Source organism: Anas platyrhynchos, chromosome 4 (genome assembly GCF_047663525.1).
Source record: "Anas platyrhynchos isolate ZD024472 breed Pekin duck chromosome 4, IASCAAS_PekinDuck_T2T, whole genome shotgun sequence".
NCBI classification, from domain to species: domain Eukaryota; kingdom Metazoa; phylum Chordata; class Aves; order Anseriformes; family Anatidae; genus Anas; species Anas platyrhynchos.
This window is the reverse complement of record NC_092590.1, coordinates 21,520,946-21,665,124: the sequence shown is the minus strand read 5'-3', so window position 1 is coordinate 21,665,124 and position 144,179 is coordinate 21,520,946. Positions and strand designations below refer to the sequence as shown.

Genomic DNA, 144,179 nt, shown 5'->3' with positions numbered 1-144,179 from the left:
GCTCTGTATAAGTACATTAAAGGAGGCTGTAGAGAGGTGGGGGTTGGCCTGTTCTCCCATGTGCCTGGTGACAGGACGAGGGGGAATGGGCTAAAGTTACACCAGGGGAGTTTTAGGTTAGATGTTAGGAAGAATTTCTTTACTGAAAGGGTTGTTAGGCACTGGAACGGGCTGCCCAGGGAGGTGGTGGAGTCACCATCCCTGGAAGTCTTCAAAAGACGTTTAGATGTAGAGCTTAGGGATATGGTTTAGTGGGGACTGTTAGTGTTAGGTTAGAGGTTGGACTCGATGATCTTGAGGTCTCTTCCAACCTAGAAATTCTGTGATTCTGTGATTCTGTAAATTTCCCCTCAGAAACAAAGGACACTCAAAATTACCTTCTCACTTCCTCATTAGTTCCTGAATCTCATTCTTGTATCACTCTCCATTCCATCCTCTGAATCAACTTGAAATGATGCCTTCATTTAAAAGAACCAAATAAGCCTCTAAAAGCAGGTTTTGGAACCGGCTTGTCTGCCAGGAACATCACCACGATAAATTTACTCTGCTTATACACTAACACAGAAAATACTACTTTATCCTTCCATGATACATTTTGCTTTCAGATTTTCATTCTTCTTAATTATTTTCTTCCTGGATTTGGTCTCTACCACATGGCCAAATGTAAAAAGGCACAGAACTACCCATATCTGCAAAGTAAATGGGTTAGTAAACAGCACCAACACCATATGCCAGAGAAATAGGAGTCTACAACCCTGTCATGCTCTGCCAGTGATCTACTGTGTGCACTTATTCATGTCACTCAACCTCTCAGTTTCTCAGCTGTCCTTTGAAGGCATTATTTAACCCTAAAATAAAAACTGTTGCACGTGCATGTTACTTTAAAGATTTTATTTTAACACACAGCCCACTTAAAAGCTTCCATGAATGCTTGACAGCACTCATCATGGAAAAATAAGGTCCTCTCTACTGTGGAAATGTTGAGTTTGTTTCCTGATGATACCAGATCACCCTATTTGTGTGTTAGAAGAAAAAAAAAAAAAAAGAAAAAAAAAAGTTGGAGAGGAGAGGAGAGGAGAGGAGAGGAGAGGAGAGGAGAGGAGAGGAGAGGAGAGGAGAGGAGAGGAGAGGAGAGGAGAGGAGAGGAGAGGAGAGGAGAGGAGAGGAGAGGAGAGGAGAGGAGAGGAGAGGAGAGGAGAGGAGAGGAGAGGAGAGGAGAGGAGAGGAGAGGAGAGGAGAGGAGAGGAGAGGAGAGGAGAGGAGAGGAGAGGAGAGGAGAGGAGAGGAGAGGAGAGGAGAGGAGAGGAGAGGAGAGGAGAGGAGCGTAGCGTAGAGGAGCGTCGCGTAGAGGAGCGTAGAGGAGCGTAGAGGATAGGAGCGTAGAGGAGAGGAGCATAGAGGAGAGGAGCGTAGAGGAGCGTAGAGGAGCGTAGAGGAGCGTAGAGGAGAGGAGCGTTGAGGAGAGGAGCGTAGAGGAGCGTAGAGGAGCGTAGAGGAGAGGAGCGTAGAGGAGAGGAGCGTAGAGGAGCGTAGAGGAGAGGAGAGGAGCGTAGAGGAGCATAGAGGAGAGGAGCGTAGAGGAGCGTAGAGGAGCGTAGAGGAGAGGAGCGTAGAGGAGCGTAGAGGAGAGGAGCGTAGAGGAGAGGAGCGTAGAGGAGCGTAGAGGAGCGTAGAGGAGAGGAGCGTAGAGGAGAGGAGCGTAAAGGAGCGTAGAGGAGAGGAGAGGAGCGTAGAGGAGCGTAGAGTAGAGGAGCGTAGAGGAGAGGAGCGTAGAGGAGAGGAGCGTAGAGGAGCGTAGAGGAGCGTAGAGGAGAGGAGCGTAGAGGAGAGGAGAGGAGCGTAGAGGAGAGGAGCGTAGAGGAGCGTAGAGGAGCGTAGAGGAGCGTAGAGGAGAGGAGCGTAGAGGAGCGTAGAGGAGAGGAGAGGAGCGTAGAGGAGCGTAGAGGAGCGTAGAGGAGAGGAACGTAGAGGAGAGGAGCGTAGAGGAGAGGAGCGTAGAGGAGAGGAGCGTAGAGGAGCGTAGAGGAGCGTAGAGGAGAGGAGCGTAGAGGAGAGGAGCATAGAGGAGCGTAGAGGAGCGTAGAGGAGCGTAGAGGAGAGGAGAGGAGAGGACAGGAGATGAGAGGAGCATAGAGGAGCATAGAGGAGAGGAGCGTAGAGGAGCGTAGAGGAGCGTAGCGTAGAGGAGCGTCACGTAGAGGAGCATAGAGGAGCGTAGAGGAGAGGAGAGGAGAGGAGCGTAGAGGAGCGTAGAGGAGCGTAGAGGAGAGGAGCTTAGAGGAGCGTAGAGGAGCGTAGAGGAGAGGAGCGTAGAGGAGCGTAGAGGAGCGTAGAGGAGAGGAGCGTAGAGGAGAGGAGCGTAAAGGAGCGTAGAGGAGAGGAGAGGAGCGTAGAGGAGAGGAGCGTAGAGGAGAGGAGCGTAGAGGAGAGGAGCGTAGAGGAGCGTAGAGGAGAGGAGAGGAGCGTAGAGGAGCATAGAGGAGAGGAGCGTAGAGGAGCGTAGAGGAGCGTAGAGGAGAGGAGAGGAGCGTAGAGGAGAGGAGCGTAGAGGAGAGGAGCGTAGAGGAGAGGAGCGTAGAGGAGCGTAGAGGAGCGTAGAGGAGAGGAACGTAGAGGAGAGGAGCGTAGAGGAGCGTAGAGGAGAGGAGCGTAGAGGAGAGGAGAGGAGCGTAGAGGAGAGGAGCGTAGAGGAGCGTAGAGGAGCGTAGAGGAGAAGAGCGTAGAGGAGAGGAGAGGAGCGTAGAGGAGAGGAGCGTAGAGGAGAGGAGCGTAGAGGAGCGTAGAGGAGCGTAGAGGAGCGTAGAGGAGAGGAGCGTAGAGGAGCGTAGAGGAGCGTAGAGGAGAGGAGCGTAGAGGAGAGGAGCGTAGAGGAGCGTAGAGGAGCGTAGAGGAGCGTAGAGGAGAGGAGCGTAGAGGAGCGTAGAGGAGCGTAGAGGAGCGTAGAGGAGAGGAGCGTAGAGGAGAGGAGCGTAGAGGAGCGTAGAGGAGCGTAGAGGAGCGTAGAGGAGCGTAGAGGAGAGGAGCGTAGAGGAGCGTAGAGGAGCGTAGAGGAGCGTAGAGGAGAGGAGCGTAGAGGAGAGGAGCGTAGAGGAGAGGAGCGTAGAGGAGCGTAGAGGAGCGTAGAGGAGCGTAGAGGAGCGTAGAGGAGAGGAGCGTAGAGGAGAGGAGAGGAGCGTAGAGGAGCGTAGAGGAGCGTAGAGGAGCGTAGAGGAGCGTAGAGGAGCGTAGAGGAGAGGAGCGTAGAGGAGAGGAGCGTAGAGGAGAGGAGCGTAGAGGAGCGTAGAGGAGCGTAGAGGAGCGTAGAGGAGCGTAGAGGAGCGTAGAGGAGAGGAGAGGAGAGGAGAGGAGAGGAGAGGAGAGGAGAGGAGAGGAGAGGAGAGGAGAGGAGAGGAGAGGAGAGGAGAGGAGAGGAGAGGAGAGGAGAGGAGAGGAGAGGAGAGGAGAGGAGAGGAGAGGAGAGGAGAGGAGAGGAGAGGAGAGGAGAGGAGAAAAAAAATAAAGGAAGAGTCTCTGCTGGCTGAGGAGGTTTTATTTAAGTTGTACAGTCTCCATCCCTTTTCCCTCAAATCTAATCAGTGTGTCCTATATTTAAGAGAGAAAATATAATTTTAGTCAAACAATTTAAATTGTTCATACAAAACCTCCAGCTATCGGTTTTGCTGAAGCCCCAGGTGAACGGCACTTCAACTCTATCAAATTCAACTCCATCAGTGAGCAACAATTCTCTCAAGGTTATTTTGTATCTGTAATGTAACCCAAATCTATCAATTATATAAACTCCTTTGGGTTAAAAAGATGTAATAAATTGTCCTAGCTCTAAGAAGATGAGTTTGATGAACCTGTCAGTATTACTAGCATTTATAAGCCATGAATATTCTGACACATCCCGCTATTCAGAACACACCGCTGAAGGCTCAAGTTTTAGCAATAAATGCACGGTATCTATGAGACTTTCCACTGCATCCTCCCAGCCAAGGCAAACGTTTAATTCCCTCATTATCTTTGCTACAGCGCAGCCCAGGCAATAGACTCCAAAACTATGAGATTTGGGACATAATGCGTAAGTGTGCTGAAAATACTGTATTTTCATATAACTCATTATTCCAGGATAGAGATTAATTTAAATCCAGAATTTTTCAGAACCTTGCAATGTATTCCATGTGTTATGGTGCACTGTTTTCTTTTTCCTAAACCATTTCAGGCAATAGCCAAGGGTTTCAATATTATCCCACATGGGCAGAATTTAATGGCAAGTCAGAATTCCAATAGGAGGGATATTCTGGGGGCTGAGGGACCTCTAACAAGGGAATCTGTTTATCTGAGCAGCTTGGCCAGAATTCTGAAAGGCTGTTCAGGAGGGCGAGGTGAAAAATGAAGTTTCATTTTTGTATTATTTTTTTCCTAAGGGGAAAAAAGTAAAAAAGTTGCATTCTGCCCTACTGGCTCTGGAAGATACCAAATGTAGACCAGACAGAAATCAGTCAATAGGACAGTAATCTTCCGCAGAAGATCCCATTTGGATTTCATTTTATACACAGTAATTTAGTTCAGTTTTGCAAGCTTCCTTGCCCTTTGTTCACCAACAATTTCTGTACCCCCTTGATAATCCAACTTCATTCAAGAGACAAGGATCTCAAATATACTAAAATCCCTGTAAATTTGTTAAAACGTAATAGCATAAGATAGAGAAACTCTGCAGTGCCAGAAAGGCTACAGAACTAGTTCATCCCTTTTAGATGCAAAAGGATACACACAGCAGATCTTGGGATATAAATCCATGGGAAACCAAGCTTCAGACTTTGCACTGCTTACAAAGCAATTGGTTTGCTTAGCAAATTCCTAAACTTACCATATTTCTTCCAAGCTGTCCCAAATTTTTGCAGCAATACTGCTTGCAGAGACTGCTAAAAAAAGCACAGACCTTTACTACCCCAGCACTCCCTCAACATAAACCACATTTGGGGGTGGCATTCCAGTTTAGAATAAGCTCAGGTACATCCTGCCCATTTTCTCAGGAAGCCTGGTGTTTTGCTTCCAAGGAAAATCGAGCTCTCTCTTACCATAGAATCAAGTTTATTTTTATATAAGTGATACTCTTATGTACTGCTGGTCATTTTTTTAATTTCTTACCCAAGCTGATGAAGCTCCCAGTCTCCATCTAAACCATTTCTTGTCCATCTGCATTCAAATTAATCATTCATCTACTTGTCCATTCATCTACTTGCCCTTTATTAACTTCACCTCATAAAATACAATATTTTTGTCAGTTGAAATAATGATCTCCTGAGGTACTTGGTCCTAGACCTGTAAACTGTTACGTACATTTGATTAAGGGAGGGTCTTTCTAGCAGGCTCAGTGGAGCCTTTAACATGGGTAAAGGCTTTCAGGGGGCAAGTTTTCAGGGGCAGGTTTTGATTTGCGATTTATAGAGGCACTGGGGGATTCCTATACATGTTTAACCCTCATAATATTTGACTCACTTTCATAATCTCACAGTGACATTCTTTCTCTCCTTGTTCCTGTTTCCTTTTCTTTAAATACTTTAAACTGCCTTCATCACTTGAATTCCCTTTCCTCACACAATTAATTCCTTTCATTGGGATATTTCTCCTTCCTATCATGGCTTCTGTCTCCAAAGTTAAGGGTACTTAAAGAAAGATTATATGGAACAGATATGTCCAAGACACTTTACTCTTTAGAGGACAGGCAGAGGAGACATTTGTAGGTAACATAACAGTAAATACACAAAAGGCATTGCTCCCAGCAGAACAGCTACACGTAACACCAGATTGCTGGCAAATGACAGATAGAGTTTATCCTCAATCCTCAGTGGGGAGCTCAAATCTGCAGTTTTTAAACCCATCTGGAGTATTCAGTATCCTTGGTGCAATGAAACCAACACAGGAAAAAATGTGAGGTTTTGGCCTCTCTCTCTCTTTCCTTTCTCCCCAAAAGTGCCAGCTCCCAAATTTTAATTGATATATACTGATCATAATGATGGATTTATACTTATTTATTTATTTATTTATTTATTGCCACTGGAAACAGTTTGGCTTAATTATTTCTGACATTTTAGCCACTGTGAGCTTGCTCACAATTTTGCATTTGAATAAATAAACGAACAAGCAAATGAATAAATAACCTATCTCCCCAAGAGCTAATGTCATTTATTCAGCTTCACAGTACCACAGACCACAACAGGCAAAACAACGTGACTAAGCAGTTCAATCAGCACCAGAACACCAGGCAGATAGAATCTCTACCTTATTTATCATAAGACATCTCTCACCCCCACTCACACAAGCACATTTTAAAGGAAGTACATGCATACCTTCATGTTTCTATTCAGTAAGCAACAAAATAAATTTGAAGGGAGGAGAGGAGAATGAGGCAGTGAGCCAAATTAATGGTCTGACTTGAGAGAGAGGGAGAGGGATAGAGAGAGAGATGTTCCCCTGACCACCGTCAGCCCAGGAGGATTGCTGAGCCCCGTATGATGAAAGGTCTTCAGTAAGTGAAAGGGACAGTGGTGGATTTGTGGTGGTTTGAGCAGCCATGGGATTGTGGAAATCAGCAGTAAGAAATGTGGATAATGGCACAAGCAGTTGCCTGAGGGAGGCTCAGGGAAAAAGGATTAATGACCATCGAGACCTGCTCTCTTTCCACTCCTTCCCTGAAATGCCAAACCGCTGAGCCAGTTATCAATCAGGAATGTGAAATACATCGGTGGATTGATTGGGTTTGATACAGTGGCAGCCAGCTACACTTTTGAATACTCTTTGAAAACAATTTTTACTGTGCAATGCTGGAGAAAGCCAACAAATAATAAACCTGTCAGAGTACTCACCAAGTGCTCGTAAATACAAAAGCCGCTGTAGTGCCTTGCAGCTGCAAATGGGAACCATTCCAAAGCCTGAAAATTTGTCAATATTTAATCATTGCATCTGATATCAATTCTAATTTAAACTTCTACTCTCTTCCTCCATGTCTTATCTTTCCCCAGTAGAAAATACTCAAGTCTTAATAAAGAGCATGCTGATAGCATGCCTTTTCATTTAGTGGGAAAGGCATAGATTATTCCAGCCACAATCTTTTTCTCTTGTAATTTATTCCTTTCTTCTGAGTCTTTTATTCTGAATGCCCATTTCAGGTTCAAAGTTGCATGTTTTCAAATGAGAGAATGAGGCTATGTAATAATTAAAGAGGACTTGGCCCACTATCTAGTCTTTACTCAGGCAAAATTCCAATATAAGTCAGTGGGATTTTGCTTGACTAAAGGCAAATTAGAAGCTCAGAGTATTTTATGTGGCCTTTGCCACAGAGGAAGCAGGAAGATGTTCTTCTGAGGTGCATCCTTATATTTCACTCTATGGTGCTGGGTTGTCTTCCCACATCTGCAATGGATGAGACTGTAAAAATACAGATCTTGGTATCTGTAAGGACTTGAGCCTGTACAGCAGCTGTGAAGTTCTGCCATATTTTTGGTCTTATGCTTTGCACACCTGGCCTAATGATGTCCTAATCATACAGGTTAAAAAAAAATTCCTTTAAAGAAATTCTCACGACACAGAAGCTGTGGAAAGCATGCAGCTTTTTGACAAAGCTCAAAAAGTGTGTGCTGTGGTTTGCAGGGATGTGTCCTTTTGTCTTCCTCTTCACAATATCAGTGGATCCCAACAAATCTTCATTTTGCCCAATGGAAAGAGACATTGCTATTATGGTGAGTGGAATCTCAATTTCATTTATTTATTTATTTATTTATTTATTTATTTATTTATTTATTTATTGCTATAGCTGGGTCCACCACAGTAAAGTAAAACCCTGCTTCATAGACCAAAAGGTCATGATCTGGGTTTGAATAAGGGTCATATCATTTCATACAATATCTTTGTACTTTTATAGGAATCCCTCTCACAAATGATTCTTCACAGTCTTAAAAAAAAAAAAAAAAATCATAGTTTTTGATTCAGGAAAAAAAAGGAAAAAGTTTTTCTGAAAACAGAGAGAATATAGTGCTCAAGCAATCAAGAGTTCACATGCAGGGGAAGAGTATGGAATAAATGCAATATGACCCTTCTCCTCTTACATGTTCCTGTCAATCAGAAATGAGCTCCTAAAAAACCTCTGATCCTCTCTGCTTTCTTGCAAATTCTGTGTCTATGTATAAGGCAGTGAGGAACTTCACTAAACCTTTTTGTGGATTTATGATATAATTTCCATAGAAATGGGAAATGCCACACAAAAGAATAAATAAAAATAAAAAATAAAAAAAAGAGGGATGTTAGACAGCTACACACCAAGCTTTCAAATTCCTAGATAATCTGATCTTAAATTTCTTTCCTCTTTAATGGTTGTCATTCTCTTGATTCAATGGCAGATACAGGGTTCTGTCATGCCCATACACCTCCTATCCTTTTTTTTTTTTTTCAAGCAACAATAACTTGATCACTTTGGATTTTGTGACACATGGTCAGCAGAAAAGCAGCTCCATGTGTATCAGAGATTTGGGTGGAAATATCCCATATCTCTGTTCCAAAGGTATCACAAGCTCCCACAGCTCCAAGAAGAAAAATGTGCAAAAATGGCAGCAATGGGGAAAAAAAAAATCCTGTTAGTGCATCAGAGAAGAATATCTTAGTCTGGGACACTGATACACAAGTCTCTCTTTGACCTTGATGCAAGTACCAAACTTCGTGATTGGCAAAGTCTCTCAAATGTCTCCCAAGCTTCTCATATTCCATCTGTCTGCCTCCTATAGCTTCCTAAAGATCACCCTCCTTCCTCTTGTTTTGGTTCCCATGATTCTTTGAAGATATGTTCAAAACACAGCTGGTAAGTTCAAGAAAACTGGCAAGAAAATGGAAAGAGAGTATCATTGGGAACAATTTTCCAAAATCTTGACTTTACTTTTCCATTGAAAATTTAAAGGTTCGATAGATCTTAGCACTGCCAAGGGCATATCGGTGTGTTCGAAACTGCAAATCTAAACAGCAGCCACAATGCTTGAAAACTTTAATTTTAGATTTTAAGAAATAACCGTTATCTGGAGCATGCCTTGGCTACATGTACTAAATACAGAACTTGTAGGAATTGTTCTGCCATTCTTTTTTGTTTTTGTTTGAGAGAACAAAGAGGAGAGAATTAAATGAAAACAGCAGTTGTATATGTTTTAATTATAGAGAGAGGAAACACAAAATTATATTCCTTTAAAGATGGTGATACCAATTGGAAATTCCAGACAAGTTTCCAGGCACATTTATTGAAACAAAGAACTAAAGTCATGATTGAAGCATAATCTGCAGTAAATCTGACTATGGTGTGGTGGCACAGCGCCTGTGTGAATGCATGCACACACAAAGACAATCACATCAATTTCTCAGTAAAAATTTTTGTAACACATAAATGAGCTTCCTAGCAAAAACTGAATCTACTTGTTTTTGGAAGAAATTCCTGATTATGTTGTCTTCCCTGATTCCATCTGCCAAATAGCAGGTGATGATTCTGCAGTACTTTGTCATCACGCCAGACTGACTCAAAGATCTTAGCTGAATCTGCTTCCTTATATCTTGTTCCTGTTTTGTAATTTTTCTTGTTAATGTGCTTTCAGTACTATTATGAGAAGAAAATTAATGGAAAATCTTTTGCTTGTCTAAGAATTCCATGTATGTATGGGTCCCTAGTTTTTTAACTAGTAGTCACAAATTAATCATTAAAAAGGTTATTGTTCTCTTCTCCTTCAAAAGCAAATTTGCAGATGGAATAATTTGCAGAATTAGTCCATGCATTATTTGGGAACTGGGCTTGACATTATGAAGCAGCAATATGTATTTTTTTAAAACCTTACAAAATCTTCTCTGGCAGTAATGCTAGCCAAATAGCTCTGATGTCTTTTTACCTCCATCTTGGTTGGAAATTCAAAGTGTTGTCAAAATTCAAACAGTCCTAACAGGAATGGACCATAAATTTAGATGACCCACTTTTGAAAGGGATGCACACTGGGTCATTAAGGTGCTAATGCTTAAAGTACTGAGCATGCTGACCCATACCAGCAATCAGCAGCTGAACACGTAACGAGGAAACATGAGGACTTGAGGCTGACCATGATTTATTCAGTAAAAAGGTACTGGAAGTATCTCTAATAAATGAAATATGTTTGAAAGCTTGAAATCTAGTTGTCCAAATATCAGAAGGCAAATGAAAAATCTCTGAAACCTATTATTATTTTAAACATATAATTTGCCTTGGGAATCTGGAGGGAGGCCTTATGTAATTGAATTTTTAGGCTTGTCAGTATTGCTCTTTTGTAATTAATTCAAAACTCACTGGCTAAGATTATCCTCCTTTCCAATTCAACCACATCAATTTGTTCTTTAAATCTTTCTGTCTTCTGCAACATGAAATTTAAACTTCTCAAGTTAAATTTAAATTTCTTACCCCTGCCACCAAGCCAAGAAAATAGATATTCCATTTTCCCAAATCTTTTTTTTTTTTTTGAAATCTTTTCCCATCTTGTCTGCTAAACATAGAGTACCTAAGTGGTGAATGAGGAACAGTAAGTCAATTTTCAAACTCCTTCTCCATTCAGCACTTCCATTAAGAGATACTTCTTCAATACTATCAAAAAGTATATCCTATCACTTGAAAGCCCCTCACCACTACAATAGGAGTGGAAGTAAGAAATAAAGTATTGTCAATTAACATAATTTTTGGGACATTGTTGTATAGATTCAGTGAATCTGTATAAAGACTTTTACCTAGTGAACATCCTCTATGCTTAATGATCAAACCATGTTTTCTTGGACTTCAGTAAGGCCTTTGACATTGTGCCTCATAAGAGAGTCCCTCAAAGAGAGGTTTTGACATTGTGTCCCTCAAAGAGAGCTGGATGAGCAGAGGGAGAGGTGGATCAAAAACTGGCTGAATGTATGGACAAAAATGGGTAGTGATCAGTGGTGCAAACTGTAGTTGGACGCCATTAATGAGCAGAGTACCCCAGGAGTCAACACTGGTGGACGCTATGCTGAACATGAGTCAGCAATATACACTCGCTGCTAAGAAGGCTAATGGTATTCTTGTTTGCATTGCCAGCACTTTAATCAAAAGAGGTGATTCTTCCCCTCTACTCAGCATTGGTGCGACAGCAACTAGACTACTGCATCTAGTTCTGGTCCTCCCAGTACAAGATAAACATGGATATACTAGAGAAAGTCCAACAGAGGGCCATGAAAATGATTAAGAGACAAGCACCTTTCTTATGAGGGGAGGCTGAGAGAGTTGGGACTGTTCAGACTGAAGAACAGAAGGCTTAAGGGAGACCTTATCAATGTGTATAAACACCTGAAGGAAGGATGCAATGAAGTTGGAAGCAGGGTCTTTTCAGTGGTGCCCAGCAACAGGACAAGAGACAATGTGCACAAACTTAAATGTGGGAGTTTTTACCTATGCATCAGGAAGCTTCTTCGCCACGTGGGTAACGAAGCACTGGCACAGGTTGCCCAGAGAGGTTGTGGAAGTCCCCTTCCTTGGAGAGTTTCAAAAGCTGTCTAGACATGGTCCTCAGCAACCTGCTCTGGGTGTCCCTGCTTGAGTAGGAGTGTTGGACAAGATGGCCTCCAGAGGTGCCTTCCAGCCATAAACATTCTGTGATAAGTAAATAATAGCTAACTCTTTAGGGGAGTACAACTCAAGCTAGGTTTTGTACACCACAGAATCTTATCCAATACAGACAAGTATACAGAGACAACCACAAAACTCAAACTCATAAAAATGCATACTTAGAAAATACATTTATATGGCCAGATGATATAAATTTGATAGTATGCATTCATTATAAATTACCAATTAATAATATATTACCACACAGCAAATTAAAGTGTATAACTCATTAGCTGGAGTATGCTGCTGTGTCCCAACCCCAGTGTTCTGATATTTCAGATAATATTTCAAGCATACTGGTTAATTACAACTTGATATTCATTCTATTTTACTGTGTACGAAGATATGCACATGTATTTGTTTAGCCGTATAAGCTTCCAAGGAGAAAAAATTAGGCTTGTAAGGAATAGACATGTCATCATATAATATTAAAATATATTTGTATAAAATATTTTTTCACCTTTGTCTGGACAGCTAGTTATAGCATATGTTGAAAAACTGCTACATATATAATACATAATAACTAGTGCTCAGCAAATGTGCTGGGAAATTGCACAGCATTAAATGTGAACAGGTACTTTTTTGTAGACTACAGCATAATTTACCTCACAGGAGAGAGTTTCTGTGACCACGAACTTAGTTAATCCCCTGAACATACTCATCAAAAAAAGAAGAAGGCAGCCCTATGGAAAGGTCAGATACTACTGTTCAGGGGACATTGCTCCAGCTATAAATTGAAGATTTATAATTTGGCCTCCTTATCTCAGTGAAGGTTTCTCTGTTCTTTCTGTTCTTTCTTCTACATCTTTTTGCCTTGGAGACCTGAGAACTCACACAGGGTCTGGCATCACTGACATATCAAATCATCTCCGTATGTCTTGGATGACCACATTAGTGTATCCTAAAGTCTCACACAACCCACCAAGCTATTACCATTTAAGCTTAATTTCACAAGTCAGCTGCTCTGAAATAACTCATTCTAGCCTGTGGCAAATATGAAATAATTCAACTTTGCTTAGCCTATGTGATAGAAAGCATCTTAGTGACAGATTAACTCTGGATATGTAGCAGGGATCAAATACTAGGAATTTCCTGTTGTCCACTATTCCACACAAAGTGTCATAACCATGAGCTAAGCTGTGGTGGTTTTACTCAGTTTTTTTTACTCAGCAGCTGAGCTCCACTACAACTGCTTTCTCATTCCCCCTCCTCAAAGAGAAAGGGAGAGAAAATATGATAGAAAGGGCTCAAGGCTTGAGATAAGGACAGAGAGGTCACTCAGCAATTATTCTCATGGGAAAAACAGACTCAGCATAGGGAGATTAATGTAATTTATTACCTATTACTAACAAGCTAGAGCAGTGAGAAACTCAAAACACCTTCCCCCCCCCCCCATCCACCCTCTTCTACATCTTCCCCACTACCCCCTACTCTAGAGCAGTGCAGGGGAATGGGGAAATAGGGGTTGAGGTCAGCCCCTAACACTTTGCCTCCACCGCTCCTTCACAGTCACTCTCTGCCCCTGCTCCATGTGGGGTCCTTCCCACAGGATGCCTTCCCCCTGCTCCTGCATGTGCTCCTCTCCACGGGCTGCAGCTCCGGCCCAGGGCCTGCTTCTGCAGGGGCTCTCCATGGGCTGCAGCCTCCTCCAAGCTACATCCATCTGCTCTTCCATGGGCTGCAGCGTGAAGATCTGCTCCATGTGGGACCCATGGGCTGCAGGGGGACAGCCTGCTCCACCAGGGGCCTCGCCACAGGCCCCAGGGGAACTGCTGCTACCTGCCTGGAACATCTCCTGCCCTCCTGCTGCACTGACCTTAGGGCCTGCAGGGCTGCTTCTCACTCCTTGCTCTACCAGCAGCTATTGTGCTGCAGTTGTTTCCCTTTCTTAAATCCGCTCTAACAGAGGCACAAACAACACCGCTTACTTGCTCGGCTCTGGCCAGTGGTGAGGCACTTTGGAGCCAGCTGGAGCTGGCTCTGATCTGACATGGGGCAGCTGCCAGGCTCTGCTCACAGAGTCCATCCCTGCAGTCCCAAAACTTTGCCACATAAACCTAATACATAAGCCATACAGATGGCAAAATGATTGTCTAGATAAAAAATCACAGTGAATTATTTTCTTGATAGTTTCAGAATATCAAAATTTTTATTCAAATTCTGTGTCCCACTTGTTCCAGAACCCTTTTTCTTGTTAGATCAGGCAGTAAAGCAGTCTGATTAGAACTATATAAACAGAAACTACAAAGAATGAATGCCAGCTATCTTTTGGTGATTAAACTTCTGTCTCATCAATTTTCATTTTGCAGGTAGCTATGAAATCTGAATGGCTGAGATGGCTTATAGAGATGTATACATTGTGAAAATACAGCCCTTGCAACACAGCTGCTACTTCACTAATAATTTTATATTTGTTGAAGATGTTCACAGTCTAGGGTAGTGGAGGGAAGTCTTCTGTTAGAGAAGAGATACTCCGTCTGTGCTGGATTATCAGTAATTATTTAAAGCTTTATTTCAAGCTGACTCCATTGTGCTGCAATGAAAGTCACAAGACTGTTTTTTTAAAGTTCCTGACTAATTCTTTATGGCAATGCTCATTCACCACCTTTAGACACTTAACATTATCAGCAGATGCACATTCTGTTTTTCATTCCATATTCCTATTGACAAGATTTCAAATTGTGAGCTGCTTTTAGAACATTTACATGCTGCAACTATTTGTCACTTTTGTAATTCACCTGAAATGAAAATGGAAATCAAGCTGAGTATTACCTTATCTTTCCCTTCCTACTTTTGTCTTTTTTTTTTTTTTTTCTCTACATTCTCCTATTCTTGTTTGATTTCCACTACTCTGTGGGAAAGCTCAGCAGATTCAGTAATTCACAAGGTGAGTCAGTCAATACCACTTCAGATTTCCTTTACGTGCCAGTAAACACTAACCAACAAAGAAATTTGCTTTCAAGCAGACTCGGCTTTTTTGTTTGTTTGTTTTGGAAGGGGCTCTTATACTCCAAAGAACTGAAAGAGCAATATTATTATTGTCTAAATCCAACCAGTTTCAGGTAGGTGCATGAAACATTAAACAGGGCAGCATAATAAATTACTTAATGCCTATAAGTTGCATGTGCACAACTCCTGAATAGAATTCTTGTGAGTTTAAGGACTCAACAAGATATATTGAGATTATATAAGAGTGTAGTAAATAATACATTTGCATAATAAAGCAAACTGTTTTTGATCCCTTCATGAATTTTCAGTTTCATAAACTCTTACCTCTGTGTATTCTACTCAGGCCATTGTATGGTAGTCACATGAACCTTTTCTAATTTATGGCATATTCAAGGAAAAAGTACATTCTCTTTTACTTCGATTTGGATTTTGTTGGTGAATGACAAGACCTATAACAAATTAGGATACAGATTATTACTGTCTTTTCAGTACTTTTGAGATCAGACCACAAACCTTGTACATTTTTATGCTGTCTGGTACAAAAAGATATGTACTCTGGTACATACTTGAGTGAGTCTGGAAGAAGACCACAAATATAATCACAGGGTGATATAGACGCAACCAAGAGAGGGGTCTGGAGCACACAATGTGCAATAGACTAAGACAATTGGGCTTGTTCGGTCTTAAGAGAATAGGATTGTGGGGTGGTAAGAACAGGACTTCCTGCTGTTTTCAGCTACCTAATAGGAAAATGTAGAGAAAACAGAGTCTAGGTCTTTGGAGGTGCATAGTGAGAGACAATGAACAGAAGCAGCAAACATGAAATTCCGATTAAATGTGAGTAGAAAAAAATTAGAGTGTGTGTAGTCAAATATCAGAACAGGCTGTGAAAACTCTGTCCTGAGAGATACTGAAAACTCAGCTGAACAAGCTTCATCTAAGTCAGGTCAGCTTTGAGCATGGCAAGATTGGCAGATAACCTTCAGAAGTGCCTGCCAACTGAATTAATTCAATGCTTATGACTGTTCTGGAACATGAATATACCATTTTTTAGGTAAAATAAGAAACACAAGTTAATGATAAAGAATGATTGATATATATGTATATACATGCATATATAGGCACATATACATTTGGGAGGAAATCCAAGGTCATTAGCAATCCATAATTTACTGGTAAGAAAACATCATATTTTTTGAAACAGTAAATCAAATTGCAAACTAGCGGGAAGCAAATGTGCTTATTAATAGAGTTACTTGAGCTACATAGTCCTGGCATCATTCTATGTAAGTAAGGACTTAAGTTTAAAAGCATGATCAGATCATGATTCACTGGAATTTCATGATTATTTTCTCTTGCCATTTTAGAGATTTTTGGCCCCAAGACTGAGTACTTCCTGGACTTCTTTTATGATGAAAACAGGAAACCTAGTAGGTCCCCTCTCTTCTTGAACAAGTCTTGGGATTGCCACATTAAAGCTGTAATTTGTTCTCTATTTTTTAAAAATTTTTTTTTTTTGAGTCTTCTCAAACCATATCTAAATTGAAGCACTATAGAACAGAATTAACTCCTGGATTAAGGCAAGGCAAGGGTAAGGAAAAAATAGAAGGGACACTTTTTTTTCTACAGTGGTTAGCTATCACAACTGACAAATATCTTGAATATTAATTTACTTCCAAAAGAATGGTGAAGGGGGTAGTACTAAAGTGGGTAAAATCAGTCAGGAGTACATGGAAAGTATACTGATGTATTTAAGGATTTGAAAGAATGCATGTGATATAGTTGTAACTAATCTGTGACTGTATCCTTTCTTAGGATACAGTCACAGACTGTTATGGTTGCATGTCCTCCCAAAGACTTTCTGCCTTATAATCAGAAACACTGTTCTACTAACTGGTTCACATTTTCTAAAACAGAAACACAATTCGCTACACTTTCTTTCTCAGTAAAATGTACCTTAATGAGATACACTTTCTACACAATTATAAAATGATAAATGTACGGTGAAATTTCCTGTTGCATGCAGAAAAATGTATCATTTCTATGGAACTACTTATAAGCCCCCAATATTTTAACATTGTCTGACAATACAAAGAGAGTACTTTGTGTGTGATACTTTCAGAAATAAATATCTAAACAATGTCAGAAGGACATTCTATAAGCTTTAAGTTTTTACCTCATCTAAATAATTCATAACTCATAGTGTAGCACATATTACACTGATCTCATAATCTTTCTATTCTTTACTTTCAACTGCTGAAAAAGGAGAAATTTGAATTACTACTACAGGACTGTAACTTTACCACATCAAAGAAGATGAAAATAAAATAAGTTTTCTTCATGTCATGGAGGAAATGCTAAAATTCTGTTTTAGACAAGAGAGATGTTCATTGCTTTGCCATTTTCATAATGTCTTTCATTTGCTTCACATAACTATGAACTATAATACTGCAGAGGATCCATTACAGAAAAAGCAATAGCCAATTGAACAGATGGGAAGAAGAAATGTAAGCACAAAGGGAGAGTGTTTAAGGTGTTTGTTCTGTTGCAGATATGTGCTAATAAACTAGACCTTTATTGGAAACAAGACCCTCAGACTACCAAAATATTTAAGACAGGAAAATAGCACTACAAATTTGTCCTATGTATTCACTCTGCCACTGATTTTCTCCCATTTTTACTAATGTTTGTCATGTGTTTAGACTGCAGGCCTTGTAGAGTCAACATTTAACATGCATGTTGTAGGCCCTCTTAAGAACACCCCCCCACACAAACTTAAACTATTCACACATCTGCCCTTGCTCTTAGACAACTGCATACATTGGGGAACAGAGTAGCCAGTCCAACAGAGCAGAAAACCTGTCTTTTTTTCAAATATAGAGCAGCCAGAGGTTTATGGCTGGAAGAAAAAGCACTCTGAGTCAGTGCTATCCTGAGACTACAGAAAAGAAAGAATTTTATGAGGACTCCAGTGGAGTTCAAGTGATCATTTGATTTTTTGAGGTGAATAAACAGACTCTGCTGCACCAAAAGGAACCATGCCAGGAAGTGTGAGAAGCTCTGAACTGGCAATTACCCTGCAGGTTGTGCCAAAGACAATGTCACATTGTAATGTTTCTAGTTCTGTTCACAAAGAATTCCAGAGAATGGGATAATCTGGTCCAGAGCAATAGTACAATTCCAAACTGCATCTCTTTCTTCTACCAAAATCTGAGTGTTATGTGGTGTAGAACTATGGCTCACTATACTGATCTCTAATAGCAAATCTTATATAATACTACAGTTCATTCTGACGTTGATCTGGGGAAAAGATTTTTAAATGGGGAAAATAATCAGAAAATGTTTGTCTTTAAAAATGCCCTTTAATGCTAATCTTCTTGTCACGTTAAGATAACAATTACTTCTTTGCTGAACTGGCATTCAAATGTTGCAAAATGGCTGGTTTTTAAAAATAAATGAATGCTGCATTCACTGGAAGTATATAAAATTTGCACATTTTAATGAGAATGGATAAAGCTTCTGTAATTTTTCATCACTCTTACAATGTTTGTCATGAGAAAAGGCTAAATATGTGCCATGCTACCTTCTGTTTGCAATCAGAGTTTAAATGTTATGTCCTTCTATTCAAAGAGTTGCTGTATTCTGGTCTTCTCAGTATTCCATAATTAGATAAGCTAGCCATTTTTCTTCCACCCTATTTGCAGTTTCACTGATTTATAAGAAAAGAGTAGAGCTGCTTTTGACATATGAAATATAGGGCAGGTCAAAACTATGGATTATACGGTAATGTTCCATATAGAACATATGGATTACTAAAATCCTGTGTCATGAAGTGTTAGAAATGGAAGCATTGCTTGTAAATATGAGTGGGGCACAACTGCATTTTCAATCTCAGACAGACTCTAATCCAATTTTTGAACTATGATTATTATTTCCACTGCAATGAGGTATGGACCTGCTTCCACTCACCAGAGTCATCTCTGGAGCTCTACAGCACCTCCATCAAAAGTGATAGCCCTAACACGATGTCCATGGGATCCTGATCTCCAAAGCATTTTGAGACATGTAGGACATCCTGAAAGGAATAAAAGGTAGTCTAATAAATACTATATAGGTTAAGACAGAAAAAAAAGGGTAGGCTGAAAGGGGACAAAGGTAACAACAGCAGAATCCTTCCACCATATTTGCTTAAATGAGAAATATGGGACTGACAGAAAAAAAAAAAAAAAAAAAATAGGATACTATAGTAGACACTGCCAGGTTAACTGTGTGTTTTGTTTGTGTTTTTTGGTGTTTCTTTTTTTTTTGGGGGGGGGGGGGGCGGGGGGAGGGGTTGATTGGTTGGTTTTTTAGTCATTAGCACCATTTGCCATTGGCAAAAATAAGTGAAGGATGCCTTCAGGAACTCTGAGGTTATTAAAAAAACAGAAGTAGCAATAGACCTTGCTGACATCAGAGAGAACAGTAAAGAAATGCCACCCATCAATTTTGTAGCTTGTAAGAAGCCTTTTTTTGTAAATAAGGAATGATTTTCCAGTGAATGGTGAGCAAGTGTTTTATCTGTAAAGTAATAGTGACCTATTCATAGATATGAAGAGTTGATGCTACAGTGTTATGCTGTGTGAACAAAATGGAAAAATATATATTTGAAAATACAATTTTGTTTCCATTTTTGTGGAAGCTCTACTTGTTTGCTTAAGCACGTATTTATTCTTTTTGCAATGTGCAAAACACTTCTTAGTTATGTGACCTGAAATGCGAGATTTTCTCAACCTCATAATAGTTTTTTGGGATCAAAGCTGTATTTATAAGGCTGGAAAGAAAAAGAACAGCTTTCCATATTTTTTTAAGATTGTAACAGCATTTACAGTAGGGGAAGGTATTGATTCTGTGCAAATGAACTTCAGAAAGCTTCAGAATTATCATTTAGTCCATACAGGCACACAAAATTTGAACTGTTCATCCAAACATATGAAAACAGTGAGGCTACAAAATTCAGCTGGAGATTTCGTATGCCCTTTGAGAAATACTTCCTATTCTGCCTCCTATTTTGATCTGAAATAGAAGCACTCTCAACATTTTGCAAGATCTTTGTATATTGTCTTGCTTAGAAACCTAGAATAAAACTTTATAAAAATGAAAAATAATGTGCTACGATGAAGGCACAATTAGTTGAAGCTTTTCAAATATTTTTTAAAAAGGATAGTAGTCCATGTTACCACTTCTTTTGTTCAAACACATTCATACAAATCTCTAGAATCTTACTTTATTTCTCCTGGTACTATTACATAACACAAACAAGAGTTTTTTTCTAAATGATAGCTACTAATTTTCCCTGAAGTATTCAATTCACATGAACAAACTACTAGTAGTAAAGTAGCAAGCAGTAGACTGGTTTCTTGTCAGTGGAAACTGATGTTGCTCTTTTAAAGAAGTGAGAGACACAAGGAACTAGTAAATACTCTGTGAACTAGCATGGACAAGCATGGAGCATCAGCAGTTTGCTGAGAGCTCCTCAAGCATTAATGTGATGTGCATTAATGGAATATGCTGAAGCCCCCACCTCCTGTTGCACTGACTGGTCCTACAATATATCAGAGGCAAGGATATAAAGGGGTAGATTGCTTTACCAGAGATGGACGGGTTAAATCATAGCCAATAAAAAATAAAAGAAAAATTAAGTTCAGTTCTTGTCCAAAAAAAGAAGGTTTCGTTCACAAGGTATGCCTGATGTATACATACATCCCAGCTGTTTTCTTCCTGACATTCATTATTCCTATTTTTGGCAAAGTTTTAATGCAAGACACAACTAAAATACCTCAGACAGTCTTCATTTCAACTGACATAGTTCGTTAGCTCAAATAGTTCATAATTGTCAACTCTAAATACTAACTTTCCAACAACAACAAAAGATAATGATCTAAAGCTGTTCTTACCTTTCCTCAAACCCTGCTCAGTGAACCAAGAGCTCCTCCATTTTTATTTGCCTCAGACTTCTTTTTAAAGGGCAATAGCCTACAATGACGAGGCTGGACTGAAGTGTCAGGATGTACCCTGCCCGACTACAAGTGTGCGTATTTCACCAGTGCTCTTGAGATTAACAGAACCCTTTCTTTACACTAGGCTTTACGCCAGCTTTTTATTGCTTTGAACCAAAAAATTGTGGCATTAAAGTTGCAACACACTCAGATTAAAGTGAACACAAAAAGAGGCTGGCCCGTTCCTCTCACCACTCCCTCAACAGCATTTTATTTACTTTATGTTACTCTGTTTTGACAATCCTGCTTTAAGAAAGCCAAGCTGAAGTAAAAGGTTAGATTTTTCACTGTAAAGGCAATGAAGTTTGTACTTGCTGACCTCACTGAAAGTAGATTTAACAATTAAGAAACAACTTTTAAGGATGCCCTCGGTCCTCAATTTACTGATATGATTTCAGGCTCTTTTTTATTCCATGATAATGTTGCAGGTGGTCTTCAAGTAGGAAGCAAGAAGCAGGAAGATCTAAATGCAATGACCTCAATTTCAACAGAAACATGGTAACAGCATCCAGAATCTGTCATTTCAGCAGAGTATTTAGACTGAAAAAGAATTGTTTTGTAAACAGATAAAACTTTACTCAATGTAGTATATAAAATAATGGATTATTTGCTAAAACCTTGCTGAGATAACTAGAATTATGGGGGAAACTGCTGCTGCTGTCTCTGCTGTACGTCTTCAGTAACTGACTAGAACTTCGCAAGCAAGTAGCTTGTCACCTAATTGCAGCATTACTTTTGTAAAAGAGAAAATAAAAGCAGAAACCAATCTGAAATTAACATCAGCTTGTTTTTTTTTTTCTCCTCTGTAACCAAAACAATAATATTCCCTTGCATTTTCAGATGCTATAATAGGAATAACAGCAGCAATCTTGGGTATCTCAGAAAGTCTTAAAATAAGACCTTGTACTGTGTGGTGAGTTAGTTCTGCTCACGATTCAGAGATTGACAGAGGGCAAATAACGTTCATGGTTAATTAAGTGTCCTTCAGATAAATCATTGGCTTTGCTGTCTGCTCTGCCTTACACGAGTATAAATTAGAAGCAGTTAGAAAAGAAGGACTACATCAGTATAGAGTTTGTGCTTGCAGGAAGTTTGATAGCATTCTGTATATGCTTTTAGTAAAAAGGAAAGTTACTATACAAACCTCTCTCTTTCTGCTCTATCCACTCTGTCTCCTAGTATACACGTCAGGAAAGATGAGACCTGGAAAAACCATGACCTTGCTAGCACTTAAAAAGAGGAAAGAAAGAAATGGAATCAGGCAGGCAAGATACACATATGTTGTTTACAGGCAGTTGCTGGTGTCAGTCAACTACACATACATATATTTGTGTTTCCTTAGCTGTCAAAATAAAGGGCTTGTGGACATGTCTCTTAAATAATATTAATTTCTGCACTTAAACAACTGACGCAAAGCTTGGAAAAGTATTTTCAGTAATTTCAAATACTTCATAGTTTTGCCTATAAAGTCATCAGGTCAAAAGTTTTCATTCAGGATGACACAAATGAGAACGTTTTTCATTTCTGTCCCTTCATCCTCTTTTCCTCAGTACTGCCAACTATACACAAGGCCAATACAAGGCTTAACACTCTATCACATCTGAACCCCTTGTGTCACTTCATTTAGAAGCACTTCCAAATTCACTTGCCACAAATTCTCATAGTTAAACACTATAAATACATTACAGTCTGCATGTTTAATACATTGCCAGCTGGGAAAAAGCAAGCTGTAGCTCTTCAAATGATGGGTTCTGTTTCTTGAGGTGATCTTCAGAGTACAGGAGAAAGGTATTTAAAACTGAACATCCATAATTGAGGCTAATGGGACCTATTGACATTTAGCATCTGAAATGAGGTCATTGATACTTTTAGTGAAGACAAAAAAATGGAAGAAGTGGATGTATATTCTTGAAAATAAGCTGAAGACCAACAGCTTTAAATGGGATTATCTGTTTTAGTCATCTCTGTCTACTTTAGTGTAGTCAAGGTATACTTAAACTTTGTTTTCATGAAAACTCAAAGATTAAATATATTATTCTGCTGTTTTAGCCAGAAAGCAAGCTAAATAATGCTTTAAGAACTTGACCATTCCATGTATAAGTTTAAAAACTTCCCTGCAAGTATGAAAATTGTGTCTCTTTACAGTAGTACAGAGACATAGTACTACTAAATGTGGTGCTAGCCTTTTAAAGCCATCACAGTATCATAAATGCTGCCAACAGATAACTGGCAGTAGCTGGAAACAATTTCTATGCAGAAAGCTGAGATAAGCTATGTCTTGCAGGAATAGCTGGGTGAAACTTGGAAAACCCTGTATTCACAGAAACAGCACATTTCCTTCAAGAATACACTTTCCTTCCATAGTGCATGTTTGTCATTCAGATTCTTGTGTTCTGGAGATAATGAAGTTTTTGTATTGCTTTAGCAAGTTCTTGGTTGTAAGATTGGCCTTTCAAATGAGTGAAGTATGTGGCACCGTTTAGTTTGTTGTACCTGACTCATTTCTGCTCTTGGAGGACAAAACAGAAATAGAAATATGATATGGAGATGAGATATGAATTCTCTAGTAGTCATAATGGAATATGTATACACTTGTTACAGTGTTGAAAGTATCATTTTGATGCTGGTACTTGTTCTTAAAGGTTAGAGGTCTTTCTCCATTACTTTAGTTATTTATTTTAGTTAGGGTATTTTAAAGAAATTAGAAAAATCTTAACTCCAACTAACTTACGAAGTTGAACAAAAGCAAACAACATTGAAGTGAACAAGACTCATACTGTCTTTCCCAGAAGAAACAGTTTATTTCATACACTGTGTATCCCGTTCATTCATCAGTAATATGACATTTAATATTGTCTTATTAACATCAAAATGCTTCTGATTCTACAAAAAGCATTAGTAATTGCTTAAATGAATCTAATATGTGCAATTCCAACCTACTGCATTTAGAGCACTGGAATCTGACTTTGAACTTACAGAACCTCCTTGTAAGAGCATAAAAAGGAAACTATACCAAAATTAAATGTAAACTGCTTATGTTCAACAATTTGTTCCAGAATTATTCATGAATAAAAAAAGAAGCAGGCTCCCTGCTTGAGATCCTATTCTGCTTCTTTGCCCCACAAAGGTATTGAGGAGTGTTAAAATATGTTCACTGTAGGTATGCAGTTAAGGAGCACCTGCTGAAGTGCATTACTTCCTTCTCTCAGTGCACTCATAGAGAAATAAAGTGGCCTTGATTCTCTGCAGTTCAATCCTTCTTAGTTTAAGCTTTGGCAATTTAAGGCTACTTTACTTCTCAAAGAAAGAATCCACACTGGGGTTTAGCATACTCGGGTCCTGACATAACGGTGACTTTGAAATTTCTGGCTGAAATACCTTACATAAGAGGTAATTAATTATTATGCCATTACTCACTTATTCAGACCATTAAAATGTCTAAGGCAACAGGAGCGTTCAAGAGAAATTTTAAAGGACAGCAGCTTTTTGCAATGTGTTACACTGTTCAAAAGAACTGACTTTTGACCTATATGAAAGACTAAGACTTTTTCTGCCAAAATTTTTTGGCAGCCTGTCCAGACTCACTCATACAACAAGTACAGTGTGTTTTCACATCTATTCATTAAGTCCTACTGTGAGATTGCAGTGTGTGAGGAAGCAAGAACAGACATTTAAAATCATTTCACTCACTGTAGCCAACTGAGTATCATTGTTGAAATAATCTGAATATGTTTTTTTAAGTATTACAATTCTCTTCTTGAGTGAAGCTCATTGGTGAAGACTCAGCTGACAAAGCATTTTAGTCTGTCATTTCAGCAGCTTTGAATAGTACCAGTGACTTAGAAAAATTAGCAAGATCCAAAAGAAGTTTTGTGTCATTCTGTTACATAACAAGTCACTCCACATGGAAGACTATTGGTTCTTTCACACACACACATGCAAAAAAAAAAAAAAAAAAATCAGTGTTTTGAAAACTTGTTTGCAGAAACAGCAAGATATCACAAAGCAGTCCTTCAAATGAAATAACGTCCAGGCATTTTTCTCTTTAAAAAAAAAAAGTATACTTTTTTTCTTTTGGAGGAAGGAGGGTTGACTTCAGAGAGTTGGGAACAACTGGCATTTGTTAAAAGTTTTAATTAGCTTTTACAAAATGGACATGATGAAAGCCTGTTCTACTAATAAAAGCCTGCCCTTGAAGCAGTTCCAAAGAAGTAAGTTCGGTCAAGAAAACATGTACCTGTTTTGGTCTAAAAGAGAAGTTCATTACTAAGATGCACAGTGAAGTGGACCATGATAAATGGTAGTGTGGACAAGTTAGTACACAGCTCAAATGCAGCTTAACACTGTCAGAGGAGGAATTGCTCTTGAAGGTTTTTTATGGCCACAAGAACTGGTGAAATATTTTCATATACTTCCTATTTGGCAATTAGTAGCAAAACCACAATTTTTACTGGCTGTATGAGCTTTTGGAAGATTCTCTATAAGACTGAAAGCTGTCATCATCCATTGGCTCATTTAGATCAGTTTCTTTTAGATGAGGTAACTCCCTCTTAGTATTTTTAATTATTATCGTCTGCAATGTATCTACTATGAACAAGAAATAACCTTATCATGCAAAACTGCTTTCAAAAGCACACTAAAACTAACCATTGTTCTAAAGAATTATGACACTGTACATTATAGGCAAACTGAGGGAAAGAAGATGATTGAAACATTTACCTTATGTCTCTCCATTTAGCTGTTGATTCAAAAGGAGACTCTCTCTGTTCAGTAGAAGCACAATACCTTTGTAATCTAACTCATCTGTTTTTAAATTGTGCCATCGCATTTACTCTTTCAACTTGTTTCTTTCAAGAACAAAGTACACCAAAAGTTTTTCAACAAGTTAGAAAAGTAGGCTGCAGCTGGACTGTAGCTGTAGCTTGAACAGATACAGACACAAAATCACAGCATTCTTAGTCCCATTGCTGTCATTGACGAGAGCTCACTTGCAAGTGTCCCCACCATCTGTGATCACATCAAGGGTTACCTACATCATTGCCCTACCTTGTTCTGATGTGTGGCCCATGCTTTTGTGAACACATAGTTTCATAAATCCATTATTTCCACTTCTCTTGATATAATAAATTGGATGCAATTATGGTCTTTCATGTTCTAATTCATAAACTTTAGAATTAGCTAACAAAACAATAGAGTATTAAAAGTAGAACACTGAATTTTCCAGAAAGAAATTAGGAGAATATAAAATTCATTTGGATAAATTTCTGTAATGTCAGGATAGATTTGTTTCTTAAATGGTTACATCTTCCATGTCTATCAGCCTGGAAAATGTGACATGAACCGGTTAGAGATCATTACAAGCATGAGATTTATTAGCAGACTTAACCCAATTAAGAACAATGCAAATGGAAAAAAAAAGCAGGAAGGACTTTTCTGTTAGAAATATTAAATGTCCAAGCCTGTTTACTATCTGTAAATAAAATAATAATATTAAAAAAAAAAAAAAAAAAACATACTGCATGTTGGAGCTGTACAGTACATACTGATGTACGGTATACTATAAGGGTTACAATCACGGTTCACAGATAAGGGCATCAGTATCCTGCACTGCTGTGAGCTGGGATTCATGGCTGAGTTCACATAGCTGTGATGTATCAACATGTGGCTATCTGGAGCTAAAACCAGAAGGATCTTCCCACTGAGGGATGTTTTCTTTATGACAACAATGTCACTGTAGGATACAAAAGAGTGTGTCTAGGAGTCAACTGAGTGCCTTGCCCAGCAGTAGCAGCACTCTACATCTACACTACATCTACAGTGCATGAAATCAGATGAAAAGGGCCTTTTGTAAAAATCAAATAGAGAACAGTCACTCCAACAGCCATGGAATGCTGAAAATGAAACACTTCTGGGGTGGTGGCATCACTGATAAGTGTAATCCTGGATGAGCAAGAGACTAATGAAAATTCAGAAATATAGAACAGGGACAGGAAAGTGTCCATAAAACAAAAACAGCTCCAGCTAGCACATGTAAGTATTGATTTCTCTGTCTATTTTATGCAATGCAAACTCTCATTTTTTTCACTGAAATTCTCTTTCTGGAAGTATTATTTGAAAACTACTAATACAAAATGCCCCCTGCCTGTCTGATATGCAGTTTTATATCATCAATATCAATGGGGAGGAGATGCTTATTAAAGTCAGCGGGGAATAACAGGGCTCCTTCTGATTTTTACAGAGGGTAAATCAGGTTCATTTAATGGGTGTAAATGAGATTAGAAGCAAACCAGCTGCACAAAATTCAGTGAGGCTTATCATAACATAAACAGAGGTGTTTATTCATAAAAGTGTAAATGCTGTTATTTCTCATTGCTTTGCTCTATTTTCTAAGTAGTTTCACACATGTATAGATGCTGATAACAGAATAACCCATTAGATCATCTGGTGTGACTTTTGCTATGTACAAGACCTTTAAATTTTACCCAATTAACTTATTTCTATTGAAAACGCTTGTCTGTAACTCACGCTTGACTAAAACATCACTTCTGTTGGGCTAAAACATGTCTCCCAGGAAAACATCTAGTTTTGATTTGAAAACATGAAAAAAAAAGAAAAAACACAGCATTTTGTTCCAGTAGTAGCTACATCCCTCCTTTAAAATCATAACCATAATTTGAATTGTTTTGCTTCAGCATTCTACTGTGAATTTTTCTTTACCTGCTATATTAAAGACCTTTCTTCTATTATATGTTTTCTACCCCTAGAGATATTCATACGATGTAATAGAGTCAGATTCAAAGCTTCTTATCATAAACTAAGTAAATTGAACTCTTTAAATGCATATGTATCCTGGGGAAAAATATAAAAAATCATTCTCAGTCTTAGTTTGGTTAACCCAAGTAAGCTAACAAATGCTAAAAGAGCAATGAAGACTAGGCCAACTTGGGTTTAATTTCAGTTGGTGGCCTACTTGTTTTTTCTCCCAAACAGCCCTATTAATTTTAGCACTTCTACATCTCAGGTTTAAATCTTAACTTTATTATCTACTCGGCAGTTTTTACTTTAGTTAGCTGACTCAGATTTGCCAACCCAAATTCAGAGCACTTCTTTTACTTTGATATTATTAGTGTATGTTAAGGACTCCGGAAGAGTCCTTTGCTGTTCTTGTTCCAACTACACTACTCTGGACTCTCTCTGACAGAGGCAGAAGAAGATGTGACTGCCCCTTAACATCTCCAAGAACTGCAAACCTACCAGCAGCAGCAGTGTACTGTAAGCTGCACTGGTTGATGTGCAGGCAAATGACCCATTCTCCTACTTCTGCCAAGAAAGCAGTGATGTCTGGCAGAAGGGCAGAGTGGACAAGTGGGAACAGTAAGGTCTCAAACCACTGCGGCTAAATCCAGCACTCACCTTAACTGCTGACAACCCAGGATGCCACACAATCCTCGTACGTACTCAAAAGTACACTACACATTTATTTCCACTGATTAAATGGTCCCATTCCCTCCAATTCATACTTTATTTCATCAGGGAGAAAATGAATTAATTAAAAGACTGTTGCAATATATACATCTGCAGAATCCGAGCATTAAAAGACTGTTGTTTCAGCTCGAGGTTTCGGCTGAAGGAAAGGACCAAAATTAATGATGACCTCAATTAAATTTCTATATTATCTCGGGGGAAACTTCAAGCCATATGCTGAAATCCCTTTAATGTTAATGTGCATTACTTGTTCTCCCATCAAGGCTAAAGGAGACACTTATGCCTTACGTTTCCATGTTGGAGGACAGACACACCAAAATGATGGTCTGAGGAAGGGAACAAAAGTACAGAAAGGTCATGTTAGACCCAGTGACATATGCTTTTCTCTTTTAGATATTTAAAGGGACGTCATGCAAGAAAGAGAAAAAGACAGAGTTTAGTAATACACGGTCAATGTTCACATATGTTACAGATCAGTTAAAAGCTAATGGAAGTAAAAGAGAAACTATGCTGAAAATTCAAAGTCAATTAAGTCCTTATCATTTAGTGAAGTAATGTGTGGGCTCCACGCAATAGAAGGGTTCACCTGACAGTTAATTGTGTTCGTTTCAGTAGAGTTAGCACATGGAAGGAGCTGGCCTGTCTTGTTAGGTGACTCACGGCCACAGTTTGCAGTAATGGGTGACATGTCCAATTACACCATGTGGAGAACAAAAAGAAATATTATGCCACAGATTTCATATGGCCCAAGCTGAATGCTGTATATTCTACAATGATTAAGGAAATAAAACAGCCAGATACATCACCATTCAGACTGGACATCAGGAAAAATTACTGTGAGGGTGGTCAAATACTGGAACAGCCTTCCTAGAGAGGTGGTTGATGACACCAAGTGTTCAAGAGACATTTGGATAATGCCCTCATTAATAAGCTTTAACTTCTGCTTAGCCCTTGAGTGGCCAGGCAGTAGCACTAGATGATCTTTGAAGGCCCTTTCCAACTGAACTACCCTGTTCTATTACCCTAGATCATATAAACATCAAGATTTGTAAAGGTATTAGAATGTCCTTCCTATTATTCATTTTCTTTACACTTGGAAACCAAAAAGATCAGACAGCATATTTTTGTAAATAAAACATCTTATAAGCTCTCTCAAGACTATAAGGAAGATTTATTCAATTTGCCCCTAAAAAGCTTCTTTTCCCATGACAGAAAACAATTTCTCTTTAAGGCATTTCCACATACATTTTTGTTGTGGCCTTCATTCTTGGCCAGCTACTGCTTCTCTTACAAATCCTTATGATTGCCTCTGCTGACATGGATTAGATAGTACCATTAACCCACAGTCAAGGGCACTGTGTCACTTATTAGATTTTTTTTAATCAAACACCTTTGATCCCGAGCAGTACTTAAGAGCTGACATGCCACTGAGGGTGTAATGCATATTAAAGAGAAAAGGTCCACAATGGATAGTCTCCCCCAGTAAATACTGCCCACAAACCTAGCTTATCCTCAGTAGTAGTGGGTATACAATCAAAAGCATTGAAGGCCAGAAAAGGAGGAAGGCAATACAACAATAAAGTGGCAATCTTAAAGCAAAAGGAGAAGATGTACAAACAAAATGACCAAAAGGTATCAGCGTAGGTCAGATCAAATCAAATTGAGGTGTTTACTCCCTGTAGGGTATGTGATACTAAACTCACTTTCCAGAAAGTGGAAAGAGTCTAGGTCCCTTTTGCAGCTTTGAAAATCTTTGTCTTCGATTATAAGGCATATTCCGTTATTATTCTTAAATGTAAACTGATCTAAAATTTGTCATTCAGTAGCACATTAAAAAACAATAATAATTGTGATTACAATGGGATTGGGAATATATTTTCAAATATATGTTGCCTGCTATTTTTGTACTTGTGTACACTTTTCCAAAGTCCAACTGCATTCATTGTTTGGGAGAAGAAACACTCTAGGCTTTAGAAAATGCCTTTCCTTTTCTCCGGTGACCTTACTGATATATTTGTCTGTGACCATTTCCTCTTCCCTCACTTGCAAGACCAGAAAAAAAATATCTTGGCACCCCCACCTCCCCCAACACAACATGACTATTTTAAATAGGTGCTCAGTGCCCTTACTACTTCCTCTAGTTTTGCCACCCAGACCTGCCTCTCCTGAAGGCAAGACAGAAGTGGGAGTAGGGAATGCTGAGCTACACCAAGCTGCCAGAGCCTAAGCTGGTCCCTATCCCTCCTTGTGATTGTTAGCTAAGAAATTGTGAAATGATTGTAAAGATACTGGTACTATTGTTCTCCATTATAATACTAATCACTGCTTTCTGAACAGCTGAGCTTTCTTCAATTCTCAAGAAAAGCCAAATTAATTATTCATTATGGATAGAAATGAGAAATTCCTGACAAAGTTTATAAGGGGGGAAAGTAACACCCATGTATGTATTTTCAAAAAGCTTCAAATGGTTTCGTTATCATGGATAGCTGCAAAATGGGAGTCAGCTGAGCATCAGGTTCTCAGATTGCTACAGTTTAATAACAGTTCTTGTGTTGTTCATGCAATATGTGATTATCACAGTGTGCTTATAAAAGATTATGCAAATATAGATTGCCTGGCTCTCAGTTACATAATTTACTTAGATCGACAAGTGGGACTAAAATTAAAAAGGTAAATATGGTACACAAGCCCTACTTTCAACTTCAATTGCTGTGATCAAGCCATTCATCTCAAGAACGAGCAGATGGGCCTGTTTGTTAACAGACTGTCTGATAATCAATAAAAAGGGGCATGGAGCCACACTGCAGTAAGTGAGAAATAACGTACTTGCTGAAATATAAAGTATTCTTGCTTTTTCTCAGAATGTGGTATAATACAAGCTGGAATAAAGAGCTCTGAAGTGTACAATTGCTAAAACAGAAGTTCTAAAGGCAAGCAGAACTTGAAGAGAACAGCATAATGTGCGCTAGTCGCTACAGAAAGCAAACAGTTCTCTTAGACATCCTTCAGCTAAAAATACACACCGTTTCCGAAGGAGCATGCAATCTACTTTTCTACATTCCACCTTAAGATAAGTAGTGAAAATTACAGACATTAAGAAGGAATGACTTTCAGTAGAGACTATTCAATACAACCAGTGATTATTCAGAATCAAGTCCAATTCAAGTAGAACAGCTTCAGGACAGACCTACATACTTGTGTAATTCCAATCACTTCCATCTGCCATGGGGAAGGTAAGATGGATTAACATTTTTCTGCTCATCTAAACCTTTGTCACTGATCAGCAAGGTCACCCAGAAACTTTTCAATTACAGAAAAGGTTACTTTCATCTTCACAGAGATTTTGTAGTACCTTTGGGATGCTAAGACTCCTAGGGTAGTGACTAATGGGCCATACTCTAACAGGAGGTCAGTGATAAATGGTGTACCACAGGGGTCCATCCTGGCAGGTTTAGTGCCTTTATCAATGACCTGGAAGAGGTGAGGGAATACACTCTCATAGAGCTGACAGATGACACTAAACTGGGGAGCAGAATGTAAGCAGAAGCTGCAGGACCGAGACTTGTCTAGTCTGGAGAAGGGGGGACACCTAACAGCAGCTATCCAGTACTAACAGGGAGGCTGTTAAGAAGATGGAGCCTCACACTGGTGCATCACGGGAATACGAGAAACTACAACTAAAAATTCAAACGAGATTCAGACCAAGTATAAGATGAATCTTTTTCACTATGACAGTCAAGCAATGGAGGAGGTTACCCAGAGAGGTTGTACGGTCTCCGTCTTCACCGATCTACAAGACCTGACTGGATAAAGTCCTAAGCAACCTGGTCTGATCTCACAGCTGGCCCTGCTTTGATGAACCTTTGGGTCTCTTCCAACCTGAAGTATCCTATAATCCCATCATTTTTTATAAACCGTGTGTTATTTTATATCCTCTCCCTGGAAATTTCCCTAAAGATGGATGAGAGGAGACTTACACATCACCTGGATCTTTCTCTTCAATAAACCTGGTCTCTTCCCTTTTCTCCTACCGCCAACTTTGAAAGAGAAGATCTACATCTACAGATCAGAGCAATTTAGAAGAGGAAAAAGAAGCACTGCAAAAACAACCATCTGTCTGCCTGATTTTGACTTGAAATTAGGGGCTGCATATATTCAAGTAACTAAAACCAACCAAGGACATTGCCACTGAGATCAAATACTGTAGTCCCACTCATATGCACATTTCTTGTTTCCTTCAAGATAGAGTGGCTGCATCCATACTGCTTACTGGAAACAACCCACTGATCCACACCATGTTCACACACTTTCTAGAAGAATGCTAATTGGAATGCTAACATGGAAATCCATACCACAAAATATGTTAACAGATAAGCAGGGCCTTTGGCCAGAGCTCAAGTTGGTGCCATGGCCCTCTTCTATTTACTCAGACTGACTGCTCCAATGGAGTCACATATTTCTCCACGTATCTACAATGGATTCAAAAAATGAAGTACGACAAGTAAAGATCAAGTTTAAAAAAAAAAAAAGAAAAAAAAAAAAAGTAGAGCAGTAAATACTGTCTTAAAGGGCGATAACAGCAGCATCACATTTTCTGTTCACCAACAACTCATAATAGTGTGATAACACTATGAGAAGCATTACTTTTATACGGTTCACCTCATTCAGTTCATTTCACTATTATAATACACAGGTTTCATCTTAAATTCACCCTTATGGAATCCTGCCATGTTCTATTTGCCTTTCCCATTATACCCTTCACACCCACTGAAATAATCTCAAAAACTTTTCCCTCGTATGTCCATCAGTACTCAGTCACCACTAGACCAGTAATACCATTTCCTGTCTGTCCTGCATTACATGAGCCTATCTTCATGCAAGTCAACATATTTTTGCAGGTCAGCCAGTTTTACAGAGCCTTTAACGCCAAACGTGCAAAAGCATCAACTATGTCCCTTCATTTTACCTTAATGAGGTGTCAATGAAAACACAACATGCAACTGGAATGAAAGAACTTTGTCCAGCTCCTGCAGACCTCTAAAAATAAATGTATTTGGCAGCAGTTTTCAACGATATAACCTTTAACAAATATTTTAGCCACTTTCCAGTTCCACATGACAGGTGTTTTTCAGGCAAACATTACATGCTGGTATAGCACATAGAGGGATGGCAAGGTGCTGTTAGGGAATGCAGGACTTTATTCTGCTCATTATGAAAGATATCACTGAAACACATCAGATTTGGGACAGAAAAAGCAGCAACTAAATATTATTGCCTAATATTATGCACAGAAGGAAAATAATAAAATGCCCTGGATGCTGAATTACTCAATAAGGCTTCAGCTGTGGCACAGCTATCCAGCAGGTGCTCAGGTGACTGAGAAGAGTGAGGTACCTTGCTCGCGCAATCACTCTTAGTTACACATATATACATCATCTGCTAAAAACTTCCACCATCCATTTCATGATAGTGTGTCATGCTTAGAGGACATTGGTCTTGACACTCCAGAAATTATATTTGCTAGGTAACATTCTATCAGTGTCATTGCCATTCCCAAAAGATAGATTAGATTAAGAAGTTTATTGAGATATTTTTATTCATTTACCAGAGATTTCTATTTAACATATACACACCGAGGTGTGATGCAGCACAGCACTGAACAGGGACCTTTGCAAAACCACAACCATGTCATGGGCCTAAAAGCTTACATTCCTATCTTCTGGTATTCATGTGCTGGATACAGCCCCTGCTGGTCAATCACTGGGCTCTCCTTCTCCAGTATCAATAATTTGACAGGGTTCTACTTAGCATTCCTGCTAGGGAATGGAATCGATTTTTTTTCTAAGTCTCCAGACTCACGAAGAATGGTATTTTTCACAAGACCAGACTTGCACGAGGCTCTGGCTTTTTTGTTTTTACTGAAGGTGTAATTATTGACAGATTATGAAGACAGACTATTTGATTTGGGCAAAGCTATCAGTGATGACTGCCTTTTATAGGTAAGGGATTATAAACATACCTATATAAACACCATGAATGTGGTTATCCTAAGAAAGCTATGCTCTGTTTCAGTGCATAAGCCCCACATATCTGTGATTTTTAAGAAACTCGGTTCTGTTGTTTTAACAACACTTAAACTAGTAGGTTTTGTTGGCATCAGAGATTATGCAATTTCAAACTCTCAATTGACATAGCTATCTCAGCAAATGTATTTACTGGAAATATATTCTGAGACACACAGATTCTTACCTAGAATACAATGGGCAATGCAACAGTAATCCGGGCAAGAATATAATCAAGAAAACAAAAAGTTAGAGAAAAAATTGCCCTATGCAGCAAATCAAACAATACTGCAAACAGTTCTCCAAGACGCTGGACACTGTTTCTGCAAGCTGAGTCTTAAATATATCTTAGGTTATGGGTGACAAGGGATCTTAAAGTATTAAACCTACATATTCAGAAACTACCTCAGATGAAATTATGCCATTATCACTGCCTTTATTTTCTTTGCTAGCACACTGTGAATTTCCCTCCAATAAGCACTTGAGTAAGTGCTCTGGAGTGAATGAATGAATTACTGACTGAGCTGTCAGACTGTGAAAGCTGTCCTAAAAGTGTGAATATAAAGCTGTTCATTTACTGGTTTTGACATAAATAATAATCAGGTTAAGCACTGAAGCATATGAAGGATCAAAACAACATAATGACAGGCTATCAAAACAGTCACAGCATTCCAAAACCGCCTCATAGATCGGAATACAGGAGCTGAAAGAATGAATACATGTAAGTGTTTTTAATCATCGTACAACAATGCTTTAATCCAAACAGAAGCTCCATACTTAGAAGGGAATTAGCTTTGGTGATGAACATTTACAATGGCCAGGAAGACCTTTCCTGTATGAGGAGGGAGCAGTACAGATGAAACCAGTATTTATGTGAGGGTAATAATGGTGTAGAAGTCAAAAGTAGGCCAAGAGGGGGGAAAACGGCAAAAACTAAGGAATGTCATGCTTATTAAAAGGTTAGTGAGAAAATGTCCTGTTATGTCTGGTATTGTCATTCCATACTTTTAGGACTCTCCTGCTTCGCAGCTGCTTGGGCAGACATGTCTTAAAAACCAAAACAAACAAAAAAAATTACAGGAGAGAAAAGCACACTGACTACACCCACTCAATGAGCAAACTATATGAAGATTTCTACTTTAATAGACTTTAGCCTGTAAGACCAAATCAATAGCTCTAGAAATGTCCATGAAATGACTATGAGAAAGAGTGGGAAATGTCATGTTTGCATTTCCTAAATAATACACAAACCAAGGGAATTTGGTTTTATGCCTCTTCAATTTTGATGAGTCTTTTCACCTTTCCATTGCCCCTAGCATTTCCATAACCTGGAAACTGAATCAAACTGATCTGAAGGAACTTTCTTTGATTATGTTAGGTGGATAGAAGATAGCAAGTATCTGCTAAATTTGATCACATCACCCTCATCCAATATCTTTCTTTGATAAACTGACTTTCTTTGATAAATTAACTCATATCCTATCAGAAATGCTGTAGATCTAATCTCTCTGGACTTGACAAGCATTGAAATTCCTCTCTAATTAATAATCAATTGATTATTAGTTTTACTTCCTGAACAGTTAATAATTAAGACTAATTATTAATTATTTGTATATGATATTAGACAATTAATATTAAGCATGGTTAATAATATTTTACTATTAATTAGAACAGATGGTTACCCATTTAACAGGAAAACAGAGGGATTAATAAAATAAATATAAAAGACAGGGGGGCAGAAAATATTGAAACTGAGACAAGTACTGATGACATAGGATATACAGGGATTACCAACAGAGTTCTCTGAGTATTACTCTTATTTTCATATTGTCACTAATAAGCTTGTCACAGAAAGGAAAAAGTGAGAGATGTGCCAATTAAATTTGGTGCAACATGTTAGGAAACTTTACTTATGCAAAAAAAAGATACAGAATAGCATAAAGGAAGAACTGAATGATCTTGAGCACTAGAACAGAAAGTATGGGATAAAGGAAAACATGAAAGGTTATATATTTCAGAGCTAAAAAGAATTATTATTCATTAGAAGCTGGTTCATCCTATACCGGAAACTACATAAGAAGGAAAAAGATGTGAGTTTACTAAGTAATCGTTGGAGAACTGTGTGACAGCAGTGTTATGTGCATATGAAAACAGACAGAAGTGGAATGTGTAAGAGACATTTCCAAGACAGAACTGGGGAAAAATTAAGAGCTGCACTACTGTGACTAGATCTGTAGCACTCTACCATCCATGGTCAAACCATTAATCAGACTCGGGGAAGGGGTAGCAGAAAGATCTGGGGAAGAGAGGCTTTTTAGCTCTTGAGGAGCAAACTGACAGCACAAATTCCTAATGCAGGAACTAGGACTAAAGAAAATCTCTTCAACTTAAATGTGATTAGATTAGATGATTCTTGAAGTGGAATTGGATTCTTGAACTGGATTCAATGATTTGAAGACGTACATCATTCCTGTGTTCCTAACCACTTTGACTATGGCATTATCTGTTATTCAGGTTCAAGTATATAAAAACCTACTGAAGTGGCTGTGCAGAGCTGCAGTAAAATAGTCCAGAGGTTGCCACCATATGGGCTCATGCTGTGAAGATGGAAATAGAGAAACTTATTGTGCATCTATGGATGAAAAGGGGAAGCTATTCAACTGGGGAAAATGGAACAGGCAATATTAGAATAGTATTTTATATTTCTGCATATCTGCAGAGATAAAGAGAATTGTATTTTATTGATTACATGTCTATAGGTTGGCAAACGTATCTTCTGAGGAGCCCTTTTGTGATGCTGTTCTTACGTTCTTCTGTATGAGGATTCAAAACACAAAGTTGCTGAGTCATAAAACAAAATAGATCAGGAGCTCTCTAATAAGTATTGAATATTCTGGTAATTTCAGTGCACACACAGGAACTCCTCTGTGTTGGCTAGTGGAAAAGCAGTGAATGTCTCCTAGATTCAGGAAGCTGGAGATGTTTTTTTTCAATTTTCTTGACAAGAATTTTGGAGGCAAATACACTGAAAAATCACATTTCCCTCTTCTTCAGACTTGATTTTATGTGTATCAGGTCTAAAGTGGTAATGGATCATTGGGAATGGTCAACTTTGCAAATACATGTAAACTGAGCACAATGATGCGTTTCAGAATAATTTGAGGAAAAATACAGTTTATCAGATAAAAAAGCTGTTGTTTTGATTACAAACGTGAGTATCTCTGTAATTTGCTTAAAGTTTTCCATCTTCTGGAACTTTAGTTTGCATCTCTAAAGGATTCTAGTTGAAGAACTGACAGATGAACTGTCTGACTTCACACAGGACATGCTAAATGTAAGAGCACAACCCAACCCACCTTTACTGATTTGTCTACTTAAATAATGGTCTCTATCTCACCTGAAGCTTTAATTTCAGAGTTTAAACTCTAACACTCTTGGAATATTCAGCCAGTGATGTAGACCAGAGTTCTGGTTCTCCATGCTGATAGAGAAAATTCAGGAATCGAATTCTGAGCAAGACCAGTTCATGTGGACTGAAAAACAGCCTTTGTTAAACACACTAGTCTACAAATTCTTCCATACCCAGAGAAGGAGGCAATTTATGTAAATGAAATGGGCTATATAATAAAGAATGTTGGAATACAGAAAGCAAGCAATAGATAAAAAAGATTTTCTAGTTAAAAAAAAAAAAAAAAAAAGATACTAGATCCTGTAACACATACATTTTTGAGGTGTTAAAATAACTTCTGAAAAGCAGTGTTTTGTGCTTGTTCAGCCCTCCATCTCTAAACTACTATTTTTATGTGAACAGAGCTTAGGCCAGGTTTGTTTTCTTTCCAGTATGCTTGGCCAAAGCTCCCTAAGCTAAAGAAATGCAGGTAACATACTGTGCTTCCCAATTATACAAGAAACATGTAGAGCTTTCTACTGGCCATTCAAATCATAGCAAAACTGCAGCAGGGCAGCCATAATTTGATCTTCAATATTTTACAATTATTAATACTAGATTATGCATATATATTTTTGCAGGTAATATGCACTTGGCTGCTCAAGTAATACATTTTCAGAAATACTGAAGATGAATATTAACTGTCACATTTCGCCAGCTCTTGGATTTATCCTCGCGTGCACCTTATTGAGGAAACAAATAATTTTTAAACTTTGGATAACAAACTACATTAAAAAGAGAGATATTACATTTTAAAAAGAGATATTGATAGAATATATAGAGATGGGAAAAGAGGTGCCATACATTGTAAACAGTCTGCATTAACTTCATCCCATTTAGTCAGTATCAGTTTGCTAAGGTATAAAGTGATGGAAAAAATAGTTTGGTTTGAACTGATTTTCATTCACTTATAAAACTGCCTCTTGGGGTAAGCAAGTGAGTACCTGCAAACTTATGTTTGCAGAGCAAGTGGGAATCTGTTAGAAATTACATCTAGATAAGGTGTGTGAGCTGTGTAGTGAAATGCCATGGAACATTTGTTTTTAATACAGAAAGAGTTGGACATGACAGTAATTCTTGGACAGGTGACTTCCTGCCAGTAAAAATGTTTTCTAAATTTTTATTGAAGTGCTTTCCAATTCCTGCAAAATAGTTATTCTGAGGTACAAAAATCAATTCTGACATACACATTTTTAACATTTACTTTAATGCTTCTTTTGTAAAAAGAAAAGCAGCAACATGGGCATGCACATCTTTTAAAAACTCCAAAAGCCTAGGATCTTTTCCCTGGATATACTGAGTTGTGGATGCTTAGAGGAAAGCTATGTGGTGCAAGCCATGTGTGGATTGGTTCTTCCTGTGGTATAACAATGTCTGGCAAACAAGAGAAAGATGGTAGCCACACCATCCTGTGAATAACCACTGATAAGATGTAATCATGAATTTGTATCTTTTCCAGAATGCATACAAATATTCATCTTCCACAGAGAACCCCTACTCCCCCTAACAACCCCCCCTCCCATACACATACACACAAAATGAGCAATTTGTGTCATGTTTGATAAAGAAAATGCCTCTTTCATTATGAAATGTGACTGCAATTACACCGTAATTGTATTACCATAGTTTTCTTAATAATTTTAGTCTTACAGAAATGTTTGAGAGAGTAATAAATGGAAAATTGAAAAATTGCCTCCCTTCATCTGAGACAGAGAGTTTATCAGTGTTGAGGCTGCCTGTTTAGAGCAGAGGCACTTAAAATCTCCAGCAGTAATGTGGCCTATTACACTTTAGTAGAGAAAAATTCTAGGTCAGATCCAAAAATTCCATAATTGCCTCCAGCAGATCACTGAGTGAACAAGACCAAACTGAAAGGCATTCATTTCTTAGCCATGCAGGGACTTATCACCAAAGACATTCAGTCGGTCTTGTCCAGATTTGAACTAATACTTGGAAAAATGAAGCATAGCAAAAAGGGTTACTCAAATAAGGACAACATTTGAATGTACTTTGTGCATTACCTAAATTATTCCTGCTAATTGAAGTTTTACAAAAGTAACATAAAAGGAAAAAAATATCTTCAGTCATAAAACTTCAAAATTTATCATTCAAACTAAAATACAGTCTTCTTTCCAAGCATTCGTCTTCTCCTTCTCACCCAAGAGACCTACGTGAGAGAAAGGAGTCCCTTTCCTCTTGCCTTCCCTTCAAAGTATGGCCAAAGCTTCTTTGATCATGAGGTCAAAACAGATTGTTTTTAGAACAACCTCAGGAACTATAGAACAACTCTCAGGAGTTCCTGAGAAAGCATTTCATCCAAGGAGAAAGCATTTTGTGTTGCTGCCCCAAGTATTAACAGAAATGTTTCCAACAGTAATTGCACAGTAATACTTTATGCTTGCATTTACATTGTTCATATTTACTATTTACACTTTATAATTTCTTGGTCAAAAATGGCAAAAATATAGGCCATTTTTTCTTACAGGATATCACACCTATCATCAAAAATCTGTATTATAGAGTGTATCTGTAAATGTTCAGTACTCAGCCATTCCCATGAGAGCCGACGTTTTGAGATTTCCGAAAATCAATGCCAATGAACTCAACTACATAAACATGGATTAAGGACCATGGCTTTGAACCCCTGTGGGAGGTCATCTTTGCAGATCTTTGCAGTAAGAAAACTGTAAACAGTTTTTACTTGTTTTGTTTTGCCACAACTAAACTTCTGTTTGATTCTGTCTGAAACTTGCAGTGAATGACTTCAGGGTTTGTTTTGCAGTCGATACATTCACAGCTGGGAGTCATTCATTCAGACTGTGGTTAACATTCAGAAGATGCTAAAAGTGGTTTAAAACAAAAGTTTGGCTCTAGGTATAGTCTCAGTGTTTTACAAAGACACCTCAGACAGGATTTAGGCAGACAGGCAATCCTGGCAGCTCATCTGCATCATGAAGTGGAGTGTAGCACAGTGATCCCTAAACCAGCAGAGATCCAAACCACAAGTTCACAAAGAACAGGAGAGTGCTGCATAGAAGTAGCTCAAGCTGCACTGTTGTTTGCATTATTAACTTTGCATGCTGCCAGGAACAGTGTTTCCTCCCCACCCACTCATCACTTTTCTGTCTAGAATTTTCACAAGCCAGCTTTGTACTCACAAACATAAAAATGTTTGAAATCAAACAGAAAATTACAGTTCAGGTGTCTCATGCCTATGTATTACCCCCCGGTTTCTAAATTGTTCTATTTTTACCGTCTGGTGTTTTAAAAGCATCCCTCCCACCCTGAATAAGTCGTGCAAGGCTGTGGCACAAACCAACAGTCTAGAGGCCCCTCTACAACACCAGAATAGGCTGGGCACATCTATCTCACTCTCAACCCATCAACATTCACCCGATACATTTAAGTTTTGGTATCTGTCAGCTTCACTGAAAGAAGTGTGCAAGTGTGCCACTGTTTTGGAAGGGGAAGGATACCACCTGCACAAAGTGAAGAGTGAACTAAAAGAGGTCACAAGGAAGAGGAAAGTTGGGGTCTCTACAGACCTGATTTTTCTGAAAAAGCAGGCATGCCTTTAAAGTTTAATTCCAAGAGTTTTCTTGTCTGAAGACTCCCAAGTGCAAGAAGGTGCCCTACTCCAATCCACCAGTCAGAGAACCAAAAGAATCAGACATCCGGGGTGAACACATTTTGAAAATCCCTCCTTCCATTACTGGCTCCTATCAGTGCTGCTCTGTGATATCTAGCTCTTCCCGCATACAATATGAGGACTCTAAATTTTTGATTCACAGCCACAGATTTGATGGCTTAAGGGATGCTAAGGGTATATCTGCTCCACAGAGTGAAGATGATCCACTGATCCCAGAGCTGGCTGCACAGAGAGGAGCATGTCTCAGAGACAGGGAAGCACAGTATAACCTTTTCCTAGAACCCAGGAAGAGCAGTCACACTAGCACTGAGCTAGTATCATGCAAGCTAGCAAACCCTTCCTTTCAGTATGTATCATAAGCTTGACTGCAGCGTCAGGCTGGTATAACTGAACAGTGTGCAGCTGCAATATTGCTGGTCATAATTACATTATGTATTTCAGCACTTCACTCTACTCCAGGTTGCCCAATCCAACTGGTCGTATTTGGCAAGCAGAGATGTTTGCTTTGCCCTCTGTCCTTCTCATCAGTCCAGTGAAAGACAGCTAACTACAGAGAGGCAGCTGAAAAGAGAGGCTGCTGAGCCAAAACAGAAGCGGAGGACACAAAAAAAAGATAGGAATATCTTAAATAGCCTTTGTGTAAAAATGTTAAAAATATTTTGTTAGCCAAATCATAAAACCATTGGAAGATGATCATTTTGCATTGGCCACACAGGATCTTTATACATATACATATGTTCACATGCTGAACAGCCTTTAAGTCATGCTGTCAGCACTTCTCAACATTCAAGTCCAGAGGTAATTTCTACACCAAAGTATCTAAAAGATAAGAATGATGCAGCAAAGCCTCCACCACTCCAGTTTTAATTAAATGAAGGTTGGCATAATGATCACATAAAACCATAAACAGAGACAAATTATATATAAACAGCACAACTAAAGGTTGATTGAAATGTTAAAGATCAGGAGTGATAATATGTAATTAGCCATGATTGAATCACTTAAGGATAACTGTTGGTGCATAGAATCTCAGAGGAATGGGTTGTAATTTTGCAGTTTATCTCACTGAATAGCTCCCTGAATTTCAGTTTTGACTGAGGGGTTTTACCAGTAGTTACTGTTTCTGAAATAACAGCTGATTTCAGGCACCGTGTTTGATCAAAAGCCTCAAAATAATTGCTCCCCTTTCAGGTAATGAAATTGCAAGTTCAGATAAAAATGTACCTTCTGGAGTCATTGAAATTTATCTAGTACCTAATTATTTATAAATGACAGTTAATTATAGAAAAAAATAGTTATATGTAAGGCTTTAGCAACTGTAATGTTCTGGAACTTCCCTTGGTAAAATATCAGTATGTAGTGGTTTTCTTTAGTGAAAAGATGTTTAATTTTTTAATCTTCATGCATTACTGCATCAACTGGGCAAATAAAAAAGTATTAAAAATAGAATGGCGAGGCTCCATAGAATTATTATTTTTTTAGTTTTAATAAACATAGGTTTAATATTATTTATATCTTCACATCCTAAGCATAATTGCAGTTCCTGAGAAAGCTTGAAAAATATTGGCAGTTAATGAAAAGGAAAGCAAAAATTTGAAAGAATAAATAGAAAAAAGAATTAAGGCAATGACTTTACATAGCAGATCACTATTTGTAGTGTTGTAATTTTTTTTAATTCCTGATTTAAGATATTCAGTCTGTAAAAATCAGGTTGCTTAGACATTACAACTGATATTCCTAAAAATCGGAGCAAAAACATTTCTTCATAGTATTAGTCCCAAGTAATACCAGTAATAAAATAATATGTATGTATTATAAAGAAGAATGAAAGTCCTAATAAAGGAATAAAAATGTACACATACAGCAAAAATCAATGGAGAATTTTGGACAGTTAATATTTTCCTATGGGCATAATGGATATTTTCATGAAAGAAGGTTTATTCTATCTCAAACTCTGCATAATGCTTTAATTTTAAAGCTTTCAGTGTATGATGATAAAGAGGATATTTATTTTACAATACTATTATACGTGCTCTCTTTTTTTCTTACATGAGCAGATTTCATAAAAAATACCCAAACCAAAGAAATTATAATATATATATTAACAGTCATCTTCATGCATATACTCAGTGGAACATCGACATTCTCTGTCTGAAATGCTGAGATCATTTACACATCTGGAAAATCTAAAAGTCTAAAGCTGTACCCATTGACAATCATAGAAGGAAGTGGCCAATTCATCTAACTAGACTAGATAAATTTTTTTTTTGTCTTTTTGGTACCCCTATAAGCCATGAAATACTATTTTAGCATCCATTAAGACAGAAGAGGGAATTTCCCACTTTGTGATTGCATTCATAATATGATAACTGTGCAGAAATTGGTTGATGAACTAAACGCACTTTTAGCAACCCAAAAGAATTACATTACCTTAGACCATTACCTTAGATTCTGCAGATTTCTCTATGGGAGAAATCAACTTTCCCCCAGCAATGAAGACTGGTTTCCACCAGTGGTCTCCTGAAGATACGATCAGACTGACTGAATGTCCTTACCTGAAGAAGGTACTTCCAGCTCCAAGGTTTGTAATGGAATATTTATTTACTGAAGAGCCTTTAGTATTTCACCTCTAAGTATTTATCTAGAGAATTTCCTTTCATAGAAATGTCCTTTTCACACAATTTATTTTTAGAACATTTTCTTCCCTCTGCTCTTTTTCATATTCAGAGCCATATGTGGGAAAGAAATGCTTTAAAATAAACTAAGAACAGCAACAGCAAAAATGTCATTTTCCCTTCAGATAAAAGGAATATAAAATTCTATCCGCAGTTACATCCATAAGTTAACAATATAGCTTATCCCATTTCATAGTAAAATTACACATTTAAGAGACTATATGATTTAGGCTCAAAGGTCAACAGTAAAAAGCAATGCTATATTTACTCATGGCTGGGTCTTTTGCCATTCATTTATGCTATTTTAAATGTATATGCATAAAAACACTTACAGATCCATATTCAAGGTTGCTGGATGGTGACCGGAGTGTACTTTTTTGTTGCCTGACATGCCCAGAGTCTTTGAAGCATGCAGCTATTCATTGGACCTTGGGACTTGATTATGTTGTTGTGCACTAATGTTCATTGTTTATATAATTGTCATTCCAACATATTGCTCATTCTTATTTTTTTATCTGCTTCAGACTGCTAGGCTTCTACTATGCCTATAAAAAAAGAAAAAGATAAAGTCAATACTTTTCTTCAGTACGCATGGCGTCTCAGAAAATGAATTGTAGCACTGCACATTATTAGATGTGCAGGTAATGATGTATTCCCTCTGCCAAACTCTTTACAGATAATAAAAATTACATGCTTGTTGCAGACACACTAATTATGTGCAGTTATGGACAAAAAAAAATTGAATCCCTTCCTGAGCTGCAGATTAGTTTGTATTGAACACTGCCTTTGGCAAGGCATTTGTGAATTCTATTTTAATTTTCTTAGCAGCAAATTAGAAATATATTTGAAAACTATTAAATTTGAAATACAGCCACTGAAGCTGATGAATTAAATTGATAGTGGAATTTCTCCACTATCTACTCTTGACTAAAAGGAAGGAAATTATTTCTTTGGCTCGCACAGCAGAGTTCAGTGTTTCATATAAGAAGGGTATCTAGAGATGACAGACAAGACCAGGACCATGCCAACTGCCACAGAAACATACGTAACTACAGTTTCTTTTCATCAGCTCAGTAAAGAATGATTTTGTGTAGATTCTTTCCTTTACTATTAATAACATGGGAACATCCAGGGGAAAAAAAAAAAAAAAAAAAGCCAGAGCTAGACCAAGACAGACCACTGTGAAGCTGAAATTTCTACAGCCCTTAGAAAGGAAGGCATCTGGTCACAGGTTGAGTCACCTCCTGTCTGGCCCTAGCATTGCAGACGGAATGTATCACTGATTTCTCTCCTCAGCCTACTGTCTGCAAAAGCCTAAGTTTCCAGACACATCCACTCCGTTGTGCTAGGCTTTTTCAGCTGACAAAAGACATGTGTTTCTAATTGCTTTGTCCTAGATTTGGGATGTGGCATGGCACTGGCAAAAAAAAATCAGTTATCATCTTCAAAAGAATCTCTTTCAAGACGTAAAAAACTTCAGACACTGGATTAAAACACTAGGAACTCCCATGCCTTTTAAAGAGAGAAAACTCTGCTGTATGCCTTAGAAACACATAGCTTAATTAGGAGAAAAAATGTCGTGGACCTTTTAGTTCAAGGGAACATCCCATGTCACTGTGCCTATTAGTAGCTCTAGCTATAAGAACCAGAAAACAAAAGCAGAAATACCATTATAAGATGAAATAAAACCTTAATCGTCATCCATCCGGAGCTGCAGGATTTATATCTCACATGAAAAAGGGCAGCCACACGGATTCATCACTGAATGTTCCTGGCCTTGTCTTTGCATCAAAGCAGCAGCTCGGAGACCCCAGCCGTGACTGAGGCCTCTGTCCTCAGGTCTGTACAACAGGCTGATACAAAGTCAGCCCCTGCCCAGGTAGTTTGCCATGTTCTCAAACTCCATTACTTTGTACAATTCCCTCTCCGTGACACTGTGTCGCTCCCTGTCCTTCTTTAAATAATCTTTATAGGTGATTTAAAATTTAGCACACAGAATCCTCACAAAAGGCACCAGAGCTCAAGCCAGGTCAGGAGGGCCAGCAGGACAAGTGACAATGCCAGCATTTCAGCTCTTCTCCTCAGCTTCTCAGAGCTGTGCCACCACTGATACTGCCTACAGGCACCTCCAATTTATACCAGTAAACCTGGGGGCTGCAACAGATCTGACAACAGAGACGAGGGAAAGCAGGTCAGAGACTTGCCATGCCACCTGCTCGACCCAGCTTTGTGCACACAGGCAGCAGCTGCAAAGGTGAAGGAAGGGAGAGGACATCCATGCTACCACAAAGACACCTCACTTCAAGGAAATTCTCTTTGTTCACTTAAGTGTCATAAGGTCCTGAAAAAAAAGTGTAGTATATTTGTACTGCTGGGTGAATGATAGTATCTCTGTGTTATTACAGATCTCTCTACCACAAAACAGAGGCCTAGTGTGACACCACACAGCCTTAGCAGCTTGTATTCAGAAGCAAATTAGGCACTGAGCTAAGACACATTCTCCATCTACGTCTGTCTGGTAGCAAGCCTAGACCATTTAGGCTGTGCTAGCCTTGAGTCATAAGGATTTAGTCTCTGAATTTGGATCCCCCAGCTCTCCATTCTGCAGTTAGTACTGCAGAGAAAGCTCAGAACCATCTGTACTGTCGATGCCAACTCATCCTTTAACAAACTCCCCTCAAAAAAGAAAAGATGAACTGTAGTAAACCAGGACTAGCTACAGCAAGATGAAGCCAGGTCTTGTGTTCATTCTTTCTATTTTCAGCAGAGCTGCTACCAGCAACAACACTGCTGGAGCAGTCAGCAAAGAGAACTACACCCTTGTGCTCACCCACTCGGTTTATATGAAAAGAAACGTCTGTTGCTCCTTTCTTTGCTTTGTGCATTTATGCAAGCTTATTATTTTATTCTTTCAGTTACTACAACCTCCTTCCCTCCATAAAAACCATCACTGGAAACATCTATAAGGCAGATCAGTTATTCTGGTCAGAAAGATTTCATTTTGAATTCCCATTATCATACCAAGGCAATGCAGCAACAAAACTCATAAGGATATATTCATTGTTAATTATACTTATTGTATAAACAGATTGTCATTTAGCACACGTCATTTAGATTACAAGATAAAGTAATGAGAAGTCATTACATACTCAATAAACAAAAATACACTTCAGGCTACATTACTGTAAAACACTTTTATCCATTGAAAGAGTGCTAAAGGAACTGACAGTCCGCAATCCAGTCTATTTCCAAATACAAATTAACTTTGTTGTCTCTAAGTTCTCCATGGGGGAGAACACAATCACAGTTTTCTAAAATGCTTTTCTTTCCTCCTGCTTTGAACTCCCTTGTTGCTTTGAACTTCTTTCTTGAAAGGGCCCAAGCATAAAGGGAAACTTCCATTAGATGGAAGGGACAATGCCATGATTATTGTAAAAGCACTGTCAAAACACACAAGGAAAAGCATGTTAAAAAAATAAAAATAATTAACTTATTTTTTCTCTATTCCTTACTTCCGTTAGCTTAACAGAGTGTTCAGAATCTGCAGCCAGAACCAACTTTTGTTATCTCACTGGATCTCTGCAAGCCATCCCTGAGCCAAATACAAGAAAGGTGCTACAGAAGTATTCATACAGCTAACACTATATAGAAGCAAATATTCAAATACATTTCAAGAAAGCTGGTTTGGATAAATGTTTTTCATGTCCTTCTCCATTGGCACAGAGGTGAAAATTGTCCAAGGTTATTCAGGCAGAGAAATCTATTGCTCACATATATTGGGCAATATTTCCTCTAGCTAAATATTTGGTCCAATTTTCTTTTTTTTTTTTAGGCAAATTCCCCAGGTTCATGTTGAATTAAATAAGCTACCTATACAGCACTCTTATTTGGTCAGATATCCTTCCATCCCAGCCTTCTCTGTTTACTTATAGCACAAGAAAACTCGCTATCAGAAAGTACTAATATTTACTTAAAACTCTTTAAATCTAGAAGAGAATAAACCAAAAGACGTTTGCAGTGTGACCCCACAAACTAAGATTTCAGAGATGAATGGGGAGAAAAAAATGATAATAAATGAGATGTGCTCAAAACCTCTTTAGATGTGCTTTAAAACCTCTTTAAGCACATTGACTGCTAGAGCAAAGTAAGCCAAGGAATACAGTTTTGTTTTAACACCATTCTGAGACAAGATGAGAAGGTCCAGATAAACGAGCTGTACCAAGTTCTCATGAATTGCCACATATTTATGGACTACTAAGAAAGTAGATGATGAAAGGAATTAATTCCTGATTTACATATTCTACTAATAAAGTGGCAAGGTCTTAAGGAACAAACACAACAGCTGCAAATTATGTAATTACGTATCTGTATGCAAATTTGCAGACATCTCATAAATGTTAGAATACTATTTGCAATGCTAATTAAGTGCCTTTTATTGCCTCTGCATAATTCCTACATGTGATTCTGTGCCAGATGTCGTTGTAGCATGCAAAACCTTTATTGTCAGGTTAGCTGAGGTAGCACACATTAACAGTGCTCATAAAAATCCTATTTTTAATTAAATTACCTGCAGTGTCTCAATAATTCCTCACTGTTTTCCTGTCCAAGTCAGTTGGATGATTCCTTTTTTCAAATTGCACAGGTGAATCACAATTTCCAAAAGCATGGAAGTATTTCTGCCTCACCTCAGCAATATTAAATTTAAAAATAAAAAGTGGGGGGGAGAGAGAAAGGGAGGGAAAGGGAAGTATCACCTCAAGAAGCCAAGATCAGTTCCTCACAGAAGCTTAACAGGGAGCACCACAGTGTCAAGGGACAGACAAACAGGGAATACTGCTTGTAACAAATCTGAAAGTGTCTCAGAACAGAAAGTAGACTTATGAAGACTGCAATCAACAAGTGGCATCACTAAATCTCTCCTTTGGATTATAACTATAATGTTTAGTGTAAGTTGTAACCTGGAACCTTATTTCCTCCTTAAGGTGTTTTTGATGAAAGGCCCAGTTTAAAAAATGTCTTCCACACACATTTCCTGATCTTAGGCCAAGTGACTTAGCAGGAAGACCAAAGAAAACAACATTTGTGAGAAGAAAAAAACAAGAAAATTAACTATTTATTCCTCTGAAAAAGTGACTGTCAATTATTTTGTATTTGTATAGGATCCAATAAAGTATAAATAGACCAAAAAAGTTCTTCTCTTTTAACAATTTCTCATTAAAAAAAGCTTAGTAGAAACTTTATGATACCCTTAATTTAGACCACCTTCCTGTAAAACTTAAAACCATGAAGCAATATTAGACTTTTCCCATGCAGTCAAGGAGGTGCAATCATTTTAGCTGGCCAATCCGTGCTGATTGAAGGAACAAATTTGTCTTCTGAGCAGCTGGATTCACACGCTTTCCCATCCTGACTAGGTTTCTCAATACACTCATCTAAAGCTTTAGCATTGGGAGAGTAATAATGTGATTTATGGAAAGAATTTTACCCACAGTTCAGTGTGAACTATGAAATCAGAATTCTCCACAAAATAAATTCATAGTAACCTATCTGGCTCAGCTCAGAATAAATCTCAGACTGTGGACCAAGATCTAGACTTTTTCTTTTTTTCAGCTTCCAGGTCATGGAATATTCCAACAAGAATGACTGCTTGTGAGATTTAGGACTATTAGAGTCAAATAAGAAAAGTTGCAGGGGTCAGATCCAATTGCAAATTATATCATCCAATCGCAATTTACCTGGAGTATGGCTGGGGGCCTGCATGACCCAAGTGAAAAAACAACAAAAAAGTGCAGTCATTAGAAACACTTTCTTGAAAGGGGTGATAGAGAATCTGCAATAAGCTCTGTCAGATAAAGGGTGCAGTAAATTTGGGCTGGACAACATGATCAAACAAGCTATCCATTCAGAGCATTAAGGAAATCTGTCTTGCTTTCATCTGACTGAGCACTGATTTTCTAGACAAGCTTTATCTGGCAATTGTTCTTTCTTGACACCGTGCTCAGAGCTGGGTCTCCAAACTGGAAAACAGAAGGAGCACTCAAGTGTTTATACCATATGTGCATCAGCTGTTCACAAGGCCAATCCTTTACAAGGCAAGTCTCTGGATGGCTTGGACTTGGCAACATTATTAATTCAGAAAGAATTCTTCCTAATGAACAAAAAGAAAAACAAATCAAAACTGAACACAAAAAATATCACTTATATATCTACTGCTAATAAACATTGTTTGAGCATTAGGGTAGAGAATGGCATGGTTCTCTAAAGTCATAAATAAACCATATGAGTTGAAAATGAATTCAATTTTTTAATGTTTGCTTAACAGTGGGATATTTATGTTTCACAAAAGTCTTCACAAAATAAAAATGTTAAAACGTGCAAATACCAAGTGCAAACAGTCAAATGTCACAGAGTTGTGTCCTTGAAATTTGAGGTATTGACATTGCAAATCTATCTTTATACTATGATTTCTTGTCTTATTTAACTGTGTGAATATTAAAACTAACAAGTAATGATTTCAGATGCAGACTACAAATATTCTTAATTGGATGAAAAACCAAAAGACACATGAGCCAACGTTTAACTACAAGACTTCTGCATTCCAGAAAATCAAATAATATATTTGAGAGGGACCAAAGTTCAAAATCTGGATTTAACTATTTAACGGTTGATAATCAGGTCTTAAGGTATTGGTCCAAATATAAATTATTGCCTGATCTTGGTTCACTTATTTTCAGTCCCATAAATTCTACTTCATTCCCAAAAGTACTCTTATACATAGTAATGCAGATAACATTAATAAATTGTTTTTCACTGTCATCCACATGGTCATTAACTCTGGTCTTTTGATCTTGCCAGCAATACTGTGGAAACCTTTGTATATGCACCATTTTCTCTTCATTTCCTCCTGTAAAATGATGCTAAGAAAAAAAAAAAAAATCAACAATATTCCCTACACGGTTACTTTGTTCCCAGCAAAAGCAGTTACTATTGGCCAGGAACATTTGCAATGAGCCTAAAAGACAGGCATAGGTTTCGTGAGCTGTGTTAATAACTGCTGTGGGGAGGTTTCTGTTGGATTCCACAAGACACTTTGAAGAAACAATTGTTAAAAATGAAAAGAGATATTGGATTTTAATCTCAGGTTCTATTCTGCTTTAAAAAGCAAATTTAAACAATTTCCGATGAAGATGAGTTCTGAAACTAAAGTGGGTATGTCTCATTTTGACAAAGTTGAACTGAAACATTTTGATTTTCCCTATTATTTTAATGGAAAAAAAAAAAAAGAGCAACAACGCAAGAGGCTTCAGTATATCTGGACAGTTTTCTTAAATAAGAGCTTTTTTTTTTTTCCTGAAAAAAATCGCATGTATTTCCATAACACGTTTTCCAAATTAGTGGAGTTTCAGCATTTACCTTCTTTTATCATCTCAGAAAATCCCACTTGCAGTTGTTGTAGGTGTTTTAAAAGGTAACAAATATCACCAAAGTAGAGTAATCTTGAGTGATATGGAATTTCAGAGTAGCAAGATCTAAAGAACAAATTAATTTGGCTACTGCTCAGCTGCTTCCCAGCAAGCTGGCTCAAGAAGCTCTGCTCCTTTGAGATTATGGTGCTCTATTTATTTCTTTTTAGCTAGAAAAATTCCCATTTAATGGTTTTGCTAAAAGTATATCCAAGAAAATTTATGAATTAATAATAGGTAAGCCCCGCACAATTAGATGATAAATCCAAGGGTTATTCAAATTGCTAGGATTAGCATAAGCCAGATCATAATACTGTGAGACGAATCTTTCTTGCAGTAAGATTTCTGCACTTTGGTTAAGGGCAAAAAAAAATGCTTTTTTTTTTAATACTTCAACAAGACTTGTGTGGGCAGTAGTCTAGCAATGCTTGCCTGGCCTTCTTAGCCTTTCTAGTTGGGTAGTGGTCATGACAGTGACCAGGGAATGGTCCCACACTACTGAACAAACTGGAGCTCTTTACTCACTTTTACCTACCACTTTATAATCAACACTCAAGAAAGAAGGGAACTAGAATGGGAGCTGAGAAGATACAGCAAACCGACTCCCAGTCCTACCAGAGAATGCGAATTGATCTAATTTGTTTATTTTCTATAAACATTTAAAAAATACGTAATAGAGGAGATGCAAGTATGGAGGGCAGCTGAAAGGATGAACTTGAATTGTGGCTATAACACTCCAGGAAGAAAGGGCCTGTTTGTAAAATAACAATTTCTGTCTTTCCTGATGGAAATTCTAAGGGGAAGGAGAAAAGATCTGTTGTATTAGCATAGACTGCCTGTATTTTAATGTGGACAACTGCGGTACAATATTCCAAAACTCAGTCTTGCCCCAAAACCATACACAATAAAAACACTTGAAGACTCAGCAGTAAGCTAGACATAGCATCATATTTGAAATGAAATACTGCACACAGCGTGAAGGCTGAGGATATATTTTTAATTTTCCAGAGAAGCCTGCAAAATTGTGAATTGAAATCGGTAAGTTTAAGAGGAAGTGGGATATGAACCAAGGTTTTGAAATCTATCAAAATCACTTGGCCATTTTTATCTCCCACAAAAACTAGATAAGATTGGGAACACATATACTTTAATACAGAAGTCACATAAGGCCAAGCAGAGCCCTGGGATTTATTTTACCTTTAAGACTTGAAAAAGAAGACACAGTATATGACTAAAAGTGAAAGATATTCCCCAGATGTTTTTTAAAAGCTTCCAAAAATAAACCTCAGACTCAGTCAGTGTTAATAGGGTCAGAATTTCCATGCCAAGTAGTGATACCAAGGGGACTGAAGAACAGAGATGTATTTCTAATGTACAAATAATGACTTGTCTCCTTAGATTTTTATAAAATACCAGGCAAACAGTTCTTCAGCCTTTGTGCCTGCATACTCAGAGGATTCCTCTGCTGCAAGCAGTACAACTTGTATAGTAGAAGCACAAGTAACAGCAGCACAAATGAACTCCATGAAAACACTATTTACCAGCCATCCAGCCTGTCCTCATACATGTTTTCACCTACACAGCCCTTCAAGCTGTAGAACTGATAGACTTGTGGCACAGCTTTAGAAAACAGCATACTTAAAAACATTACAAAAAATATGGCATATCCTTCTAATTTCATTGCAAGGAAGTTATTTGCATTGCTTCATAAATCTGGTGCACAATCTGGTATTTTTGTAAGTCAGACATCATGGCTTCATACTTCACATCTCCTTTTTTCCTTCCATGTTCCTGTATGGTGAGTAGTGAAGTCTGTCAGTAGTTTCCTGCATATATCATAATCTGCTTTTGCTCAAATAAAAGAACTAAGATGAAAGACTTACAAAAATAAATAAATAAATAAATAAAATCATTTATCTTTGAGCTGTTCAAATAATTCCTTAACTATTCTTGCACTTCATTCATTCTGGAAAGCAATTCTCCTCAGTTTGCTACATAAGTGTGCAGTACAGGGATGGGCTTTCCATTTACACTTCTAATGGTTTCCAAGGAGATCCAACCAGCCATTCTTAGAGTTCAAGGTCAGACAGTTTTGGTCTCAGTCTTTTGGCTCATTAATTTGTTATTACGCTGAAGTCAAATCCATTATGGGATACAGGTACAAATCCATTTGGAGGTAGAGGCCTTTTTTTGTTGAGTCTCCAGCTTTCTCTTTGCTTATTGAGAAGCCCCTTTTGAGCCAGCTCTCTGTGTCGATAACAATCCCCGTCAGTCAAAATAAGATTTGGGCTCTTTCAAATGCAGTTACCATTATGTTTACCGAGTGCATTAATGTTGACATATCTTTACAATAATTATAACAGAAAAAGAACCTCAGTATACAAACTGCTTGATTACATCCCTCTCTGCAGTAGAGGTGACCTTAATCTTGTTACGGATGTGTCCTGAAGGGAATGAGAGAGAACTTGCTTGTAAACCTCAGCCTCTTTGTATACACGTGTGGCATGGCACACCCACCTGCAAACAATCACCATCACTTCGTTCATGCACAAAAAATCACCTTCTGATTGACTTTCTCAAACTGAATACCATACTGCTGTTAAGATAGCAACAGTCGGTAGGACCCCAAAGGTTATGAAGGCAAAGCAATATTTGTCTGCCACTGAAAGTTTCCTTAACAGGATTAATACTGTCTCTTGCTTCACTGGTACTCGTTCCAGCCCTGTACACAGATTCTGATGCAGAGGACAATTAAGCAAGTGAAAGTCACTCTGCTAATTTACATCCCCTCTGAATGATGTTCAGACACAGTAGGAAATCTGTGCATTCTTCACAATTCTGAAAACATTAAATCCCTCCCTGGATACTGCAACTAAACTACTGCAAATTTCCAAAAGCTGCTCTGCCTCTTAATATAATTAAAGGAATCTTGGTATTCTAGTTTCTTGCAGCTGTTCTTTACCATTGCAAGTAACCTGTCTGAAAATTCAGCTCCTTGGTAGGAAGAGAAGACTGACAGATGGTGAATAAATTCAAGGCTAGTTTATTTTTATAACTGGAAAATAACTTTCAGACATCCTGGTGGTCTACAGATTGTTTCCAGGTCTTTTCTGTTTTAATGAAAGATAAAATATGACTTGGATTCATGTTCAGGCAATTTAATTTTAGCCAAATTGCAGAGAAAAGTAAATGCCAGCTCTTATTCTAAACTTTAACCTTCTGAATCAGTGAGACGTTTATCTTATGCAAAAAAAAAAAATATTGCAATAATAATAATACTTTCTGGTTTACAACTGATTTACCAGGAAATTAATATTTGCTTTTATGAACACATTAAGCAGATGGTACCTATTGTTGAAATTATCCCACAAAAGTACATCTAGTTGGACTTGGTTACAGTGCAATGTATTAGACTTTTAAGAAATTGGAGTGGTTGGTTTTTTTCATTTTTTTCTAACAAGCCATTTTAAGTCTATAGCATGCAACCTGGGAACTAACTGCGGTGACTCCATAGCTACAGTAATTTAAAAATGATTGACTTAATCACTTTCACTCATAAGAAAGAAAGAAAAGAGCATATTAATGCAAATAGCTTACATAGTTGTTAGAATTCTGGTCTATCATTAGTTTCATCAAAATCAGTGATACACTAAGTAGCCATTATAAAAGTCAAAGAAGGGATTAGAAACTTCTGAATCCACTGAATTTAACATTAAACTTCCCTTGAGTTTCTGCAAAGACTCAATTTTGTATTCATATAGCACTCTTGAAGCCATGCAAACATATCTGGAAGCAACTTGTAGAGAACTGCTGCCTTTCTTTTACAATTTAGATATCCCATTCCATCAAAAGGTTGCTCACTACAAACCACTCACGATGAAAGGGAGTGGGATAATGACTGTACTTGTACTTTGAACTGTCTTGTGACAGACTTGCTCATACTCTTTCATCACATTAGATTCACTATCCTCTCGTCACTGGAATTATGTGCGGTGCAGTCAATAGAAAAACTCCCTTAACTTTAGAAGTTTTAAACCAGTCCCATATCCCATGAAACTTTACGTATTATTTAAGGACACTTATGCTCACAAGCATGTTTGATTGCAGTCATGTAGTTGACCATGTCCTGTTTCCAAATTAATGAACACAGTAAGTGGCCTGGGCTCTTGTAAGGAAACGGGCAACCCTGTCACCCTCACAGGTGAGCAAAGGCTAAAGAAAATACTTGGGTATTAGACACGTCTGCAAGCTATCTTTTCATTTCCATCATGTAAAGTCAAGCAAAAGGTGGAAATAATTTTTAAGAACAACTTCACACGTCATTTAATGAAATCCTAGCACTGAAAGAAATAGTTAAAGAAACTATGGCTCAATTTGATGTGAACGTCCACTCACACACCTGTAGGTAATCTGATCCTCTTTACACACAGTAACTGCAACTTTATCAGAGATTTTCCAGGCTACATGGCTAAAGCTAAGGTTCTAAAACCATTTAAACAGAGGTTGGTGGCCTGATTTTCAACAGTGGTATTTCTGCCATCCATTCTTCAAGACTTTGCTGCAGAAATATCAAAGCAACTAAATGAAAATATCTGTCCGATTTAGTCAGAATAGAAAAATAAGACCCTAATAAACCACTGAGTGCTCAGCAGAGTGGAAAATCAAGCTAACAAATCAGGTATTAAAACCAAACACAAGAAATTGATTTTAGGTACACAGACACAGATCCATGTCTCCTAACTTCTGTCACTTAATCTCATTCCAGGCTCCTCTTCTGCTAATTGGAAAGGGATTCAGATACAGAAAGAAATTCACATGCTATTTGAACATCTCTAGGAACCAGGGAACTTAATGAGATAGGTATGATACTCCCAATTTAGGCGTCAAAATTAACAAGTTGGAGAAATTCAAACTAAGTTTGGAAAGCCCTGGCCACACAAGGAAAACAAATTTACATAAAGGTGTTGCACTTATGCAAATGTAAAAAGCTCCACAACAGACTTCTAAACACCACTGTTGATTATAATTAGGTGTAACAAAAAACGCAACTTTCCCTCTGTTTCAAAAAAACGATGTATAAAGCAGAAAGCCCCAATTAAAACAATCTGAAACTTTGTGGCAGCTTATTACAACATATCAATATCAAAGTGGTGAATAAACCAGCGAGCATCATTGACCTGCAAACTTGGACTCCTCTGCTCTGCGGTGGTGACAGGAGGCCTGCTGAGGAGGTCGGGCAGGAGAACCAGCAGGAGCCCCAGCGGGTTTCTGATTAAAACGTGCAGCTGGAACAGCGTCAAAAACCAAGCCACCAACACACAAACCGCCCCCGAGAAGTTCTGTGCTTTCATATTTTTATATTTTCATGAGCAAATGTTGCTCCTGGTTTATGGAAGAAGGCATGCTACTTCAATTAGCCACTATGCATCACAAACCATAATTGGAAAGCTGTAGGAAGGGTCCAACAGGTTTTTAAATCAACCTGGCCTTTCCTCAGGATAATTATTTGCAGACATTCAGCTGTAAACAGTATTTTAGTCAGAGCATACAGGCGGCCCTCACTGCATGATGTGGCATCTCCAAGTTTCTTGTCAGTTTTTGACAGCTTTCTGCCAGTTATTGACAAACCTACCAGACGGGTGGGTACCTATGAGAAAACGCCTTGTGGCCAGGTGCCCACCCGGCTCTCAACAATTCATTCTTTCACAGTGCACATTTGTGGAGAAAAAAAAAAAAAAAAAAAAAAAAAGTGCGTTTTTACTTTCTGCTTCATGTATTTTTGTCTGCAAAATACTTTTTGAAGTTTGGGTACATGCATTCTGCTTTCTTGCTTGTCCCCAAGCAAAACCAGCTACTGTTTATCTCCTAAACATAGGTATGCCTTTGAAGACCCAGAACGACTGTTGCCTGTAACACAGAAGAGGGTTGAATGATCCTCAGTGTGTCGGGGGAAGCTTTGTCACTGGCTTCAATAGCTCAGGAATTTTGCACCTGATTATTTCTTCTCATATTTCATGCACAGCAATAAATCACACAGATCATTGAGTGAATGAAGGCCCACTAAAATCAGCCATGAAATTCCCACTGACTCCACCCTGGCCTGGTTTTGGCACTTTAAACAGCAAAATGAAACAAGATTCCTAGTCTCTGGTGAGCTAAGCCTAGTCTCATTGAAGAAAGAAATACACCATGAAGTTGTATTCCCTATCAGCTCCTGGAGGTAAGGCCCTTCAGCAAGGGTAATTTAGCAGTGAAATTACATTGTCTTTTCTTGGAAATCTCTGTGATCTTCACCATCTGCTTCATGTGACAAAATAAAGTTGTTGATTTGATGCTGCATCTTCTATGTCAGAATAAAGGCCAGTTCCAATTTGCATCAAGCAGAAAAAAAAAAAAAAAAAAAAAAAAAAAAGTAATTATAAATTATAATGAAAACAAGCACATGCTTTTCTACATTTTAATGAAGCAAAGGTAGCTGCACTGGTTTACAGTTCCAATCAAATTCAGATCACGTTAGTTGGATATTTCAGTTTCAGAAGAGTAAGACTGTAGCAAGCAGGTATAGTAAGAGCTCTAATGAGTTTCCTCACCACATAAAAATTATCCAGCAAGCTGTACAAAGATCACTCAAATGAAAACAAATACTCAATAAAGCAGATAATTGACTGCAATCTTATTTAATAAGATAGCCCCAAACTGCCCTGCAAAAATGCCAAAGCAACTAAATATAAACGTTTGTCTTTGTTAGCAAAGGAAGAAAAACTCCTATATTGTTTCAGAGAACTTCTATAGAGTTTTATGTGAGTCTGAAGTATTTTAAAAATAATTAACTATTTTATGTTGCAGTTTCTGGTTTGAAGTTTTATTTCAGCTTTGAATCCAATGGTTTATAGTCTTGAATCCTTGTTATCCTCTGAACTTGTCAGCATCAGCTTTTATTTCTGGTGCTGAAAGAGGACACTAAAATAGATTCTGAGCACAAATGTTTTTTAAAAGATCTAGCAATTTTTAGCTGAGGATATCCTAATCTAAATCACATTTGAATGTATTCATATACACAAGCACAGTCTAATGACAATGCAGAGTATTTCTTCCTTCCTTCCTTTCTTGCTTGCTTGCTTTTCTCATTATTATTGATCTCCCTCACATCTTGAGAACAAAGTTCATGGAAATAATCCTTCAAACAAGATTTCCAGAATCTCTTTGTAGCCTAAATAATATTAGAATATATATATATATATATATATACATATATATATATATATATGAAAATTCTTTCTACAGAGCTGTTTTAATGTCATTCCCCATGGGAAAGCCTGAAATATCACACAGAAAACAGAAACCTTCTGGCCAGTAAGGTACTACACATCCTGGTGTGAATCAAGCTAATTCTGTATTGCTCTGTCCTCAGCATTAAATGTGAACTAATGTACTTTGCTTGGGCAAGACACAAATAGTCAGATATTTGACCCCTGTCATTTCAGAAGGTAGAGCAGAGGTAACATTCAATGTGCTTTTCAACCCCAGCTTTAGGAATCACTTATAAGGGACAGAGTATTCAGTAGGTCTAAATCGTTATGTCCATCTTACCCTCCACCTATCTGTCGAGTCAACCAATACAGGTGATAAGTTAATGACAACAACTGGTTTTTAGAGTAACATCTGTATTCAAATTACAGAAGCTTCATTCACAAATCCATTTATACTTTAATAGGCAGTTTTATAAATGACATAAAGCAAAATATAATTCTATAAAATGAATAAACAAATGTCCATTGTCTTCTATGTCAGATTTTTTGCAAGTGGGTTACTAATGATGGAGCAATTCCTTCTGGGAGCCTCACAGCAACCAAGGAAGTGAAACACCCTTTTTCCTTTGACTCCATAACAGAAATTGCCACAGGTTCCCACAGCTTTTTCCCTGAGTAAATTTTTCCTCCTTACAAATACTCATAGGGTAAAGTGTTGTCATGTTTGTTAATGTAACTTCTATAAAGCAGTAAAAGTTCCTAGAAAGAGATTTAGGCAGATGCTGACACATGAACTGTTGGTGAACTCAGCAGATTCAGAGGTTTGGATGACTATATTAACTTTGATCCTTATCTAGACTTTGTGCTTCTTTCTTCCTTACCCCATCAACAAACCTCCAGTCTTCCTTTCTTCCCAGTTACAGTCAGCCCTTACCGTACCACACTCTGGCCTGTCCATCCTCTAGCCTAATTCCCTCCTCTAGGCACAAAGGCTGACAAGGCAGCTGCTATGGGGCAGCCAGACTTCCCCACTTCAGCAGGTTTTCCATTCTCAAGGAAAGTGTTTAAGTGGGTTATTCTTCCTCTTCACCTACCCACCGTTCCATTTTGATGGGACAGCATAAACCCACTGCTGCATCTCCCTAAACTCTCACCTCTAGATTTTTGAACTGAACTTCTAATATTTTGAGTACTGAATGATTCATAAAAGTGAAAAAGAAAAGACATGCCAGGCCTTCCAACCAGAACAGAAGCAAAGGAGAAAGAAAGCAGAACCTACTCCTCTGCAGCCTCCCCTCTGCCACAGGAAACAGACTGTGCCAAGGCATTTATATACTGCGTCCAAGAGGCCACAAGCCACACTACTTTGCATCACAATTCAAGCCCATTTATCTCACTAAGCTGAGATCCATGGATTTATACTGATGATGATGATGAATGGTATGTGTGGCACTGTTAAACTTCTAGGGGAAAAAAAAAGTCTCTGAAATAATATTTTCATATATTTGGAGAAGAAGGGATGCTATTAGAGTAATAGGAAGGAAAAATATATTAGAGTAGCTTCCTCATTGGTAGCAATTTGAACTGAAACAACTCACTAGCAGAACCCTCATGAATCTCCTGGCTTCTGTTGAAGGAGTGACAAGGAGGAACAAGACATGACATAACCTAATGACATAAACAATACATGCAAACTCCCAAACGGGCACACATCCCAAAACTGCAACATCTCCACAAATACATAATAAGTTCCAAGTAAAAAGAAGCCTCTTGTACCATCTCAAAGATGCGTATTCCAGTTCCTTTCTTTCTCTCACTGAGGTACTAATCCTATGATTACTTCCAAGCATCATTTCATTTTCATTCCGCAGCAGATTTCCACTGTCAGAAATCCCAACAACATAGAGCCAAGCCTCTGTGTCAGATGACACTTACATTCAATTTTTGTCATTGATTTATTCTGTTGTCTTGAATAAACCAGTTAAACACTCTGCCTCAGTTCCTCCTTCTGCAAAACAGAGAAACAAATCCTTAATCCCAGGTAAAGTCTTTTACCAGCTGTTGCTAAAAAGTGCTATGTATTTACTTAATATTACTACTAGGTCTTATTAATTTTTTTATGCTAAGTGTCGTTTTACAATTTCAGATGGATTTGGCAATTGTACATACAAAAGTTCTATTTCCTTGACCTAGTTCAGAATAACTGATTTCTGCCTAATATTCACCTCTAGAGTTTCATTTCAACATGAAGCATCTCTAATACAATTGCATAAATCAATTCATTAAGCAAAGACATCAGCAAATAAATAGAAGAAAATGTTCCTTTTAGATCTAAGTCTACAAGGTCCCTAGCAAGCTTTCCTGTGGTCAGAAGCATAAAAGTGGACAAATATTAGCAATTGTGAAATCCTTCCCGAATCTAAAAAGCACAGAGGGGGCAAATTCTAAAGCCAAGGATCTCTGCGGGCTGCCTAGCTGACCCTTTTCTTGGGGTGGAATGGGAACACACTGGACAATAAAAGCACATCTTCCCAAATTTCCACAGGTATTTTTGCTAACACATAGTCTTCATTTGCGTCATCTGTAATATTTCAGCCAGGGCACAGATGGGATCTATTGGCATCCACAAAAGTGCACCTATTGAGAAGAGAATTAAAATAGCAAGAGATCTAGAATCCTTTGGCATGTTGCTGGTCTGTCCTGCAAATCTATAAAGGAAAGAAAACTGAGAAACATTTATTTGTGAGGGAATTAAAGGAATGTGATTCAGAGGCATAAAAGAAAAGCAAGAGCACAAGTTATTTCAACGGAAGTAACATGAAAATATATCCCCAGCTGTGATAATATTAGTATAGTGACCCATAACTACATACTAAGCAAAGTGGAAGTTGTGATCGTAAAGGTGCTGAGGAAGGAAAAAAAAAAAAAAAGAAAAAAAAAAAGAGGAGGAGAAGGGGAGATAAAGTACTACTTTAAAGCAAATCCAAATGCAATATCTATCAACCCACCTGCTATTTGTTTCTGTCAGACCTGTCAGTCAGTGATTTTAGATGAGAGATTGGAAGCAATAGCATATCTGTCTGCTGGTAGATGCCACAAAATTGTCCTTCCAGAATGCGGCATCTTGTGGGCATGAGAGAATCAAGGGAAATGTTGCTGCTGAGACTTGAAAATGGAAATAAATAGGATGATTTTCAGTTACTGTGCTTGCAGTCTCCCATGACAAGTATGTTCGAAGCAGCTGAATGCTTAAAATAGGATACATTAAAAAGGGCAAAAATTGGTCCAGAGTTGGCCCAAATCTCACTTGCCTTTTGTAAACTGTAATTTACAAAATTCCCTCTCACTTCAATCAGTTAGTGGAGGTAGGTAGGGGATGAATGGGGTTCTGTGCAAGGTAAAATTACATCAAATAGCAGCATGTTGCCTATAAACAGCCTCCTCTGTCCCCAGTGCAATTTATGGCAGCTTCAAGAAATGATCTAATTCTTGCTTCCTCTACTTCCCTATCAAGCAGAGAATCTCCATGCTGTAAGATATCCTAACAGGCACCATTTATGTCAGAGCCTGGAAACAAGACCGCTGTATAAGCATTTTGTCAGCTTTCTCACTGCCATATTACACAGCAAACTGATTAAAGGAGTGTTATTTAAACTTTTAAGTCCAGTGTGCAACAAGAAAAGTACTCTTGTCACATTATCACTTTAGAAAGATACAGCAGCAACACCTGATTTATATTGATTTTTTCACACAGATACTTTAGATGCATTCCCACAATTTAGAGTCAATATATCAATGCACCGTAGGTAGGACGGTATTTGAGTACAGACTTTTTCATCCACAACATTGGGAAGGATTTGTTCGTACCAGGTAGTAATTCTTATATCCTTGCATTTCTCCCAAGGGTGGGATTTCCTCAAAGGAAAGGAGAGAGGGTGCAGATCGGTTCCTGCCAAGGTGGCAAGGAAATGGCAGGTGACTCCAAGGCGTGGGGGCAGAGGCAGGGGCAGGCCCAGGAAGGAGCCCGGAGCCACGGGCCTGGTGAGGAGAGCCACCTTAGGGAGACCCTGCAGAAAGAGGGCAGCGAGAGGCTTTTCTCAGTCACTCACATCATCAAATAAAAATGTTTCTGGAGGAGTCTCAATCTCTCACAGGGGAGCGCAGAAGCAGAGGTCCTGTATCACATTACAGAGGTGCCTTGAAAGACTCGGTGTTAAGGAGAACCTGAGGTGTCTATCCAATGTTTATATCCCAGAGAGAGGGGACCTATCTCCATGTATCATTTGCAATCTCACCAAGAAGTACTGACTTCATGTGTAGACTCACCAATTTCAGTAGGTTCATAATATCATCCTTTGTATTTGAAATACCTGAGTTACACAAACATACCCTGTCTGAGCCCCTAAATTGTATCTGTGATGGTCTGCTCTGAGCTCCTGTAATATACAGTCATAGTACTAACCTGAATAACCTGAATTCCTGTGTAAAGCAAAGCAAAATATTTAGGAAAAAAAGAAAAAGAAGAAAAAAAGAAAAAAAAAAAAAAAAAAGACCTAGGTCTAAACTGTTACATTTCCATCAAAAGAAAACACCCTTCAATGACATCTATGGCAATACTATGGCTTTACAAAATACTTCACTGTAAGCAAAACACACGATTTGGCCTTGAAAATAAAAGCTATTAAACTTCATTGTTCCACATTTCTTTGTTGATTAATTCCTGGGTCAAGTGTATTCATTTTTAATATATGCACACAAGATGGAAGTCATTTTAATGCATTGAAAATTACTCATGTTCTTAAGAAAGGCTAGAGGGATCTCATAGAGGTAATTAGCATGGTAAGAATGAGTGACAATGCTGAAGGGCACAATAAGAGACAATATCAAAGTGCCACAACAAAGCTACAGTGTGAGACATGGTTTCCTTGAAAATGTGCACAAGCACTATTTTTATGTGCAGTCCATGCTGGGGAGTGGATGAATAGTAAAGAAAATGTCACTCCACTACCCTTAAAAATACATTCTCAATAGGTTTAAATGTGTCCACCACCTGCTAGCAAATACTTTTACTATTTTACAATTATTTCCACCCAACTGCTTTAGGAATTACAGCACATTTTTCAATCTGATGAACATTGATGATTCTAGGCCACTTGCCTGTCTGCAGCAAATTGAAGTCTGGAGCCTCTAAAGGTGTTTAATTGGCAAATCAAAATAAAATATGTGAAATAAAATAAAGTAAAACGTGAAAAATAAAATAAAGTAAAATAAAATAAAATAAATCAACACTATTAGCAGTTAAAGTGCATGTAACTAAATACAAACAAACTAGTTTTCTGGAGGTTTTCTTCTGAACTCCTTTTGGTACTGCACTACTTTTAGTCAAAGTCTGCATCAGTTCAAGTGAAGTTAAAAGTGTAAAAAAATTATCAGTGAGCATTTTATTAATGAATGTATAATCCCTTCCCCAGGATATCATTCTCTGTACACTCCTGCAATAAATTCATTTTCCTTAAAGATGAAATGTTGCTGATTGCAATTTTTTGGGGTCATATCACCCAGGCAAACAAGAGCAGAATCAGAAATGCTGGAGAACACTCAGTATTCATACAACAGACTGTACATGAAAGTGTTGGAATTGAAACGCAAACTATTACTTTCAGCAGAAATATTTAAGTGCTGTCTTAGGATTTGTGAGAAACATTTTACTTTTTGTTGCCACCATTAAGAAAAGTAAGTGCTTATTTGAAAGCTGAATCCCAAAAAAGGATGGATGGATTCTGCTCAGTTCAGTGAAAACAAAACAAAACAAAACAAAAAAAAAAAAAAAAAAAAAAAAAAAAAAACCAGAAGGCTGATGCTTCAGTCTTGTTCATAAAAGACTCAACAGAACTAGTGACCAACGAAGACTCATGGCCCAAGATATGCATCTTACCTTCAGAAAGAGAGTCTTTCTCCTGCTTCCCAGTCTGCTATCACAGACTTTAAACTGCTAGGCTAGTCCAGTGCTACAAGACAGAAAGAACAAGGCTGGAGATTTCCAGATACACTGACAGAACAAGGGGACTGCAGCAACTGGAACAGCATCACTGCAAAATGATGCGCCAAAAAAATAATGTTATGTCAATACAGAACAAGGTATTGACAGAAAACCCAGATGCCCTTTCTAGTTGTGTATTAGACTTCCATTGAAACTGTGAACAGTTATGAGACAGATCGCTGTACCTCCAGCTCTCAGTAAACCGGGGATAATACTTGCTTACACCTTGATCCCTGTAGAGGAAAATGCCTGTTATTATGTTTGCTATACACAAGAAGGCCAGGCCAGATCTTAGCCTGGGATGTCTTTGTACTGCAGCAATACAATAATCAAGTGCAAAAGATGTGCGAAGTTTCAAAATCAAATCGTCTCTCACAGAGAATAACTGAAATAACACGGCAGCTACAGGGCAGAACAGTCTCCTTTATCAATTTGATTTTCTACATAACAGCTTAAGTTGTCCAATGTCATTCCATCATTTTAAAGCAGAATTGCAATGCCACACAGATTGCAAATATATAGCAATATTCATGTTCTACAAACTCCTGCTGTCCACAAGAAGACAGTAATCCATTTGCTTCTGAAAATTCAGTAATCAGACCAAATGCATATGTAAGAAGCAAGGCACTGTTGAACCGGTGCTCTGCCTGAATTAATTTTCCAATACACTGATTATTTAGCTGAGTGCATAGTCAATAGCATGGTGATGAGTGTACTGTAAAATATGATGAAGAACAGACTTCACTATTTTACTGCCTTTGTCATGGATATTGGGGAAAAAAATGGATTTTACATGAAGCTATTTGATGAAACTAGACCCTCTGAATATTACATGCATATAAAATTGAAGTTATTTTCCTACTCTCATGTAGTTTTGCCACGGCAATTTTATAGGACAAGCAGCAGAAGAATTGCTCATTTCCAAAAGCAAAACAAAATTGCAGATTTTTAAGAGTATTTCTGCAGATCTGACAGCCAAACAGTACAACTAATGCTATCAGGGCATATAATCCTTTTGTTTTAGCAAGATATGTAGTGTTTCAGTTGAAACCATTTTGAGGTTACTCTGTGACTGAGTATTCTGCCTAATGGAGAAACAAATCAACCAGTGAGTGAATAGGGTTCTGCCATGCTGGGCACATTTTTAGCTACACATGGGGCTGATATTAGCCTGTGGGCTATTCTCCTGAAGGAAGAAATTCTCTTTGCCTCCTTGTTTAGCTGCTTATAAAATGGAGCAGACATCCCCAATAATATACAACTAGGAAAAACTCTTAAGCTTATATCTCAGCCAGCAGATCTTCATTGCCAATTTCTTATCACTAAGATGACATGAAAAGGATAACAGATACTATAAATACTTGCAGGTATATAACTTTAGATGAGTTCTTTAAAAATAATAATAAGATGGTTTTTAAGCAGCTGAAATAACAAGAGATTGCTGGTTGAGAACAGAAAACCAGCAGATCCAGCCTTCTACCAAGAAACTTTCAATGAATGGAAGGGTTGGTTGTTTGGAGGGCTTTTTACCCTGTTTTCTTATGAATAACCAAAACCAAATAACGGCAGCTCCTGATACATAACACTGCTTCCTTACCACATGACATTTTATGTGAACACATCAAAAAGTCTACAAACTTGTGAAAGGAAGGTAGCCAGGTGGGTTTTGCCTACAGCTATCTCCCATAGGTAAAGGACATGGAAAGGCTGGCCATCAGGGGACCTTGGTAACAACCTTTCAAGTCTAAGTTCAAGGGACTGATCTAATCCCTCCCGATTTCCCCTTGCTGTGCAAAATTATGCAGTGGCAAGCAGATTCCAAATTTTATAATACCCAGGATGTTAGTTAGCATTATATTCTTGCTACATTATACTCTGGAGTTGGAAAAAAAAATCCTTTATATAAATGTAGTGTATATACCTATAGTGTGCATGCATATATATAAACTAATCTATTTTCCAGGAACTCTATAGTTAAATTGTACCTGCTTCACAAAATCTTTACTGCTTCCTGCTCCATTGTTGCAAGATTATTTTCTAAATGTAAGAGCTGAGATTATAATGCAATTATTTCTTCTTTGTGATAACTTAAGATTCACTAATGTAAAAATGATACAGATCTTTCTCAATATTGGGCAGTTAGTGGAAATTTTTTACTACTTGCTCATTGTTTCTGGCCTTAGCTTTTTGAACTGCATTATAGCACTATGAAGAAACGAGTCTAACTTTACCTATAAAGTTCCAGAATATTTTAACTAAAACCCACTGTTCTGGTATCTGCTAGATACACTGGGTATGTTTATACACTGGAAAGCACAAGGAATCAGGAAAGATCTCCAGACTGGTTGATTAATAAATGAGTAGGGTAAGCATCCTTTCACAAACACAGAGGAGGGTTTTTTTTGTCTAACTTTGGAGAAGGGAGAGAAAGGGAAAAACAGAGATTTCACTATTCCTGTGAATTTCAGCATTTTTCAGTATCACAGGTTTTCTTGCTCTCTCAGTCCTTCTACTTCTGAGGTTTAACAACTGCAGTAAATATGGGAAATGTGTGGGCTCCATGGGCTGATCACTTGGGTTGTAACCACCACCCCATGGAGTTCCCTGCACAGCCAGGAGGCCTGGGGGGGCCTTCTGGGAGCTTTCTGCAACCTCAGAGATTTTCCTATTCTCTTTTTTTGCACGAAACTGAGACCATCCATGTTTTCATTCAATGACATCAGTCACTGATGCCAGTCATCTGTTTGCCACAGATGCAAACATGACAGTCAGGGCATTTCTACAAAATGCAGAAAACAAGGGTCATTGCTGATCTAGCCCAGACAGGATGAGGACTCAAATTTCTTTTTCTCTTGTATTATGTGAGTATCATTTCCATTAGGATATCGAACAGACCTTGGTTAGTTTATTGGTTAGTTAGGTTATTGTTTTGAACAGAAAATCTGCCATAGACATAGAATAGCTTCCAAGACAAGTTTATTCAAAAATAGCATGATGTTACAAGAAGGGGAGAAAAAAAAACAACAAACCTTCAACCAGAATCCATTTCATCTCTCACAACAGAATTCCCACCCTTTTGCCAGCAAAGGCTTTTATGAAATTTGTTTTCAGTATTGACACTGCATGATAATCAGAGCTCAAGCAGAGCCTCCAAGCTTTGGAAAGCTATTACATATCTATGTTTGCTAAGAGAAATCACTGCCCTCATGCAAAAATACATAATGCTTCTGCATCTGTTCCCTCTCTCTCTGCAGTACTTACCAAAGGATGTAGGGTAAGGCAGGACAAGGGGTGGGCAGAGAAGAAAATAACAGGATAACAATAAGTGGTACATGAGTTTAAACACTCAAGTAAAATATGGGGAAAACCATTCATTAATGTATCCAAAGACAGTTCAAAAGAATTCACTAAAAGCACATCAAATTCTGGACATCTAGTCAGCACATTTGGTAATGTTTTGTCCTTGAATTATCATTCTCCTGGTAAGACTTTTCCATTGGTACCAACGTCACCTTTACCTTTGACCAGCATTACTGTCCTCAATGGAAATAACTACTGACTTAAACATCTGCTTAGAACTGAGTTTTCTTTAAACCACAAAACTGCAGGTAAAAACTATAAAATAAGTTTGGAAGATTGTGCTTTTTTATAATTACATCAGAATGTTGTAGATTTACCACTGCAATTATTCCAGGTTTGACTTTATTGATCTAATATTCTATTACGCATGCCATGATAATTATCCGATGTAGTTACACAACATTCAGAATATACTAGACTTGGAAATTTTTCACAGTTCTTCCACCAGCTCATACTTGAACCTCAGGTAATGTATCTGTGATGCTTGTGTTTGCCATGGCATAATGAGCATCTTTGAAAAGAAAAAATGAAATTCTTAAATAAACATATAGGCAGGGAGGCTGTGTGGAGGGCAAGAAATCTTCTACCATAAATTCCATAAAATTAACTTCAAAATATAACCCCTGGGTGACTGTGGACTTTATCTACTCCAATACAGCTTTCAAAGACAATAACGAAAGCAAAAATCTCTGATGCCTTCTTTTTTATGTGAAAGTTGGCAGTAGAGAAGATTCTCTACGAATTCTTTGACTAGCATCTATCTTTTAATAGGGACAGACTTGTTTAGACAGTAGTGTTTGATGCATTCAGAAAGGACTTGAGCAAAATTCAGTGATAAAAACATGTTTATCTATCATTTACATTTGCAGGTAAAAAAAAAAATCTGAATTCATTGGAAGAGACTTCAAATCACAGATGTCTGTCAATCAAGTTCTATTTTAAATCTACACTCTATCTATCTTTCTCCCTCTTCAACCAGTGAACAACACAATTGTTTCACTGAAGATTTTAGAGTATAGCATTTGGATTTTAATCACACGTAAGGTGCTGACTGGAGGTTTTTATCCATCCATAAAAAATGAATAACCTCTGCAGACTTAAAAAGATATATTTAATTTATATAAAAGTTAAAATCAAAATAATCCTGCTGTTTTAAACCGTTGTTTTAAAAATTATATAGAATAGTTGGCCAAGTGTTGAACACTCTGGGACTTTGTTAGTTTAAACCATGTTTTAAAATGAAAAATGTTTTGCTGCATTGCTCAAAGTCTGAATAAGACTGTTCCAAGACTTGAGACTATTCAGTAGGTATAAGAACAGATACTGCTTATACTACATACCATTTTTTAGCATTCTCAGAACTCTTCAAAAAAAAAAAAATCTTTATCGCATTAACTTCCTTTCATAGATGTAGGAAGAAATAAAGCATAGAAAGATCTGAGACAGTGAATCAACATTAGATCTAGGAATATCCATTCTGCAGACATGTGACCTGACCAAAGGAATAGTATGGCCAGTATACTCCAGCCTGTAAAACAGAATAAAACATGAAGTATGCACAAGTATCTTCACATAGGTAACACCGTGATTTTTAGAACCAGAAAGAGAAAGTGCTTGTATGTCTCAGCTTACAAGTATCCTCTACATTAAAGATAAATGGGTGTCTAGCAAGTCTGTCAGGTTTCAACTATTTTAAATCTACGCTCTGTCTTTCTCCCTCTCCAACTAAAGAACAACTCACTTGTTTTAGTGGAGATTTACAGAATGCAGCATCTGGATTTGAGACGTTCATATTTTCCTGAGAGTAGTGGTTAGCACTCTGCCCCATGGCTGCCAATGGAGAGTAAAAACGAGTCAGCATGCCTAGTTTATCTTTCTGTCATAGTGGTAGCCTGTATATAAAACAGCTTCTGCTCTGTGCTAGAGAAGCATCATTACATCCAGTGCAGATATTGTCCTATCACCCAACGCAGAGTTCTGGAAAGACATCTTGTTTATGGCAAGCTGTACAATAGAGTCCTTAGGTTTTTTATATGTACAGATGGCCTTGATATTTCTAAATGGTGGACAATGTTTAGAGAATATTTAATGTTCAAAGCATATTGGGCCTATGAATGAGAAAGTTTAGCAACTTCTCATATTACTTGGTCAAGAAGAGTCTCTTGTTAATCACAAATAAACTTCTGCTCTTCAGAAAATTGTTGTAGTCTTTCTCTCAATTTTCCCCTCTAAAATGAAAATGACAATTCTTGCCTGTAACAAAGGCATACTGAGAGTATAATGGGCTACATCTGAAGCCCTTAATAAAAAAAACGGTACCACTGCCTTCTGTAGAACTACTTGAATGTACAAAACCTTGAAAACTGATAGCAATGGGATACATTTTGTTCTCCACAACTGACACAACACTAAGTCAACTGAGTTGTACGTATGCACCCTGCTTCTGAAGGGATTTCTAATAGCTATAAAGTATCTGGAACTTTACACTGCTTTCCACATTAACCAAATTAAACTCTAGGTTAAGCAACATTTCTCCACTAGAACCAATGAAACTGCATTCCTTCATGTTGGTACAAAATTTACTCTATAATAAAGAATAGTACTGTGCATGTAGTATTCTGATAACACATGCCAGAACTGACTTCAGTTCATTTAATTTCATTAAATTAAGACAATCTACAGAAGCCCTAAATCTGATCATCTAATGGTATAAACCAGAAGTTATTCTACTCAAGACAGGGAGCTAGTGCAAAACCAGAATAAATCAGATCAGAATCAGGACCAGGAGATGCTTACTGTCACTGAGAGTCTTATGACACACAACGCAATTGATTTAAACTTAGGCCAATTCTAAGTACTGGGCAGTGCTGTAACTTCCTAACATTTCTAGACCTGTTAAGACCTTGGCATAACACTTACGGGAGAAATTTAGAGAAATAAAGCAAACCTTAAAGTATAGTATAGTGCTAGCCACCTGCTTGTTCAAAAATTATAATGCTTTACAATACTTTTTTATAATACTTTCACAATACTTGCAATAAAAAACAAATTCCTTTACAGATGATAACTTCGTCCAATAAACAAGTGGTAAATTTGAGATCTGAAGAGTGTACACCTATAAAGCAAACTGAGGTAAATCTCCTTCATTTGTCCCTGTATTATGACAGAACATACACAGGTATGTGTGTAGGAAGGAGCCTTGCATTATTACCAATGTATTATTTCCCCAGCTGGACACTTTTTATACCTCCTTGTAGGCACATATATTATTATAGGGGATGTTCTTTTCAGCTTTCTAAGGTGACATCTCACAGTATTTATTAAATTGAGCTGTAAAGGCAACCTAAATCCAGACAGAAGTCATTCTTAAAGATTATTTCCATATGAAATTTTTTTGACAGATGTATGTTTTCACTGCTGAGGAAAAGCAACTAACAATTGTCAGGTTAAGGAATTAAGGAAGCCTGAATAAGACATTTCCAAATGAAATCAATTTAGGAAACTATTCTGGTGGCTGGAACTCCTGGTGTTGAAGGAAAAAGTAAACCTCTTTGCACTGCAGGAGCTATGGAAGGCTGGCACTATGCAGGAACCTGTGCAAATGTAGACACCTAACCCGCTGTTCCTAAAAGTGACTCTGAGATTCATGCAGAGCAGAGCTGTCAAGTGACCACAGATAACATTAAACACTTCTTTTCAAAAGAACATTGCTGCTATGGGTAGATGAAAGAAATAGCAAGCCTGCAAAAGCATCACCCAGCAACTCAGCAACTGTAAATTTCAGGTGCAACATACCACAGCTCTGGGTATGGGCAGCGTGCTTTCCATATGGCCTCAGTGACTGAGTTGTCTTGCTCTTGTGTATGTGCTTCAGTGAACCACAAAAATAAATAGGCTACAAATTACAGGACAGTAAAATGCAGCAATTGTGCTGTCATTTAAATCAGTGAGAACAGATGTCCGAGTGGCGACTTGTTACTACAAAGCCTCAATTCCAGCTTCTTAATTTCAGAGTTTTTCACAGTGAAAGATGAAAACAAAACCCATAATGTAAATGAAAAGTTTTGTGTTTAACAAAACAAACGATGACTGTTTTGTTGTAATTGGCTGGATTTTCCTATGCCTGGTAAGGTCCTAGGTCAAAACAGCTCCTGGTTTCCCCTGGTGTTGAATGAGGGCTGAGTTGCAGCCCTCCCCCAGCTCACGTATCAGCAGCATCTCTTTCTTCCACCCAACATCCCATTTTCACAAAGCTTGTAGGAACTTGGTATCTTTGAAACACCTCTGCTATTCTCAGATTAGATTGAAACTGAGAAATGGGCTCATATTTTTTAGGTGAGGAAGACAAATAAACGCCTGACCAACACAGACACTTTCACATGAGAGCTCAGCCCACTTGTTCACATTAGGAAGCCATGAAATTTCTCCCAAGCACTTCTCAACACCCAGATAAACTCAGACTCAGAGACTCAGATCCTTTTTTTTTTTTTTTTTTCCAGTTACTACAGTTGCTTGCATACCTTAATGAGCATTCCCATTTGGCAACATTTCTCATTTAAATGGGAACCTACAGCACATGTTGCCAGTACCTCTAATAAGATGAATACTCTCCATTACCTGAGAGAATCTGAAACTATCACAGAACTGATTTTCTCAGCATTCTGCATAATTTTTCACAATCTGTCAATCAAGTGGCTATTTGCTTTATCTGCCATTTTAATCAGTTATTTTGATCTTGAGGCTCATTCAGTTGAGCAACAAGTCAAATCGAGGGGATGCTGCATGCACCAAAGAAGCGTTCCAGCAGCAGGAGCGTGCTTCCCACCCACATCACTACCTCACCCACATACCATACTTCGGTTTGTATCACAGCAGCATCTCAGGGAGCACCTGGGCTCCTTTCAGGTGAACTGAATAAGGAGACAGAAGTCCCCAAGAACACCAAGGGCACCCTCACCACCCATGGGAGTCCATTCCACAGGACACACTTGATTTAGCTCCACCTAAAGCTCCTGAAATGCATGCAGCATAAATGTCAGATCCTCTAGATCAATTCATTTGTTCTCCAGACCTGCTCTATTGCAATGTTCTATTTGCTGTAGACACAGTCCCAGTCACACAGAACAATACTCTGGACAGAACTTCTGCCAAGCAACTTCGGGCAGTTGACCTTAATTTGTGTACAAAAAGCTTTCTGTCTAGGCAGGCAGCAAGTCTTTTCAGTGAGTCTTTGTCATAGCCACCTCTGGCAGGAACAGAGTTTATCAGAAACACATTGAGTGCTCTCTTCAACTGCTCACAGAAGGCTACAAGGGCTCTTTCATTGAATACAATGGATTTTGGATCATGGCTTTACAAGTTAAGAGCACACAAGCATCCGCTTGTGCATACAGAGCTCTGTGGGCTCAACAGTTTAGCCACACAATCACACCGATGCCTCCTCTGCCAGATTTGATGCTTCTGCAGCACTGCTCCTGATTAGTGGGACTTGACTTTACAGAACACACACAAAGCGATCTGTTATAATTAGGCAGGAGTAAATTATTAGCATTTCATATTCAAAAAGCAAACTTCACACAGTGCTATTTTGGCTCTCACTACCATCTTTTCCACAGGCATGAGATATTGGAATTGTAATGCCTAATAAATTCAGTGAAATATAGCGGTGCTCTGCAACATGCAGGTTTTAGACAGCCGACGTATTGGGATTGCCCATTTCCATGCATTTCCCACCCGCATGGCAGATTGCACAGGAAAGGGATGCCAGCCAGCACAAACAAGTTTCAAGTCTGACGCCGTGTTGCCAAATGCTCCATGAACCAGCTCAAACTTTGTCCGTCTGAGCAGCCCACCTAAAGTGGCACAGAGCCACAGAAGGCAGGGGCCCCACAGGCAGCCAGAACCGTGCGACCCCACTGTCAAGGCAGGTATTAATTATTGCGTGAGCACCTCGGTTATGAAACCATGCCCACGGCTGAATTTGCTGCTGGCACAGCATCACGGATGTCAGCACAGCAATCTGAGGAGCAGTTAAGTTTAGGGTCTGGCCTCAATCACCTCATTTTCTTTCATATAATCCATCTATGGAATACATTCTGCTTATGGACATACAACGATTTTGTAAATCTACTTTTAATCCATGCAAAATCATACCCTGTGAATACTTGGAGAATGCTGTACAACTCTGCTACTTTGGCTTTAATGTTAAAACGTGATTGATGCTGCACACCTCCTGGCAAAAGAGCAGAATCAGCCAGATATGCAAAAATGCTCACTTATGGAAAAAATGCAGTAATTTTTAATGCAAATTCTAGCCATCTTCTGCAGTCCCCAGGAATATGGAGCATGAGGACTTTTCTTGCTATTACTGCAGATCCTTCCTCACATAAACTCTTATCATCTGTCACTGGTGAAAAATGCACAAGCAGGAAAAGATAATGCAAATACTAAAATGCTGTCATTTAAAATGTTTGAGGGTGCTTGCTTCAGAATGATGAAAAAGCCCTTTTTGTATTGAAACTTAAGTGGTAATGTTCTAACTGGAACAGGAACAATATTTTTAATCCTTGCTTGAAAGATCAAATTAAATCTGCTGCAGACAACCTTGGTACAGCTGCATTTGTCAGAGACTTTTTTTTTAATGAGAAAGCTACAAGTCCAGAGCTACTGGATGCTCATTTGTCTGAGTTTTCTGTAGGCATTCAGTGTGCTAGGGCAATCATTTCGAGCTCTAAGAAACATCCTAAAATACCAGAAGAGTAAAAGGGAAAAAAAAGATCTCTCGATACACATCCTGTGATTTCCATGAATACAGTCAGATTTCAACAACAGAATTTCAAACACAATTTAGTCTCAAATTCAAAGTACTTTCACGTTACCTTACATGTTTCAGTTACGGCACCCAGCAATATCAACTGCAGAATTTCTGGTGCCACGGTTGTTTCCACTACAAATTCCCTATTTTACAGGCATTACAACTCAAGTACTTGGAATCCCATAAGCTTGCAACCTATTCTATAAGCTATCAACTCAAACGCAATACATATTTTTTCCTTCCAAAAAAATTTAATTTAAATTGGTTCTGCCATTTTTCTTTATAGAAGCCAGAGAAGGGCATGAAATCAACACCTGACAGCTAGCAAGACAATGCATTTTCTCAGAGAAGCTAAAGAAATCACAGCATTTATTTCACTGGCTGCTAGTTGTTTACTGCAATCTGCTTTTAAACAAACTCAAAAAAATGAAATATATAATATTTTTGCTTTGCACAACCATTACTGAACATTTATATTAAAAATCATTCAAATATCCTGAAGTGGTAAAAAGAGGTATTTGCATTTTAACATATTCATGCAACTTCAATATATGTCTCTGCTGAATAAAAAGGGCAAATATGCCAATAATTCCACTGCCTTAAGTGTTATACAATGTGTATCTATAGTACACATTGCAAATTGAGATGTTAAAAGCAGCCTGGTGTTGAAACCCCTCTGATAGTTGATACCCAGCTCTTTAAAGTGCTCAGCTAACAATGCTGAGATAGGGCATGTGAAAAGACAAGGGCCAAGTAGAAAGAGACAGAAAGACAGACAAAACTACGCACCCCGTTATAAGAATAATCAGCAAGTAGGATCAGCTTCAGAAAGAGTGAGCAAGCCCCAAAAAGGACACAGAGAACACAGCAGGGGCCAAAGGTATTGGTTTTCAGTGACTGTGGAAGCTTCTCTCCATTCTTGTTAGTCCTTAAATTATGAGATCAATATTTTCCACATTGGTTCCAAGCAACAAAAATAATTATTTCTGCAGAGAGGCAAAAAAATTAGTTTCTTCTAGTGGTATTTAAAGAAACTGGGGAAAAGGTAAAAAAACACCCGTTCCATTGACCACCAAAGTCAATAGGAAGGCTTCCACTTGAGGTCCAAATGGCCTGCTACTTTGGATGTGCATGAATTTTGTCATGTCTAGACTGGCTTTTTAGATTACAACTATCATATGTTTTCAAATCAACCTTACCAGCTGCAACAGGGAAATCCTCTCCTGTCCCATAATACCACTACTTTACCTCTTTTCATTCTTTCTGTTGCTCAGGTATAGAAATCCAAATGTCCTTAGCATGCTCTGTACTTGATGAAAGGGATTTTTATTTTTTTTTTTAAGGGTTATTAGAGGTACCTTACCTCCCAGTCTAGCCAGCTTACTCTCACTCCCTTGAAAAGAAATGCTATGACTAAAAAATCTTTTGCAATACTGTAATGGAAACCTATCACTTAGATCTTAATTCTCTGTGACACATGCAGAGCATCAGATAATGGGACACACTGAATTTGCGAACAGCATTAGTCATCCTTACCTCTGATTCTGCAAACTTTTTCCAGCAGAAGGCTTTTTTAACACTGAAGTTGTTCCTCAATTCTCTTAGAAGATAATCAAATCATTAAAATTCTCTTTACAAAAATCCAGCCTTATTACATCCATGCATGATATTTGTCTCTTTGGACCCTTTCTAAAACCAATGTCTTTAACACCCCAAACTGATTACTGTAGTGTCTAAAAGCATGTGGGGAGTTATTTTTGAAGCCTGAAGAATAGGGCTACATTACAGAAAAAACTTGCTAGCATTTCACTGAAATAGTGTTTGGCATCACCAAAACACAAAGCTTCAGAGGGTGCACTATGTATAAAGAGCACAGCAAGAACGCTGCATTGAAAAATTAATGAAAGTGAAGCAGATTGTTTTATTTCTAATTAGGAACCGTCGCTGACTAGGATGGTAAGGTTTCACTGAGAACTAGAAATAATTCTCATACAGAGAATTATGCTACATTGCTTTTCTTGGAAATATTTCCAAGATCAAGGCTGCAATACCCTGCACATTAATAGAACAGGAAAAGAGGAAAGCAAGGGGAGTTTTCAGTGGCTCTTCACACAAAAGGCTGACATAAATCCTGAACAGGCCTGCTTTGGTTATTAAATCATTGCTTGATGAAAGAGCAGTATAATATATGCTATAAAGCACAGGGGATATAGTCGTTCCATTCAGATTTAACTTATTTTCTTTGTATTCTGTGGGAAATAATGCTTGATACAGACTGTTAATACATTTTCTTGAGGGTTTTGCCCTGGGACTTTAACTAAGGTAAACTCACCAAAAGGAGGGAAAATGGAATCTAACTCTTCTGGCCAAGAGCTATAGATAAAGCAGCTTTCCAAAAGTAAGCTATGCCAGCCAGGAGGGGAGCTGACGCGTAATCTAACATCGGAGTCATAGAGCATGGATGAAGCTATCTGAGCAAGTCATTCAAGTCTTTCTTTCTATGAAATGAAGCGACACAATTCATCAGGCCTAATCTAGACATTTTAAGATGAGGATGAGACGGGTGCTATGCGAAGGCCTACAGTAGCTAGACAAAATACATAAGTACACATCAATATATGCAGATTAACATCCTCCCTAGTGTTCCCCCACAAAAAAGAATATCACTTTACGTGCTGCAGAGAGGCTCCCAGTACTACTTTTTCACAAATAAACTCTATAGTATATTCATAGTTGTTTCTTATCTCAGTGTATCCTGTTTCTGAAAAAAGATAGATAGATGGATAGATGGATGGATAGATGGATGGATGGATAGATAGATAGATAGAAAGAAAGAGAGAGAGAGAGAGAGAGAGAGAGAAGGAAGGCAATGAGAGTTTCCAAACAAAAAATCCCATTGGTTTCTGAAGTAACAGGGAGCAGCTCTTATCATCAGTTCTGGAGCATGATGAAAAAGAACCTGCACGCAGAGATGTGACAGCTATCAGCTATTTAGCTTCTTCCGTCCCTCAAGATATTCTTCAGTAGAGAAGCTAACCTGTTTGTATGTATCTACTTCTTCCAAGGATACCAGTGCATGATTTTAACCCAGATAAGTAAACCGCAGAGGCAAGTTAGGACACAGGTACTGAGCAAGTCAACAGCAGAGTCAGGAACCTAACTCAAGAGAAATAACTCATGTCCTTTCCCATGACTGCTGATTTACCACAGCACAGGTAGTTGCAGAATGCTTTTGGAGACTACATGAAAATACATGTTGCAAGGGATGACTCTCAAGCTGTTAGAATCCAGATACATGAATCAAAAATCGCATTTGTCTCCCTGCTTCTGCCTCTAGCTATGGGTTACGTTAATTCCCCCCTCCATATTTTTATTTCTCCGTCTGCAAGATGGTGACTCTCTTCCCCACCAGCAGCTGCAGTGTTTCTTAATTTACAGCTGTAAAGTGCTTTGAGACCCTTGCATAAAAGTATAGGGAAACATAAAATACTCTTGTTTCTAAGCTTATCAGTACTATGAATAAAACAGCTATTCAAAGCCGTACTGAGAACATACTATTTTAATTTTGACTGCTCTGACATTGTGGTATATTTCCATTTTAGAGCCTTTATGGGATTTACCATATTCTCCATTCTTAAGGTCAAACTTTTAGGATAGTAGCAACATGAGATAACAGACTTGTTACAATTACAGAGAAGGGAAAGGATTAAATCTGCCTGCTCATTTTGTATCTCAGCAAGGATAAGGATGGAGAAAGCAAAGAAAAATAAATTGCAAGGCTCTTCAGTTCTTTCTGGAGAGAGGTGCCTCTTATAGAAAAGCAAAGTTTCTGGGTGTTCATCTAGGCTAAACTGAAGCCCTGTCATTGCAGCCACTACTTTAATTCCTAAGAAGGGCAAAATAAGAGAGAGGTTAACAAAAGGAGAATTTAAACTTAGTCAAATATTTCCTTTGGTTTTGAAGCCAAGAAGTTTCTGCAGTTTATTTCTCTTTCTTTCACTGCAGAGAATTTAGAGCTCAGACACACTGACTGGAATGGAAGAGTAATCAGTCAGAAAGAACAAATAAATTTTGTGTCTGCCTCTGTTAGTGGGGAAAATAATTGAAAGCATAACTGCTTATGCGGTTCCTCTACAACTTCAAAAGTGTACAAAATCACAGAAAAGGGAATGCCATCTGTTTGTTGTTAGGGTCATGTCTTTTATTTTCCTACTTATACTCCCACTGAAAGCAATGAGAAGTTTTCAATCCTTCGTAATGAAAATGATATAACTTTGTTTTCTCTCCTATATTCAGGTTACAGGCTTTATTATGCATCTTCCTTTCCTCCCGAGTAAGTTTTTCTTAACTAATACATTTGAACAATACCTATAAAACAAAAATGGCAAAATAAATAAATAAATAAATAAATAAATAAATAAAAACGGTCACCACATTACAAGAGCAGGAACGTGACACTAAGGAGAAATAGTGGACCTCCCTCAGGTCTGAGTGTTTGCATCGAGAAGATTATTAAAAGCAAAGGCCCTGCAATAACACAGAATGCGCCCTTGGCATAATGAAAGCAAGATGTAAAAATGTGTTGGTGAGGAGGGCAGCTTTGAAGCAGCTGCAAGCCCAGGCTCTATAATAATAACTGAAGGAGGATATGCTGGTAATGGAAGTGTGCCTTGTCTAACTTCAACTATTCATCTCAAGGGGCGATTTACAAGGTGATAAAAGGTTCCAAGCTGCAAAAGGTACTTTAGGCAGTTAAAAAGCAGCTTTTTATGATCATTTCTTCTGTACAGTACACGTTGTTTCATTAATCAAATGCTTATTCTATTAAAACTCCAACTCTTTTAGCTGGTGGGACACCAAGTTTTACTACCATGAAATGGCATTAAAAGCCACAGACTTCCCAGCTAAGCCTTTGTAATGATTCTAACACAGCCCAAGTGTGGCTGTCTGCAGTGGGACACCGAGTGGCACGTCTGCTCCACTCCATGCCTTGGCGAGTTTCTTGGCTTGCTTCAGTTCTCGAGGCCACATCACCCTTTCCCTGCAAGAAGGCACACAGGGCACACACGTCCTCCCTTAACCAGAGCAAAATAGGCGGCTTGCATCAAATCTGATGCTGTCAGCATTAAATTGCTCTTTAAATGAACATTAAAAGCCCAGCATGGCTGTGGCAAATGCAAAGCTTCCACTCACAAGGTACACCACTGCAATGCTTTAAAAACACCAAATTCATCTCCTAGGGGCCTAAAATCCAACCTTCACAGTGACAGCTATAGACCTGGGAATGTGGTGGGTGAATCAAAAAAACATTTTTAAAAACTTTTGTCAGATCCTTGAAAGAACCTTCACAAACCAAGGGTCCATAGACAACTGGCTAGGACACTCCTTTGGTTTTCTATTCCCTAACCCATCAGATTACTAAAACAAAGCAATTCTTCTTTTTGCAAATCTAGCCCCAAAATTGAAAGCATTAACATTCCTACTCCCTCCTCCACCAAACAAAACTGCAGTACAGTCTCCCAGTCATAGACATTAACTTTTTAGTTGGTTTAGGCATGGAAAACATCCTTTGTGCTAGGCAGAAAAATAGAGCAAAACAACAGATAAATGGAGTCCACAGAGCTGGATGTGGAGAGCAGGAGGGAAAGGATGGGGAAAAGACCTGGAAATTTATTTGCACAGCAACCACGGTGATCAACAGGCAATTTAACCTTGCATTTTAATGAACTTAAAATGTTAAAATAGTAACTATATTAATAAAGGAGAAAAAATGAATGATGATAATATAGCAGCTGCCAGGGGCTTGTAAGTTGAAGTCCTCATGGAATTAATTTTAAACAAAATCAGTGTAGATACATTATAAAACACATTCTGGTAAAGTAATTTAAATTCACCAATTGCCTACTGCATGTTTCAGAGGTAGTATGAATTTCAGGTTGTTTTGCTAAAATGTACAACCTAAATCCTGTAAATCCTTGTGCAGGTTAAAAAATAAGGCAAAATAAATGCATTTCAAGGAACAAATCATAGTAGCATTAATGTTACTAAGCACTAAAGGAACAATGGGTATTTAAATATTCCAATACACTAAACACCAAATCAACATACTAACACAAGGTTAACAGATTTCTATATTTAGATAAGCAACCATAGTGACAAATTTCTTCTTGTTATTTTGTGAAGTGGTAATTTCAACATCAGCATAGAACAATCACTTTTTATTACAAATTCGCTGTTAGTGGGATTATCAACGACATTTCAACCAAAAGTATTTTGAGAAAACTATACTTATTATTACCTTATACAGCTTTGGAAAGTGTTTTTAAAGTTTGTAAATGACTATTTTGCACTGCTGGCCAAAAATATAGCAGGAGACCCACACTAAAACGTGTAATTTGTCACTCTATAACTTGCTTAATTTCTGTGTGCAAGCAATCAATGTCTCAGACACAGGCAAGGTGTCATTACTGCTGCTCAGGATCAAAAGGATTAACTATTCCACCATGGGGAGGTGGTTAGTGCAGAATTCTTTTAAAAGCACAATTACTGGCTAAAAATAAATAAATAAATAAATAAGGCTGCACTACTCTTCATAATACAGACTGATACAAACCCTAAAGGCACTTGGTCATAGATATGGGGTGCAGATATAGGGTACAGAACCTGACCCAGATAAGCCCCCGCGAACTAAGTACCCACTGCATTACAGTACCCACCAAAATCAGAAGGACCAGCCAGCAGGTCAGCCTGTATGATGCATACAACCTCCCCTTTTAGTCAATGGGCAATGGGCAAGCCTTTATGGGAAGCCATTCTCTTTCTCAGCCCGGTCAGTACATATTTAAGGCTGCAGTCTTTTGCTGCCAGCTACGCTTCTTCTTGGTGTAGTGCAGAGGAAATTGGCACCAGCTCTCCCCTTAGCCAATTACTCTACCTCAGACATCTGAGATACAGCATGGACCTGTCTGCACTTTCTCGTTGAGACCCCCAAAAAAATGACAGACGTGCTCAGCAGCACAGGGAAGAAGGTTTTCATTTCTGGCTATGACTCAACCCACAAGTCACTCTCAATTTTCTGGAAAGCAGAATAGAAAACACCAGCAGACCATTTGTACCTCGTTGAACATTAGCGGCTACCTAGGTAGATTTACATTAGGCAGGCTTTTCTCTTTCTACTTGTATTTTTTGTGAGGAAGCCCATAAGATTACCAAACTCCACGCATCATAAGTGTTCAGTCAACTGTCAAATATTCTAGCTAGACTTCTCCTGGGCAGGGTTCATTACATATTAGGAAACATGGAGAGAGGTTGAAGTCTGTCCTCACTTCTCAGATCACGAGCCTCTGGTGATTCCATTTCCAAATCACATTCACAAAGGCACACCTGAAGCAGTAAGCAGAGTCACTAGAAAAGCCGGGGAAGTCCTCTCAGATCAAGTCCTAGAACCACAGCAAAGCTATCTCATCTCTCATGGCTTTGTGGCATCATGGAGTACTTTAAATAAATATTATTATTGAAAAGATTAGGAGGAAGAATGGAAAAGCATTCAATTGAATACTGGCAGTATCTACTTTGCAAGAACAAGAAAAGCATTTTGGGTGACATTTTCAAAATGTCACCCAAAATACTCCCCTTACCCCCCACACTGATGATCTTGGGAAGAGTTTAGGAGGTTGGGCTGCTAGCTGAAAGCAGCTGTTCTACATAAAGGAGAGGTGAGGCAAGAAGGAAGGGAGGAAGGGAGTCCTCCTTAAAACCTGGAATTATCTTCTTGTGCTGTCCTTAGAAATACTTCATCATAACAACTTAGAAGTATAATTTTTCACACATTTCTTCTTGATTTATTATTAGGAAAGAAGGCAGAGTCAAAAATCAATATCTAACCCAGTTTCTTCTAGCCCTTGCTGTATTTGCCTCTTCCTGCAGAAGAAACTGGTTGCAGTGATTTGGAAGAAGCTGGCTGCTTATATACATGTTTAAAATCAGTTTTAGCATGAAATACATGAGATCAGCCAAAGAAAATGTTTAGGAGGATTAAAACAATCATTTACGTTTACATTTTGCCGATCTGTTAACAACTGCACTAAATATATGTTTAAAAAGCCTCTTATTTCTGCAGAGTCAGCAGCTCTCTTCACTTTCTCAGAACACTTTAGAGTCATAAATTGTGTCTTGTTTTTGCCCAGGTACACAACTGGCAAAAGGCTACAGCTTAGCAAATTAAAGCACCATTGCTTTCAATTTCTCTTCTACTCTAGTTCTGCCAGTAACTCAGGCAGCCAAGTTGACACAAGCCTATCTTAAAGCCTCATACATGCTGATAAATTCAAATTAAATATGCAAAACTAAATTAATTCAACTAAATCACTCTATTACTTAAACAAAATAAGGGGAAATTATGAATTTAGATTGTTTTTACTATGGCTCCCATTTGTTCCATGTGAGGTGAATGAACATAAAGCAGAAGTGTCCCCATTTTGAAAGAAACAAAATACCATAGATGGAAGTCTTTTTATTAGATCTTTTATATCCAGTTCCAACAGAAGCTGAGAAGAGTATTTCAGATACAATTTGCAATCCTTTCACAGTTTAATATATTCATGATCTTCTGCTCAAACTGTAAAGTTCAGTAAACCACAAGCTGAAGGCTTGCATAGCTAGCCATCCAGCAGCGTTGTTTTTTGATCTTTCATTAATCAGCAGGCTGGCTCTCTTCTGATTCACCCCACTAACCCCTTGAAACTTTTTATTTGTAGAAGGATAATTCTTAAAATATTTCTCAATGAGGGTAATTACCTTCACTTTCTATATGCAATTAAACCAAGGAACAGAAGAGCTAAGTGACTGCCAGAGGTTATAGAGAAAGGCAAGATGAAAATATGGTTGCTTTCTTCTGAAAGAGCTGCTTAAATATTAATATATATATATATATGATCTGAAAGAGAGAACACAAAAATTTCAGAAAAAAAAAATTACAGTGAACAGAGTCATGAATTTTGATCTTGCAGTAGTCAGTCCATGACAGAAGACTCGTCTCTTCTACTCTGATGGTACTTGGGATAAAATAAAAAAGAATTCAGTGCCAGTCTCATTGATAAATTGAACATTAGAAAAGCCCTGAATACAAAATTATCTAACAGATGACAAATTTGCTATAAGGAATAATAAAGCCTATGAGCAAAAAGTTCACCTTTTGTCCACATTTCCTATGCCTAAACTTGTATGATTTTTAATCAGGATTTCAGAATGTGACATTAGTATGCAATTAGGCTTTGCTTTTCATTATATGCGATTCGCAGAAGCAAAACAACATTCTTCTCTAGGAGCTGAAAGTCATTTGTTTAAATCTTGCAGTAAGATTGCATTTCTTCTGAAAAATGTCTAAAATAAACTCTCAGACCAAATGTGATTTTGGATTAGATGCCCTTGAATTTATCAGATACTGTAACAGTTATAGACTAGCTGGTAGGTATGCAGTATCTCCAGGTATTTCATCATATACATGCCCAAGAAGTAAACAGCTAACCAGATAATATGCATAAAAAGGCTTCTGTTACTTTTAGGAGATGATTTATAACTGGTCTTAGCCTTTATCTCCTGCCAGAAAACACCACTGCCAGAAACAACGTCATCATGAATGGCTATACTGCTACCGCTAAATTAGTACCTTCATGAAATTCACAAGAAGGCAAGGTGATGGGAGACTGTAGGCATTCCCTTCCTATGCATTTTAGAAGCCATAAATGTTAGAAGTCATAAATGAACATGTTTACTCGTGAAGAAGGACATCCTAAGGTATCACAGGACAATATCACAATAAATTAACAAAGAACAAAGTACTATCTTTATAACTAATGCCCACCACGAAAATAAAATGGCAGTCTGGGGAAAAAGCTTAACTTTGCAGAATAAAAATGCACCCATGTAGTACTGCCTGAATGCAAGAAGACTGCTACGATGATGCTGCCTTCAACCTATAGGGCAAGTATGTGCTGTAGCTAACCCCAGACCTGTGGCCTTGCACCATAGGCCTTCCTTAGCTAAGACATTTGGTGAAGGGACTACAAAACAAGACCTACAAGGAATGGCTGAGGTTAAAAAAATGGGGTTGTTTAGGCTGGAGAAATGGAGGCTCTCTACAACTACCTGAAAGAAGGTTGCAACAAGGAAGGTGTCAGTCTCTTTTCTCAAGAGACAAGAGATAGGACATGGGGAAATGATCTCAAGTTGTGCCAGAGAAGGTTTAGGGTGGACATTAGGAACAGTTTTTTTACAGAGAAGAAAGCATTCAAACTGGCTGCCCATGGAAGTGGTGGAGATCCTATCCCTGGAGGAATTCAAGAGACAGGTGGATGTGGCACTAAGGGACACGATTTAGTGATGTGACTCAGTAGGTCACGTTGATGGCTGGACTTGATGATCTTGAAGATCATTTCCAACATACATGGACAAGGACCCATCATTCTATCGTCCCTATAGGACTGAGGGAAGTGAGGGGGGTGCAGGGAATGGAGAATATCTTCAGTCACCTTTACTCCAATCCACATACACCTGGAACCACAATCCGTCTGAGAAAGTAATAGGAAATGCCAAAGATGTGCCTCCCCACAGGCTCTGTTGCAAACCACATGACAGACTTATGCAGAAAGGTGCTTCTGGAGCTCCTCAATGTCTCCCTTCTGCATTGCTCATGCAACTCCTTATCTCCCCAGCACTCCAAGACCTGTATCTCCCTAGCAATCAGCCTTGTGATCCATGCCAAACCACAGACAGCAGTTACATCTTTCACAGAGAATTTCAGAAGCTGCAGCTTTAACTCCCTGTCAGAATGAAAAGAGATTTAAAGTAGAAAAATTCTCGACAATGCCTTTTCTTTCCCTTACTGCACTGAACATACATGAAAAAGCTCTCTTTAGAAAAAGGACAAGAAGAGATTAGCCCCAGTATACTCTACAGCCATATATTGCAGAGGAGATTCAGACTGGCACTGTGTTTTTCAGCAGTTCCACAAATGAGGGCATTGGAGTGAGTTGGATTTTCAGGAACTCCCTTGCCAAAATTCCCATAACTTGGGCCTGCCGAGCATTCCTAGAAGGGCACTATGAAATGTCAGGTGAAAATTGTATCCTGTTTCCCCAAACAAAAGTTTAACAGCAAGAAAACCTTGTTAAATGTCTTCAAAATCTCCTGCTACCAGAGATTAAAAGACAGCAAGATGAATCAGACCAGCAGATAACAAGAATTTGGGGAGGTGGAGGCCAAGCTATAAACTGCCTAAAAAGTTCTTTTCATTGCAAAATATTACAGTTTAACAAGCCTAACAAGTAAACTGCATGAGCACTATGTTCACTTTCACACATCCATACGTCATCCCCATGGTCAGCAATATTGTACCCAAGTGGAACAGAATTTCTTCCCACCATCTCTACCTGCACCACTGTGACATACTCAAAAGGAAAAAGCATGGTAATTATGTTAAATAACTGAAAAGAACTTACCCAGTTGTGCTTAATGATTTTTTTATTTATACCTCAGGAAGAATCCAATGATCCTTCTGTGAATTCAAGAAAGCTAAAACACGAAGCAAAGGAAATTATTGCTGCTTTTATAGCAATCATATCAAACTCACTTCCCCCAGTAATTATACTCTTCTCCCTATCATGCACACCCTGGTTACATATTAAATCTCACAATAATGGATACTTTCATTTTGCCTATACAGGTATCGATTACATTTCTGAAGCAAAGAAAGCTCAATAACCAAATATATCTCCTTCTGCCCCCAGTGAGACATGTTCAGAGGTTTCATAACAAACATGTTGCTTAAATGATTGGACAATCACTTCTCCCAAAAGATTTGAGGCACTTTTATTGAATTTATTTCTCTAAGTTTGAAAAAGTATTGTAAAATGTCTTTGTGTCTCATCAAGTTGTTTTGATAATGGCCTAGGTATTGACTTGACTTAGAGAAAATAGCTTGTGTCTGAGCAATGACAGAGAGAATGGTAGGAGGCAGGAGAGATATAGGCATGTGGGTATTGTCAGAACGGTTATAACTCCAGCCCCAGGTCCCACCTCTGACAGCAGTTAGCCTTGGACATGTCCTTTACTTTCCTCTAAAGCTCCATTAGAGAGAGACACGTGGTGAGCTGTCGCCCACACGAATCTCATCCTAATGATTGAGACTGACTTAAAACTTTGAGCTGAATTCATTTCCAAAGACTTCCTTTCTAACACTTGCTTTTCTTTGGGGTATTCTTATCACCATAAACACTCATCCTCCTTCAAATTTATGACAACTTTTTTCAGTTTAGCAGGTTTTTTTGATGTATTTTTTTTCTTGGAAGCAATTATTTTCTCCTACTTGCTTTTCCCCATGAAAATGGAAACATTTCACCTAAAGCATTTTTTAATTCCTTTTTGGGGGAGAAACTTTATTATTTCCCTGAGTGAGCTGACACAAATGTGAAACTATCACAAATTCATTTACGCGTTTGTTATATTATTCCACCTTTGTTTAAGCTACACAGGCTGCCTACTGAATTTCACAAGAAGCTTGCCTTTTAACGAGTCCACAACTCTAACAGGTTTTCCTGACTTTCAGAGGAAATTGCAGCAACACAAGTGTGTGTGTGATCTGGACATAGTCTGTGTGAAAACAACTTATGAACACGTCTCTCAAACGCAGCATATGGTGTTATATGAAAAGAAAAATCAACACAAATCAGCAATTACAGCAACACTTCAGAAAGCCTGTGGAAAGAGTGTGCACCTACAGAGGGAAACCAAACAATTCATAATCTGATGAGGTTCAAGTTACTTCCCAGAGTCAAACTGAAGGGTAATCATATAGCACTGGCTCATTTCACAGTCAGAATGAGCAACAGACTTATTTCCCTCCAGCATGACGAGAGTGTAGCATAGAACTTGCAGAAAGCTTTAAGATTCAATTTCAGGGGTGGATCAGTTGATAGTGAATCATGCTCTCATGTAGGAAACCTGAAACAGGAGCTGTCAAACATCAGGGCATTCACAGCCTGTTGCAAGTGTTCAGTCAAGTCTGATTTAGCAGAAAGGTGTCTCTGTGTCATGCAAGAGGAGCTCAAGCTAACCATAAGGATTTTTTCCTAATTCTACCTATCAAACTCTTTTTCATGTCATCCTCCTACATGGCTTATTTTGCTGGTAGAATAAAAGGAAATATAAGGGCTAAATCATGTTCCAAACACTGCAAAAAAGTAGCAGCAAGAGCAATGCTCTGTAAGACCAATGTTTTATCGTACCTATTAAAGACTGAGGGGCAGCTTTCAATCAAGCCCAAGAAAGATGAGTAGCAAAAAAGAGAAACACCAGCTAGTACACTGCAATAAAACATCACCAAACTGGAATTCCAGACACACTCCTAGCATGTCCACAGTGACCACTTGTAGATGTTGCTGCCAAGAAGGATTCTTATTAGCTGCATTTCATGCCTTTGTGAGCAGTTGTTTAAAGAGCTAAAACAAGTTGAAGAGTTATTGAACAATCTTTCTAAAACTCTGAATTCTTACCATTTTTCTATGTCTTACACATCTATGGACATGTTCTGCAAACAACTATGGATGAAATCTGACTTGAGAAACGGGGATCACAAGGGCACAGTTTTCTTACCAAAGTGAGCCTGAGAAATCAAAAAATTAAAATTCAGATAAAAGAAGATGTAACGGATCACTGCTGAAGTCTCAAGGACATCTTATTAAGACACATACATTTAGCACACCCACAGACTTATTAAACATATTATCCTGACAACGTCTCTATGAAACTGGAAATTAGCCCTCTCTTATCACTATTTTACATTTCAGGAGCTGATCCAAAAGAATATAAAGCCTACACAAAAACTACACAGCCTCCTTTAGCTACCTCAGTGTTACACAACATCTACAGCTGGTTGTAGGCAGAGCAAAATGATTCAGATGAGGTTGAAGCCCAACTTCCCTCCTTTGTTACTTATGCATGTATAGCAAGTCAGAACATCGTGAGATGTCTCTACTTTACTTGATACAGTACTGTCAACCTCAAAATTCAGGTGATCTCAGGAGTCAACAGTTAATACCAGTGATATATCAATGGCCAAGAAGCTTGCAGAATTGCACCCACAAAATTCAGAGGGTTTCAATACTTTTACATCATCTTAGAGTTTTAATTATAGCAGAATATGCAAAATGAGTTATTTGGTCTTCCCACAGTCTTTTTTAGGCTCACAGTTAAGTACCCACGAATATAACCAAGCTTTTACACATAGCTGGAAGGTTCTGGGACTTTGTCTAAAATAACTTCATACCAAAGAAATTAATGAGTTGTTTAAGTTCTTCTAACCAAGAAAGTCATAATAAATTAATATGTCTAATTAGAACCAACCTCAATGAGATTACATTAAAATCTCATTTTGTTCTATTAAAAAATTCAATAAAACCGTACCAATTAAATTAGGCAATCAGTAAGAACGAGAAAATTTTCTTGATGTTTCATCTACTTTGTTCAGCTATTAGGAGTCATTTTTAACAGCTTGTTGACAGTGCTCATCTCTTGACAGTGCTGCAGGTACTATCAGATGTCAGCTTTCAAATCTGCTTGGACAAATCATCTTTGCATTGCCATTTAGCACATCTGCCTCTGCAGGTAATTGAGCTCTCCTAGGAAGCCCAGGTCTTCAGAAGTGTGGGAGATAACAGTTTACAGGGGAGAAAAGGGAAAGCAAAGGGAATACTGAATTTCAAGCTAAACTGATACAGAGCGTGGAACTATAAAAATCTAATTTGCAAAACACTTACAACCTGTTGTAGAAACTACACAATCTCAGTTTGTAGATAAGTTCAGTGACACATATCAGTATGCATTATTTCGTTGCCTGCAAGTCTGGTGGGTGGTTCATACCTGTCACATTTTAATGCCTGCTGGCACTATCTTCCTACATTGATCTTGAGCAAAAATGGGTTTGGCCATACTGAGCAAGAAAAATCTACTAACAAATTTCCAACAGCTCTTCCTCATCATGAAGTGCCATTCAATATGGACTGTGAGGAACTAGCATAAAACACTTATCATTTTCTATATTTCTTATGTACAAATAAGAAACTGCTGTTACAGGTATGTCTCTGTTCTATATTTCTAACTTCTGCACCTCATGCCTTGTTATCTATGATATCAGGAGTATCTTTTCTTGAAGATTGGTCTCAAACACAAAATCAAAATCTGCATTGGTGGACTGAGATTGAATTACAGAATTGATCAAGTTGCTACATTAGCAGAGAGCTCTGACACTGAAATAATCTCGGTTCTAATAGCAGCAGAAACAAAAATGGAATTTTCACTTTTGCATACAGAAAATAAATTGCTCTTGTCTCAAAATACACAATTTTTGGTGTCTTTCTCCATATTCTTCAGGAAAGAAAAAAACATTCTTGTTATTTATCCATCCTTCTACATGGAAACCAAGTAAATGGCTACTCTAGCTCAGCCCCCTATAGTGTTTTACACCCAGAAGACTCAACTGTTCTGAAGTGTTTTTACAATAAGGTTGTACAAGCCCATTTGAGCCCATCTTTATGCCTTCAAGTCCCATGCCAGAGTGCTAAAAACTGTCTGCTGCTTGTGTTTTCAGATTCCCAGGTATACCATATCTTGACTGAGAGCCTGAGGTCCCAATGGTCTTAGAATGGCTCCACTTCTCCAAAAGAATAGGCTAAGAAAGCCTATGTTTTCAGTAGCTCATCAGTAATGCAACCTGCATTCAAACACAAGTCCATCATGCTGAAACATTTATGCCACACAAATGAACCAGCACCTTGAGAATACATAGTCAAAATAAGCCAGAGACTGAATACTGATTAAGGAATTCCTTTCAGATATACTGAATATCCAGTTAGTTCAGACAGCCATACTTTCCTGGTAAAGACACTCTTCCAGTTGCCTGGTTCCCCAAGTGATCTGTGTTTGTCCTCCTTACTGCAGAATATTATGAGATACAAGTAACATTTAATAATACATAAACAGTGCTAACAGTGTCAAATCTTCCCACATTACAGGAATAAATATTACAATTGTCCTACTTGATAGTGCCTTTCCATTTGAAGTTACTTAGTGGAATTTATGCAGCTACAATTTTGAAGAGGTGAAATTGAAATGAAATCAACCTGAAATGATTTGTTCTGTACTCACTTCACCACTCAAAATTTTACAAGTTTTTATCTTACCTGCAATGAAAAGGAATGTCAAAAATTTTACGTCCTTCCCAAAATTGTTTCTCACCATTTACAGAACTCTGTCAGCTGAATACAAAGTGGAAAGGAGACTGTTCCTGTATTATCTATATAATCTTTACTTTTAAATGCAAAGGAGCCTTTGTGACAAGGCAGCTGTCACTTTGCTTTTCAGTTAGAATATTACAGAGTGACTCACTGTGATCCTTATCTCCCACTCACACTCCTGGGGGCTTTGCACTTTTTTTTTGGTTTGGTTTGTTGTTTTTTTTTGTTTGTTTGTTTGTTTTGTTTTGTTTTTGTTTTGTTTTCTTAATCTGAAATTCAGTCATATTTACTGAGAACTGGAGGGTATAAGAAAACATAATGTTTCTGAACTGTATTTTGAAATTTAAAAGTGTCTTACTGCTACCTTTCAAAGTATGCTGTGCACTACAGGTTTTTTAAATCCAAAACCTCCAAAGTTACCACCTTCCTTATCTGCCCAGGATATTAGAAACTGCAAGAAAGCAAAAGAAATAGGACCTGTCTAACAAACATATTTAGGCACAGCTTTTACAACATTGTATTTAACAGAGACATAAGCCATTACTGTTTCATCTATCATTCTTATGCACATGCTACACATTATTCATCCCGGACCTCTGGGACAGTCCCATAAATCTGTATGGAGTCGGGTGTCTGGGGTAAAGAGGTGTGTTTAGGGTTTTGTTTGTTTGGGTGGGTTTTGTTCCTTTTCTGTCTCTGGGATTTTTTGAGGGGGAGGAGTCTTTTGTCTTATTTTAAGCTTTCTGATCCAATATGCCATCAGAGTTCCTTTGGGTCTAACATACAAAATACCATTTTAACATATCGCAACAACCTGCAGTATAAAGCCACTGCTGCAGCAGTTGTCATTTAGAACATTAATACTGCAGCTGGTTTAAATTTAAAAAATTTAATAAAAGGGCTTTGTCTGCATTAAGGACGAGAGGGGGAAAAGCTTTCATTTTTCCCAATAAAAAGACTGGTAGAAGCACAAAAAATAAATTTGAGTCAAGAAGAGATGAGCCCTGGAATTTTTAAAACATACATCAAAAGAGCTTCTCAATTTGGTGCCATCTCTGAGAAAAAAAAGAAAAAAAAAATCAGTTCTATTTGTAACTATAAAATGAACAGATTTCGTGAGCTTGTTGCATTTGTTTGGTCTCTATATGAAAGGCATTAAGGAGTAAGATTCAATTGCTAGGGTTCGTTCCTCAACATATTTCCAGAGTTCTTTCACACAAGGGTTTAAAACTCCACCTTTGGCTGACCCTTTAACTCAGTAGAGTTAAATCAGTAAAAACTACTTGCAGACTATCAAAGAGAATGTTTCCAGGAGGAGTAAATTGGGCTATAGGCTGCATGGCTTCCCTCTTGCCTCCCCTTCTTAGACTTCTTTCCCTACATATTCTTGTGATTTGTCTTTGTCCAATCATACATCATTTTAACAGAAACCTGGAAAAAAAACTAACTGCTGGCTAATTTACAGAGCTGCCATGAAAGGAGGCCCCACACAGACTGGGCATCATTAGGAATTTGTCAAGTGTTCATAGACCAGATCTGGGGTACTGTAGAAATTCTGTTGTTTATGGTTCTTACATTAGTTCTTACGTACTTGTTACAAAACCTGCAGGAGTAATGCTGCTACATCTCCAGTGGATTTTTGCTTAATTATTCCATGATGTTTCAATTGATTTATACTAAGTATACAGAATGAGCTCATCATTTCTGATCTAGACATCAGAAAATCACATGAAAGGCACTATTACGAAGGCCATAGCTCCAAGGGAATTTCCAATCTGATTTCAAGTCAGAAAATCTGCAAGGAAGAGAACACTCGACCAAGCAGTGAATTTCTGACGCCTTCTAAGGGATGAACTCTGAGGATATTTTTTCCAATAGCTGAGCCATTCAGAAGTCATTGTCATGTGTGAAGCTTCTGTCATCTAATAAGCACTGAGCTCACACAGCAGTTGTTTTGGTTTTTTTTTTTGTTTGTTTGTTTTTTGCCTTTGTGGGGATACTACTGGGATTGCTTTCATCCTTCTGGTTCTCTTCTTTGATGAAACTTAAAAGTTGTTAATATATTAATTATTCCTCAGCCAGAAGGGAAACTGATGACCAGACAGTCAGGAACATGGAAAATCTTTTCCTTTCCAGTCTTGAATTGATTCAGTTTTACTGTTCTTTGTTAGGCTGAAATGTCATTCAGGTAGCCCAGGTTTTACACACCTCTGAGAAGTATAAAAAGGATGGGGAGGTTTTTTTTCCTTTTACAAGATCATTACTAAGTTCCCTTGAAAATTATTAAACCAGGTACTATACGAAGTATTATAATGATTCACTGGTAATACAGAAAAGGTTATCTCTTTTTTTTTTTTTTTTTCTCAAGTCTGCTGTCCCTGGGATGTAAATTAATCGAGGCCAAATTCATCTAGTCACTTTTAATTTTAAAAAGGCATATATGGACATCAACCGTGTTGTACCTTTAGTCCATTACTTTGATTATTTCTACTGGATTAGCTTTTGATACTGGATGATAACCAAGTTATATTTTGGTGCCTGACAGGTAACCCAGAGAAAGTTTGTATCTTGATGACATTTTGAAGATTTCTACCTAGAAACACTACACTAGGTTGCTATAGGATGTGTGAAAAGATTAAGGAGTCTAGAACTAATACAAAATCTGACCAATATAACAGCAATTTAGAACTACTTTCTGATCCAAAAAGAGAAAAAGAAGAAGCTAAGCAAGATGGAAATGAGCAAGTCTGGGATTTGCAGACATAAGACCTTAGTAGCAGCTGGGCAACTCCAAGGTTATCTTAATAAAGTGGAGCTTGTTCAAAGAGATGTGTCTCACAGCATACTTTAGCCCTGTGCTGTCTCACATAGGAAAGGTAGAAAAAAAATCTGTTAATACATTTAAGCATTTTTAGGTAACAGGCTTTGCAGCACTGGGAGAGTGATTGCTCAGATAGCTAAGCCTTTCCATTTGAAAAGTTTTCACTTAATCTATTCTTCCACCTGGACACACTTAAGAGAAAAGGTCATTTCAATAGATTAATTAATTCACCTTCACTTTCTGCTCTCCTCTTTGCCTTTTATTTTCTTACTTCCCATAAAATACCTCCTCTGAAGCTATATAAGCAAAAAACCCTCCAAATCACAATTTTAAGGGACGAAGGAACTCATGATAGCATTCAGTTTGACCTGCATATGGCACACCACAATCTTCCACAAATTAATATCAGTTTCAAGTCCAAAAACTGTGTTTGAATTAAATCTCAGGAAAAAAAAAAAAAAAAAAAAAAAAAAAAAACCACCAAAGACCTAAACTACACCCTAACTTGGAATTTCCAGTGGCACAGAATGCACAGTGGCTCATGGTATTTCTGCTAAAAACTCTGGATTTAGATTATTCTCAATTTTTCTCATTTCAAATTCTAGCAATTTGTTCTACCATACCTTTCATTGCTAAAGCAGGGAGCCTTCCAATACATAGCATCTTTTGTGAAAAATTAAAGACACTATGTTTGTGATTTCTTTACATCCCTCACAACAAAACATGTGCTAACAATTCTGTAATCTATTTCCTCAGTCTTCTCTGAACCACAACCAATATTTAAAATAAGGTTTAAACAATAAAATGGAATGTATTAGGCTAATACATATCTTAAACATAGAAGAAATAAAATCCTGTATTTAAATTATTATTTATATTCCTGTATTTAAATTTAGAACAATTATTTTGGACAAATTGCTCATTTTATTAAGGATTTCTCATGTCTAAAATTATGTTTTATATTCTGTATTTACTAATTTCAGAGATGCCACCTATAGAAAATGTGTTTTGATAGCAGCAGATTTGTATATAGTTAGATATGAAACCTAGGTTGTTTCTAACTAATATTTTAATCAAAATTATACCTTTTTTGATTCAAACATATGTAGCGTAAGGTATTTTTTGTGGACTTGACAAATTCAGGAATCATTCCCCAACTCTTCAGATCCCAAAGCCTCTCTTTGGAATCTATTTTCTCCCTCCCTTCCCTCATTTGTCTTCTCCTTTTCTTCAAGCACTTTTTAAAGGAGGTTGTCAAATCTGTTTTATAGCTTAGACAGGGGGAACAAAGGGCAAGAAACATCATTAAGTATCAATCTTCTAGTTTTAACAGCCTGGGTGCAGAGATCTTAAGAGTCCAGAACTCAAAAACATGATCTAATCTAACAGTTATAACTTCCTCTTTTAATTTTTTTAATGGGGTCTAAAATATATACATGTTTGAAGGGGGAGGGCTGAAAGTTAATCCTGGTTGCCATGTCACTCTACAAATCAAAAGAAAGCAATCCATTACAGATAGTTTTGAGGGCAACAGTACTACAGTGGTATTCCTGATGGATTTAGAAATTATGGTCTGTGGAACTTCACAGGCATTAAGCATGAAAATAAAACCATTAGATCTTCTCAACAAATAGAGTCACTATTGAAGGATATATTTTTTTCCTGCTCACAGTTGGGTTTTTATTTTTCCAAATTGGAAACACACCATGCAGAGGAAGTAATAACATTGCAGTAAAGTATTCAAAGCCCAATTTTTATTCACATTGATTATCTTTTACATTTTGAAGTATTGCCTTTGTACATCCATCTGTAAATGGTTATCAGATAGGAATTCAAAACCTTTTGTTCATTAAACCATTTTGTGAGAACACTACTATATTTTTGTTATATCTTTGGGCAAAGTAGAAATGAAATATGATGTGCATGGTTTTTCATTCACTTTCCAAGTTCAAAATCTGCATTTCTTTCTTGAAGTCAGAAAAATATATACATATTTAATCTCAGTTTTACCACTATAATATAAAGTGAACACAAAAAGATGTTCCTTCCAAACAGAATTTGAATGGTTTCATGAGTACCTGATGTTGTTTTTCTCCTTTTTAACTGTATTAAAATTATTTACACATCCCCAAAAATATGGAACTACCTTTTCTAGATGGTGAGTAGATGACAGACTGCAATAAAGAGGTGGGATCTTTCCAATTGCAAAGTTAATTTGTTTAGGAAAAAAAAAAAAAAAAAGGAAAAAGGAAAAAATGGTCTCCATCAACACAACTAGTCTCAAGCAAAACAAATAAAGCCTAGGAGAAAAGTCTTCTTGCAGGGCATTCATTCCTGATCATTCCATGACCCTATGGCCATTAGTAGTTTCCAAAGTTATTTATTTGGAGCATGATTTAGGTGAACTTCAATTAACTTTTGTCCTTAGTGAAGTAATAACCTAAGTATCATACCATCACTACAAAATATATTTCTGATTACCACTCTAGTTTTATATATTATTTTTTTTTTGAACACCTACATGAAAGAAAGCTATTTACAGATCTTGGGAAGCAGAAAAAGATATCTAACTTCTTTCATCACATACTGTATATGCCATAAAAAAAAAAAAAATCCAAAAGATATAGGAAGCTTTTCCTTTTTTTTGTCGTGTAGTTTGTTCTGATTTTGCATTCACAGTGATCTCACACAGACATTTCTGCAAAGACCTTTTAAGTAAAATGTACAATGAAAAAATGTTTATTTTACAATAACATCTGAAAAGTTGGAGGTAATACTTCAAGTGGTCAGAAATTTCTCACACTTCTGCAGAAGTTCATGTGTTTCTTCACTTGTTTCCAATAAGCTAAAACAAATCTGCTCTCATGGAGACATTGGTCATCTGTCTTTTTAACTGTTGCCTATTACATCTTTGAGGCTTCACTTTTCAGGGTGCAAAGTGCCCCCAGCTGCCACAAATATCATAGTTACTGCAAATAGGACCCAACAGATTTTATCTATCTGGTGGAGATAACTCCCAAAAATTCTGCTACAAATGTTAGCTGTATTTCTTTGCTATAGTGATAAGTATTGTAAATGAAATCAAACAACAACCAACAGCAAAAAGCCTTACCAACAAAGGATTTTCAGCAGAATGGAGAGGATGACAGAAAAAGAAAACTCGCATCACTTAACAAATTACTGGAAGGTATTAATGAGAGAATGTGGGCAAATAAATAAATAAGAATCTACTTGAAATAAAATAAAGCAAAGCTGGTCAATTAAATAACAAACCAGTAATGGTCACTGGGGTCTTTGAGAGACAAGTTCACACAGGTTAGTGGAGTTATACAGAGATGACTTGATGCATGGACTATCTTCTGAGTAACAAACATAGAATCAACTTTTATATTCTTTGGACCTATTTCTTTTGTTGAGTTGTTACATGATGAAACAGAAACAAGAAAAGAATGAACCTACATCTGCTTCTGAATCTGTTTGATCTCCTTCACAGAAAATACTGTACTGTGACAATTATTTACTTATAAAAGTAGCATCAGTTGCCATTAATACAGTAATACAGTAAAAATTGGCAATAGAGTAAAAACTAATAACATTGCTTTAAAAGAAAAAGACAAGCTAACAAAGCAAAAGAGAAGGGACTTTCCTGAAATAGAATTTCCTTAATAGTTCAATCATTGCAATTTAAATATGAGATAACCTCTACAAAGGACTTATTCTGGAAAAATCAACCAGTAATTAGCATAGCCAGTGCTGCAACTTGTAGAATCTGACAAATCAAGGAAGGGAAATTTCTAAAGCCTTGAAAAAAAAATTACATGCATAATTTATCACACATAATGAAAATCTTATTGCTGTACTGATGCATGAAGTGTTTCTCATCAGAAATAGTATATTAGTTCCATTTTTTTCTGAATTTTCATATATACTTTAAGTTATAAAATGTATTTTCCAATAAACCAAGGTTAAATAAATTATTTAAAGTATGACTTTATGTATATGCACAAAACTGGGTTTTCTATTATGAATTAAGTTAAAATAGACTGTAAATAGCAATAAAAAATGAACTTTTAAAAATGGATTTAATTTCCCTATACAAATTATACCACATTGAAATGCCTCTAAGAAATCACCTATGGCTTTTTTTTTTTTTTTTTGGATATGTGAATTAACGTGTAACAACTGAAAGTGAAGCTCTATAGGCTACATGTTGTTTTGTTGTTGTTTTGTTTTGTTTTTAGTTTTTTAATGAGTACTTCATAAAGTACTTGCTTTGATTTTTGCAATGCATAGCAGCACTATAGAGTTGTCAAAACACTGATCATTGATGATACTAAAACAAAGAGCCTTGTGTTTGTGTTTTAAGTTAGCACCACTTTTTGCCTATGTTTATTTTTGGCCATTTCTTATTATCTACTACTTACATGGTAAAATGCTTATTAGCTGCCATCATCACAGAAAGATCATGTTTTTTCATTCCAAAAAATTTACATTGTGGACCATTTATCTCTACTCCTAATTAATTTTTATCAAGCTATTCAGTGACTGTTGCTAATTCTCTCATACACATCAGTTAGCACAAACAACTTTTGTGCATTCAGTGTGAAAATTTTCTCAGATTCAAAGACACAATCTAAACTGTCACAGTGGAAAAACATAGCATTCTGCTAATTGGTACTTCTGTATTTGTTTAATGTTGTAAGCTTTATTTCATAAATTTGTGCTTAAGCAAGTTAATCATAGAATGGTTTGGCTTGGAAGGGACCCTAAAAATTATCCAGCTCCAACTCTCTGCCATAGGCAGGGATGTCACCCACTGGATCACATTGGCGAAGGCCTCATCCAAGCTGGCCTTGAACACCTCCAGTTATGGGGCATCCACAGCTTCACTGGGCAACCTGTGCCAGTGCCTCACCAACCTTACTGTAAAGAATTTTTTCCTTATATCTAATCTAAATCTACCTTCCTGTAATTTAAACCCATTGCCCCTTGTCCTGTCACTACACTCCCTGATATTCTCTTTCTCTCCCCAGCTCTCCTGTAGGCCCCCATAGGTATTGGAACAATTTACTAACAACTTTACACAGTAACTACATACATGTGTTATGTGGCACATAAAGGTTGTAGTTGTAGCATTCAGTAGCCACACTTAAAACATAACAGACTTTTTCATGGTAAATTTACTTTTGCGTTTATGTGGCTGTACAAGGGATGCACAAATAACTGAGAGCACAAATAGGACATAAGGAGAAAAAAAAAATTATTTTGGTTACACATGTATAATTGCATTTAGTGGACTGAATTCTGCCAAGTCAATGGAACAGCATGTGGCATAAACCAGTTTAAAATTAGGCCATGAGAATCTATTCAAGTTACAATCCTTCCAAAATGTGAACACATATTAAGAGTCTCTATTGCTCGTAACAACACAATATATTAGCTCTGTAGTGCCAGAAAACTCAAACAGCAAGAGCATTTTCTTTGGTCCTGCTTCATGAACAAAGAATGCTTTAAAACTCAACCAAGTAGCAACACTAAAATAGGAATAGCAGCTCAAGAGACTACCAGCTGAATGGATTAAACATATTTTCTAATATCTCTAAAGCTGCACACTGAAAAAAGAAATCCCACAAATAAAACAACTGCAAAAGTGCACACTTTATGTGACTGGTGGCTTTTCGAGGGCTTATGCTGTGGTGGTGAGTAGAGCTTTAATAACTCCAGTGATACTATCATGTTACAGCACCAATAAGATATGGAATGCTTGGAGAAGGGGGATTCAAGAAGATGCATCAGTTGTCTGGAAAGGTTCTCTCTGAATGAAACGAGCTCCATGAACGAGGACCTATAGGCTGACCTTCATTTTTGTTTTGTTTTCCTTTCTCATCTAAATCCACTTAGTTACTGTAAACCACCAGCAATGACATATTTGGCTGACTGCATTTGCAGTAGTTTGGCCTCTCTCCACATCTGACTGGACAGATGTGCATATCCTAAGAACTTATTACCATGAGAGATGACTTTTGTTAACATGCACTCAAGAAGGAAGATGTGTTATGGAAGCATGTATGTTTCAGCAGGAAGCTGCTGAAAGGTACTGGAGAAATGCAACAAAGCCTATAAGAGAAGGGGAGGAACAGGCTTGTACATGATAGTAAATCATACAGTGTACCTAAACATCAGATACACATATAGACCGCAGCACAAACAGATTTCTTGAGCCATGGGGTTAGTACACACACTACAACAGCTTTTTTCTGAAACTATATAAAGCCCAAATTTTCATGATTGAAAGTATTCATATTTGCAAGATGACATCTATCAGGTTGTGTCTGCTCCAGACGTACTGGAGCAACCCAGATGTAGAATCAAACCAATTTGCTTGAGAGAGGGTCAGTTAGGCAATGGAAGTGTCTGGTCAAAGTAACACATTTAATCAAGGGCTAATGAACAGACAGGAAAGCATATATCTAGGGTGGTTTATTGCAGAATATAGTACAAAACAAGAGAATAAGAAGGGGTGAGAAAAAAAAAATATAAAGAGATACTGAAAATGTATGCAACAAATTTATGCAGATCAAGGCATTCCTTCTTTACTACATCAGTGGCGCCTGGCATGTGATGTGAGCAGCATAATAATAATTTTATATATATGGTAAATATCTACCATCTGTGTTCTAGGCACGAACCATAAAATGCAGCATAAAACAATTAAAATCAACAGAGACAAAGTTCAGGGTACAGAAAGCTTTTGATCCACAAAAATGGCAGATGTTATATTCAAGTGACTGAAGAGTAAAAATATGAGTGAAATGAACTACAAGTCAACCTTTAAAAGTACAGCTCACCCCAGATGCCAAAGGGTTATTTGGCACCCTTTTCATATTCCCAGTGAGACTGAGGAATGGTAAGAAAAATGTATTTCAAAAAATTAATTAGGTCCCTAACTAACAAAAAGTCAATGACTCTTTCTAAAGGATTTCACTAGGTCCTTCCAAGTTCAAGCTTGGAAATTCATAAAAATTGACACTGTATTGTTACTAAAGCAAGCTTTTTCCAGAGTTTCAGGCTAGTGGACAGAAGCCTTACTTTCTTTCAGAGAAGCATCCCTGAAGTGCACCTGCTCTGCAAAAGTCTCGGGCCTATCATTCTTCAGGCAGCACAAGTGATGTACATGTACGGACAAACCAATAAACCAGTTCTGTGCAATTTTCAGCCTTTGGTGTTTTCAGGGTTTAAGGTAGTCTCCTTCCATAACACTCTGTTCCCTCAAATATACTTCCTAGCTGCAGAATTCTGCAGTGAAACATGAACTCTTCAGCTCTTCTAGCCAGCCTCTTTCAACTACGGCTAGTTCTCATCTCCTTCTATCTTCAAAGTCCCACTGTGGCTATTTCTTTTCAACTTGTTGAAACCTTGAGAGCTACCCTAGCTCTACACCACATTCCACATCCACCAAATCAGACATAAGAGCTTTTCCTTCAGCTCAGGCCTACTCCTTAGCACGTTCTTTACTAGATGTTAGGATTCATTTTGTTCACTATTTATCTTTTTTCAGTGCACTAGTTTACGGGGCAAGGTTTTGATAGAGGGGACTGCAGGGGCAGCATCTATGAGAGGAGTTCAGGGGCTCCAAAGTGCATCAACCACTGGCCAGAGCTGAGCCTGTCAGCAATGCTGGTGGCACCTCTGGAAGAATGTATTTAAGAAAGGGTCAAAAAAAAAAAAAAAAAAAAAAAACAGCAGCTGTGAGAGAGAGGAGTAAGAAAAATGTGAAATTACCCTGCAGACATCAAGCCAACTGAATCCTCACTAAGCTGCATTTCACATGATCTACAACTAACTCTAAGAAAACTAAGACCAGAAGTTGTAAACACAACTGATAATGAAAAACTATATATCAAATTCAATGATTTATGAAACCATAAAATTTGTGTTAAACTATCACTGTTTCTGGAATGGACTTATGAGACTAAAGAGAAAAATCCAAGTAATCAAGCAAAGTATAGTTCAGTTTGTTTTTCCTATACAGTGTAGTCCAAAGCTATATACAGAATGATCATCCATTATGCAGAAATCTCTAGTTTAATTTGGTCCAGGAAGATGGGATAAAACTGAGATCCAGACAGAATAAAGGATTGGAGGGAAAATGGTAATATATATTGACATATGAAAACTGTTCTAAGTGGCAACTTAGACAGTGTAGCAGTCATATATATGGGGAATTAATTGAACTTAGAGCAATCACTGGAAAAGTCTCTGAAGTAGATACTGTGTCTAATTACTGCTAAGACTGTTTGAATGGAAGACAATAAGGACAATGCCATGTACGGGTAATGGCAAACAAACACTGAACCCTTTTCAGCTTTTCTCATTGAAGACTCAATGCTGATCACACTGGCACAGCAAGTCTAAGGCATTAATCTGCCTTTGTCTGTCCTGCACAGATGATTAGCACATGTGACATATTACAGCAGAGGTAGAGATTAACTCCAACATTACGTATGGTAGCCAACTGTATGGGACTTTCTGTGGGGACACACAAACATTTTTACCACTGCAACAAACTTAGCAAAAAAATGAAGTGCTATCACTGACCTTGTTACAGCAGCTTTACAACATCCAATGTACCTCAGAATTATGGCCTGGTGATGTTTCTTTGGATTTCATTGTTGCAGGACTCGAATCTGTTATTCAGTATTCTACGATACGTAAGAGAGTTTTTGTTGCACCTAACTCCACATAAAACAATTCGATGTTCTGGGCAATTTGAACAGGAAATAACGGCTGCAGGAGAATAATAAATGTTTCAGGTCCGTTACTTTGCTAGGTTAACTTGCTATAATAAATAGCATCCCTCTTCACCTTCTTCAAAGCTCTGTTTTGCAAAATCATACCAGCTGCTTTGCTTGTACCTCCTGGGCTTCTCTAAATTCATACAAATTTGACTACATTTAATGAGAAAATCTCCTACTTATGCAAACCCTTTCAACTGGTAGGTTTCTTTTAATTTGAACACGTCACCTCAGTTTAACAGATTAACAATATGTATAAAGTTCTCCAGATCTAAAATGATGGTATTTGGTCATCACCCCACAAATGTGCAAGAAATTTCAGAGAACGGAGAAGAGCAAGGCTTAAGTCACACCCATTCAAAAATAGACTGACACAGTTTCACTCAAGTCAAGATGTCTGTACCGCTTGACACCAACTCAGTTCCTCACTCTTTTGGGTTTTATTATAGTTAGGTAATAACATGGTCAATGACCTGGATTCCATCAGAGCATCATGACCTTCCAATAGTTGATAGCAAAGAAAAAGAGCGTGTAGGTTGGTCATCATAGAGTCTCATTTACCATAGCTGAAGTGGTAAAGAAGCTGTTTGTATATCTGAAGTTTTTCTGTTCAAGGATAGATTCCCCAAATAACCATGGATATGTCCTCAGAGAAGTAACATCTGACATTTAATCTGATATTGGGTAACATTCTCTCCTAAATGTTCACTTTTTGCAAAGTCATTCCGTAGTCACTAGCATTTGATCATAACAAACATGACTATCACTGAGGACTATAAGGTGATAATTAATCAATATGTACTGCCAAGAATATTGCCATCCGATAGCATCCATTATCTTAGTGCTATAATTAATGGTTTCAGTGACAAGTTGCTATGATACTGTAATGATTTTTTTCCAGAACTTACACATTGTTAACAAGTACTTGGCAAAAGTTTTTGTGCCAACATACTGGAAATGCCAAGTCTCTGCTTACTGTCACATTCTCTCTTCTGGACACTCTCAAGGAAAGGAATTTTCTAACACAGGTTATAGGTTAATCATTTGAGTAGATTCATTTTTGTCAGTCTGTATTAACACTTAAAACGTAAGCTGCTATATACAAGAAGTCTTTCGCTTTGTTCTGAATATAATAGGTCCTCACACCTGAACAGAACACTACTAAATACAAACACTTGATAGATTGCACGACACGTGGACTTCAATCATTTTTGTTGTGAAATGGGGTCTATAATCAAGACCTGAAACTTAAGTTAACACTAATCAAGGGATCTTATGGACTGTGATTCACTTTAAAAATCAGGTGCATGTGGACCTCAAAGTCCAGCCCAGTCAGGGCTATCTGACTCTGTTAATGTGTAGCCTTAGCAAATTGTGAACAACTGGATGTCACGACTGTGCTAAAGCAACCTGTTTAGGAAAGCTTTTCCCCGTGAGATGCAATCATTGCTTTGTGTATATTACCTATTGTTAATATTAGCCAAACAGCTCTCAGCTATCGATGAAATAATTTTAGTCCATGATTAACTGGCAGAAAAGTCAAAGAGGAAGGCAGCTCTCTTCCTCCAAGGTCTTTCTGATCATAAACAATTCCACATTACTCAGATAAAAAAAAAAATACTCACATGGCACAAAGAATAGATAATAAAAATGAACATTGGCATTCTCTAAGTGATAAAAGTTTGTGAAGATGTTATACATTTCAGCTTGCAGACACCAGTTAAACAGAAATAAAACTAATTTTGACAGCACATCACTAAGAAATAGAGCAGGTCTGAATTTAAGATTATTACAATTAATTAAAAACAGTTTAGCCAAATGTCATCATTATGTCAAAATAATGTTGGTGGATGTTACTTAAGAGTTTGATTGAATGAAGCCATTAACAAAAAAAGATAATTCTTTAGCTGGCACACATTAAAGAAAAAAGGTTTCATTACCTCTGAATTGAGCAGTGCTCATGACACTTCAATTTTGTAGGAGTGATCCCACAAAACAACAGGGAATATGTGCTAGAAAATGGCCTAGATATTTTTCCCAAAAGATTAGGTTCAATCTTTATGTCTCTGAATACAAGCTCTCTTCAGATCCATTTTTATGTTTTATACCAACAGATTGTTGGGGATTTTGGCAAAACAAGTTTTGCCTGTGAAATTCTCCAATCCTATGCGATGCTTCATGACCAAAAGTAGCCAAGAATTACCTTGTAGCTATTACCAAGCTAATTAGTAATAAAACATTAGTTACATGCAAGTTCAGATGTATGCAGACTGGGACACGTCTTACCCTCATCAATGAATAAAAATGCAACTGAGAAGGTCAAAAGAAAGGTTCATCTTTCGGAGGCTCATGTGAGGTGAGTTAGTGGTTTCCATCTACATTTTATTCAGAAGAGATTTCTACTTCTCAGTGACAATTAATGTCATTTTATGACATAGCTCTATCATATTAGGATCCTATAGCCAGAGGAATCGAAAAGTTTCTATCCACCTCTAGATTATATATTAACTCATAATTTTGGGGATTTTAAGATTTATCCCTAAAAGAGATTAAAAGATGAGTCATGTTTTTCCTTTTTTTCCCTTCAGTTTTTCTTTTGAGATTTCAGGCATATCAAATCCAATCTTCCCTTTTGAGGGTCAGAGGTATGACACCGGATCTTTTGAAGACTTAAACCAAAGGACAAAACTGAAAAGTCTGAAATAGAAAATTTGTAAATTCGTTGATCAAGGATCATCAATTCCTTGATCAATTTATTCAAAAATTCTACTGAGAGCATTGTAATCCTATAAATTCCCACACTGTTCAAAGTCTTCTGGAAGAAACAAAGTATTTGATGAGCTTTTAACTCCTTCAATGGTTAAAATCAAAATTAAAAAAAAAAAAAGTTGGAGTAAGCAGGCAACACTTGTATGACTTTTGTGTGCAACTAAGAAAGAGTGGAAACTATTCTAGCTTTCAAAACATCAGCTTCAATTCCTAATAAACCATCTATCATTTGGGATTCTTGTCCATATGATGAGCCCTTAAAAATGCTATTCAAAGTGAAAACAGTTTTTCCATAGATTTAAAAACGGACAGCTGAGATCCCTAATGTGCAATTACCATGAAATTCCTTTCACTGTAACAACTTTCCCTGCCATAAGACCTAAAACCTGATCTTATCATGGCCCCAGCTCCCCAGTAGAGCAGGGACTGAGGAGCTAATATAAGTGTCTAATTTAGCTGTCATAGTCAACAAGAGGCCTCAGCTTAAGAAAGCAAGAATCATATCTCTTACTATTCAAAGCAGGCAGACCATGGTTCCCCCATCATCAAGATAGTCATGAATACAGCCCTTTGAAGTGTTTAACCCTTTAATAGTGGTTTGCGTAAGCTGTTGGAAAGCATAGGAGCAATAAGGTGGTGCTCATGGTAATGTACAGTAAAGGAGGTACTGTTATGATTTCGCTTACACCTTCTTAATCTAACTTCTTATCTCAGCAAGAGGAACATAATACTGTGCTTTACTAGCTACTTTTTCTAAAACCCTGGCTCCTTCCTTTTCTTCTTTTGTCTAATGCATATAAACCCTCCATATGGTGAAGGGATGATTTAAACTATTCTCATAAATACTAAATGAAATATTTTCACAGACAATAAAAAGCTAGTTGTCTAATCCTCACTTCTTCAAGTGTTTTCCATTCTCTTTCAGCTGTATTTTAGCTTTTAATGTTGCTGGCTTTTCACCCTTCCCTCTGTGCTGTATTAACTTAAAGATTTAACTTTCATTAGTGCTTTTAAAACATTTTCAAACAAAAACCCATCAACATGTTTCCTTATGAGAGCTTTCTTCTCATATTATTTTTAAATTGTGAGCACTGAAGATATGTCCTGGACTTCCCAGAGAAACCAAATAACGACCATGGTTAAGAATTAGCTCTTCAGGGCTGCTTTCAGAGTTTACCTGGGAGGTAACATGCCAGAACAATTTCAGGAATAGACGTGTTGTGAGTGAAGTTGAGTAACATTATCTCTTAAATGTTCACATTGTGCAAAGTCATCCTGATATTTTGGAACTCCTCTGCTCCCGGTTTGTCTTGTGGCTACTTCTGGGTATTACTGCAGTTTCTCACCTGGGATCACATGCTTTAGTTCCACTCAACGCTACAGAGAATCTGAGAGTGACCAACTGATAACAGCATATGGGCATCCGCAGACCTACTTACCCTATCAGTTTGGACAGCAGACTAGCAGTAACCCATCTCCCAAGCACTGCAGGAGAAGATCTAGCAGCTTTCTGAACAAACTTAGAATACTTGTGCAGACATACTCCAAGCACAACAGATGTGGAACGCGCTAGTAGTCTCCATGTTTACAGTGAAGTGACATGTAAGGCATACAGCTTTTATATATGCCTATGTTTGAAAATGTGTGCATCTGAAACATTACAGTAAGCACAAATAACAGGGTGAATTTCAAGATTAAAAAATGTCATGCTAGTTGTGTGTTTTTTTTTTCTCAAGGGTAAGGCAGATGGAAGGTACCATCATGCTTATCTCTCTAACTAGATGAGGATGTCAAAATATGACACAAAATCCAGGAGATGGTGGCCCTGATCCCTATCAGGGCTAGCAATTTTTGTTGCCACAAAGGAAAAACTCAGAGGAGGGCCCATTTAATTAATATCATTTCAGAAATCCTTCAAAAACAAACCTTTCTTAGTCTACTTTTTTTTTTTTTTTAAACGAAATACATTCAAGAATAATGATTCTCCGTGAAAATATCCACTTCTAATCAGGTATTCGTGTCTCTATCAAGTACTCCTCCTGGTTGTAGAAAAATGTTTTTAAAGAATTTATGAAGAGAGAAATTCAGATACTAAAATCTGCAACCTGCAATGAGAGGTGAAAGCAAAAGTTGTGTTTCTGTGCCTGAATGCACAGCATGCATCTCTGTGGGCTTTCCAATCATTACCAACAAAAAACCTTTACTATTCCAACGGGCACTGAGGCAGAGAGATTAAAGCATTTCTTCAAGACTATGCCATAAAGCTGTGAAGACCCAGCAGTTAAAAAGGCTCCTTTCAACAATTCACATGGTCAACATGGTACGCTGACATTCTTCATTGAATCATGCAACTCTTTGATGTAGGAATTTGTCAACCACAAATATGCTTTAGCCTCTAAAAAAGAATTAGAGTTTTGAACGATCTCTTGGTCATACAAATGCAGAAAGGGCTGTGCATCTCAAACTCCAAAAAAAGTGAAACTTCAGCAGCTATCGGAAGAAGAGCTTTTAGTCAGACTGCCTAAAAATCATGCATTCGCTTTTATTACAACTCACATCACTCAACTGTTTGACAAGTTCTGAGAAAAATGTTGTCACTAAGGACCATAACCCTGTTTTATGAAGATTCAGAAGCTTTCACGTGAATAGAATTCCTGCCATAACAGGACCCAATATTCCTGACTTTCTTGTAATGAGATAACAGAAATGAGGTCTGTCCTTTTTTAAAGGGAGATCGAGAAAGTAAAGCCTATGAGATCTGGAGAAAAGAGAAAGTCACAGAGTAGCAGGGCTGTGATACATAAAACAATATTGATTCCTTACAAAAGTGTAAAGATAATACTTCACATCGACATGGAAATGGAAACCTGTGCTTAGCACAAAACAGTTTTAATGAAAGCAAGGACACAGATAGCCAAATCTACATGTACCCACAGAAAGCCTGCAAAAATACCCAAGCTGAAAGTAGCCTGTCTAAGATCCAATATCTTCATTCAAGGAAAAGCATAAATGTTCAAGTGCCAATAAGAAGATGCTTGTCTTTCCTCAGTGGTTCGTTATTTCCAGAAGGCCAGGGAGCTGGGGAGGAAGCTGGTTGTTTTAATTTGGTCTGAAAGAATTCAGCAAAATTGTCCCTTGAGATTTATGTTTCCTTCTGATTTCAGCTATGATGGAAATGATATTTAGAAATCCTTGGTGAATAACCTAGTGCTTGTGGTTTGAGTCTTGTCTGAAGGCAGGGATCTCAAAGACACATAAAACTGAAATAAAGCAGACAAAACCCAATTTTCTCTGAGGATGCATGAACATCATGGCAAGTCTATCTAGCCCAGCATCCTGCTTCTTACAGAGGCCAGTAGCAGATGTAGACTGGAGTGTAAAGACAGAACAAGCATACAAAAACAGTTCTCTGGAATACTTTTCTCTGATTCATATGATTTGTGGCTTACAGACTTTCTGAGCCACAGGCAACAGCCTTCATGGGTTTTCTTTCCATGAACACATCTAACCGATTTTTGAACCCTTTAGTATCCCCCAAATCCTGGGACAATAAACTTTTACAGTGTTACAATGTAATGTGTGAAGAATCACTTTTTGTTTGCTTTGAACCTGCCACTTGCAGTTACAATTTCATCCCCTCCAGGTCCTGTATGAAGAAGAAAATCAACCCTGTTCAAATGTCTATACCACTCGTGACTTTATAGCCTTCTACCATCTTCTCCCAGAAGCCTGGACATGAGGAGTTTTGTAGGGTACTCAGTAAAAAACAGGCAAGCAAACAGGGGAGATGGGAAGGAGGCAGGGCAGGACAGCTTCTGATTGTCTTGGAACATTTCATCCATGGAGCCATATAAACTTTCTGTTATTCATCCTGAAAAAGAAGCTGCATTCATTTCTCACACTACACACTGCTAATCTTTTGTAACTGCATACAAACTTTGAACTACGTTTGTATAATCAAATTTTCTACTACAGCTTAGTTGCTTGCACTCTTCTCTGGCAGCAGCTCTTTGAGGGGACAGAACAGAATCATAGTCGGAAAAAAAAAAAACAAACCGAACGTAGAAAGAAATGTATTCTTTATGTAGGTGATCAAATGGAAAAGCCCTACTGTGGGGTTAATCACATTGTCATTCTTTCCCAAAAGAGCAGTCTGTTATCTGTACATAAAAGGATGGTTTCGAGCATGCATCTCATTAGAAAATACTATAAATGGAAGCTAACTGTGACTTGGGTCCAATTATCACTCTTTTTAACCTTTTTGAGTAGTATTTAAATCATTAATTTGTTAATCAGTTGATGTACTGTCCACTGTGCCCGTACAAGAGAGATGACAGAGCAATCCGACAAGGGACAAAGAGGAGGTACAACATTTTCTTTCAGCAGCAGTGCCAGTTTATTTCAGGCTGTGACAAAACATTAAACTCTGGCTGTTGGCTGTCAATGGACTAAAACAACTAGCCAACATTTGTCTTGCATCTAGACTGCAAGATCTTTGGAGGAGACAGACTTTTGTTGGTTTTATATTTAGAGAACAGGAGCACAGCCAGTTTCAGACTCATGAACTATGGACTTACTAGCAGTGCTAATAACACTGAAAAATAAACTAACATTTGCAGAAGGATGTATGGGTATAGTGTGTAGATAATACGAACAATGTTCTTTTTACATAATATAAATAATCAGAGGACAACGTGGACTCTAAGGAACTATATGCTGATGAGTATGGCCAGCAAATTTCACCATATGTAACCTAGGTGGTACATTTTAGTTTTCCAGTTTCCTAAACTTCTAACTCCATGAACACCACTAGAGGGCTCATATCTACTTAAAGGGTTTTTCCCCTCAATTTTACCCTGCACATTCACACTGAACACACTTTTTTCAAAGAATATGGATAAGTTTTATAGAAGATATCATTAAGTTATTTACATTGAGGTCAAACTTCAAGAAATTTAAAAAACACTAAGATCAGTTTAAAACTCGATCAGAAAACATTATTTTGCTGAACCCAATACTTTCAGTTGAAGTGTCTCAGGTTTGGCATCCTTCTCTATTTTCCATGGGACTTACGGTAAAGTCACTCTAGATAGACTCAGATTGTCACAGATGACAAGAGGGACTACAGTCTGGTGCTTCAACATGTCAAAAGCTACAGGCCATAACCCAGCTGGATTGCTGGGAGGAATGTGGAATCCAGCTGTCTATGATTACCCATGCCCAGAGCCAGCTTTCAGGCTGTTTACCACAAAATCTGAAAACTGCAGGAGTAAATTGGCTTTACTGGACCCACTTGGGAGCTGCAGGGTCTAACATAAGTTTTAACCTTATTTATTATTTGGAAAAAATTTTGGTTTATGTATAAATTCGTATGTATATCCCCCACAAAATTAGTATATAACAAAAATAGTAAAAAAATTATGAACCGTTTGGAATTCAAAAATATTAATTTTCTACCAGCTCTACTATAGCAGAGTTCATCATGCTAAAAGAAATTTGAATCAGAAGCTAGAAACAGAAAAAAAAAAAAAAAAAAAAAAAAAACTTTCTTTTTTTCCCTTTTTTCTGTGCATGTTTCTGCACTAAGCAGGTATCCTGATATGTTTAGATATTGCCTCACTTATAAAAAAACAAGCATCAAAATACCATTAATGACCAGGCAGGAAAAGTGACAAGAAAGAGATTGCCCATGTAATATCTCAACACAAGGAAAATGTTTTACTTCAAAGCTGTCACCATGCTGTACACAGAAGCATAGCCGCCTCTTTTCAAAGCTTAGGATTTGTCACCATCATTACCGTTGTTGTTATTGCAGGAGACAGTGAGAATCACAAAAGCTACTAACAAAAAGAAGTAATCCATCTCTTCCTCTTCTTTCCTGTGAGAATCACACTATTTCTGTGAGATAGCTTATAGATGGCGTTGTGAGGAAAAAAATTACAATTGATATGGATTGTGTTTGTGGGTTTTTTTGTTTGTTTGTTTTTAATCAGACAGTCTTGTATACTATTAACCACTCCCCGTGGGGTTTAGTTGGAGTGTAAAATGAGGTTCGCTCCGCCATCCTTGATTCTCAGCTTTCCTTTCAGGAGAAAGAACAAATTATCTCAGCCACAGCAGTGAAGCCATTGCTGACGTGTGCAGTAAATTGTTGTGAGCAAGTAAGGTGTGCTGCCATGGCTGGGCACCTGGAGTGAACACTATGAACATAAAGGATTTCTCTTGGGAAATCACAGAGGTTTGTCTGAGACAGTTGCAGAAAAATAAAAGCGAGTCCCTGGTTACAGGCTGATTCTTCAGTAGCTGAACAGCCAGATCCTCACAATAGTAGCTTTAGAAAGTGATTTAACAACAGCCAGGCTGGCTCTGATGCTGCCTTTTCAAACTGCAATACAAATCATTTTCAGCTGGCTAAGCATCCTTCCCACCAGGGCTACAACAACCTCAGATTCACACTCCTGTACAACATCATCCAGTAATTAAAAGAACATCAGTAAGCCCTGGCTTTTCAAGGCTCTGAAAGGCATACAATGTATACAAGTGTTTTCTCTTTATTCCAGCATCCAGTTTTGCATTCCCTAAGGTCAGAAGGAACAATAATCCCTGCACAGTCTTCTGGCAAAGTCAGTAGAAGTTCCTGTCATTCATTTTAACACAAACAGGATTTCGTATTTCATGTTTAGCATATAAAGACTACTGCCTTGCACTGGTTGGCAGGAATGAAGGACTGTCAGGCCTCACTTTAAACCACTCTGCAGCTAGCTCTAACTCATGCTGCAAGAGGAAGAGGGAAGCTTCTGCTACCTGGAGGCCAGACAGGACAGGTTTCCTCACCAGCTGAAGCCATGAGCTCACATTGTCCAGAATTTGCCAATACCAATCTTTGAACTTGCCACCACTGCCTTTCAGTTTGCTTCCATGTTGCTCATTGCAGATGTAAAGTTGCCTCAAAGAAAGCTTTATTGAAAAGGTTCTGAGTGTACCTGCCCAGAGAGTGTATCTATACCCTGGGGAACAAATGCCAAGAGAAAGTGAACTAGCCAGGAAAAAAAAAAAAAAAAAAAGTACAAAGAGGTACAGGGGTATAAGGAAAACAAGCTTTTGGGAGGAACAGGGAGGGGGGGGAAATGTCTGAGAACTAGTATAAAAAGAGGTAGAAATGTTTCATTTCATTTTAATCAAAAATCTGAGAGCTTCTTGGTGAAGTTCACAAGAAGAGAATGTCTAATTACTATAACATTTCTACTGATATATATTCCTAGCAGGCACTCCCTCTTGATTCGAGGGTAGAAAGTATCCTTCCACTTCTTGCCCTTCTTCTGCAAGTAACCAGCCTGTCTAAATTATTCTCATAAATGTAGAAAGTAAAGTTTAATAAAATTTGTGAATATCATAATGGAATGAGGCAGCCAATTTTATATGTTGAAGCTCTAAAAGAACAAAACCTTGCATAACATCAGCAAATGGCACTGTAAATACAATTTGAAAGATTTTTTAAAAGACCTGGATGTGAAAAATAGCTAGAAAAAAAAAAAAAAATCGATCTAAACTCAGTTAGGCAATCATTGCTAATTAAGAAGAGCTGATGCATTGACATATTATGTGAGTCAAAAAGCAAGAAGGTTAGTAAAATTTTTGCAGTCAGGATATTCAAGGTTCTGGAAATGACACAAAGAATTCCAATTATCTAATATGAAACATATAAATCAGGAATGAGAAGTGCCTCTGTCTCAATAACAGAGAGAAATACCTAAAATGTAGCAAGATTTCAATGATAAAAGGCAGCTTCTTATACATACAAAACCACAAGAAACAATCCTTGACCAAAGATGACTGCTTGATAGCTGTTTGAAGTAGAACTAGAGGTCATCAGATGTTAGAAAAACAGGACTGGCATTTTTCAGCAAATTTAAGAAACCAGACAACTAGGAGCTCCATTTTGCCAGTATTCAGAGGCATGTGATTTTGAGATATTAATGATTTAATGCCTGCTAAACAAAAAAAGGACACAGAGATGTCATGTTTCAAAGACACCCATATCTATATCATCAGCATAAAAATGTAAGTTGACACCATGATTATGAAAAATTGTTCTTGAGGCATAATAATGGGCACATCAGAGAAAAATAGTACAACTCACCCTATCACAGGGAGACACATCTCTACTGATTCCAGCAGGAATTAAAGACATGCAAGTGTTGCTCTCCAAAAGACTAACACACGTACATGACTGTGCCCCGTGTAAGCTTTGACTTAGTCTGTCATTTGAGGTCATGAAAGATTTGTCAGAACTATTGAAGAAAATTCTGAATTCACCAGCAAAATAAGTCCAGAGGAGACCTGCAAAAGTCCTGTGCAACAGACTGATAAGGAAAATCACTTCTAATAGGAGGAAAAAAAAAATATATATATATATACATATATATTTCAAAGTAAGTATACAGTGAAAGCGAAGTGAAAGCATAATAGTGTTCTACATTGCCAGCCCTGAGTCTAGGTAATTTGCTCTGTATCCTGCTGGGGGTCCATCTGCACAGCAGCACACATCCTACAGTCTCTTTTCCCTGAAGCTGTGGCACATGCCACAGCTGCAGCGTGTACTGGAGGATACACAGATTCAGTAAGGAATTTGTTTGCCCACAGGAATGGTATCAAAACTGCAGGTCAGGAGGTTCTTGATAAATTATGATTGTGGAAGATGATCCAAAAATTCTACCTCATGCTGTCAGAGCTCAAAACACTAAGAAATGAGGCAGAGACTGGGGGGAGTCCAAAATCCCACTGCTATCTGAAACTTAATTAATGATCTTCACAAATTTTGCATACAGAGGCCTGAATTCATCACTCTAGTATCTACTTGTAATTTATTAAAAAGCATCACAAGGATTCTTTTTGGTGCCAGATGTGAAAGGGTCACTTCCATCTCATGGGCAGCTTTCATCTGGAGCAACAGTCACCTACTCAGTTGTAATTGTCAGGCTGTTTTCCTAAAGTGTGCATAACCGCACGTTGTCTAAACATCTCATTGACATGAACTAACACAGCACTGGTTAGTAGGTACAGACTTTAAGCAGAATTTTGTAGAAAGTACTTGATGATCCTCCTTCAGACCTTAGTAGAAGCCTAGCCCTATTTTCTTTTTACTTCTGAATATATGGCTTGTATTTTCTGTAGTTTAAAGGTGTCTATCAACTCCATTATGCTTGATGGAGCATAGAGAAGTGACAAGAAGGATAACCTGCTAAAGAAAAATCAGAACTATCATGACAGATTGTTGTAACAGATATGGTGGATGAGCATAGATTAAGCAGAAAAGGTACTAACCTGAGTTTAGCAGAAGCCATAGCTAGTAACTGCCTTAAACAATGCAAAGCATAGTTCATACATCAGCATCACTGCAAAAGTAGATTCTCCAGTACGTAATTTCGTAGTAACAATTGAGTTTTAGCAAAAATCCACATACGTTAGAAAGAGAAAGTGGGAAAGAAGTGAGGCTTTTTGCTCAATTAGAAAGTTCTTTGATGTCTTTAACCACTCATTCTGTATGCACTGAAATGGAAACATTTATTTTAAGTAGTATTTTCTCCCCTTTCTCTTTTTAGATCACTTCAACAGACTTTTTTGTTCCTCTCTAGGGAAGGCAATCTGCTGTTACTTTTCTCTTAAAAAGTTCACAATATGGAGAACCATCAGGAACAATTAGCAAAAAAAAATGCTGATGTGAACTCAGCAGAAAGTCTACATAAACTCTCCAAGGAAACCTCAGGAAATACAAGTAAAAAAAGCCAAAAATTCTCTGTCATTTCATGTACTTAGGAAGACTCTTTCAGGAAATATGCAATAATTTATAGCAAAACTGTACATACTGCAGTCTGTTAAGAGAGCTTCAACACAAGTGTTCTGTTTTTTGTTTGTTTTTTTTTTTTTCTTTTCTTTTCTTCTCACAGTGTTTCCATTATTTGCATAAGCTTCTGCCATCTTGCAGCAAAATCTCCTGTGATGGGCTACATCTGCCGCAGCATGTTGCATGCTGCCCTCCTCCTCCTCCTTCTCCCTGACTACTGAAAAACCACAAGCCGATATTCCCACTTCTACCCACAGTCTTCTGCTTACATGACAGCTCTGAACAGGATGGTCCCTCTGCACACCAGACAAGGTGTAGCTCTTGCACACATGTACACCAACCAGTAGGCACAGAATGATGTTATGTTACCGAAGCCTGTGCTAAAGCAACTGAAGCTTCATTAAAAAGTCTTGATTCAGCAGAAGGTGTTCCCAGGGAGAAGCCATTCTTTTTAACAGGTTGCAGCAATACCAGTTCCTGCAGGTCTTCCTGTTCTATAACTTTCATTTGACACTGAAGGGGACTAGACATATTTACATTTAGACAGCTATTTCTCAGTCTGTAAAGTACGCTTGATAAATATGCATTTTTTTTTAATTAGGTCAGGTCACGAAATAGCTAAAAATAGTTAATGAAACACCTGAATTTCCTGAATACATTTTATGCAAGAGTTCATCACTTTCACTGATATCAAGGGTATGTTTATTCCAACTATAAAACTGACAAGTTCTGAATCAGGAAATATTGCACAAGTATTGGAATATGGCCTCTTGCAGCAAGATTAAGGCACCAAATCTTTTGTTTTGTGTAGGAATTCTGTACACTCAGATCCCTTCTCTCACATTTATTTCTTTACATTTGATTTTTATTTTTTTTTAATTTTTAAGAAATTTCATTTGAGGTCAGAATAATCAGACCATTGAGTTAGTCGCTACACAGTGGGAATAAAGCAATCAAGGACTAGCTGGCTCTGGGAAGCCCTAAAAGGAACAGCCTGGATCTGCTGGATTACCTCTTCTCCTTCCAAAAGCCCTCTGTCTCTTCCATTTGCAAAAAAAAAAAAAAAAAAAAAAAAAAAAAAAAAAAAAAAAACACAGATGCCTTAACAAATGGATTCCACCAACAAGCACATCTCATCAAAACTGCTTATAGCTGTACACTAATCAGAGAGGAGTTTTGGTTACCAGAAAGAAACTTTGAGGATGCTGTCAGCATTTTTTCAGTTTGAAAACTCATTTTGCTATGGCAACTAGAGAGACATTCCTGAAAAACACACATAAAGAAATCAATATCCAGTCGCATGGTAAACTTGTCAATAAAATGGATGAACAGCTGCAGGATTCAAAATCATGGTCTAACTACATTGTGGCAGTATGACTACTCTGCAGTCTCCCAAATATTTCAAAAAGTGCAACAGTTTTCAAAGTTCTAAGTTTACTCAAGGCACGTGAGCACAAAAAACACCCTATTTCCAAAACCCAAAAAAAGGGGATAGTCCACAAGTTGGGAGAAAAAAAAAAAATCATTCTGATGGCCTCTTAAAAGAAAAAGATTGTTTTTCTGTGAAAATTGTCACCAGGTAATTTGCAAATTACTCGTTTCTGACTGGCTCCAGCTTTCAGCATTTGCAGGCCGTTTCAGCTGCATATAGTGCCCATTAAAGCAGATTCCCATTCTGTGTTCTAAGATCCAAAAGCAGAGAAGCACACAAAGCCACACACAAATAATCTATTTACACGAAGCAAAACTATTTGTTGATGTGCCCCTCCTCTTCTGCTAGGTGCAAACCATATATCAGATGTGGAGGAGCCTGCAGCCAGATTCATCAGCAAAGGACAGAGGGCCTGAAATCATTACAATTTCCTCCACTTTCCTCTCTTAGGGCACGACTACACAGTCCTATGGCCCAGCTGTTCTGCAGCTATATCCAGCCCTGTGCTGCTGGATTCACAAATAACAGGACCAAGTCTTCCGGCTCCAACAGAGCCTGCAATTGCAGGGACGTCTAGGCTAGGCCTCTACGTAGAGGCCTAGGGCATAGGCATAATGATCCTCAAATAGCCTGGATTGACAGTCAGTAGATTACGTCCTCCTCTCACCAAAATATACACACATGCACAGAGGTTTAATATTATTATTATTACTGATTTCAGTTCATTCTTCAGTGACTGAAACTGTAAAAGAGCAGTCACATCCCCTGAACAAAGTTCTTGCCTCTCACATCCTCCCTAAACACACAGCAGTGTCTGTGAATAGTGCTGTCAAAGTACAGCAAGATCCTACCACACCGGGGGCGACCAGAAATGACAGTAATATTCCAAACTGGTTTTCCTTCTGACTCCTTTTAACATCTGTAAGAAGTAATTCCACCTATTTTATACGTGCAGCATTAGCCAACACCACCCTCACCTAAAAAGCATATGATTGCAAAGATATTAGCATTTCAGTATCTGTCCAGAATACAGAAATAATTTGAAAATGGTAATTAAGCCTTTGAAGAGTATCTAATTAGTGTGAAAAAGTACTTTGAACGCATGTGGAGTGCTCTGTCTAAATTCAATTGATGTAACACCTCTGAAGAACTCCATTTTTCAAGCTTCACCACCTGGGTGAGCACTAGTCTGTCTCTGAATAGTTTATGCTCTCAGCACCAGTTTCCCCAGGCATGAGGAGCTGCTCTGTGGCTACCTGAGGACTAGGAGGAAATGTGCCCAATTAGTTGACTGAAAGTGGCATATCACCAACTCTTAGGTCACATGCCAGGTAGAAAGGACTCCTTCCTACTGACTAAGGACTCCTTACTATTAGATGTTTTGTATCAATATCCTTATGTTCTTCCCACATATAACAATTGCAATCTCTTTTTAGCCAGAAATACAGATTCCAAAGGCTCTTACGGCTAGGAGGACAAAATTAAGTGTACATATGGCAAGTAATGTTCCTAAAGGGAAATTGAGTAGTTTCCAATGGGCATGCTCTCGCCCTGATCAAGCCTTTTCAAGCCTGCCAAGACTGGGGATGTTTTTGTGCTGCAGGTGAAGCATTACTCAAAGGTGCAATGCTGACATGGTCAATGAGACAATTCTCTCAGTTATTGCCAACCAGCGTGAACAAATGCCCTCTGGTGAACAAAGGACATCAACAGAACAGCAATATCCTGCTTCAGAAATGCAGCGATGGTATCAGGTATGCACACTACTATTGAGGCAGACTCTGCAGTATGTATATTTATGCATACATCTCTCCTATGCTCTGTACCCTTCCAACAGGGCATTAAGGATGTCTTTCAAAGCTGTATAGACAGAAAATAATAATAATAATAATACCAACAAAGTTTCACTGTATTTAAAATGTACCAGTAAAAGTAGTTTAATATTGTATATTGAGGTTGTATGTTCACACACAACTGTTTTTGCCCTTTCCAGAACAGCTATTTTCTTATTTTCTTGCAACTGACGTTAAGGCAGTACAAGGTATTTTACACAGGAATTGGTTTTTCCATTCTTCGTTCAGTCAGAACTGGATAGAAGTTCACAAAAAATCTATAACTGCACTCTGCTTCATACAAAGTATTAGACTTAGAGAAAAATCCAATGATTCCCTTTTTAGGTAATAGATCATCTGTGAACAAGTACAAAAATGACACACACGGTTTTGCATTGCTGGATTTATAGTAATATAAATTACAGCACCACTACGTGTGTAGTAGCAAATGCAACACAAACAGGAACAGGTTCCAAACCAACGGCCACCAATATAGTTCATGACTTTCATCAAAACTTTAATGACCTGTAAGTTTGCCTCTGGACTATAAGCACCTAATCAGGTGGTAAGTGCTGCTAATGACTGAGTTGTCAGGTGTTATCATGTTAATAACGGCATTCCCTTTTTAACTGTGTTGGTAAAACTCTAAAATATTTAAGAAAAATCAGCATAAAGACATTGGTATAAATTATTTCTGATTACTCCTGATGCAGCCTGAGATAGCTTCAAACACTTTGAATTATTTGCAACTCTTCTTAGCTTTTCCTGACAGATAACACATAGTTTACTCCTCTCTGACACTTCATTACAAATCTATACAGTGGCCCACCTTTAAGCACACCTAGTCAGAGTGCTGCCCCTCAGACTACTTTTTGAAAATGTAGCTCCACTCCACCTATTGATTATTACTGCCTCCTGCTGCACGACTTTTATGACTACAGTCATTCTTTCTGGAAATGGATGCCTCTAAAAGGAAATATCATTTACAGGTAAGGTGTTGGCAGTTATTCAGTTCTGCAACTGTCCACTGCATTTCTTCTCATTTGACCAGTTTCTCATAATAATTAAAGCTCACATTTTTGCGTTTGCAAGTTAATAGTTCTTTCCAATTGCATCTAATAGGACTGGAGAAAAGAAGGTACTGATGAGACAAATTTTTGTCTTCATTGACATGGCTCTCCAAGATAGTATCCTGGGACTACAGGATGAGCAGAAGCAGATTGGAAACTGTTTCAGCTGATTCTGGGAAGCAAACCAGCCCTCACTGATCCAAGCTAGGACTACATAGTCATAGCTCTCCAACCCTCTTCCTATCTCCTGCACTGTGTTATTTGGCTAGTCAAGATGAGCTGGACAAAATAAATCCCAGGACTGTAACTTCCATATCTGGCACTGCTTCATAACATCCCAAACAACCCTGTTAACCATCATCAACAAGACGTTCGAGTTTATTCTCAGAGTTAGATTTACTGGAATGAGGCATTTTACCAAGGAAATCCTAAGACTGCTGTACAGCAACAAAAAAACAAACAAACAAAAAAGTAGTTGAAGTATCTCATACAAATAGAGGTATGTGGGTAGACACTGTGTTCCTGCCCTTACTCCACTGTCAGCAGGGCCTACATAAAAGAAATTGCCTATATTTATCGGCAAGCTACAGTAACAAACCACTTTTAACAAAGGATCCTTATCACAGACAGTGGGGAACCATACTCTCCCCACTGCAATCTTCTTGAAGTTTAGTGTCTGAAAACAGCGAAATCCCTTCTGACAATGAGAAAGAGTTGCACATGTTTATGCTGCCTTTGTACTCATAGGGAGCAGAAATCAATCTCTTGCTCAAGAACTAGATGTGTATCCTCTACTTGTGCCTTTGAAAATCTATTTTCATGTAGACAGGAGCTGAAGGACTTGAAAGTCATAATAACCATGAATAATCACAACAGTCATGGTGGGGAATGAGAAAAGACAAGAGATAATAATAGGGGGAATATTTTTCTTTAGAGGTCATTGCTTGTCAAGTGTGTATATCATATCATTTGTTTTGTGTCTTTTTTTTTTTTTAATGGACTCTGATTTTCCTTTGTGTTTTAATTGCCAAGAGCAATAAGAGAGACCTGGATTATAGATTACTTGTAATAACGTTGACAAAGACAAGTTTTAATAAGAACGGGAGCTAGCTAGGCATAAAAGAAAAGAGGATGTTCTAGAATACGAAGTGCACAGGGGAACAGATATACACAACAGCTAAAGAGACAAATACATCAGCAACACGCAGTTAAAATGACTGGTCATGCAGTAACAAGACTCTTGAACATGTTAAAAAAAAAAAACACCACAGCACTGGAACTACACCCTTGGGAGCAGAATGCATCCATCAATAAGAATTTCACATTTTTTGCAGTAAAAAGGACAAAGCAGTGATATGCCTTCCTGATCATAAACACTATAGATTTTCTGCATCCAGTGCAATTTAAAAGTTTAAATACTATTCCCACTGACGTTAGCAGGAATCTGTAGCATTTAACACCTTGTTAGAGACCACCACTGCCAATCAGGATTAGCCCCTAAAGAAAGATTTTTTCTAGTATAATGTGTTTAGCCACCGTAAGTACTGCACTTAGTCTCACAAGAGGAAGAGTGTCTGCCGTTCTACCCTATTAACTTTCCTTATATAATCCCAAATAAAAGTTAACCAGAACAGGCGATGCTTAAAAAAAAATTAAAAAAATAAAATAAAGCTGAACTTCAGCGATGAAAAAAAAAAAACTATAAAATATTCATGAGAATTTCTGAGGCAGGAAATACAGCCCATCACAGTTAACACAGTGCGGTGCAGATGAATGATATTCAGGGTTTAGATGCACACAGTAATTCATCTGATAGAAGAGCGGTATTTCCGTGCCATAAGTGGCATAAGGCTCCCGTACATCACATGCATCATCTACTAATATTCCTGCTTCACACTTGTTCAAACATTACTCAGAGTCTGACAACCTTGCAGGCCACTCTCTCTGCTGATTTTGCTCTTTCCTCACACTGTCAGGTTGCCGCTTCTGTGTTTTCACACAGCAAGCTGATGATCCAGTGTTTTCCCTCATGTTCTGGTAAATACACAAGCAGAGTATTTAAAGCGCTTGTGTTAGCCAATGTCACTGTAATAACAAACACCAATTTGGATTTTTTGCTATAAAACATGTCACACTGTGATTTGAATAATGATCAGCCTCAATACCTCTGTGGTAAATTAGATGCTATAAATATTGTTATTCACACAAATATTGTTATTCACACAAATGCTCGTTTTTGCTGACAGTTGAAAAAAATACTTAGCTATTCATTTAAAAATGAGAATAGGGAAATGAGATGTCCAGATGAATATTGTCAAACAGACTAGACCAACAATGAAATCCTCAGTGCCTTTCAGTCCACAGTTATATACACCAGCTATACTGGTATTCTGATCTGCAAAATGATGAACAAGAAATAGCCTAAGAACAAATACACCATAAATGCACCATAAATCATCTAAAAAAGATTAGTGTCCATGAAATATGAAACACAGCATGTAGTAAATTGCATAAACATTCAGGAGGAGTTTGGTTACCTGAACATCATTTGTAGGCAGAATTTATCAAATTGTTAACTAATATTTTGTTTTTCAGACCAGTATCCTAGGTGATGAGATATAGGTGATGTTTTAAATTATAAATGAGCTGTACTTGGAGGCAACTCAGCCTAAGTTTTTATTAAATAAATAGGTACCTTCAGAAAGACAAACAAGAAATGTACTATTTTATGCTTCTAATGCAGAGGGCAGTGGCATATCCCTACCTAGAAAACTGTGCAGTTTTCTACTATGTACCCCAAATAATACACTTTTACTCAGAAGACCAGGGGATGCAGAATTAGAGGTTTATAAACTTCAAAGACCCCACACCAATTTCTTTAGTTTTACAAACTCAAAAAGGAAAAGCAATATGTAACACATCAGAGAGAAGGACACTAACACATGTTAATCTACATCATTTTACCCTCAGCGTGAAGTAGTTGAAAAACCCATCACTATCAACTCAGTTTTCATGAGGGTCCAATTTCTTTAAGTGTTGCGGCAGAGACAAGTTCTTGTTTAGATGGCTGAATATCCATTGTATCTTCAACTCTTCCTTTAATTACAAGCTCTGCCCATAAATCCTGTAATATCTGGAGAGACCACACAATGCTTTTACAAGAGCCCAACCCTGTTCTTTGCCTGTCAAGGAATCCATTAGTTTTAGAGAGGTCTGTGAGACACAAATTACATTTCCTTTTTTAGCATAATACAGACTAATTATTAACCACTGACACAATTGCACCAATGAAACACGTACAGTATGTTTTTTGGTTAGAACATTTCTCAACAAAAAGGAATCAGCAGCATTCACTCTCCAAAGAATAGAGGAAACAGAAAACATTAGTTGGAGAGAACTATCAAAGAACAAAAAAGAAATTAAGAATAGGTAATAGGAAACAAAGTGAGACTGCAGACATCTTACTAGGATGTTAACATCCTAACAAGCAGAGCCTAGTGCTCCACTCACAACTTCAACAACTCTGACACAAAACAAAACATATATTTTTTTTTCATGGAAATGGGGTGTAAAAAAGGAGATGCATAATGTATGAGACAAAAGCAAATTATCTCCATTCCCTAAGGGAGCAGCTTTTGTCTCACATGTAGGTCATGCCAGCATTCATATTTTCAGTATTCGTTATAAAGCCATTCAAGCATTATAGATTACTATGTCAAACTGGTACACTGGGATTTTTTATTGCAATTAATATCCCTTGTAAGGAGCTTTGTAGAATGAACTCGAATATCACCAGAAGCAATTAAAATCTATCAGAGATGTGAAATAGAAGCTTAGGTTAGCTAAGGGGAAAAGTAGTGCAGCATAGTTTTCCAGAATATGAGAAGAAGGGCAGTAAATTAACAGAAAATCGTATCAGCAAGGCAGGAAGAGTAAGAAAACAAGAGACAGGATAATAAAAATTGTTCACCAGCAGGAACAAATACACATGAAGTAAGCAGAGACAAACCCCCAGATTCTGGTTGTCCAGTTTGAGATATCATGGAGTTTCCTTTGATATATGTATGATGCATAAGCCAGATTTTTTATATATGTATATATTATAATTGTATATATATATACACACACACGTATCTATCTGTAGATAGATACAAAGATACATACATATATACAAATATAGATATATAAAGCTGTTTGAAACTCTTGGCTACACATTACTTTGCACTCTTTTTACTCTAAATAATATGAACAGCATGAAGCTGCATCGGGGCATGGGGGGATCAGGCTGGGTGTTAGGAAAGGTTCTGTACCCAGAGGGTGGTCGCACGCTGGGACAGGCTCCCCAGGGTCATGGCACCGAGCCTGCTGATGTTCAAGAAGCATTTGGACAATGACCTCAGACACAGTCTGATTTTTGGGTAGTCCTGTGTGGGGCCAGGAGTTGGACACGATGGTCCTTGTGAGACCCTTCCAACTCAGGCTGTTCTGTGATTCTATGACCTATTGCAGAAATCATGTAATAAGGAAAGTCCCCATTAGTTTCATTCAATCACACAGATTTGGGCTGGTTTACCTATGTTATACATTCAGAAAAGTTATTTTATCTAAAATGTATATAGCTATGTAATCAGCATAGACCTTAAGTTCCATTTTCAAAAGATATATGTATGATAGACAGTCTTTTGAGGACTGTTTAAGTTGTAGTACAAGTTAAAAATCATCCTGCTGATGATCCCAAACACATGCTGATTTCACAGCGTTTTTACATCACATCACAATACTTCTTCTGCATCTTTAATTGTGAATTTACCTTCTGGAATCACATGCCAGTGACACATGCAGGTTCTTGAGCTGCAAATATCCAAAAGCCATTTTCTATGCTTAGCTTTCATCTTCAAAAGTGCATTACATGAATTTAGGCAAGTGTCCCCTCAAGCCCAGATGGCAATGGAACTTCAGTATGGAATAGGCGCATTTCCTCCCAACACGGTGTTTCTGAGCATTTTAGTTGCTTGAGCACTGGATAACTTCCAGGCCAAACCTGACACACTTTGGATTGAGTAGTGCTAGAATGAATGCAGCTTAATTGCCCTGTAAGATCTAGCAGTATTCAAGTGCCTAAACCTTGTCAACATATATTGACAATTTAGGAGAGCTGGATTTAGCCCTTCATGTTTATGCTCAATATGATTGTGCATAGTGAGCGAGCAGCGCTAAGAGAATATGCACATATGTGCACCCGCAGTCTTTGCCATTTCCTAACTTTTCAAATGTGGACATGACAACCCTAATACAATTCTTTTAGTGCAGTGTTTTTGTAACCCACCCAGAAAAAAAGATTATTTATCTTTGCTGTAAGAATCAATCTTATTTTCTACTCCATAGTAGGCAGGAGGATTAAAAGTGTAACATTCATCTAACCCTAAATTAACCCTAAATAGACAGAACGCACAAAGGTAACACAACAGCACTGTTTTTTGTCACAGTTCTTGAAGACATTTTTGAAAAATAACATTTGGTAATGCCATTCATGGGTCACTATCCCACTCACGAAGACAGATTTCACAACAGCATTTGGTTATCATCAATGCCCTTTCACCTTCTGTGTAAATCTGTATTTAAAAAAATAATTTGGATGCCTCTTGCTCGTTTCATTATTTCAACAGATTGTGATCAATTTCAGCCTATAAGATTAGCAGCAAAATATCTTCCACACAAAATGATGGAATTCTCTTCATAAAAGAGCCACCTACTGCTACTCATCCCAAAGTACTGAAAGTATTCTGTCAGGAACCACACCACTTTAGTAGACTGATGAAGTAGCTGTAAATCACTCATCTGTATCTCCTCTAACATCTATGTTCTATGACACTACTTAATTCAAACTGGTAAAACCCACATTGTGCACCCCTTCGTCACAAGTCAATGGGACTTCTTAAAGAAAGAAAGTGATATTCATAGAGCAGCTGTACAAGCAAGCAAATTACAGCCAAGTACAAAAGCATACAGCAGTCAACATCACTAACAGAATTGTGAAATACCTTTGATTTTTAATTTATTCAAGTACAGCACTTCCACCTAACATGTTTGGTTCTGACTGTGGGTTAGTGGAAGCAAAAGGATAGTCCTGTGGTTAAAGAATTGAATTAAGACAGGAAATTATGTTAGCTTTGTCTTCAGCTTTGCCAGTTCATATGTGCCAAGACCATTCTGCAGTTTCCTATAACTTCAAAGCAAATTAGGTCTGCTCAGAAGCTCTGAAAATTCAATCATTTATTTAGGCACTTAGATAGGGCTTTGAAACAAATGATGTGCCCCAAAATCTGCTTCAAGGGTTGTAGCATCATAACTGTTTGGCACCGCAATTTATTATCTATATTATGTAAGCTGGGCTTTGATATCATACATAAATTCTGCATGCAGAATGAATAAAGAATATTCAACAGACAAGCATCCTTGTTGCAGAGTTCTTGAATGTATATCGAAAATTAGAACTTCCCCTTAGGTACGGATTAAATCCATATGAAGCAAAGAGTGGCTCATTTCACTTTCAGTGCTCCATTTAATGAATTCAGCCTGTTCTGAGCCTCTCGTAAAAGCTGCATTTCTGATATTCACTCAAGATGAATCAAACACTAAAATACTGAAGAATCATAAAGCCATATTTCAAAATGTCTGCCAGCTAAACAGTATAAATTAATTCAAAGATAAAATTCTGAATGAAGGTATAATTGGGTTCACAGTTTTCTGATAATCTTCTTTTTCCCCGTAATTAATATTGGAATTGTCACTAAACTTTAAAATCTGCAGCAGATATACAATCCCAGTTCAAAGATTATTTCCAAAGAAGCATTTTTTCTGACTGTTCCTCTTACATTAAAACTAACAGTGTGACCAGCTTCTGAGTTCAAAAGAATTCATCTGATGCCTACCGAGTATAATGATGTAGCTGAGACTCAAATCCGTCCCTTTGTTTACATGTAGAAGACAGCCACAGGAGCAAGCGATCAGATAATGTGACTATATATTCCTGGAAAAGAACCAGCTGCCAGGTTTCTTGTCACCAGTGTATCAGTGCAAGAATCTGTAGCCAGGGTTTCACAGGGCATGGTGCCAGCACAATTTGAAACTGATTAACAAACAACACTCTAGCCAGTGTAATTTATTTGGAGAGGGGAAAAAAGTTGGAAGAGTACTTATATTTAAAAAGCAAGAGTTCAGGGATAAAGAGCTGGCATACCAACAGCTTGAGTACTGCAATGAAACTTTCATTTCCATGAAAATAACAGATTTTCTATTATTTTGAACACTAACAATAAAAAACAAAAGCTTTGGACACAACATTTAATAGGAGCATGTATAAGGCAAAGCATGTAAATCCTTTAAATCTCCACCCCAATCAATGGTTGCTTCTTCTTGAAATGCCAAGAGATCTAGCCAATAATACAAGATACAAACACCAGAGATTTACTTTTACAGAGTACAGCATCAAGTGCAGTAAGGGGGAGACTATGCACCAAACTAAAAAGAACTCTAGTATAACATGTCGTTTCTCAATGCATCCATGTGTTTCAAAACCTGCATCAGGACTTCAGGAGTCGCTGAATTTATAGGGCTTCACAAAGAGCAGCACAGCTTCTCTGGCAAGCCAGTCATCCACGTCAGCTATTCATGCTTCATGTTAGCATTATAGCCTATTAACACCAGTTATAACATAAAGAGGCAGCTGAGACAGAAGAAATAGAAGGTGGGGTAGAAAAAACCTGTTAGCTAAATCCTAGGCCTGGCAATAAAGAAGAGCACAAGATGAGTTTAAATGTTTTGCCATTTAAATTGTCAGTAAAGTGAACCTCTAGGATAAGGTTGCATTTGCACTATGCGCTGACCATGAATCACATTTGGTACAGAATGGTGTCAGGATAGGCTTACAAGTGTAGTCAGTCTCTGCTTAATCCCCACTAGGCTTCAGATACCCAGCAGCACAATGCGGTTTAATTTAAAAGGGTCTGTGCTTCAGGTATTTTTCAAAAGTTCACCACAAAAGCACAGCCAACTCAACAGTAGTTGATAATTTTGTCTCACTGAAGGCTTGTCCCCCAGCACAAATACATGTTCAGCCTCTTGACTCTCTAACATTTACATTCTAAATTGGAATCAAAATAAAATTCAAACTTCTTACGTGAGATAAGTATCTCAGATACTGAGATCTTTCCTTGCTAGCCCTTTCACAAATAAGTGAGAAAGCCAACCATGAAATAGAAGAATCTGCATTAGAATGAAGATAAAAATCTACAAACCAAATCGTGTTCTCACTGGTAACACATGCAAGACTTGTGTGTTTTGTGTACTTTTAAAAAGCACCTAGCACATATCAGTGTGTCCCCAGATATCTGAGCATGGCATCACACCCATCAGAAAAAAAGGAATCTTTAAAACACCGCAGAAGACACCAATAGTACCAACTAGTTGGTTGCTGAGGACTTTCAGGTAATTACCCAGGCTTCATGGCGTTCAGCACTCAAAAATCTATTGCGTGGAACAGATGGGAGAAAAGCAGAGACATCATTTTCATTGCTTTTGAAATGAATAGGTCTGAAGTTTCAGAAAGGCAGGATGTTTTAAATAGCGCAATATAGCCGCTTGTTCACAACCTCATGGAAGTATGTCTAGGTTATATTGCTTGATGACTGACTCCATTACAGCTAATGAATGATGATGGTACTTCCAAGCATTAAAGTGTACCCAATACTCTATTCATATGAGAGGTAAACAGTTGCAGACAGGAAATTAAAAACAACTTCCCCTTGCTCTGATGAAGCATGATAACTTCACTAATTCAGTCTTAGCATTTATTTCCTACTTCGGGATCAAAAAGTGATGCTGCCTAACACTTTACTGACTTATTTAGTAATAAACACCTGTTAGCATTTACCATCAAAGCTTCTTTGAATTGCGATTAAATCCAGATTCAAGCAAGAGATGGGTAGCTAGGAAAGTTCAAGTATCAAAAGATGTTACTTTTTTTCCCCTGGTAGAAGATATTCTAATTTAAGCTTTTTAGGTCATATGACATGGAAAGCTCAAACATGGATGATGACCAACTTGCACTTCATTAGAATGTCTGGAGATTCAAAAATTCAGGATTAGCTGATTTTTAATGAATAGGAAAGGATCTTTTACTCATAGCTTTAGATAAAGGCCTGCTTTACCCTAAATTTTTTATGGAAGAAGAAGGTAGATGTAGGAAGGGTAAACACAAATGAGGGAAATGTGACAAAATTCTCTGTTCTATTTCTATATTCTAGTGATTCTACAATTCTAAGATGATATTTGTCGTTCTTAATGAGGAACTTTCTTCTTCTATGGACTATAAATCCAATACTAATACTAAATGATGCAATGCCTTTTAAGGTCTATTATATATCTTCAGGGCATTCAAATATTCACACTATTGTTTAAACAGAACATTTAAAAATGCTGCTCACTTTCTTCTATTTTTCTCCTTTCTGACAGGTAGTTTAAATTGAAAATGATCAAACCAGTAAACAAAAATAGATTTCAGTAATTGCAGGTGACTATGACACTTAATTGCCTTTCTGAAGGCAAAGGTGAAACTAACTATATTAAAGAAAATTGTTAATTCTTTTTTATAATTAACTTTTTATGTGTTTTGTATTGTTTTAACCAATGCTTCCAAGCTCTGTTGAGCTATAAAACAGTGACAACCTTAGCAACTGGAGAGATTTAAAGTTTCGGTTAAGGGCTTGGTATGCTAATTAATTAAAGCTATTTTCATTCCATTTAAACCTACAATGAATTGCTTGTTAGAGAAAGCATAGAAAAGGTACACTACAGAAAGCCTTTGTTATCTTCGGGCTGAATGTTAGAAATAAAAAGAAAATTGTTTGCTGGAAACTGGACGCCTCTCAAATTATCACATCAACAAATATACCTCCTCTGCTTTTTTGAGACCTCCCACAGTATCAGACCTGCTCATGCTGGAACTTCAAAGACTGAATCAGACTTCCTTAGGACTGCCTTGCTAGGCCTGAGAAACATTGTCGTGTTCCTACTGGCAGTACCTACAGAGAGCACAGGGGGAGAAATGCAAAGACAGGAGGAAAGGGAAGCAGGAGGGGAATTAGAGTGACAGCATGGAGAGGACAAAGGCAGACAGGATGAGATTCAAAGAAATAGACAAAGGTTACATCATTAGCACAATGCATTTCCCCGTGACATGGAACATAAGGCAAGTTGCTGCAACCCCACCATTTGCTCCCACCACACAGCTATGAAGGCCCAGGGAAAGTGTGTGCCATTTTATTCTTATTTGAGAGAAGCTGACTGAAGATAAAATAATAATAAATAAGATAAATAAGATAAAATTACACTGCTACAGCCTGAAGCTGCAGAGGATCTCTCACTGCTGTTGTTCCATTTGGTTCCACACAACCAAATTTCAGGGGCTTCCTGTAGTTTGCTTTTTGATCAGAGAGACAAGTACAAAATACAGCTATCAGAAGCTAAGACGTGCAAGGAGAAAGCTTGCCAAGGCAATCTAAATTCAGTCTCAAGTCAATATTTGCTATAAATGGTCCTTAACAGCGTGAAAGCAAACTATTTTTCATTGCACCTCTGCTCAGTTAGGAATTTTTTCAATATGTTCCTTTACATATGAAATTTCATGTCCTACTACCTTTAAAAATACAATCTCATATGTTTTAGATTTGTCTGGAATATATGGCACAGGCAGTGTCCTATATGTTGTAGTTTACACACAGAAGTTACTGCTCTTCTGCCTCTAATGAAGAAAAAGTGGAACAAAACATCAGTGGTAATGACAGTAAAATAACTCAATGTCTTAATCCCATTTCTTGTACAAGTGGCTTTAAAGAAAACTAACTAGCTATTAATTCTGGGCCTCACAGTGCCAGAGGAGCTGAAAGTATTTTCAATTCTATTCAGCACCAATAATGTAGATGATTTTAAGATATGTATTCTGTAATTACTGCATTTTTGGCATATTTCCTCCTGCTTACTTCAAATTCTACAGAGCATTTCCACTCTAATACCATGACACCCAATGTAATTATGCTGGAAACTATTTTGCCTTTTTATTTAAATCCACCATGGTGCTTATAATAGGATGCTGTATTGGATTCTATTTATTTTCAAACTGCAAACATGAAATAGATGTGAATGTCACACAGTAAATATCATTATAAACCTCTACAAATTGGGAACAATAATTGAAATGGCACATACCTGTTTTTACTTGAGTCTGTGACAACTGGCACGTTTCTTGTTTCACAATGCAAATTACCCAATACAGACAATTAAGACCAAGTGTGGTTCCACCATACTCTTTTCTCTCAAAGTATTATCTCAGTAGTTCATTTTAACCACATTAATAGAAATGTTTTGACAACAAGGAGAAATAACAGCTTGGAACAGCTGTTATCAAATTTGAGTGGTACAGAAAATTTCTAAAATGCTCCTAAGTCTAGTCAGTTAATCATGCAGTCAATCTGTAACAGCAACCCTTATTTTTTCCTGTTGAAAGCACTGTATAAATAATTGCATTCAAATCAACATACATGTAAGGATTGTTGAAAGTGGCTATAACAATTTATTACAAACCTTCCCACATTTCAGGGGACAAATATATCATCCCCTGAGCATTCTAGATAGCAAGTCACACATGTATTTGTCGCAAGTGCTCTTATCTTGTAAAACATAGCCTTGACTTTAGGGTATTAATTGTACGTAAGATGTGTCCCACTGAGACACTACAAAGCTAGTGCTTTGGAGGATTACTGCTGGATTAGTCATTTTTTTAAGAGCTGGTCTTTAGGCATCTGAGGCTAAAACTGTAAATCTGACAAGGTTCACAGTGCACTTACAGAGACTGTTTATTCTCAGTTTAAAGAAAAAGTGACTCAGCTGCCAGTCTAATATGTGAGAATTGATAAAAGTAAAATTGTGCTTTTCTTTACCTCTGCCCAAAAACATCAGTGAGATCATTAGCATATCTATAACCCTTCTTTATTACACTCTTTATTAGCTTTGATCCAGCTCTAGAACTATAGCAGCAAGCTGAACCGTCACTCAAATGACACAGGTTATAACCAGGTCACCCTGCCTATGCCAGAGTAGCATGCTCATCTTCGATGGAGACCACTCATTCATCAACTTTGCCAGCTAATGAACAGATCAACACTGGCACCAACTAAGAACACTTCCTTTTTTCCCCAATTGGTTGTGGTTCAGATAAAAAGATGCAATGATGAACATACAGTGACAGTCCAAAACTATTTCCTCTCCCTGATCATACAAGAAAAAGCAGAAGCTACCGAATTATTCAGTACCCACATAGACTGCTTTTCAATATCAATAGGTGAATGAGTAATTATACGGAGGAAAAAATGCAGGTCGATCTGTAATAATTCAAGATTTAAAATAATGCTAAGAAGGAAGAAGCACTGAAGAAAAGCATTCTTCACAGACTTCACAATGGAACAATTGTCAGCTATGTAAAATTATACCCAACTACTAACTGCCTAAAGGCATCAAAGACAACTATTATGTTGATTTTGTATGTGCCAGAATTTCTTTACATGTCAGTTAGGAAGGCTGCATGACCTCGACACGAGGACAACAAAAGGCTTTGTGAAATCTGCAGACTCGCACTGAAAAGCCTGCCTTCGAGAAACATCACTCACAGAACTTCAATTGCTCTAAGATGCTTGTAAAGACTGATGAATTTCATCTGTGAAGCTCTTAAAAACAGAGCAATCCTGGAACAGTGATTAAATATGGAGGTCTCTCCTTACCTACTCTAAGAAGTCTTATTAAAGCTATGTTTTATCTTGCTTTTTAAAATTAACCATACAAATTAAATTATCAAGAAAAGGGCATTGTAGCTCTAGGATGTTCCCTATCCAGAGATCTCAAAGCAATTTACAGATGATGACGACTTTACCCAAAAATCAACTACAACTACATTTCTTATATGAAGAAAACTGGAGAAGACCTCAGTGTAATATCCAAATCTTCCAATCTACTGTCACTACCAGTTACAAAAATACCCCCTCTTCTACCAGGTAGCTAAATCACGCCCATTCAGGGCTTTGCAAGAGAATTAAAACTGATCTGCCAAAGATGTGGAATCAGAAAACACAGCATAAAACATCTCTATTATCTGCGGAACACTCTCCTTCACTGCAAGACAGAGTTAGCCCTCTCTCAAGGATCCTAGTGAGTGCCGAGCAAACCATAGAAGCATGTCTGCTAGAAGTTCTGGACACAGGGAAGACTAATTTTAGGGCTCAAGATGACACACAAACATTGATTCTTCAACATACATATTCATGATGTGGTTTCAAAAGCTAACACATTTTAAAATATATAGATATATTGCAGGCTTGATATAATGGTATTCCATGTTTATTGATAACCATAACTATCATACTCAGTGTACAAAATTGCCAGGAGATATCTTTATCAGGTAAACATCCAGTGGATTTCTTCCGGGCAGGTACTGTGAACCTGCAGTAGCTCTTAGAAGGCAGGGTTAGCAGGAACTAGGGAAAAGTTCTGCTATATTGAGGTTATAAAATTTTCATTGTCTTTCCCTCCAGGTGACATAGAAAACAGATTGGAATAAACTTTGACAATCTAGTTAACATACTCAAACATTTGCCACAAAATTCTTAGGAAATTGCAAATCTTTAGGCTCACCCCAATAGCACCATTCTTGTGGCATTCTGATATTCATATCCCTGAAGGGTTCTCTCAAACCGAATAACTCTATTACTGACAGAAAACTTTATATTTACTGTATAATGTACTAATATGTAACATACTCTTACTTACAAGGAGGTGGTAAAAAGTTTTGCCACAGAAGAACTTTTATCTCCCAGTTTATTACTTGATAATTCAGTAATCTATTGGATTTTTTCTGATGCCATTATTATTAATGGGAATATTTGCACTGAGCCAGCAATCCTGCTATACATGTTAGGGACATGTTAGGGCAAGATTCCCAAAATCTGAAAAAATTGCACCAAATAATAATTGGAGTTTAAATGTTCAATGATTTCTAAAATGATGGTTGTACTCCTAAAAGGCAAAACATTATTCTTATTCTGGGTGAAAAGAGACCACAAGCAATAGCTTTTAATTCATAACTGCCAACTTCTCCAGTGCTCTAGTCAAGTATAAGAGATTCTTATATTCTTATATAAAAAAAAGAGTTCATATTCAGCTGGATGTTTCTTTACAGATATACAGACAAAAGGCCAAGTAAAGAGGTTCAAAGGAGAAAAGTGTGAGAGCAGAATATGCTACATTCAGAGTATTTCTCATACTCTGAAGAAGAATATAAAGCAATATAAAGCAATAGGTCTTGTGCTTGCATTTTGATATAAAGTCTGATAAAATTCTGATTCTAACGTTATCTTGGTCTGAGCAAATTCAGTCTGTTAAGCCAGCCAGGACTGGCTAAACTTCAAAGATTATATTTTTATAGAGTATAACAACCTAAAAATTGCCTCAGATTGTTCTGGGAAAAGCTGTAAAAGAATAGGTTCATGGTCTACAAACCCTATTACTGAGAGAATTTGTGTACGCTTCCAAAAACATGAGCAAGCAGTTGCCTCACTTCACTTGGATGGAGGTTCTCTTCTTCTAGGCACTGAGATGATAGAGTCTAGAAGCTCCTTAGTAATGTTAGCAAGATTTGGGGCCTATACTAACATATTCTGCACCCAACAAGACTTATTAGCTCAGACCTAATGCTGTGTTGAAATAAATTACTGGGTCTCAGATTGAGCTGACTCACAGCAAGTGGGTACAATAAACTCACTCCCACCTGCTGCCTCCATGGAGATGCAGTGGTGAAAACACCCTCAAGAGGGCCCTTACATGGCAGTAGACAGAATTTTATAATAGATGAACTTTTTTTTTTTAATAATCGTTGTATGAATAGTCACAATTAAATTGCAACAAAAAGCTGTATTTAATCAACCCCCTTTCAAAAATTGTTTTAATAGTGAAAAGCAAAAAGAGTTGGCAGATTGAGAATTATCTACATCATTATAATTAAAGGGAGCGACTCTCATGCTAGAACAAAAGAAAAGAAAATTTAAGCAAATAAAGACGAGCCAACTCAGAAGTGGGTTACTGACAAATTAAAGCTGCTGAAATATGCTTGCAGGAAAACAGGGAAGGGATTAAAAAGCAAACTCCTGTGGAAAATCTGCTATCTTATTCCAGAAAAGCAGAACCAATTTTAAAGAAGGACTTTCAAATAAGAGGCAAATTGGCAACTTCCTAAGAAAGAAGGAGATAAGCTATAAGTAGCTTGGTTTATCAAATGGAAATTTGGATTCAAAAGGGTACACTGAAACAGAAATAACAAAAACAGGGAAGTTTGCCCAGGAGTGAGCCTCTGGCTTATTTGTAGGGTAAACACAGATCAAAGCTTGCCAAAACCAGAGAGTATTTAAGTTCTTAAATACAAGTGACAAAATCGAACTTTATTTTTAGCTATTAATTGCAGCACAAGAACTACAACAAACAAAGTTTGATCTGAAACACAAAGAACTGTCTCAAGGAAGTTGATTCTGACTTGAGATACCATCCTGTCCTGGTTTCAAACAAACAAACATGCCTCCACTGATTTCTGACAAAATTACAAAATGACAATATACAGTGATAAAGACTTGCTCACAAGGAGCTCAGGCTTCAAATAGGATCTTATTTGAGCAGTTACACACTGCTGTGAGTGACAAGGTGGAGAAAGAATCTGTTGGGGAAGAGAATACATATGGCAAGTAACATACAATTTTATGCAATCACTACATGAGACACAGGTCAGTGAAACTACCAGCAAGGGCGCTCTCAAGGAAATCACAAGATAGCACAGAAGCAAAGTAAATGCACTTCTTCTAATTTACCAGAATTGGCCTGAGTACACTATCAAGAGTGCAAACAGCTTTACTGGGAGTAAAGTTTAGTACTGCCTGAAAAGGAAACTGCAACATAGCATCATGTTTCTACAATTCCCATCTTCCAAAGCACTGGCCTCCAAGCATGTTGGAGTCAGTGTCACAGTATTAATGACCAAAGGACATTCTCTGAAACATGCAACGAATTAACATAAACGGGAGATTTCTTTAAGCTACTGTTGGAACCCAGACCATTCACTCCTGTTTGAATTAAGCTTAGATGACACTTTTACTGCTCCCTTGGTATTGCACAGACAAGTAAAAATACTTGACTGTACTTTTCTCTATCCACGTGAATGTTTCCCTAGCCATTCTCCTTATCTCCAACTGGAGCTTTTCCACTTTGTACAATTTAATTCAATCCTCATTAGGCCGTTATGAAAGACTGGGTGTACAGATCTGTGAGAAAAGAGAGAAGGAACTTCAACACACATATTATTTATATAGAGTGTAGAGGTTCCAACCAGAAAGGTTGAAAGAATCAGTCTAGAATAAAAAGCCGAGAGCCTCCTATTGGACACTCACTTGGGATTTTACAAATTGATGCTACACTGAATGTAAGGTGACTTTATTCTCTCACAGCTATGTAATCTACCTTATCATCTGTGTTTTGTCTTGAAGCCTGTATCAAAGCTATGCATAGGACCCACATTGCTCTTCAAAAACAATCAACCTAAGAATGAGAACTTTTTGAGAGATCAAATTAAGGAGTAAGTCCATTCAAACCTATAAATCCACATAGTTACTTTCAGCAATGCATGGACACATGCTCTGGAGAACTTGCAGATGGGGTAAATTACCTCTACATGCACAGTATCCTCAGCTTACATTAACCCATTGAAGAACACGTAGGGAATGTAAGGTAAGTTTTGCTGCAATTTTAGCAAAAGTTTTTTTAACTGGCTTCTTGGAGAGACAGGTAATTAGGAATGGTAACCTTTGGCTGAAGTTGGATGACAAATGCAGATAAAAGCACTGCTATTCCTGTACTTGGAGAGAAATTTACAAATGCTGAGGGAAAAAAAAAAAAATCTCGAAACTGGCTAAGCTTTCATCAGATAGCTATCTTCCATTAGATAGCTATTCAAGATTTTATCCAATATCAAAAGTAGATCTATGATTTGCTGAAGAACAAGAAGTATCTGAACTGAAACCCTCCAATCACTTCTATGGATTTAGCAACACCCGAGAGATTGAATCCAGCATTTATGGCCCTCCTGGCAGAACCCCCAATTTTAGAATACCCTAGTTATGACTGAAACTTTATCCTACATGTAGCTTTTCCAGGAGTAAGGCTGAACCCAATCCCAGAACAGAGACATTCACTATGAAGCAATAAAACATACTAGAGCACAGAAGAATTGTCACCACCATCTGGAAAAACTGAAGCTCCTAGCCTTGAAAGGGCTGCAACTGCCAAATTTAATGACTTCACTTAACGTCACACAAACAGTTCCTGGTTTACAATGACAACAACCTGTTAATTTATGTCTTCATCTCAACAAGACTAAATGCCACATTAGCAGCTTACAGGAAAAAAAAAAGAACCTAACTAAGTTACTCTCTTCTACATACATTTTATACAGCAGAGTTCTGGTATGAAAATACATACAAATTTACCAAAGGTAACCAAACCAAAGAAGAAAAAATATAGGGTGTTATTTACTTTTTTTAGGTTTTGTGTGGAGAATAAAAAAAAAAAAAAAAAAAAAAAAATGCAAGTATCTTGTGTTAGTGCTATTCCAAACATTTTTGCAATAGATTGCTTCTGAGTATCACATCAGTCACTAAAGCGTATTACATAAAAAGATGTTTTGGCCACAGAAAAAAAATCTGACTATTCCTAAAATTCTTGACTGATCTCTGGCAAACAACCTAACAGAACAACAGACAGTATGGCAGGCCTGATGTCCTAAGAGATGAATGTTAGTATTTGCAGAATTGTATAGTGAGAAACCAAGTTGTCTATTAATCTGGCACTACTTTCAACATAAAAGAGGCAAGTGTTATGATGGATGAATGAAACTTGAATAAACCATAATAGCTTTGCTATACTAGCCTCAGTTGAAACAAAAATACTAATTACCTTTTGGAAAGTAAGCAGAACCTTTAGTCATTAGGCATGGCAGAATGCTAACATCCAGGAGATTCCAAGCAGCTATGAGTCTTCAAACCAGTTAAGCACTCACCAGGTTCTGAAATTAAAAATAAATAAATAAATCACAATTCATAACCAGACTATGAAATTAATTGCTATAGGGAATTGTAGAGAAAACTATATACAAAGGGGTTCAAAAAGCAACTAAATAAACTCACAGAGGAGAAATCTACTAAGTGTAAGAAATTATAGTGAAACAAGTGGCAACGAAGCTACAAACTCCAATTCACAAAGCTCCCCCAGCCACAAACATCTGGAAGCTGGGTGCTATGCTTTAGGAATTACCATTGCATACTTGTGCCTAATAATCTGTCACTCCTACTTTGGCAGCTCTCAAAGACAGAATTCTGGGTTAACCAGTTCACTAGCCTAATCCAGAGCAACCATTCCTTATTTTATTTGCAATTACTATCACAGATATGCATCACTAGTTTTGTCTTATTTTCTTATTTGAAGAAAAAAAATAAAATATATATATATATATGTATATATATATATATGGATCAGATGTGACTGCACAGCATTTAAAATTAATCAAATCCTAAATCTTGATTATTTTTTTTTCCTCCAGTCAGTTCAAGGTTTCTCCTTTAGGAAGGGCAGTTTCCAAATTGTTTCTGAAACAATTCTCCACCTTGGACTTTCTCTTTTGAAAATTTGTGGTAGAGCTAAACTTTCAATGGAGAAACAATGAGATGGAAAACTAGCCACAGTAACAAGAATAAAATTTATAACAATATTTGGAAACATTTTACAATGCTAACATTCACAGCTCTAATGCTTTTTAAGCTTTTGCAGATTTTGACAGAAAATTCTATAGCAGACTATTATTTCTGTGTGTGGAAGCATACACAGTAATGGATGTTTAAAATACAAATATTGCACAGAACGAGAACAGTACATGATATGCAGTACCAAGATAAAATGGATATCATTGCCTTGTAACTTTCTCCCATGCTTTTATTTTTTTTATTTTTTGTTTTTTTTTTTTTGCAGTCAGGAAGAGCTGGCTTATGCCCATCTCTGCAACCTTGGGAACAACCATGGAAAACCCCAGTGAGACAAATACTTCCCACTCTGGTGCGTGTGCGTGCTCTGTACCACAGTCCTGTCAGGTGAGATGTGGTGCTAGCAATACGAACCACACCTACCTACAGCAAAAATAAATTGGTTTTAAAAAATATTTTACTGAAGATCATAAAGTTCTGGTGAGGAAGGTCTCACCATCCCCACAGCGAGACCTGCTGGACATGGAGAAAACAGGCCTTTAAAACAGTTCTGCTGAGTTCTTCCTGTCAAATAAGATAACTCACCAGCTAAACTGCTTTCAAAGCCCTGGCCGTACTCTTTTGGTGTAAAGATTTTGGACAACAATGTTATAAATGAAGTCTCAACTCAATCTGAATTTAGTAATATTTATAAAAGAAATATTTATAAAAGGTATAAAAGCTATAAAAGGCAAGTAAACAGCGCTGGCTGTGCAGGGAGCCTACACTCCACCAACATGCACACACAAACATCAAACATTCTAAATATACAGAACATTGCTTTACATACTAAACCCGAGTATGCCTATACAATCAGAAAAAGTAACAAACAATCCTTTAAGTTCCATGACTTACTAAACTTGAGTACGCCTATACATACGTACAATCAGAAAAGGTAACAAACAATCCCTTAAGTTCCATGATTTAACAGTCTCCATTTTCCATTCCTTAATTACAAACAAGTCTCCATTTTCCATTCCTTTTGAACAATGTCTTGCTTTAAGTTGTCAAGCAACTCGGTCTTCAGGCCTTATGCATCCTGTTCTTCCCAGATCGAAGAAAAGCATAGCCATCTCATTTTCAAGGCCATAAGACCTGGGTCAAAAGGCACATCCAGGTCAGCAGGGGGTGTAACAGCACTGGATGGCAGTAGCAGTGGGGGGGCCGATGGCGTAGCAGTTGGATCAGTAAAGGAGCCCGCAGCTCCCTCATCGTCTGGCAAACCACATGTTTCTGGCTGTGGTCCCACGGGGCTCTTTAAGGCTTCAGAGACTGCTCGCCAGGTGCTGAGCAATCCCACTGCAACCTTGTTGCTTTTAGTTGCAGAGTCCCACACCTTGACCTCAGTTTGGTCCCATATTTCAGGATCATAAACTGTCCAATTGTTAATAAGGAGAATAAGCTGTAAGGTTACCAGGACAGTCTTTGTTTCTAAGGACATATTATTCCCCATAATGCACAGCTGCTTACCAGCGAGGGGCAGTTGTGTGCGCAGGTCCACTTCTGTCACCTTGAGCTTCTTCCCAGCTCTGGTGTGCCCATTTCCAGCAACTTTCTGTACGAGATTCCCTGAACGGTTTGCTGAGTTTGGCCGAACCCATCTTCATGAGGCGATCAACGTGTCTGCTCCTGTCGTGGTCTCCGTTCTGCTAGCCTGTTCGTTTTCATTCTTCTTTCCTGCTTCTTTATTGATGACATAACTTCATCGTGTTGCCTCTTTTTATCTTGAGGGCAGGCTCCCCTCTTATACCCTTCTCCCCACAGCAGTTCTTTTCAAAACAACTTTTCATTGGTCAAACAATTTTGCATATAACAACAGCAGCAAACACCCAGAAACTTCCATGCCTGGAATGTTCTCCATGGCTGGAGAACAAGCAACCCAAGACTGCATGGAGTCTCCTGAATCACCCTTCTTTGTTCCCTCTAAACTCTCTTACATTCCTGATGGCCTCAGCGTTAAGAGTCTAATCTTATCATCAACCACGGGGCTTTCCAACCCCCATGGCCAAACTCCCACATCTCTCCCTTCTTTATTAATATCAACCATTTTCTCAACACGAATTACCACTCCATATATAACAACAAGGAAGCAACTTAATTTTCAGTTTAAAAAAAATGATTTCTTGCCATTACCAAGCAGTGAGGTTCACCACAATATTGAGCAGACAAAATTGCCCACCTGATGATTCAATTTAATATCACACTGCTGGCTCGCTGCTTCATTTATTTAAATTGTGAATCTGATTAATACTTAGGATACTTACATTTCTTGTTAGCTTAACAAAAAACAAAGTGACTTGAGTTTAATGATATGTTTATTTTTAATTTTGACTTGCTTGTTACGAGCCACAGGAAAAAAAAAGCAGAGGATTTCTTTCCATTTTCTTTCTGACTGCAACTTGTGCTTGAATCATAAGGATGAATAAAATTGCTGAAGTTATCTAGGTACCACATGATTTTCAATAACCCATGCTTCTCTTTCTTTACATCCCTGAAAATGTCAGTACATCTCATGATGCATACATGAAATCAACAGCAACTAACCAACTCCTCTGGTAGCCATCTTACTGCTGCATGATGAAACATAGCCCAGGCTGCTTTGGGTTGCCTCAATCTGTTATGTTTGCCTAATCATCACTTTTTTTCCCTGTTAAAAATATTATTATTCACAGAACAGAAAATAAAACCAATATTTGTCAAAAGTTCTTTAAGATGTGCTTCATGGTACAGTTGGTATTTGTTATGTAGAACTACAAAACTTCAAAAAAATGTATCGCAGGAAGGTCAGGACAAACAGAACATCATCAAATCCTAGATTAAACAGATACTAGAATTTTGATCAGGTGATACAAACAAAATTTTGAGTGTTCCCTGACTGATGACTTAATGGAGAAGTTACAAAATATCCCGTACTGAGTTCTTTCCATAAGTGTTTAATCTAGCAATTTGGTGCTAGAGGTTATATTTTTCAAAATAAGGAGACTTCCCCCTCTTAATTCCTTATAGGTATTTATCCTGCCACAGTGAAGTTTACTTATATGCATCTCGCTGTATTTGATTACATGAAAGAATATCACTCCCTGAAGCCCATAGCTTATCTCCACTTCATGCCATTAGTTTTTACTTACAGCAGCTTAGGATCAATTAAGCCAGTATATTTTTATTACATTAAGTAAACTGGATGTGTTGAATGATTTTGCTTTTACTTTTTTCTATTAATTGTCAGTTAAAGTAATTGCTACCTGTGAATCACAGAAGTTAACACTAATGTTCAACTACTGTAACATATTTGTTTTCCTGAGTGTATTTTTGTTTATGTTTGCCATAATTTCATTGCCATCAAGGTTAACTTCGCTTATTGATATGTTACAACAAAGCAAATAGTTTTCTACAGGTTTCAGTAAGTTCCCATTCACTTACTGAATACTCCTATTTAAGACAGCAAGGTATAGAAATACAACAGCTGTCACAGGTCAGCAGCTCTTATACATCCTAACACGTGCTACTAATGGAAATAAATCTGGTATATGAATCAAATGCCTAAATGAATCAAATGTCTGAAGTAAAATATCAGTTCAAAGGCAACTGAGGAAAGCACTCTCTACCTATGGTGGGCACAACATTCACCCCACTAAGCCAATGCTGCAGGCTTCATACAGACCCCAAAACAAATCATCACCCAGGTGGGAAACAAGTTAAACAGATCAGCTGCTCCACAGTAACATAACATATTTACACACCGCAAACCTGTAAATGCAGAAGGGTGCACCGAAGAGAAAGGATTGCTGCTCCTGCTGCTCTCAGGGAATGGGAGGGATTGAGGCAGCCCCTGCAGCCTCCTCCTGCCTGCCCAGCAGCACCCATTCCCCTCACGCTCCGTTTGACCCTTTGGTGGAAGCAGCAGTAGCAGAACTGAGCTCTGTAGGCTTCCGCACACACAGAAGAGTTAGCAAGATGGTGGCGACTTCTGTTTTCCTGAGCACTTTCTCAGACTCAGCCATCAGCCACAGAAGAACACAGAAGCTGAGCCACCTTCTTACTGCTATCACACCAGGAGACAGCTGAGTTGCAGCCCAGTGTTGATAGTTCACTCATTTCAGCTGCACCTCTCTCTAATAAGACTTCAAGTAATAAATTCTGCCCTCAGTTGCCTAACAGAAATCAGCAGGGCTTCCCAGCTGTAAAAGAAAGAATAAATTATTCCAATAACATGGATTAAGAGCTGAAGTTAAACCACTCTACCTCTACTGATTTCAATTGATTTACACCTGGGATTAATAGGCTATTGATGTTTGCATTTCAAGTATACATACCAGACCGTGACTTCAAAACAAAACCTTCCAGTTAACAAAGAAAGCAGAAACAAAACAACCTTGCTTGTAGAGCTGAGAAGAGTGGGACAGAAGGACAATACATCCCAAGCACACAAGGGAGGGGGGAAGCCTGGGAGAAGAGTCTTAATGAGGTAAATATATCCTAGCTTCCCTGCTAAGTAGGGAATCTTGAATAGGTTTCAATAAGCTAAGACTGAAGGATACAAAAGTAAAGAAGAGAGAGTAACAGCTGGAATGTAAAACACCATGTAAGAGATACCTGAGAGCTAGAAATCAAAAATCTCTGTTTCTGTGATAATAAATTGGTAAACAGAGTCCTCCAGCTGAACTGAAGCAGAGGTCAGTGCTCTAAACTTGGTTTATGAAGTGATATTCTTCAACGTTTTTCCTTCCCAGTGGACATTTTGTACACTGGCATAGTTAGAAATGTTTTCCCTTCTCCATCTGTTGCATAGCCTGAGACAAAGGTTGTCTTGGTAAATAAGAAACACGCATCTTTCCTTCTGAATGCCAAGAAACTACACAGGCTAATTCAAGAGGTAAGAGGAGTTGTTTTACTTCACAGCAGAGATGGATTCTCCAGCTAGAATCCAGCGTGTTTGTCTCTCCAGAATAGTGTTTGATATACAATCCACTCATAACTATCACATGCAACTCTTGATAGAACAGATAGCTCTGAAGTACTCCCTTGATAAAGCTTTTTGTAATTAACCCTTCAACAAGAAAAAGCTTATCAAGACTTTGCATATCACATAATGCAGTTTGTTTCCATTTTTTTCCAAAACCAGCATAAATGCATGCATCCTCAGGAGTAGGACTTGGCACTGATAGATGGAAAAATATTTGCAGCTCATTCTTATGCAGCCAGACCTTTAGAAAACATATTGTGTATTTCAGCAGCTCAAAATTTGATGCAGAGAAACTTACTGCATACTCAGATTCTCTGCTGAATTCATACCTGCCATTGTTAAAAAAGAGAATATGAGTTATAAAGCCCTTAAGCAAGGTGTGCAGAGGATTAATCACATTGCAGTCTAACTGGGCATTGAATGTCACCAGTGCTTCACACAAATAGTGTGCCGTGGAAAGTACAATTACTAGACTGCAGATAAAGCGATCCATAAAACGAGAAATCTTATCGTGTTTGGCAGTGCATTATGAAGCACTCA

General features: G+C 37.8%; 1 long non-coding RNA gene across 2 annotated transcripts; it reads right to left on the bottom strand.

Annotated features, from left to right (window-relative positions):
- Nucleotides 1–44,294: 44,294 nt before the first annotated feature.
- Nucleotides 44,295–142,817, bottom strand: LOC110353137 (uncharacterized). 2 transcript variants are annotated; one of them, XR_002403234.4, is made up of 3 exons: nucleotides 142,424–142,817; nucleotides 137,838–137,946; nucleotides 44,295–44,507 (listed from the first exon to the last, which is right to left on the bottom strand). It is a non-coding gene; the product is annotated as an uncharacterized lncRNA (long non-coding RNA). The 2 variants fall into 2 exon arrangements; XR_005265681.2 differs by having other exon boundaries at nucleotides 142,417–142,553.
- Nucleotides 142,818–144,179: the final 1,362 nt, after the last annotated feature.